The sequence below is a fragment of the Drosophila albomicans genome, chromosome 2L, assembly GCF_009650485.2.
Source record: "Drosophila albomicans strain 15112-1751.03 chromosome 2L, ASM965048v2, whole genome shotgun sequence".
NCBI classification, from domain to species: domain Eukaryota; kingdom Metazoa; phylum Arthropoda; class Insecta; order Diptera; family Drosophilidae; genus Drosophila; species Drosophila albomicans.
In genome coordinates, this window is record NC_047628.2 from 11,980,130 (window position 1) to 12,086,604 (window position 106,475).

General features: G+C 37.3%; 20 protein-coding genes across 35 annotated transcripts; 8 read left to right on the forward strand and 12 right to left on the reverse strand.

The window, feature by feature from the left end:
- Positions 1-7,836: 7,836 nt before the first annotated feature.
- On the reverse strand, positions 7,837-11,719 carry LOC117565387 (uncharacterized). 2 transcript variants are annotated; one of them, XM_052002570.1, is made up of 3 exons: positions 11,132-11,717; positions 10,369-11,072; positions 7,837-8,082 (listed from the first exon to the last, which is right to left on the reverse strand). In XM_052002570.1, the coding sequence occupies exons 1-3, from the start codon at positions 11,634-11,636 to the stop codon at positions 8,020-8,022; spliced, it is 1,272 nt and encodes a 423-aa protein (XP_051858530.1). In that variant the 5' UTR covers positions 11,637-11,717; the 3' UTR covers positions 7,837-8,019. The 2 variants fall into 2 exon arrangements, with proteins under 2 accessions (XP_051858530.1, XP_034100357.2); XM_034244466.2 differs by lacking the exon at positions 7,837-8,082 and adding an exon at positions 10,087-10,297 and having other exon boundaries at positions 11,132-11,719.
- A 1,042-nt stretch (positions 11,720-12,761) lies between these two features.
- On the reverse strand, positions 12,762-16,657 carry LOC117565382 (carcinine transporter). Of its 2 annotated transcripts, XM_034244458.2 has the most exons (7): positions 16,482-16,657; positions 16,204-16,428; positions 15,951-16,148; positions 15,183-15,441; positions 14,531-15,122; positions 13,600-13,998; positions 12,763-13,547 (listed from the first exon to the last, which is right to left on the reverse strand). In XM_034244458.2, exons 1-7 carry the CDS (start codon positions 16,575-16,577, stop codon positions 13,268-13,270), a joined length of 2,049 nt encoding a protein of 682 aa, XP_034100349.2. In that variant the 5' UTR covers positions 16,578-16,657; the 3' UTR covers positions 12,763-13,267. The 2 variants fall into 2 exon arrangements, with proteins under 2 accessions (XP_051859121.1, XP_034100349.2); XM_052003161.1 differs by lacking the exons at positions 15,951-16,148; positions 16,204-16,428; positions 16,482-16,657 and adding an exon at positions 15,748-15,922 and having other exon boundaries at positions 12,762-13,547; positions 15,183-15,456.
- Positions 16,658-17,394: 737 nt separating this feature from the next.
- Positions 17,395-21,545, reverse strand: LOC117565801 (transmembrane 9 superfamily member 2). Its single transcript, XM_034245086.2, has 5 exons — positions 21,087-21,545; positions 19,321-19,515; positions 18,265-19,250; positions 18,034-18,193; positions 17,395-17,976 (listed from the first exon to the last, which is right to left on the reverse strand). Exons 1-5 carry the CDS (start codon positions 21,234-21,236, stop codon positions 17,473-17,475), a joined length of 1,995 nt encoding a protein of 664 aa, XP_034100977.2. The 5' UTR covers positions 21,237-21,545; the 3' UTR covers positions 17,395-17,472.
- Positions 21,546-21,837: 292 nt separating this feature from the next.
- On the forward strand, positions 21,838-28,799 carry LOC117565799 (importin subunit beta). 11 transcript variants are annotated; one of them, XM_052003158.1, is made up of 10 exons: positions 21,843-22,134; positions 22,247-22,433; positions 22,846-23,087; positions 23,161-24,189; positions 24,378-25,304; positions 25,363-25,746; positions 26,896-27,008; positions 27,951-27,998; positions 28,056-28,236; positions 28,393-28,799. In XM_052003158.1, the coding sequence occupies exons 2-7, from the start codon at positions 22,376-22,378 to the stop codon at positions 26,926-26,928; spliced, it is 2,673 nt and encodes an 890-aa protein (XP_051859118.1). In that variant the 5' UTR covers positions 21,843-22,134; positions 22,247-22,375; the 3' UTR covers positions 26,929-27,008; positions 27,951-27,998; positions 28,056-28,236; positions 28,393-28,799. The 11 variants fall into 11 exon arrangements, with proteins under 11 accessions (XP_051859115.1, XP_034100971.1, XP_034100970.1 ...); XM_034245082.2 differs by having other exon boundaries at positions 26,896-26,998; XM_052003155.1 differs by lacking the exon at positions 26,896-27,008 and having other exon boundaries at positions 21,838-21,969; positions 22,050-22,134; positions 27,951-28,236.
- A 1,507-nt stretch (positions 28,800-30,306) lies between these two features.
- LOC117563723 (alpha-methylacyl-CoA racemase) lies at positions 30,307-32,442 on the reverse strand. The gene is made up of 2 exons (XM_034242185.2): positions 31,915-32,442; positions 30,307-31,855 (listed from the first exon to the last, which is right to left on the reverse strand). Exons 1-2 carry the CDS (start codon positions 32,065-32,067, stop codon positions 30,839-30,841), a joined length of 1,170 nt encoding a protein of 389 aa, XP_034098076.1. The 5' UTR covers positions 32,068-32,442; the 3' UTR covers positions 30,307-30,838.
- On the forward strand, positions 32,354-34,513 carry LOC117563722 (guanine nucleotide-binding protein-like 1). Its single transcript, XM_034242184.2, has 5 exons — positions 32,354-32,450; positions 32,538-32,654; positions 32,715-33,055; positions 33,122-34,310; positions 34,372-34,513. The coding sequence occupies exons 2-5, from the start codon at positions 32,576-32,578 to the stop codon at positions 34,497-34,499; spliced, it is 1,737 nt and encodes a 578-aa protein (XP_034098075.2). The 5' UTR covers positions 32,354-32,450; positions 32,538-32,575; the 3' UTR covers positions 34,500-34,513.
- LOC117563721 (ATP-dependent DNA/RNA helicase DHX36) lies at positions 34,493-38,440 on the reverse strand. The gene is made up of 6 exons (XM_034242181.2): positions 36,476-38,440; positions 36,022-36,414; positions 35,849-35,962; positions 35,514-35,786; positions 35,328-35,456; positions 34,493-34,675 (listed from the first exon to the last, which is right to left on the reverse strand). The coding sequence occupies exons 1-6, from the start codon at positions 38,251-38,253 to the stop codon at positions 34,594-34,596; spliced, it is 2,769 nt and encodes a 922-aa protein (XP_034098072.2). The 5' UTR covers positions 38,254-38,440; the 3' UTR covers positions 34,493-34,593.
- Positions 38,441-39,760: 1,320 nt separating this feature from the next.
- On the reverse strand, positions 39,761-50,932 carry LOC117564243 (unextended protein). Its single transcript, XM_034242935.2, has 8 exons — positions 50,340-50,932; positions 43,437-43,758; positions 43,164-43,352; positions 42,879-43,094; positions 42,080-42,253; positions 41,370-42,015; positions 41,045-41,311; positions 39,761-40,985 (listed from the first exon to the last, which is right to left on the reverse strand). Exons 1-8 carry the CDS (start codon positions 50,789-50,791, stop codon positions 40,408-40,410), a joined length of 2,844 nt encoding a protein of 947 aa, XP_034098826.2. The 5' UTR covers positions 50,792-50,932; the 3' UTR covers positions 39,761-40,407.
- Positions 50,933-51,753: 821 nt separating this feature from the next.
- Positions 51,754-54,287, forward strand: LOC117566043 (NHL repeat-containing protein 2). Its single transcript, XM_034245493.2, has 3 exons — positions 51,754-52,061; positions 52,116-53,320; positions 53,375-54,287. Exons 1-3 carry the CDS (start codon positions 51,803-51,805, stop codon positions 54,155-54,157), a joined length of 2,247 nt encoding a protein of 748 aa, XP_034101384.2. The 5' UTR covers positions 51,754-51,802; the 3' UTR covers positions 54,158-54,287.
- LOC117566046 (gamma-interferon-inducible lysosomal thiol reductase) lies at positions 54,254-55,701 on the reverse strand. Its single transcript, XM_034245496.2, has 5 exons — positions 55,631-55,701; positions 55,371-55,560; positions 54,921-55,082; positions 54,662-54,844; positions 54,254-54,602 (listed from the first exon to the last, which is right to left on the reverse strand). The coding sequence occupies exons 2-5, from the start codon at positions 55,473-55,475 to the stop codon at positions 54,351-54,353; spliced, it is 702 nt and encodes a 233-aa protein (XP_034101387.1). The 5' UTR covers positions 55,476-55,560; positions 55,631-55,701; the 3' UTR covers positions 54,254-54,350.
- A 128-nt stretch (positions 55,702-55,829) lies between these two features.
- On the reverse strand, positions 55,830-57,306 carry LOC117566045 (ATP-dependent (S)-NAD(P)H-hydrate dehydratase). Its single transcript, XM_034245495.2, has 2 exons — positions 56,690-57,306; positions 55,830-56,625 (listed from the first exon to the last, which is right to left on the reverse strand). The coding sequence occupies exons 1-2, from the start codon at positions 57,014-57,016 to the stop codon at positions 56,056-56,058; spliced, it is 897 nt and encodes a 298-aa protein (XP_034101386.2). The 5' UTR covers positions 57,017-57,306; the 3' UTR covers positions 55,830-56,055.
- A 320-nt stretch (positions 57,307-57,626) lies between these two features.
- Positions 57,627-59,327, forward strand: LOC117566044 (2-oxoisovalerate dehydrogenase subunit beta, mitochondrial). The gene is given in 7 exon segments (XM_034245494.2): positions 57,627-57,973; positions 58,030-58,107; positions 58,176-58,357; positions 58,360-58,421; positions 58,477-58,695; positions 58,755-58,847; positions 58,908-59,327. Coding segments are annotated over 7 exon segments (1,098 nt in total). The 5' UTR covers positions 57,627-57,737; the 3' UTR covers positions 59,136-59,327.
- A 128-nt stretch (positions 59,328-59,455) lies between these two features.
- On the reverse strand, positions 59,456-60,899 carry LOC117566048 (mitochondrial fission 1 protein). Its single transcript, XM_034245497.2, has 6 exons — positions 60,768-60,899; positions 60,632-60,699; positions 60,511-60,559; positions 60,198-60,365; positions 60,024-60,136; positions 59,456-59,788 (listed from the first exon to the last, which is right to left on the reverse strand). The coding sequence occupies exons 1-6, from the start codon at positions 60,810-60,812 to the stop codon at positions 59,767-59,769; spliced, it is 465 nt and encodes a 154-aa protein (XP_034101388.1). The 5' UTR covers positions 60,813-60,899; the 3' UTR covers positions 59,456-59,766.
- Positions 60,900-61,181: 282 nt separating this feature from the next.
- Positions 61,182-66,286, forward strand: LOC117566042 (integrator complex subunit 3 homolog). The gene is made up of 11 exons (XM_034245492.2): positions 61,182-61,708; positions 61,777-62,387; positions 62,958-63,591; positions 63,651-63,840; positions 63,903-64,114; positions 64,173-64,991; positions 65,057-65,214; positions 65,297-65,441; positions 65,497-65,622; positions 65,690-65,878; positions 65,940-66,286. Exons 1-11 carry the CDS (start codon positions 61,625-61,627, stop codon positions 66,009-66,011), a joined length of 3,240 nt encoding a protein of 1,079 aa, XP_034101383.1. The 5' UTR covers positions 61,182-61,624; the 3' UTR covers positions 66,012-66,286.
- Positions 66,287-67,043: 757 nt separating this feature from the next.
- Positions 67,044-71,130, forward strand: LOC117564111 (uncharacterized protein DDB_G0290301-like). Its single transcript, XM_034242764.2, has 6 exons — positions 67,044-67,087; positions 67,991-69,189; positions 69,250-69,827; positions 69,903-70,319; positions 70,380-70,540; positions 70,604-71,130. Exons 2-6 carry the CDS (start codon positions 68,001-68,003, stop codon positions 70,884-70,886), a joined length of 2,628 nt encoding a protein of 875 aa, XP_034098655.1. The 5' UTR covers positions 67,044-67,087; positions 67,991-68,000; the 3' UTR covers positions 70,887-71,130.
- A 95-nt stretch (positions 71,131-71,225) lies between these two features.
- LOC117564114 (uncharacterized) lies at positions 71,226-72,110 on the forward strand. Its single transcript, XM_034242771.2, has 2 exons — positions 71,226-71,333; positions 71,396-72,110. The coding sequence occupies exons 1-2, from the start codon at positions 71,289-71,291 to the stop codon at positions 71,891-71,893; spliced, it is 543 nt and encodes a 180-aa protein (XP_034098662.1). The 5' UTR covers positions 71,226-71,288; the 3' UTR covers positions 71,894-72,110.
- A 284-nt stretch (positions 72,111-72,394) lies between these two features.
- LOC117564112 (TBC1 domain family member 20) lies at positions 72,395-74,411 on the reverse strand. The gene is made up of 4 exons (XM_034242765.2): positions 74,148-74,411; positions 73,292-74,076; positions 72,866-72,975; positions 72,395-72,806 (listed from the first exon to the last, which is right to left on the reverse strand). The coding sequence occupies exons 1-4, from the start codon at positions 74,200-74,202 to the stop codon at positions 72,608-72,610; spliced, it is 1,149 nt and encodes a 382-aa protein (XP_034098656.1). The 5' UTR covers positions 74,203-74,411; the 3' UTR covers positions 72,395-72,607.
- Positions 74,412-76,454: 2,043 nt separating this feature from the next.
- LOC117564113 (uncharacterized) lies at positions 76,455-79,666 on the reverse strand. 3 transcript variants are annotated; one of them, XM_034242766.2, is made up of 7 exons: positions 79,573-79,666; positions 79,067-79,148; positions 77,527-77,739; positions 77,361-77,472; positions 77,147-77,302; positions 76,909-77,085; positions 76,457-76,839 (listed from the first exon to the last, which is right to left on the reverse strand). In XM_034242766.2, the coding sequence occupies exons 3-7, from the start codon at positions 77,728-77,730 to the stop codon at positions 76,673-76,675; spliced, it is 816 nt and encodes a 271-aa protein (XP_034098657.1). In that variant the 5' UTR covers positions 77,731-77,739; positions 79,067-79,148; positions 79,573-79,666; the 3' UTR covers positions 76,457-76,672. The 3 variants fall into 3 exon arrangements, with proteins under 3 accessions (XP_051858720.1, XP_034098657.1, XP_051858721.1); XM_052002760.1 differs by lacking the exon at positions 79,573-79,666 and having other exon boundaries at positions 76,455-76,839; positions 76,918-77,085; positions 79,067-79,238; XM_052002761.1 differs by lacking the exon at positions 79,573-79,666 and having other exon boundaries at positions 76,723-76,839; positions 76,922-77,085; positions 79,067-79,235.
- Positions 79,667-80,051: 385 nt separating this feature from the next.
- LOC117565434 (serine/threonine-protein kinase haspin homolog) lies at positions 80,052-82,403 on the reverse strand. Its single transcript, XM_034244521.2, has 6 exons — positions 82,195-82,403; positions 81,832-82,133; positions 81,137-81,777; positions 80,880-81,083; positions 80,474-80,769; positions 80,052-80,411 (listed from the first exon to the last, which is right to left on the reverse strand). The coding sequence occupies exons 1-6, from the start codon at positions 82,257-82,259 to the stop codon at positions 80,216-80,218; spliced, it is 1,704 nt and encodes a 567-aa protein (XP_034100412.2). The 5' UTR covers positions 82,260-82,403; the 3' UTR covers positions 80,052-80,215.
- A 1,264-nt stretch (positions 82,404-83,667) lies between these two features.
- On the forward strand, positions 83,668-90,428 carry LOC117564842 (uncharacterized). 2 transcript variants are annotated; one of them, XM_034243775.2, is made up of 8 exons: positions 83,668-83,920; positions 85,644-85,796; positions 85,855-86,053; positions 86,172-86,438; positions 86,506-87,619; positions 87,674-87,772; positions 88,173-88,283; positions 88,345-90,428. In XM_034243775.2, exons 2-8 carry the CDS (start codon positions 85,700-85,702, stop codon positions 90,235-90,237), a joined length of 3,780 nt encoding a protein of 1,259 aa, XP_034099666.2. In that variant the 5' UTR covers positions 83,668-83,920; positions 85,644-85,699; the 3' UTR covers positions 90,238-90,428. The 2 variants fall into 2 exon arrangements, with proteins under 2 accessions (XP_034099666.2, XP_034099665.2); XM_034243774.2 differs by lacking the exon at positions 83,668-83,920 and adding an exon at positions 84,727-85,057.
- Positions 90,429-106,475: the final 16,047 nt, after the last annotated feature.

Sequence of the window (106,475 nt, forward strand, 5' to 3'; positions counted from 1 at the left end):
GGCGTTTTGCTGCTGACCCGCTCGTGGCCCCAAAAGTGCATGCAAACAGTTTCAACTCTTCTGTGGGCAAGCGTTGAAGTCGCTTCCAAGAGACGCCTGTTGCTGTTGTTGTTGTTGTTGTTGGTGTTGGGGTTGCCATCGTCGTCGTCGTCGTCGTTGTTGTTGCTGTTGTTTTATTGGCTGTATTAAGCATGACATGCCAGGTACAAAAGTCGCAGCGAAGCCAAGCCAAAAAACTTGGCACTCCTTGTTTTTGTTGTTGTTGTTGTTGTTGTTGTCGTCGTTGCCTTTGTATTTTTGTCTTTGTCTTTGTTTTCTGTGATGATATTCTAAATGTGCTGCGCCAAATTTGCTTCGTTTTGCTACGTCTATTTAGAGTTGTTGTTGTTGCTGCTTTTGTTGCTGCTGGCTTTAATGCATGTATCGTTTTCGCATCGTTGCTCAAAGTTCGTGAGTTTAATTTAAGGAATTTTAGCTCTTTTTGATTGCTATTTAGGCTTTGATTTTTGCCATATCTCCCCCTCTCTCTCTCTCTCTGTCTCTCCCTCGCTCTCTCTCTGTCACACACATTGCTAGATTTCAATTAGCATGCGGCACTTTGCGTTTTTTCGCCGTTGTTGGCGCTTTTGTTGTTTCTGCTATTGCAGTTGCTTAGTAGTTTCGCCCGCTGCCGCTAGACGGCGCATTTGTGACGGCGCCTTTGCAATCATTTGCATAAATTGCTTTTGCTTTTCGGGTCTCGCCAACCCTTTTGCCGATTTGCTCATTTCCTCTTCCTCTTCCCGCTCCACGGACTTGCCCACTTTATCGATGACCCACCTATCCATTTACCCAGCATAACAATAAACCAAAAGACACTCCCCCCTCCCCATCCACAACTTTGCCTGCAGGTGAATTTTGTGGCGAATTATTATCATTATACACTACTATACTTACTTTATATATACAACGTATATTTCGCTTCTTTTGAGCAATTTTGGGCTATTTCTAAATTGTTTGCTGTTTGGCTAAATTGCATTTTAAGGCGAACATGTCACAATATCGCGTATACGCCCCAAATGCCCAACTCACTTTCGTGTGGCAACCACAAACAAAAAAATATAATATCCAAGTGTCGAGCAGTGAGAGTGTCGACAACAAAGCGAAAGGATTACGAGGCTCGCATTTTATTTGACTTTAAAGTTTTTATTATGTAAGAAAAGCTTGATTATAAATTGGTTATTTTATTTTCAGTTTAAATTTTATTGATTTCTTTAACAGAAACATAATATTTTATTTGAAGGGTAATTAAAATAAATTGTTTTTTCTTGAACGAAATTAAAGACTTTATTATAAACACTTTTTGTGATTTACTTTAATCAGTTATTATTCATAAATGCTTTAAGAATGGAATTAAACTTTCTCTGTGAATTTTAAAAATTATACCAAAATTTGTTCGAGTCAATTAATTTTTAGTAAACTCAGTTATTACAATATTATTATTATTTATTATTATTATTACATTCATTTTCATAGAATTCTTTTTTGCTAGTATTACAAAATATCTGAAATTGCCATTTAAATGCTAGAAATAATAAATGAATATTCCATGGAATATATTCTAATAAGCAACTACCTAAACACTAAACCAATTAATACAACGAATAATTGCTGTATTTATTATTTGAAGAGCAGTCCAATTCACGCATTTCCAGTTCTGAGGACATGGAAATGTTCGCTTTTTATATGCATTATTAAAGCATTCAATTTATAAGGGAGATACAGAGTACGCCAACGTAGTACTACAACTGTGATTACGGTCTGATTGAACGTCACGCAACCGGATAGAAAACACAAACACACACACACACACACACACACACACGCACACGCACACAACGCATACAGACACAAAATTGATTTTATGGTCTGCTTCCGCCGCTCTATCCGTAAGCGAACTTCCATTGCGTCCTCGATGAGTGGATGAGTGGGGCAGCAAGTGCTCCGTGGTGAGCAGGTCACGCTTGTAACCCTCGAAGTAGGCAACAGCTTTATCTACCATAATTGTCACATGTTTTGTTTGTCTTTCCCCCCCCCTCACATGGTCATCAATCAGATCCCATCAGACTGAGTGCACACTTAGAAGAAAGTCGAGTGAGGTCAACTGCGAGATACCAGATCTATATATATTTGTTATTTGTAAATAATAAAGAATTGATACTCCACACTTTAAATAATGTTTCTTTTATAATATAATATCTATGTTAATTGGATGGATAATAACCATAATGGATAATAAAATAAATAATTGATATTCTACACTTTAAATTAAAGAAACATTATTTTGAATTGATACTCCACACTTTAAATTAAAGAAACATTATTTAAAGTGTGGAGTATCAATTCCTTATTTTATTATCCATTATGGTTATTATCCATATTGCACTTAACATAGATATTATATTTTATTATTGTTTACTAGCTAACAATCTTTATTTATAATATGACACACAATTCTTTCATTTTGATGTATAAACTTAACGTATAACAAAAAGGAATATTATCATAACTCTTAAGATCTAGATTTTTACACAAATATTTATATAGATGAAATACATATTTGTCTCCAATAGTTTGTCTTCCAAATAAGTTAATATACCCCTTAGTCCTTTTCGTATGAAAACTGTGACGTCGACAAAACAGGCGTTGAGTCTTTGACCTCTGTGGGACAAGCCCTAATTATAGGGCCCGACTGTATCTAGCATCTAGTATACGACAAAATCGATGTCGAATTAAATGATGATGACATTGACGTGACTTTAACTTGAGTATGAGCAAGAAGAAGAACAAGCAGAAGAAGAGTAAGCAGCAGGTGCATACGAGGAGTGCGTCAATATCAATATAAGTGGCATATCTAATATTCCATAGAGGCTCCATCCAGTTGATGGTTGGTTGGTGATTATCAATTGCCAGCCGATAATTAGCATGTCATTATTTATAGCGGAACAGGGTTCTGTTGTTGCTGTTGCTGTTGTTGTAACGTTAACGCTTTTTTGCGGCTGATTGGTCGCACACGCCGTAAAGTCGTGACGTCATATGGCAGCATACTACAGGTAAAATAAAATCAATAAACAAAGACGTCATCAATTTTGGACACATGCGCAGTGTGGCACGCGTTGCGGCATGAATGAAAAACCTCAACCAGCAACGACGTAACGCACCGCAGTCGACTGCGCTGCTGGCAGCAGCAGCGACAACGACGCGAGACAAGACACCGGCCGGTAACTGCGACGCTCTCATTCGCCCTCGCTCGCTCTCTCTCACAAGCACGTGCGTTGATGACGTCGCCGTTTTGGCATAGCTCTCCCATTTAGTGTATTGCCATCTCTGTTCATGTGACGTCGTCGTGCTCAACTGTTTGAAACGAAGCCGAGCTAGAGCCGTCTCGCTCGCAATGACGTCACGAAACACGAACACGATGCCAGCGGGCAATGCGTGTGGGTCGCAACTCTATTTCTGTTGCTCGCTACTCGCTTACGATGATGTCACAAACAGTGTTTACAGTCGACTGCAACCGCAATATAAATAGCCAAAGGATAATAGCACGTGCAGGCATTATGGTCAAACTTAAATAGTCAGCTTTGCATTGCTAAAACCGGCGTTGCACTTTACAAAAACTTCGTTCGTGGCGCTATTTATAATTTTGCACTATTTAGGAATGCAATTTATATCGATTAATTTTAGGCTTGATCACGCACGAGCCAGTGTAGGAAGCAATGTAACCAAAAGGACAAACAGAGAACCAAAAGATCGATTGCTTTACCAGTGAAAGTGAACTAGTAATAATTGTTATCGGAAAGCCAAAAATTATGACTAGAATTAAAGTTACAAATTGTTATTCTTTCATAACTGTGATGTGTGCTGAACAAAACTAGCTTCCAAATTAATAAGAGCTGCTCTTAGAAACGCAAATGTTGACATACAAATTGTGCAAACGTAGTTGGAAGCATAAGAACTAAAGGATTTAAATGAACGAACCAAAAGTTCAAAAGTTTTATTGGAAGGTGAACTAGTTTTGTAATTGCTGCTTTATTGTGTGCACTTTGGCAATATTTGAATACAGCAATTAGTTACAAGTGAATATGCTTTATAATTCAATTTATTTCTGTATGCTTCATTAGAGTTATGTTATTGTATTATGCAGGAGATGAATAAGACTCGCAAACCAAATATTGAACAACTCATGGATGCGCAAATATTTGCATAGAAAAATTGCAAAATTTAAAAAGGAATTGTAATGCTAAAAACATGGCCAACTGAAGACAGATTACGTTACGTATGTGAACGAGCCAAGAAGTCGCAAGCTGCTTGTGGCTGATGAAGCCTCTTTTTATGGTGGTTTTCGCACCCGCAGCACTCGGACAGCTGCTTTGCTTTGCTTGACTGCAGGTTTCTACGAGAAGTTGTGACCTCGACCTGTCGTCCCGTCTGCTTGTGTTGTGTTGTGTTGTGTTGTGTTCTGCGAGACATCGCGACGTTCCAACTGTAGTATTATTTATTGGCATCCAATGTGAAACACTAGAGAGCTAACCAAAAGACCAAACAGCGTTAGCCAGTGTTGCACGTTCTCTCGGTCGTCGAGTATATATTCTAAATTGTATAGATTTGTATCAATTGATAGCAGCGTGTAATATTCCTCCAGCATCTCACAGCAGACAGCAGCAGCAGCATCTTGGTCAGCAATTGAAAGGCAACAGCAACAACCGAGAGACAACAACAATAAACACGCGATTGTTGGGCCAACGGGCTTGTCTAAATGAAGCCATGTACATGACTCCGATCCGTACGGTATTAACTTTAGCCTGGCACTGGCACCTTGACAAGCCTGCACACGTCTTCGAATGTCAGTTGCTAGTACAACTTGCTAATGACAGCCACGATAATGATGATGATCGTCTCGCTGATGATCGTGATGATGTTGCGACTGCAATTGGAGATGCAGCTGAGCCACTATCGATACTATTGAAATGGATTTTGTTTTCTGGGTTTGTTTATAGAACCTAGTACTTTCATTATTACATCTCACTTAACGGTCACTAAGTCAAAAGACATTAAGTAAAGTAATAATAATAGTAATATTCTTGCTATGGTTATTCTTTCAGTTCCTTCTCTTTGACTATGCCCGTTAAACAATAAAAACCTATTAGTTAACAAAATTTAAGTGTTAAACTGACTGTGGCCGTTACTCGAAATATATTTAGGTGAGCACTTATGCCAAACTTAATTTTATATTTATTATTATATTTTAGTTAATTAGTTGTTAATGATATTGGTATGATACCTAATATTGAAACAATGTAAATAAAAAAATCAATTACATATTAATTTGTGAGGTAATAATAAAAAAAAACATAATTGTTTAACATTGTGGATGGCTACTTTCAAAAAATTGTGTATTTAAACAAAAATATCCGTATACAAAATATTTTTTATATGGCAACTATTGATGATACATTTGATTGACACAAATGTCAAAAAAAATTAATGAAAAGTAAAAAAACCATATATACCATATTAAATAGCGTTTTTTAAAATTGTCTCATTGTGATATTAAGAAAGAACTATGCTATAAATAACAAGAACTAATTTTTTCTAAATTAGAAAAATCTCTGCTATTTTGCATCACTAATAAACGTGATAATGATGTGGGAGATAATAATGCAGCGGCTGCAACTGCAGATGCAAGTAAAGAGTGGATTTATACTTGGTGCTAAACTTGGTTATAATAATTGAAAATATGAAAATTGTCAGATAATTCGAATGAGGTTGAATGCTGAACACATCATATTGTACAGGAATTAACAAAAAAAAAAAACAGTGCTTAAATAAGATGTACGAACAATCAGCACTAATGCAACTACAGTGTCATGTTCTGGCCAATGTCGTGGCAACTTTGTCTGTCGAAAATAATCATAATGCTGTCGTCGTCGTCGTCGTCGTCGTCGTCGTTGTCTTCAGCATGGGAAAGAAGGAGTGTAGTGTAAATTAACTTGCCGTTGCCGTGATTGGCAGCAACATTCGTTATTATCGCTGTAATAACTTTAGACAGCTTATTAAATATTTTAAATTAATTTGAAAATAATATTTGATAGTTTCGCTGCATAGCTTGAAAATCAAACCGTTGGAAGTTAAGTGTTCAGTAAGGTCGAGAATATTAATTTAAGACGTTTCCACTGAAATATTTCCAATTCTTAGCTGTGTTTAAGTAACATCCATAAAGAAATTTAAGAAGTGTTGTTATATTCCAACTACTTTAATAATTATTTACAATCTGGTTGTAATCAAAATAAATATGACTTCTTTAATACCAACTTAAGAAAGTCTTCACCATAACAATAAATAAATGAAGGTGTGTGTAAATCAGTTTCTCAAGCGAAGCCCCAGCAACGAAACTTGCAATGGCTATATAGTATGCAGTGTTTTAGGGTTTGTCACGAAAAGCAACGATTAGACATGCCAGCCTCCCATTCGCCAGTCATAATATGCGCTTCTCAGACAAGACAAGAAACCGCATCTTTTAAATTACAACCTAACGACATGCAAGCGATGCACTTTCGCAGAAATTCGATCGAATTCAAGTTTGGAATTTGGCAGCGCATCTATGCAAAATGTTAACTCCGCGTTGAACCGAACCAGTGGAAGTTTTGCTAATTAGTCAAAGAGTCAACAGCTGAAGACAGCTGAGAGCATGTCAAGGCAATTTTATATTTATTTCTGTACCCGGCAGGCAAAAGCCAATAGATGTGCGATGTGCTGCAATTGTGTACTACAACTAAGTCAGCAGCAGTCAGCTGAAAGAACGAACAAACGATCGCGGTCAACCATTTAAGGAGCCTCCGCTCGAGGTCAGCAATTGTGATTGTGACTCTGACTCGCGTTGCACGCAACAAAACAAAAACATCATCTACTCTACACACACAGACCGCTGGAGACTCGAGTCTCGCGACTGCCCGATGACTAACCCGTTGCTGTTGTTGGCCAAGCAAACCGCAGTCGCAGCCGCAGCCGCAGGTGAGCAATGCCAGAGCTTGTTTGGAGTCGGCTTCCTGCTGCTAACATAGACATCATTATACTAGGTACTAATGAGATGGATGAGGTATTACAATTTAGTGAGCTACAGAAATCACAAGCAACATAAAGCAGAAATAATTTGATCAAAGTGTGAAAATTCGACAAAATTAAGAATATCTTCCCAACTGGTCTAAATGAGAAATGTTCCACCTTAATGTTGATTTGCCTAGTAAACATATTTCTTATGTAATGTAGCAAATATGTAACACAAAACTTACAAGAATAAAACTGAGAAATCACTTTAAATAAGGGGTTAATATCCTCAATCAAATCAGTTTCTAAATTTTCCTATAATGTTACGGCAAAATACTTTTAAGCACATACTGATAAATAGAGAATTATTCCTAAGAACAATCAGCTCAATATTTCTATTTAATTTCATTATAACTCTAAACTTGTCAGTACTTTAAGGTTTAAATGAGTGATATCAAAAGGTTTTCTATCAATGTTACTTCTACAAGTTTCCTATTAGTTTAACTCCATTCGTTTTAAAAACATTTAAAATATTTAATACACTATTTGACAGAGCAAATTTATATCTTAAAAACATTTTTCTATACTAGACTGTTAAAACGCTATTACTTAGTTATTATTCATCCTCATATTGATTATTAAAAAAACTGTTTAAACTGTCTTTTAATCGAAATGTGGTATCGGGTATCCTAAAGTCGAGTTGTCTCATTTAACGTGTTTTACCTGCTGCAATTACAATTGGTGCAGCAAAAGTTCAAGCAAACAATTGAATACGAAATTTATTGCAAACTGATATAGTCAATATAGTCGATCGATCGTTTAATTATTAAATGACCAGAGGTGCATCCAAGGTGCTCGCCATCAATTTATCTGATACAGATCACACAAATGGATCATTGTTGTGTTGTATTGTTGTATGTTGTGTATGGTCGCTTCCTAGTCCGTTTCACTCTTAAAGTTCAGCTTCACTTTGTTCTGCGGCTTTAAGTACTCCGGATGCTGTGGCAAGAAGTTAGAAGATTAATTTCTTTGCCTCATGCTTCTAATGAATATCTATATATCTTACTTACCTTTAGCATATCGCGGTTGATTCTAGTTCCCTCCACATTCAACAACATATCGCGACTCGGCAAGTTTTTGCTGCAACAGTAGACGGCATTGAGCACAAACTGATCGGTGATCTGATGGCAATCCTTGAGATTAATGCATGAAAGCATCGGACACTTGCGTATCAGGCTCATGAGACCAACGTCCGTGACACGACCACAAAAGGACATGCCAAAAAGACGGAGCAACGGCAGATCATTAAAGAACCTGAAGTGGTCATCCTCCACTACATTAATCAAATGAAGCTCCTCCAACGAACTCAGTTGTCCCAAAGCCCCGATAGCTTCAGGTACTTGAGCATGTTGTCTCTCCTATCGGCGAGCGTGGATAGAAAGTTCAGCTCTTTCGATGACATCCGATGGCTGCCGGAAAAGGACAACACCTCGAGTTCCCCACAGCACTTAACAATCTTTTCGCACAACGAGTGATACATGCTACATTCTTCCAACACCAGCACACGCAAATGCTTGAGAGGAATGCCAAATTTCCCAGAATCAAAGAGCTTACAATCGCGCAGCACAAGACGCTGCAGCCTTTCAAAGCCGCACAAATGTTTGCCTATCAAAAAAGATCTTTGAATTGATTGACAAATGATTGCGAAAGGAGATTAAACTCACCCGTGTAGCAGCCATTGATGAGCTCAAAGGATTCCAGCCCGGTATTCCCCTCAAGATCAAAATTCAACACATCTTCGTCATCCATGCAATCGATGCTAATGCGTCGCAGTTGCGTTAGACGCGTCATTAGTTCGCGATAATGGAAATCATCTGTCACATTACTATAGCTGATCTCCTCCAGATTGCGGCAATAGACCGCTATAAACTCCACAATCAGCGACTCCTTTTGAAACGACGAGCAGTCAACAGTAAGTGAGGTTTTGTACGGTCCTGCCACACTGAAGAAATCAATCATTTCACCCAACTGCATCTGCTCCACATCCTCAGCGTTCAACGCATGTCGACGCGATCGCACCCATTTGCTAAAGACGTGCATGAAATTGGGCGCCACACACGCCAAACGCACTTTGTCGCAGAGTTGTGGCAAATAGGAGAAAATCTCATGCACGAGGTCCTCGTGCAGACACAGAATGGGACATGTCTGCAGCTCAGACATTTGTGACATTTTCAATAAGAGCCTCAGTGCCCTTGAATCAATTTTCACTGCTAAACGATACTGACATAAAAACACAAAACCGTAACTGAATATTGAAACTCTTTTAAAACGTTCTTTTTTCTAATGGTCATCACAAGGTTGCCTTGGACGCCAGCGCTGCCAGATCGGCGTAAATAAATGCGTGTGCACACACTGAAAACATAAAGGAACACTGAAAACAACGGTGCTTTAGAGTCGCGATGAAAAGTTTGCATCCAAATCATTTTAAATGAGCAATAATTTAGAAAATTATTTTTATTTTTTGAAGTTTCTGGTAGAGTATAATATTTTGTATTGAATTAAAATAACTATTGAACTATAAATGAATTTAAAGGCTTTTAATACCTGGCTTAATTATAAACAAAATATAAAAAATGGGAAATAAATAAAAAAAAAATGTATACATAAAAAATAATTATTGAAACCACATTTGCAGCCAAACATTGCTAAATAGCCAAAATATAGTACCTAACTTTTTGCACTCACTGTTTATATCATAGCAGTCACCAGAATATTGACAGCTGCAGCTAATTTTCATTCCACGTTCAAAATAAAAGTATGTATGAGAGTCTCGGCAATTATAAATGGTGTTTTTGTTTTACAGCAATTAATTGCATAAATAAATCGGAGTCGGCAAACAATAACAAATGCGAGCACAAAGACAAATCGTCATATTAGAAGTACTATACGGTTGTTTATATTAGTGCATACTTTATATTTAATTGAATGCGAAATTTATTGCAAACTGATATAGTCAATATAGTCGATCGATCGTTTAATTATTAAATGACCAGAGGTGCATCCAAGGTGCTCGCCATCAATTTATCTGATACAGATCACACAAATGGATCATTGTTGTGTTGTATTGTTGTATGTTGTGTATGGTCGCTTCCTAGTCCGTTTCACTCTTAAAGTTCAGCTTCACTTTGTTCTGCGGCTTCAAGTACTCCGGATGCTGTGGCAAGAAGTTAGAAGATTAATTTCTTTGCCTCATGCTTCTAATGAATATCTATATATCTTACTTACCTTTAGCATATCGCGGTTGATTCTAGTTCCCTCCACATTCAACAACATATCGCGACTCGGCAAGTTTTTGCTGCAACAGTAGACGGCATTGAGCACAAACTGATCGGTGATCTGATGGCAATCCTTGAGATTAATGCATGAAAGCATCGGACACTTGCGTATCAGGCTCATGAGACCAACGTCCGTGACACGACCACAAAAGGACATGCCAAAAAGACGGAGCAACGGCAGATCATTAAAGAACCTGAAGTGATCATCCTCCAGCACATCGTTGTCACTCCAATGAAGCTCCCCCAACGAACTCAGTTGTCCCAAATAGCGTGCATGTTCATTGCTTATCTCAAATTGCCCCGACAGCTTCAGGTACTTGAGCATGTTGCCCTTCTTATCGGCGAGCGTCGATAGAAACGCCAAGTTCAGCTCATTGGAGGTCATCCAGGTCTTCAGAGTGCAACGCTGCAAATTAGGCAGCTGGGCAATCACCTCAAAGCTCGAGTCGCAGCCGGAGAAGGACAACTCCTCGAGTTCCCCGCAGCACTCGGCAATCTTTTCGTACAACGAGTGATTCATCACCTCAAAGCAACAATCGTCCAGCACCAGCACACGCAAATGCTTGAGAGGAATGCCAAATTCTCCAGAATTCCAGAGCAAACAATCGCGCAGCACAAGACGCTGCAGCTTATCAAAGCCGCACAAATGTTTGCCTATCAAAATAGATCATTTAAGTGATTACTAAATGATTGCGAAAGAAGAGTAAACTTACCCGTGTAGCAGCCATTGATGAGCTCAAAGGATTCCAGCTCGGTATTCCCCTCAAGATCAAAATTCAACACATCTTCGGCATCCATGCAATCGATGCTAATGCGTCGCAGTTGCGTTAGACGCGTCATTAGTTCGCGATAATGGAAATCATCTGTCACATTACTATAGCTGATCTCCTCCAGATTGCGGCAATAGACAGCTATAAACTCCACAATCAGCGACTCCTTTTGAAACGACGAGCAGTCAACAGTAAGTGAGGTTATGTACGGTCCTGCCACACTGAAGAAATCAATCATTTCACCCAACTGCATCTGCTCCACATCCTCAGCCTTTAATGCATGTCGACGCGATCGCACCCATTTGCTAAAGACGTGCATGAATTTGGGCGCCACACACGCCAAACGTACTTTGTCGCAGAGTTGTGGCAAATAGGAGAAGAGCTCATGCACAATCTCCTCGTGCAGACACAGAATGGGACATGTCTGCAGCTCAGACATTTGCGACATTTTCAATTAGTGCCTCAGTGCCCTTGAACACACATTAAATTTTCATTGCTAAACGATACTGACATAAAAAACACAACACTGTAATTGGATATTCAAAAACTTTTAAAACGTTCTTTTTTCTAATGGTCATCCCAAGGTTGCCACTGTCTTGGCCGCCAGCGTTGCCAGCTCGTCATAAACAAATGCGTGTACACACACTGAATACTTAAAGGAACACTGAAAACAACGGAGCTTCACAGTCGAGATGAAAAGTTTGTAGACAAATCATTTTAAATGAGCAATAATTTAGAAAATTATTTTTATTCGTTGATGTTTCTGGTAGCGAGGAAGCTAGATATTTTTATTAGAATTTAAATAATTTTAAATGAGCAGAAATTTAAAAAATTATTTTTATTTCTCGAAGTGGATACTTTATATATTTTGATTTGAATTGAGACTAATATACTATAAATGAATTTAAAAGCTTTTAGCCCTTATCTAGTGCTGAAAATAATTAAATTATTATTCATAATAAAAATAAAAAACAATAAAAGAATAATGAGAAATAAATAAAATAATAAATATTTTAGAAATGAAAAAATTATGAACCCCGTATAAAGCATTTGCAGCCGAACATTGATAAATAACCAAAATATAATACCTAACCTTTTGCACTCACTGTTTGTAGCAGTCAACAGAATATGTGAATAACTGCAGCTAGTTTTCATTCCACGTTCAAAATAAAAGTATAAAGTATACTGGCAATAATAAATGGTGTTTTTGTTTTACAGCAATTAATTGCATAATTGATTGCATAAATGCATAAATCAGAGTCGGTAACAAACAATAACAGATGCGAGCACAACAACAAATCGTAATATTAGAAGTACTATACATTTTTTATATTGTGTATGTGTGTATTTTTTACCGGATATGTTTAATGTAATGTTTAAAGTGTTTTTTTTTTGTTAAATTTGCGATTTAATGATACTCGCAACAATTAAATCAAATATGCTTCTGATATTTTTCTTTCTATATAATTTATATATGTAACTACTGTTTGTCTATATATCTCAAATGTTCCTGATTTTTTTTAAATATTTAAGTTAAAACTAAAATGTTCATACTTTGCTGAACTTTAATTACGTCTTTTTTATTTAATTTATTTAATGACAAGTATCGATTTTTTATTGTAAAGTTATTGCTTATTTAAAATACTAACTTAACTTTTTGTTTTTTTTTTTCATTTATATTACGTATACGTATTATTTTCAATAGCATGTTCTTTGCGAAAATTAAGTTGATATTTTAATTTCAAATTTATTTTTAAGAACGTTTGCTGATTTGGAGTACCTTTTTGCTGGAAAACTTCCTACCTATTACAAATAACAAATTTAATCTTTGTATTTACTGCTTTTGTCATGCGTATACGTAATATTTTGAAATTAACTTTCTTTACGGAAATTGAATTGAGAACTGCTACAAAAATTCCGCATTTTTTTCAATTCATGACAATAGTTTCCGCAAATTTGAAATGATCTAGCTGTTCACTAAAATACTACAAACAACGGAATAACGAGTATGAATACATTTAGATGTGTATTATATTAATAATACTTGGTCTGTTTAATAAATTAAACAGTAATAAAACTTTAGATCCAATGGGTTAGTTGCATGGTGCCGTCGTGTGTCCTTTGAGTGTCCATCACGCTCATTTGGCGCACCAGACGCTTCATGGAAGGTCGACGCACTGGACGACTGCCAATGCCACTCCCACTGCTTCCCAAATCCAGAGGAGTTCGCTCATCGATGCGAGGCTTTTGACGCAAACGACGATTGTCCTTTAGCTCCAGTTCCACCTCGGACTCGTTGTTGGATGAGCCACCCAAGACATCCAAGTTCTCATACGAAGTTGGTGGCGAAAGGATTTCTCTGGGAATTAATAGCATCATTCGATACTCAATTAATCCCATCAGATACTTACGGCTGTGGCTTGCAACGACAGCAATCTTTAAGCTGCCAGTTCTTGCCAAACTCTTCGCCCTCCTCAATGGTCTGCGGCAAGCGATGATGCAACGTCTCCGGCAAACGTAAGCCCGTCATGCCTCCCAGCACCGACACAAATCCCATAATGACCAACGGCAGCTTTAAATTCTCCTTTCCCAAATAGGTGACAAACGGTATCACAATCAATCCCAGGCCACCAATATAACTGGAGGCCCCGATGCCAATGCCACGCACTTGCGTCGGATATAACTCGCCAGCAAAGGGATAAATGATGAGAAACGAGGCCGAGAGAAGCGCCTTGGAGATGAGATACAGTGTCAACGTCTCGTCGATGGCGTCGTCGGGTAGCATGACAGTTATAATGCAAGCAACACCCCTAAAAAAAGAAATGCATAGTTTTTTATTAATATTTTAAATTAAAAAATAATATAAATATTTATTATTTAAATACAATTTTAAGAAATTGCTTACAACAAAAATTTAATTTAAAAATAAATACTGTCCCAGTGAAACATAAACGTCTAAAACAAAATTTTTATTTCTAATTTTTATTAAATAAATAAACACCAACTAGAAAATGATGTATGACAATTTTTAGTATTATACTAGATACGAATATGTGAGAAAGCTACAGTCGAGTGTGCTCGACAGTGAGATACCCGCGACCCATTTTCCATGCAAGCAAAACAATTTGGTTTTTTTTAATATACCAAATTAGTCTATAGAAAAACATTAAAATATATCGAAAGCTACATTTGGCATATCACATTCTCTTCTCCTCCAAATTTACTCGAAAATGCAAAATATTGTAGATTGACAATTAAAGCAGCTAAGAGCGGGTATAAAAAAAAACTTCTTCGGAAAACTCAATTCGGAAGCGCATTAGAAAATACATTGTGAAATCTTACCCCAGCATCATGGATAAGCTAAGCGGCCAACGACGTCCCCAAGTGTCCATGAAGTACCAACAGCACAGGTAGCTGGGCAACTCCACAACCGCCGACAGAAAGAAGCTGACATACTGATTGGTGCCCAGCGAAGGACCATAGTAGCTGAGACCCAAATAAACCGTTTCGTTGGCAAACCAACTGAGCGTAATCAAAATGGTCTTGAGGCGCATATTGGGCGTGCGACACAGATCCATGAGACCGACATTGGCCACCTTTTTCTTTTGGCTCTTCAACTTGTCGCGACGTATTTGCGCCTCCAGTTTGCTGTGCACAGCCTCCGGAAACTGCCGTCCATTGATCAACGCCATGCGCTCGAGGATTTTCAAAGCTTCTTCAAGGCGACCACGCATCAAAAGCCATCGTGGCGATTCGGGCATCACAAACATATACAGAAAGTAGGCATAGAAGGGCAGCGAGGTGATGTAGGAAAGACGCACCCAATCACGCTCCAGATACGTGACTAGTGACAACAGCATAATGCCCGATGTGTAGAAAGTGCAAGTCATAACGGTCACAAACGAACGGTACTTTTCGCCTACCAGCTCCAGGGCTGCAACAATAAACCGCATAAATTCGGATAATTATGTTATGTTTCATGCATTGCTCTTACATATAATAAATGGTATTTGATAGACAGCCGGTATGGTGAGTCCAACAATTACTCGACTTCCCGCCCAGGTCCAGAAATCCTTGCTTAGCGACGTCATTAGGCTGCCAGCCAACAGTGTGGCCAGACATGTGAAATAAGATAGCCGGCGTCCGGCTCGATCGTTGAGCAGCCCAAACAAATACACACCAACTGGGCCACCAGTGTTGAGCGCTGCCAGACCGATGGTTGGATAAATGTCTTGATCGCATACCAAATCGAACTGTTGACAAGTAAACTTGTCAGGTAAAAATTAATTAAATATACTTGAGCTTAAAATGCGATTGTTTGTGACTTAGGAAATGATTAAAATCGAGTAAGGTTAACGGCTCAGCTAGAGAGGTCCTGGTCTAGTGACGTCACAAAGCTACACACTATTAGTGCTGCCAGACAGATGAAATATACTGTTGCAGGTAATTCCGGCACACAATTTTGTTAAGCTTTGTTTTCAGTTGAATATTAATGTACATTAAATGCTTGAACCTAAATGATTAATGTATTTTAAAAATAAATGGAAACTATGCAATACTTTATAACCTGCTGTCCTCATAGCTAGACGTGATTAAAGTTGTTATCGCTAAATGCTGCCAGACTGATTGGTCGCACATTCTAATTGGATATCATTGACAGTTCCTAATTCAAATTGGGAAACGTCATAGAGGGAACATGACTGAAAGCAAGCTCATCTACATGAATGTCTTAATCTAACACAGTTGGATTTTAATCAATCACATCGATCACAATCGAAGACCAGATACGACTGGTATTATATTCCCAGCCCTGGGAGCACTTGACCAAGGGCCAACTTCCGTTGTTGAGCTGCAGATTTGTCAAATTCCCATTAATATCTCCTGTATCCAAAGTGTCCAATAACTGTGTCCAGTTGACGCCGTACATAAAGCATTTACTATAGACCAAATCATCGTTATCCTGAGATAAGAACTCTTTCAATAGGAGAGACCTGCACAATTCCAACCTGAATTACCTGCTCCTTGGGTATAGCCAACATTTTGCGCTGTTCGAGGTCGAGGTGCTGCAGCTGGGGCACGCGACACCAATAATCATCGGGTGTGTCGGCCATGAAGAGCTGATTGAAGGCACAGAACCCGCATGGGATGCATGCTGGCAAGCAAATGCCGAACACGAGCAACTTCTGATACTTGCCAAACTCGCCAATAATGGGCAAGAGATCATCCAAATCAAAAGCCTCCTGCATTATGGAGAAGCTTTAAATAATGCAATCATCCAAGAAGATTGTCTTACATCAACGGATTCCTGTGCCTCAGGCTTGTTGCGTTGTTGTCGCAGCTCGGATATTTCATCATACTCATCCTCACTATCCACAATTTCGCCAGTCATTTATTTTATTTTTATTTTTCCTAAACTCTTTGCTACCAGCAATTTTTCCGTTTCGACTGTTTTCCCGTTTTACGGAAACCCCAAAAGTGTTGTCAGCTGTAAAGTCCAACAACAATAAAGGGTTACACAAAATCGACAAAAGAGGGCGCCAGCGGCGTTTTTAGGTTTTTATAATTTATTGTTTGAATTGCAAGTTAGTAATTTAATTGATTTAAACTAAAGTAAAGTATATAATTTTTTAAATATTACACATATGAATTCAATGTTTTGCTTTTTAATGTTTATGCTTAGAATGCAAGCTGCAAATTACAGTTGATTGGCTTTGATTTGAAAGTTGTTGTCACAAAAAATGTTTCAAGTACTTTTTGGGAATCGTATCTAAAATCTGATTTGGTTTTTTTTCACTATATATGTATGTATAATTAAGAACAGGATCTTGCGAATAATCTTTATCGTTTCTTTTTTTTTTGTATCGAGCGAAATGGACGTTGATGTTTTTGTTTAAAATGAAACAAATTGCAAAAAAAAATTACATTTGTTTTTTGGAAAATTAATCGAACTTCCAATTGATTTTCATCCTTTTGTCGTACTATCATCTGGTTTATGCTTAAAATTATTGCGCGCTTCAATACTACATACATGTAGTACATTTACATGTATGCATCTGTATAATTAAATACATATTACATTACATTACAGTTCATTAATCGATAAACAGAAAACCGGCTGTTCATGCACAGCGCAGAAATCACACACATTAGGCTTAAGTGTAAATTGTGGCTACACACACACACAATCAAAAAAACTCACACACATACAGACTTTATATGTCGTATATATAAATATAAACATTTGATATATATGTGTAGTCTGTCTGTCTGTCTGTTCGTTGTGTCTAATCCACCTTGACAACGCTATAAATTTTTCGTATAAACCAGAAGCACGCAAAGAATCCAATTGTGCCCGTAAGCAAAAAGAATAGGAATACCATAATTGCTGTATAACCAAAGTAGAGGAACGTCGATGCGCTATCTTTGATCGACAGCTTTGTGACAAAGTAGTGACAGCAATAGATGAACAGATAGACGGCCGTAAAACCCGATGTGAGGAACGATCGCCACCACCAATGATAGTCCTCCGCACATAAATGGAAATAGCATAGCAAAATGGTTGTTTCCGAGCACGTGATGACAAGAATCAGGAATACGAGGAACAGGAATCCAAACATATAATACATTTGATTAGACCACAGAGAGCTCAAGATGAAGAACAGCTGAATGAAGATGCAGCCAAATGGCAACACGCCTCCCATAACAATGCCAGGAATGGGTTGCGTATAGATGGATTGATCTGGTATTTGACGTGGTATTTGATTCGTGCGCACAGGATGCTCCAAGGCCTGCAAAACCAATACATTAATGTCCCTTCAAGTAATTGGTTAATGCACAATACTTACGCGCTTACGGAAACCGAAATAGGCACCCACAAAGGTCAAGGGTACAGAGACGCCAAACCATAAAGCGAGCAGGGCAACCAAAGTGCTAAAAGGCACAGCGCCCGAGCTGCTCTCGCCCCACAGCACCAGATTCATTACAAAGAACAACGAGAAAACCACACTGTTGCCAAGCGATAACGAAACAGTGAGTAATCAACGTAATGAATCACTTAATCACATTAGCACACTTACCCGGGACAAACAATCGAGGTAAGAATGACGTTGCTCTTCCATTTGACACCACCGAAACTCTTATAGATGCGTGCCGAGACGTAGCCAGCTGGCGTGCCCAGCGAGACAAACAGCACCATGGAACAGGTCATCAAGGCGCCACGATTCGCTGGCGACAAGAAACCGAGACAAGCAAAGCCCAAAGTAACCATGGCCATAACCAGCACTTGAACACCAGAGCCCAAGAATACAGATAGCAACATGCCCTTGCGTGGTGGCCTAAAGACATCGCCATGCACCAGTTTCCAGCCGAATTCCTCCTGGGCATCCTCACCACTATCCATTTGATTGTATCGTGCAATATCCTTGTGCAGTGTGCGCAGCATAATCATGGCCACCATGCCGCTGAGGAACAGCACAATTACCAGTGAGTTGAGTATGGAGAACCATTGGATATTTGTGTGCGGCATCGATTCCAATATGTAATCCCAACGCGATGACCATTTGACAGCATTATTCAATTTGAATTTCACGCTATATGTGTAAAGGATGGTCTGCGATTCGCCCGCCTTCAGTGAACTTTCGCGTATGGCGAGAGGATCGGTGCCCAAACAATTGGGATTCTTAGGATCAGCATGATTCAAAGATTTGGGAGTCACCTTCACCGAGATAATGCGACCACTGCTGCTACTGAATCCCATGCCCCATTCCTCGCGAGCACCGCTGTGATAGGTGATCTCCAGATCCACATGATTAAAGGGATAGTAGTGCAGAGGACGATTGTACATCGAATTGATAGCACAACCTTCGCCATCGGGACGGACCAAGCAACCCATGGGGAAGCCAGTGCTGCAATATTGTTTGCCCGTCTCCAGCTGATAGCACCACGTTACAGGCATATTGTCGACGATCCAATGATGCTGATAGTTCAAACTAATGCCCTTCTTTAGCACCATCATGCGACGATCGCTGTCCGCATTGCCGCCAGTGTAATCCTTCTGACAAGCCTGGAAAGTGAAAATAAACATTTAGAGACTTAGCAAACACACTAAATTGTCTAATTTGTGTGATACTAACCACTGCGCACTCCACATCCTCCATGAACTGTATGTGATAGGGACCCGGTCGAATACGCTCGCCAAAAACGACTTGGCCCAGGTTCTCGACGGGGGAGTTCTCCTCCTTGCCCAGACAAAAGTCAAAGTGATGGTACTCATAGGGAATCACAGACTCCTCGGTGTTCAAGCGATTCACATACAAAATGACATCCGACTTGGGCAAAAGAACAATATAAAATATTTAGTTAATTTGAGATCTTATTTTATAAAATTAATATGATTATAAATGGCTTATAAGTAAGGCTTCTTTTCTTATATTATATACATCGAATATTTTAATTAATGAATCGACTATAAAAATCAATGAATCGAATCAGTAATGTAATTTGTAATGTATATCAGATAGATAAAAAACCTGTCCTACGAATGGCTAAATTTAAATAACAAATTTTAGAATGGAAAAATGAAAATTTATATAAAAATTCAAACTTTAAATAAATTAAAATTACTCTATAATAGCGATAATATGCAGTTATGTGCAATTTGCAATTTAATTTCAAAAGTATTTAGTGCTTTTTATATTCTAAGCGGCGGCGGCGTACTAACATTTAATAGTCACTGTGATCGTACATTTTTGCAGAGCTGATAAATCATGAAACTAACTAAACAGTTGTTGTTGCTCGCGTTTAACTAGAAGTTAAGCCGATAAATAGTAACATGGAGCATTAAAGAGTTGTGCATTTAAGTGAAAATATTTCATACAAAATAGAATAACTAAAAATTGTAATATTTCAAATGTAAAATATTGAATTTTATTTAAAATATTTGGGATTTATCTTGGTCATGCGATTTAATACGGGTGTGAGTATCGACATTAATCTTTATGTAATATGCCGACACTCTTATCGCTACATATTCGTCCCAGAGTTGAGGGCTTAGATGCTAGTTTCTTTTTTGTTCTTAATTCTACTATTCTAAGTCTCTTCTAATTAAACCACGATTCGACTCAGCAATCTAATTGGAATTGCATCAAAATTGTTGCGAGGTTGGCAGCACTGTTTCGTATAAGATCTATATTTTATTGAAAAGCTTCATACATTGTGCGATCGACAAACAAAGCAACTCAGATAACCACTTAAAACAATACTTAATTAATTTCTGTGGAGGAGTAATGTTCCGAGATAAAGTACTTCTATATTTTATGCTCTCCCAAGACACGTTTCCACTTCTATTTCTAACATACGTGTTTTCCTCATAGATATTTTTTTGCTTCCATACTACAGTTACACTGTATTGTATTTTTTTAAGTCTTTTATCTGCATTATAAAAGGCATATTATAGCGTAGCTGACGACTATATATTTTTTGAAAATTATCAAACTGCTGTTTCAAATGGGAAATAAAGAAAAAAAAAAAGAGTTCATGATAAACAAACATCATAAGGCAAACACAAGAATGAATAGAGGAGAGAACTTAATTACGTTTGGTATCCAACTGAACACAGACCTAACATAGCTAGACACATATGTACGTATGTATGTATAGAACTATTGTATGTGTTGTTTGTACATGTGGGCTGTGTAGTTTAAACCAAACGATCGACGTCAGCACAGACCACCTAAATATCCAACACATATACACTGTAATAATGATGAAAGAAACTTTGGTTCTTATCATTGCTTCCGTTTTGCGGCAAATCATAAACGTAGCATGGCACTTAACCATTATTTAATGCATTAGTTGATGACAAACACACATACGCATAAACTCACACACACACACTTACCTTGCATGTAGAGGAGATCTCTGACTTCTTGCAAAAGTTTACGGGCGCCAGGCCAGGCAGATAGAAAGCCTGCGATAGCGACAGCACACTGGCCCAAACAAGCAGCATCATCGGAGCCATGGTGCGACGATGGCACCGTGGCGATAGCATTTTCCTTTTTTTGGTTTGAGGAATGTGAATTCGACAACAACTACAGCAGCACACACAGCTCTACTACCAAACCACCCACAAATTGCAGTCACTATCAAGTGAAGAGGGTCTAGCCACAAATTGTTGTGGGATGTCGTCACACTGCAGAATTGCTGGGTTGAGTCCTGTAATTTTGCGTGTGTTTATTACACTAAATTTTGTCTTTCACGCCTATTTAAGACGCAGTTTCAGTTAAATCGTCAATTTTGTTTTTTTCGGCTTATTTCGACTGACTGACTGACTGACAAACGTCAGCACTGTGCCAAGTGCAAAAATGGCGTTGCCACCTGATAATAATGAAGTTGCTGTTGAGCTGCTAACCTGTTCAAAATACATCAGAGTTGCTATTGCATCGATTATTTATATCAAATTATTTTTATTAACATTGCAAGCTTAATTTTCAAATTTAAGTTATTAAATAATCAAATTTAAATTAATTTAATATCAGATTTGAAAGTTTGCATTATTTACTGTTATCGAGCGTTCATTTTAAACGTAACTGACAGCAATAGCCTGACAAAAGCGGCGATGCCACCCCATTATAATAATCGTAGAACGACGCGCAGCAGTTTTTTCCCATGTGGAGTTACAAATTGTGCATTTGAGCCGGCCTGCTTCAGTTTAGTTTAACTCTCCACATTTAGTCTCGGACGTTGCAAATTGTTCGCAATTTAAATTGCTATCTTGACAAATTGTACGTTTAACGTTTTACTCAACGCACATATCGTGGAAATAATTGGTCGCACTTGTCCCGCGTTTTTTTTGCTTTGACAGTTCGAACAGCCAACTAAAATCGAAATAGCAACACAGCTTTGGCAACGCGCAGCAGACAAAGGGGAACGGAAAAAATACACGCACAGTAAGCTATTGAAAAAAAGTAGTAAAAAGCGAATGAAAAAATCAATTTTGTGACAACGTGAAGGTTAAATTTTATTTTATTGTTGAACGTTGAATCTTCTATTTTTACGCAGAAACCTGCACAGCAATCATCAAAAGCTAAAACGATTACGAAAAATTTCCGCACATCCCCGCCCGCAACCCTCCAACATTTCAACTACATCGACATCTAGACGAAATTGAAAGTAAAAAAGAGCGCAAAAATGACTGCGGACATAACGAGGCAATTGATTGTTATTCTGGAAAAGACCGTTTCACCAGGTGAGTTAAAGATCATCTATATTCGCACATGCATGTGTGCATGTTCATGGGTGGCAAAGCGCCTAAAGTTTTAGCTTTGTTGCTCAGGGCCAAAGCAAAAAGCCATTTTGTTACACAGCGCCGCGATGCGTCGCAACAGTGACGCGTATGTTGCGCAGGGTTGCAATGCAGCATAAGCACAGCGTATGTTTGTGTTGGTTGCTAGGGGCACACAAACACGCACACACTTATAGAATATACAAAGGCATGTCTACATACATAGTTATACATAAGAGTTAAGTCGATAGGCAACAAACTCGTAAGTCGATAGATAGTCATTGTGATGTCGATAAACAACCGCTTTCCGAATCGATTGGTAGCCACTTTTGAGTAAGGATTTTTGCAACCTAACCTCAAATATATATATTTGTAGATAAAAATGAACTGCTATCGGCAAAGAATTACCTGGAACAGGCGGCCGGCAGCAATCTTCCCGAGTTCCTCAAGGCGCTGGCAAAAATTCTGGTCGAAACGACAAACAGCGCAGTGGCGCGCATGGCTGCCGGTCTGCAGCTCAAGAATCATTTGATGAGCAAGGATGAGAAGATCAATCAGCAATATCAGGAGCGCTGGCATCAGTTCCCCGAGGAAACCCGCGAGCTCATCAAGAATAATGTATGTTAACAACATAAATTGTCGCATATTGACATATTAAATTTCTATAACTATGTTTCGTATCTGCAAACAGATCCTTGCCGCCTTGGGCACAGAAAATACGCGACCCTCATGCGCCGCACAATGTGTCGCCTATGTGGCGGTTATCGAGTTGCCCATCAATCGCTGGAGCATTCTCATACAAACGCTGGTCAACAAGGTCGTCAACGAGGGTTCTAGCGAAATGCATCGCGAGGCTGCACTGGAAGCCATTGGTTATATTTGCCAGGACATACGCTATGGTGTGTTGGAGAATCAATCCAATCAGGTGCTCACGGCTATTATCCACGGCATGCGAAAACAGGAGCCCAGCAATCATGTACGCTTAGCTGCTACGACAGCATTGCACAATTCTTTGGAGTTTACCAAATCAAATTTCGAGCGTGACATGGAACGCAACTTCATAATGGAGGTGGTGTGCGAAGCGACACAGTGCACGGACACACAGATATGTGTGGCCGCTCTGCAATGTCTGGTGAAGATCATGTCGCTATATTACTCGTACATGGAGCCCTACATGGCCCAAGCCTTGTTTCCCATTACGCTGGAGGCAATGAAGTCGGACAACGATGCTGTCGCTCTACAGGGCATTGAGTTCTGGTCGAATGTCAACGATGAAGAGATTGATCTGGCCATCGAGAGTCAGGAGGCCACCGATCAAGGGCGTGCTCCACAACGTGTATCGAAACATTATTCACGCGGAGCTTTGCAGTATTTAACGCCTGTACTCGTGGAGAAGTTGACCAAGCAAGATGAGTGCGACGACGAGGACACATGGAGTCCGGCGAAGGCTTCCTCGGTTTGCCTAATGCTGTTGGCTACTTGTTGCGAGGATGACATTGTGCCACATGTCTTGCCATTCATCAAAGAGAACATTGAGTCGCCTAATTGGCGTTATCGTGATGCAGCCGTCATGACCTTTGGCTCGGTGCTCAACGGGCTGGAGATCAATACACTGAAACCACTGGTTGAGCAGGCGATGCCAACGCTCATTCGTCTGATGTACGATTCCAGCGTCATTGTGCGCGACACCACGGCCTGGACCTTTGGACGCATTTGCGATGTAAGTAATTAAAGAAAGAAATAAGAATATTACAATATTTATTCTTGCTCAGAAACAACAGCAAACATAGTTAATTAGATGTCTGTTTAAATGTTGGAGCTCATTGACAGTAAATCGAGAACCAATTATTCACATCTTTCTATGGATCTTTGCCACATGCTGTAATTTTTCTTTTAATTATTTTGCAGATCATACCCGAGGCAGCCATCAACAAGACCTATTTGCAAACGTTGCTCGAATGTTTTGTGAAGAGTTTGAAGTCGGAGCCGCGTGTGGCCGCCAATGTTTGTTGGGCCTTCATTGGTCTGTCGGAGGCAGCATACGAAGCCGCAGCTGCCGTTGATGGCGAGACACCAGAGACATATGCGCTGTCGCCATACTTTGAATTCATTGTCACCCAACTGCTGGAGACTACAGATCGCTCGGATGGAGCTCAGGCCAATTTGCGTGGCGCTGCCTATGAGGCGCTTATGGATATGATAAAGAATTCGCCGCTCGATTGTTATTTGATTGTGCAGCGCACCACGATTGTCATTCTGGAGCGTCTTAATCAAGTGATGATGATGGAATCGCACATTACCAATCACAGTGATCGCCATCAATTCAATGACTTGCAATCCCTGCTCTGTGCCACACTCCAGAGTGTGTTGCGCAAGGTACGTGAGGCAGATGCCCCGCAAATTTCGGACGCCATCATGGCTGCACTGTTGACCATGTTCAGCTCGAATGCTGGCAAGTCGGGTGGTGTGCAGGAGGATGCTTTTCTGGCGGTCTCCACGCTCGTTGAGCTGTTGGGCATGCAGTTTGCCAAGTATATGCCTGCGTTCAAGGACTTCCTCATCATGGGACTGAAGAATCACCAGGAGTATCAAGTGTGCTGCGCCTCCGTGGGTCTCACTGGTGACATTTGCCGCGCCCTCAAACAAATGGTGGTGCCCTATTGCGATGAAATTATGTCTGTGCTAATGAACGATTTGGCTGAGCCCAATTTGCATCGCAGCGTCAAGCCGCAGATCTTGTCGGCCTTTGGTGACATGGCATTGAGCATAGGCAGCCCGTTTCTCAAGTATTTGAATGTCGTGCTGGATATGTTGCGCGCTGCATCTAACTTGCAGGTTCGTAACGAAAATAACCAATTTCGACTAGTATTTAACTCTTATATTCTTCACACAGGTTGATGCTTCCACTTACGACATGAGCGAGTATATTCAGGAGTTGCGCGAGAGCGTACTGGAGGCCTATACCGGCATCATTCAGGGTCTCAAGGGCGTCGATCAAACGCCCAATGCGGATGTGTTCCACATGGAACCCCATCTAGTGCCAATTATTGAATTTATTAAGCGCATTGCACAAGAACGAGAAGTCTCCGATTCGATGATGGCCAGCGCCGCTGGATTCATTGGTGATTTGTGCACTTCGTTTGGACCACGTCTCTATCCATTGTTGGACGATGCGGTTATTACACAATTCCTGGCCGAAGGCAAGCGGTCGAAGGGACCGCGCACTAAAATGCTTTGCGCCTGGGCTGCCAAGGAAATCAAGAAGATTAACAGCCAGGTTATTGCTCAGTAAATTACACTAAATTTCTATTTTATATCCTCTCAGTTCTTTCCAAAATCGTGTGAGTGTGTGTATGATGCCAAACTGGTAAGTAGAATTCTTGTGATTTGACTTCACGAAATCATTGCAAACGTCTCATCATTGCTCTCTCTTCTTTTTTTTTACACATTCTCTCTATTGCAGTCCAGTCCGAATTAAAAACAAGTTCTATCTGCATAAGTTTGTCCGATTTATATTGTTGCTGTGCGACGCCCCACCTTCCCCACTTTAAGTTTAAGCCAATTGTGTTGATGAATGATTTCTAGTTTGTAAGCTTTGATCGAAATCGATATCGAAATCCTGCTATGATTATCATATTTATATTGTTATATTTTTGTCGGTTTAACGCGCGCTCTAATTGTAATTTCGATAATTCAATCGATTGATAATATCATTGAAAGAGCGTCGCATCATAATAGTAACCAATTCAACTATCGTAATTTCTAAGCATTATGACATTTAATATTCATCACTATTCTTTAAGCAGCCTTCTAGCCCAATTTGTTTCCATTTATGACACTCTTTATAGAATACCAATATTAATTATGAAAGCAAAAGCAAAAACATTTGAGTTGAGCTCCCTAAAAAAAATTATATCGTTAATTTAAGCCCAAATTCAATAACTAAATTAAATACACAGCAATATTGGATAAAACACTATCTCCTACGGCTGCTACACACTTTAGATTTTAAGTTAAAAAGCAAAAATGTAAACCACAAAAAAAAAAAAAAAATGAGGGGATGCGAAAATGATGTGAAGATATCCCGAGTGTGAGTTTTTGTATGTGCTCCAGAGTGTGCTTGTGATTGTCCTTCTGGTTGTATGTATGTCTGAGTGTGATAATTAGATATATAAATATGTATATGTGAATAGTATGTATGTGATACAAGTATGTGTTTAATGAATCTATGAATCATATGTAATATGTATGAATGATTGAAAACAAAAAAGAAAAGAAAAACAAAAACTGAGAGTAATAGATCTAAGTCTGAAATTGAGCGACTGATGCCTATGTGTGTATGTCGATTAGAAACGAATGAAAATGAATCGAAAGTCTTAATAAATCCCCATTTATAAACTGGAACACCACCCCTGTCTATTTATAGTGTGATGGAATATGTTATATGGATAGTGTCTGAATGATGATTGAAGAATGAAGAGAATATTCCTTAAATGCAATTTGTGGTGTGATGTGTGATACTACTAAACGTAAGCTCTTGTAAGCAAATAGTCTTTTAAGCATTGGAACGAATGAAGTCCTAGTTATAAGTACAACAAAAACAACTGACAAATGCACGATATACCAAATTTAAATTTATATACAATGAAAAACACCAAAACAAACCAACAAAACAAAAAAAAAGATTTTAAACGGACGCCAATACGAAAGAACAACAACATTACCATTAACAGACAAACAAAATATATGAATAGAGTTCAAATTCGGAAAAAGATTTGTTAAAGTCATAAATACAAAACAAAAAATTAGCTCCCATCGAATCCAGTTGAGATAATGACGCTTAATTTGCAATTTATGAATAATGACAACACAATGACAAACAACCAAGCAACTACCTGCAGCGCATTATTGTATTGTACATAAAATAAAATATTATTAAAGAAACTAACACTAACCACAACAACGGACCAGGGAAACCGACGAGTACTTCATTTTACTTTAAATAGGCATAGAAAAAGACAAACGAAAACAAATACAATTTACAAATATATAGGACTGTGTAGGACAGAATCAGACTTTTTCTTAGATTTCAACTATTAACTGCTTTCAATTACCAAATATAAAAAAACAAAACGCAAACCGTTTAAAATCTTTTTCTAATTGCGTGCATTTTAATGAATAAACTTAACTAAAGTAAATTTTAACTACTTCATATTGTTGAACGTTCTGTCAAAGTAAAAAAGAAAAAAAAAATGAAACCATTTCAAAGTTGTTGATACCCAATTGCAAAACAAAACGGGGGATTCCCGGAATTAGCACTGCGTAAATCCCTCTCCGCATAATAAACACTGTCGATTAGTAATATTAGCTTCATAGTAAAGAACTTTTTCTTCAAATCGCACAGCCGTCCAACGCTTAAAAGAAAGAAAAATTCAATGCTAAATTATTAAAAGATATTAATTTTTTTTTTCCTTCCCAAAGATTCAACATATCATAAAATTCGTTTACGTTATCAACAACTTTGACAAGGTTAATTTGTCTAAACAATATTATTATTATTGTACTCAACACATTTAAATTACCCAGAATGGATTAGGATAATGAATGGAACTACGAATGATGATGATGATAATTATTGGGGATGAAGATTTGTATGTCTGTCGCTTTGAATGACCGGAATGATGTCGTCAATGTGTGAAACGCGATTATTGAGAGATTGCAAATCGCCAATTAGGAACCTTGGAGATTATGGCTGTGGTATGCGAACGTAAGTTGCATAAAAATTATATATATATATACATTGAATTATAATTTTATATATATATATATATAATGTTAGTTCAATAAGAAATTAGTTAACCAACTGAACAATTTTTACTTTTCGCTTCCCTAAATCGTTTCTTTTTCTTGCACAATTTTACAGGTGTGTTTTGGATGAGAGTGAAACTTGATGGTGGATGGATGATATATATATAGATGAGACTTGTGCTTGTGTGATGGAATGAGATAAGAGAGGATGATGACAATTTGATGTATTATTGTAAATGTGTTGAGAATGATGGCAAAAGCAAAAAGTGTAATCAAATCGAACTCTTTGTAAAGCTTTTCCTGCACAAATTTCTACATTTTATACATGCATAAATTTTGTAAATGAAATATGTTTGCATATACAATACAACAAAAACTATACATACATAGAGTATAATAGAGAGTGTGTGAGACTGTGACTGAGCGATCAACTGTGTGTATCATTCCAGACCCCTAACAAATTAATATTTAAAAAAAAAAAACAAGAAAACTATATGGTCGGTCTGATTGCGTTTATAAGAACTAGCTTAATGCAGAAAATAACGTGTGTAACCTAGTGTAATTAGTATAAGTAAACCTGATTCCAATACATCTTGACTTGAGTGCGATATTCAACAGTGATGTGTGTTGAGTATGTGGAAGAGTGTGTGTGTGTGTTTCAGTATGAATGTGTGTTGAGTATGCATGCCTGTGCTTGCTTGTATGAAAGATTATGAGCAAAGCACCACGCGCAGCTGAATAAAAAACTAAAACAATAAATTTTAGTGTACAATTTAGATGCAAACAAAATACTATAAGACGTGAAATGAACGATAACGATAACGAAACGAAAACAAATTGAAAAACGTAAAGAAATAAAAAGTATGGTACTGATTTTATACTGAGAACTGAGACTTACTACCTTATACAAATACACAACAAAATACTTACACCAAACTACATAAGGACTATCATTAATTACTTTACGCGGGACGTACAAAACGAAAACTAACAACAACTAACTAGTGAAATTTACACAACACATTATTATATAACTACTACATTACATAAATAAATATAAATACATAACGACATGTATATTACATAACAAAATATAAAAAAACGAACACAAATAGAAATTGGCAATGCTGACGCGCGGTGCTTTAGCCCAAAATATACAACATAATAACTAACTATTAAAAAACAAAAGTCGCTGTGGTGAACTTTTGACGGTGCGGTGAATTCAATGCGTGTGTCGAATGCGAGAGAAAGAGAGAGAGAGCGATCAAGTCAGCGCTTCTCTTTTGAATTTTGAGTTAAGCAAAAAATGAAAACTAAACAAAAGGAACACCTAATTAATTCGTAAAACTGCTTTCATGATGACAAAACTTTATAGAATGCATACTACAATTGTGTCTATATCTTGTAAGCTTTTTCATTCTATATTAAGTATAAAGTGCGGCTTAAATGTTCACAAGCAATGTATGACTGATAGTTTGTACGAGTTGAATAGCAAAAATGTAATTGTATGTTTTGTGTGCAAGCGAAAGAATAAAAGTATTTTGAATGCAAGAAAACAAAACCCAACATGTCTTTTTAATTAATATTAAATGTTAATGCTGTTACTTGGAACACAAAAAACCGCAAAATGTAAATTTAAAATAGTAAAACAAAAAAAAAAACATGTAGAACATTAAAATACATTTATATTCTTCGAAAAAGCTTAGGTAAATATGGTAAGTGCTTAGAAAATTGCGAATCTATAATACTATAATATTTCTAAATTTATATTTATATTTATTCTTTTGTAAAAATCCTTAAAGATATAGCTGACAAATAATTTAAAACCATTCAATTGTTTTTTTACATTATTAAAGCATTTCAAATCGCCAAGGATTCATGCTGGTACATAAATTATAAAGGAATGGTTAAAATTATAAAATATTTGAATATTTTCAGTTTTTTAAATTATTCTCTTGATTTAAAAAAAAAAATAATTTTGCCCTTAGGTGATAGACAACGTTTATTTTGTTAAACGAGTCCAGGTCCCTTAAAAACTGTCACTTCGAGCAACTGAAATACCAGGCGAACATAATAAAATAGCAAGTGAATTTGCTCTAGACACACAAGGAAAAAAGCTCAAAAAAAATTTGTTATTTTCTCAAAGCGTATTGTGGATTCTAAGAGCGCTACGCGCAGAGTATATTGAGTATCCTAAGAGTGGGATACAATATTCTCTGTTTAAGCACATGTGAGTAACTTTTTTTCTGATATGTTAAATGTTTAAGGTCATTTTCAATATACGAACAACAATTACAAAAGAACAACAAATGTATGTGCACATCTGCGAGTCCTTTTTCGAAAAGAACTAGTGTATGTATTGGCATATTAAGAGACTTAGGATTACCAGGACTAATTGATCAGCATAAAAAATATGTGGAATTATCTAAGGATGAAATATACATTTTGACTTATTCATATTTTTAAATCGGTGTAACAAAGTATTTACAGGAATCGGTTGTTTTCTTTTTATAAACAGATTTTAGCAAATATTAACAAGAAAATACATGGACCTACAGAGTCTACAGCTTATGCTGTGTGCTTGGCAAGGTGAGCACACCATCCTCCTGCAGATGGCGCAGCTCCTCGGGCGTCAATTGCAGATCCTCAAGCACACCATTGTCATTTGCATGATGTCGCAATTTTCCAGGCGTTCGACTCAAACGTGGGGCTGGACGCGGTACCAAAGAGTCTTCGGAGCGCTCAAATGATGCCCGCTCCGCATTGTGATGATGCTCTGCTGCTTCTTGCCATTCCACTACGGGATATACGCATGCATCCACATCCTCAAATATCGCCGACCATTCCGCTTGGGTTTTGGTAAGAAACGCTTCAGTTAACAGACGTCTGCCCAGCTCTTCATGCTCTTCGCCATATTGTGACAATTCTGGCGGCAATTCCAAACGTTGCTTCAGCAGTTCAAAGAACTGCGGTTCCAAAGCGCCCACCGACATGTAGCGACCATCCTTGGTTTCATATGTATCATAGAAATAAGCGCCACCATCGAGCAAATTTGCACCACGTTCCTGATGCTCGCTCCAAATGCTCAGTGACCTAGACATGAACAGCCAGCTGGCCACATAGGCAGCACCGTCTACCATGGCGGCATCCACTACCTGACCACGACCAGATCGATGGCGTTCCAATAGTGCCAAGCAAATGCCCAGAGCACACATCACACTGCCACCAGCAAAGTCCGCTAACAGATTAATTGGCGACGTTGGTTTCTCATGCTTCCGTCCCAGCATTGAGAGCACACCCGAGATGGCAGCGTAGTTGAGATCGTGTCCAGCGCGTGCTGCAAGGCGTCCCTGCTGGCCGAAGCCTGTGAGACGTGCATATATCAGTCGTGGATTCGTTGCACACAGCTCTGAGGGTCCCAAATTCAATTTCTCCATTATGCCGGGTCGAAATGGCTCGACTATCACATCATACTTGCTTGCCAACTGGCGCACAAGATCTTGACCTTCAGACTTCTTTAAATTTATGGCTAGCGTTGATTTGCCGTGGTGCAGCACATCGAGGGGATTCTCCAGCATCTGCAGCAAAAGTTTATTAAAATCTAGTGTTTACAAACAAGTTCAAAGCGTTTGTTTACCTTATCTATGCGCGTCACAGTGGCACCAAAATCAGCAAGTATTTTGCCACAAAGCGGACCAGGAGCCAGGCCCACAAACTCCAGCACTTTAATCCCCTTCAGCGGCATTTCACAGGTTGTTTTGGCCAAAGAAAAGGAAAATGGACTTTGCATGTACCATCATCGCTAACAGAGTGTTTTCAAAGACCATGTTAATCAAACTGTTAACTATAACAATAAAATGTTAAGCAGCAACAATGTATCGATACTTTCTTTCTATTTCTTGAAGTTAAAGTATCGATTTCTGCAATTTTATCCATCCATTTAGACGGGCGTTGAAAATAAAATGAACAAAAAATGAGATTAGAAATTTTTGTTGGAGAAGAAAATAATTAACTCCACCTCAAAATCATGTTTGTTTCGATGTAGGGTATTTAAACGTCAATCACACTTCGATGCTATCAAATCAAAAGAGCTCATAATTGCGTCGCTTAGCTCTTTTTTGCGTTAATGTGCACACATATGTTTCCCGCATACCAATGCACATTTGCATATGCGTGAGTATGAGTGTTAGTGTATTGTATTACTGCAGCAACAGCCGGAAAGAGAAGTACTAAAAATTTAATTTAATTACGAAAATATAGCAATTGAAAATTACTGCTAACAACAAATACAAGCAGATATGCCACAACAACGACGTAAACTGCCCTTTAGTGGCAAAAAGAAGAAGGATCAATTGCTGCAAAAGCGCAACACGAAAGGTAAATATTGGGAATGACAACAAAACAAAAGCAAATGCCGCAATAATGACGACATCACAGGTCCGCCCAAGTATTTGCGCAGCACGCAGGAATCCTACGAAGACAGCGATGCACCCGAAACAACCGCACCTCGCAAACTAATGGAGCAGCCATTTAATCGAGGTGGCGCCGGCGGACGCAATAAAAATGTTAATCGTTACAATCTGCAGTTCACACAGGAGAGCAAAAAGGAGTTGGAGCTGATGAAGCTAGAAGGCTTCAAGCCGCTTGATGTACTGACGCCGGCTCAACGAGAAATCGATGCCGCCTATTTCGAGCACTTCGATTTCCCAGTGCGTCCGCCGTGGAGCAGCGATAGCACCAAGGAACAGCTGGATCGTAGTGAGAATCGCTACTTTAAGGTATAAAATATTAGCTAATGCCGAGGGTAGAAAGTATATTTTAAATTTCATTTCCCTTTTTGGCAGGAATATGTGGATGAGCTGTTGCGGCAGAAGCAAAGTGTGGATAGCAGGGAGCTGTCGCTATTTGAGCTGAATCTGGAGACATGGCGTCAGCTATGGCGTGTGCTCGAGTTCTCCGATGTGCTGCTTATCATTGTGGATGTACGTTTCGCAACTCTAATGTTTCCCCCATCGCTCTACGACTACATCATCAAGACGTTGAAGAAGCATGCAATTGTTGTGTTTAACAAAGTGGATTTAGTTGCACCCGAGGCTGTTGTCGCTTGGCGACACTATTTCAACGAACGCTATCCCGAGCTGCCCGTGGTGCTGTTCGCTTCGTATACGGCGCGCAGTCGCAAAGCTGGTGGACGTGGACGTGGTCGATTGACACATCGCCGCAGCATGGAGGGAGTTTATAATATTTATCGAGAGTGTCAGCGCTATGTTCAGCAAGAGGTGAATCTGTCCGAGTGGGAGCAAAAGATACGCGACGATATGCGCCACGATGAGCTGGAATTAATGGACAACATTGAGGAAGGGGAGTTGAAGATCAGCAGCAGCATTGACACGACGCCCGTGCAACAGGAAAAGTATCACAATGGCGTACTCACAATTGGCTGCATTGGTTATCCCAATGTGGGCAAATCGTCGCTGATAAACGCACTAAAAGGACGCAAAGTTGTTAGTGTTAGTCGAACGCCAGGACACACTAAACACTTTCAGACCATCTTCCTCACAGAGAAGGTGCGTCTGTGTGACTGTCCGGGCCTGGTCTTTCCCTCGAGCACACCAAAGTCACTGCAAGTGCTGCTTGGCAGTTTCCCCATTTCGCAGCTGCAGGTTCCATATCGTTCCCTCAAACTGCTTGCCGAGCACATTAATTTGCCGCAGCTGTTCCGCCTGCATCTGCCCGAGGATTACGATGAATGGTCAGCGGTAGCCATTTCAGATGCTTGGGCCTATAAACGTGGCTTCCTCACCGCCAAGGCGGCGCGTCCGGATCGCTACCGTGCTGCCAATCACATTTTACGCATGTGTTTGGCGGGGCAGCAGCAGCTAGTGCTGCAATTCTATCCACCGGGCTTTGATAAGCAGCGTGAGACCTGGCTGCAGCATCCAGAGCTGGCAGAAGTTATCAAGTACCAGCAGGTGGAGCTGGAAGAGCCGGACAGCGAGACCAATGAGGACACCTCTTCAGTCTGTTCAGACAGTGAGTAAAAAGGTCATTAAAACATTTAGACTAAATGCTAATTTGTCATTCTTTCATTCAGCTGCTGGCAGCGATGAAGAGGAGGACGAGGACAGCTCTAACGACGAGACGAATGCCGACGATGATGAGGGCGTGGAAGAGCAGCCATCGCGTTCTCGTAACGTTTTCACACTGCTCGAAGATGATTAAATCATATCAATAATTTATTTACAATACTCTTGCGACACAAATTCTACATCATTTAAATTTTGTAATCACATTTAAAGCATGCTATATAATTTAACTAAATATCATCAATTTCATCTGATGATATCTCGTAATCATCGCCCATTCTCTCGTCTAACGACAGTAGCAGCTCGATGGCTCTAAAATAAAAGAAAGCATTGTGTAAAAATTAACAATTGCACGATGAATAATAATATCTAATATGATTGGATAATAAATACAATTTACTATATGAGTTGAACTGAATTCCTTAAATACTATAAATATTTTAAAATCCTCAAAAAGAACAAAAATTCCTAGAACTAATACCACCAAATGGGCTTTGTAAAAGATCAATTATATTAATATAAATGATAGTAATATGAAATCATTTACTTTATCACAAACATATTTATAACTACCATACTACAATAAATCATACTTTGTGAAGAAAGCTAAACAAATGAATAAGTCTAATTTTCTACTGCATTTTGGAGAACCACTTTTGATACATTTTATAATTTTCTACTGGATTTTATGAAAAAAACTAAAAACATATTTGATATAAACTATTTGATTATCCTATCTGATAATGGTTATGACATTTCTACTACTTCCTTTAAAAATAACTAACGTATGTATTACAATAAAGTGCACTTTGTAAATAAAGAGGGCTAAACAAAAAAAACATTTTGAACATTTTCTACTTAGATACTAAACTATTGAATAAGAGCTTTTAAATAAATCGTTATATGACTACTTGTGAAGATTATAGCGTATATAGCTAGAATCCTAGCCAAACAATTCACTTACTTAATAAGTCTATGATCATCACTATTTTCCTCAATCGGTGCTGGATACATGGCCTTCTTGAGGAGCAGTCGTGCCAGGCAATCGCGTAGCTTCAACACTACTGCAGCAGTCTCAGGATTGCACTTGAAACTGCAAAATAAATCGAATAATTAAATGATTTTGTGATTGTTAAGCTGCGCTACTTACTAGTAAGCTTTCGCCACGGAAATATACGGGGTATTGTCATAGACACCGGACTCGACACCATCGCCAAAGATAAGAAGCGCCATGGGAAATACCATAGTGGCATCTAGCAGATACAAAGCTGTTGATTTCTGTCGCTGAAAGTAGACAAAGTAGCTGGAATCGAAACTGGATTCGCCGCTGTTCACCGACGAAGGATGAAAGTTGACTCGACGACCATCATCCGTGGACATGTGATGAATGGCGCGCACTTGATTACGGATTTGACGCGATTTACTAAGAAAATAAGCAAATTGAATATGAAAGCATTTAAAGAGAAGCATTCTTAATATACTTACCCCAAGTGCGCCATGTTGGGGTAGAGACCGCCGCCAATGATCGCGCGCAGAAGTGGAATCTTGTCCGAATTGAGGTTGGATGACTCATGCCTGCAATCAGCAGAACTCAGAAATCTGCGAAGGACAAGAATACGTTAAAGTAGTCCAATATCTATAATGAAAGCTTAAATTACTTGTAGTTGTTGAGGAGATCGGCAAACTGTTGCTTCATGCGCTCCAGCTGTTGTAGCGTCATCGTGCTGAGGAAATTGTTGAAGCAAAAGTCACGATCGCGATGCTCCAAGCGACTCTCGCGATAACCAGCGATAGCATTGTGCACTAGGAGATGATCACTGCGCATGTTGTTCGACAATCGCCGCTTAGCCTCATCCACACGACGCTCCTGTCCCATGGGCGTGTAGAAGGGCATCTTGTATGAGAGAGCAGCGGCAGCCGAGGTAATGGGATCGAGGCAACGAAACAGTGCCGACATCAAGATCATTTTGCCCATCTGCGGATCAATGGGCATCTTGGCCAGATGCATGCCCAGTGGCGTCAGTTGTCCGTTGGCATCAAGTGCCTCAATTCTGAAAGAAAAGTAAATATCATAAATTTATTTAATATATTTTTTTAATAATCATTACTCACCGCTTGAGCAGAGCCACACCATTGTTGATGGCTTCCTGGGCGGGTGCATTGATCAGAGTCTGCAGGAACACATACGGATTTTCGATATGCAACAGTTTTAGGCTGAGTATGATTGATTCTAGCTTGCTGCGCAAGATCTCTGGCGTAGGAATCTCAGCCATCAGCTGCTCACGCGCTCGACTAAAAAGATTATAGCAGATGCCCGGCTGGACACGTCCTGCACGCCCCTTACGCTGTTGCGTATTCGCCTGGGTGACCCAGCATTCCTCCAGCGTTTGTATGTTCGTCTCCGTGTCATAATTACTCAGCTTGGTGCGTCCTGTGTTGATCACATAAACCACATCATCGATGGTCACCGATGTCTCGGCTATGATGGTGGAAATGATGACTTTCCGCTTGCCCGCCGGGGGACGTCGAAACACCGCCTGCTGGTCCATGGTGGACAACATGGAGTGCAATGGTTGAATGATCAATTCATTGCGCCAACGTTGTGACTTTCCCAGCAACGTGGACAATTTGGCAATCTTGTCGTAGCCGGGCATAAAGACCAGAATCGCACCTTCTGCCTGAGTGCTGCAAATGTAATAGATGAGCTCGGCTATGAATTCAATATCCTCGCACCCCTCCGACTCTGGTTGACGCAGTTGGTTTAGCACACGCTCATCGTAGTCGCCACGAATGCGTCGCAGATACGGTTCGATCATGGCTCGATATTCTGGATTTTCACGGGCACGTTTCTCGCGTCGCTTGGCAAACTGATAGCCCGTTAAAGCGAGCACTTCCTCAAGATAAAGCATCTGCACAGGATGCATGACTCCCTCGATGCGAAACATGGGGCAATTGTCGAAATAATCACAGAAATCTTGCTCACGCACTGTGGCGCTCATCAGTATAACCTTTAGCGTGGGTCTTTGAGGTAGTATGACTTTCAACAAAGCCATCAACAGATCCGTCTCTACGCTGCGCTCGTGTATCTCGTCCAGCAGCAGATGACTGACATGATGCAGCAACGGATCCGACTGCAGCTGCTGCAACAGCACTCCCGTTGTACAGAACTTGATGGAGGCGCGTTCACGTGGCTTACGGCTCTCTAGTCGTATCTGATAGCCCACAGATTGGCCCAGTTGCTCGGCACGCTCATAGCTAACGCGTTCGGCCACTGTGATGGCCGAGATACGACGCGGCTGCGTGCACACAATGTGACATGCAGAGGCGCGGCCCTCGGCAATGTCAGCGTCGAGCAGGATTTGCGGTACTTGCGTCGTTTTGCCGCAACCGGTGCTGCCCACAATGAGCACCACTTGATGTTGCGCCACCGCCTTGAGAATGTCGCTGGCTTGCGACATGGTAGGCAGCTTCAAGCGTGCTGCATAGCGGGCCTGGTAGACTGAGTCTTCATTACGTTCTTCGAGCTGCTTTTGTAGCTGCTCATCAAAACTGGCATTGCGTTGCTCATTGTCCTCGTATTGTTCCTTCGTCTGTTCGATAAACGTCTCGAAATTAACGCTCAGCAAGCTGTGAAATTGCCGCTTAAAGTTGACATCCAAATGCTCTTCATCGATTTGCTGTTTTTGTTGCATGTACTCCTGGACACGCGTTAAAATGCCGCATGGTGCACTCACATTGCAGCCCAAGCGTATTTTAGGTCCCTCGTCTTTTGCGTCTTTTTTGCGTTGCCGCGCGAGATTTCTGTAATACATGCCAATCTCACGGCCACTCAGTCCTGGCGGACGATTGTTGCCCCTGCCACGGGACTGAGATCTGCCACCACGCTGCATGCTCCTTCTTTGTAAATTATTACAAACGGTAAAAAATTAAAAACAAATGTGACGGGCAACCTAAAGGGCAGTGTGCACGTTTCTTGCAAGCATAAAAATTCAAATTTTCGCTTTAACAAACAAACCATTATTTTGCGCTCTGACTATACTTAGGTAATTTTGTAAATAATATAATAAATATTTTATTGAAAACTATATCAATTTAGAAAAAACTCAGCTTAAAAGCTTCACAAAATATTTATGAATACTATGGTAAACTGTGATTTTGTTGTTGCCAATCAGCTGGGCACACTGCTTAAAGCCGTCAGTTACAAAAGTGTTCAGTGCGTAGCCCTGGAATTCCCGCGTTTTCAAATGTCAGCTTATGGTTCATTTTAATTGATAATGAAATAATTAAATTTAGATTTATGAACTGTATTTAGTGGCATTTTGTGCAAGCAGTAAACTTGAGGAAAAATCGATTTCTCGATTGCGGTATAGCAACGTCAATTATATTAATTATTGTCGTCTCATATGTTCACTTAATTCCGCTTTTTATCGTTTAGAACAGCAAATGTTTCATTGGAAATTTCTGAATTTATTATTCAACTGCAACACAAAAAACAAAACTTGATTTGTGACTTTTGTGAGCCACTGATGTAGACGCATCATCCGGCTGAACGTGACTAAGCGCCATTTAGTGTTAAACAATATTTAATAAATTATTACTGTGTACTAACGTTTTGTTATTGATTCTTAAAATTCAAGGTTAAAAACCTTGCATAATTTTGTTTTGCTAGATCAGCTTATTAACATACCCAGAAGTGACCCACAAAATAAACCATATTATATATTTTTAAAAATCTTGTACATTTTATATACGAATATATATAAATGTATATATATATATTGTAAATATAAGGAAGTAACAAAGTAGCTCTAGTGACATTAATCTCCATTTATCTTGTAATAGTAAATATATATTTTTATTTATTATTGTATATATATATATATATATATATATATATATATATATATATATATATATGAATTCTATAAAATTTTTAATTTATTGCAAGCACATGTTTCTTCAAATATATTTATGTATGTAGGTTCTTTGAAAGAATCTTTCAATAGATTTTTTTACCTAATGCCAAACGCTGGTCGCTGGAACAATCACCGAGCGTCACTCACATAATGCGATGGACACGTTGAAAACCAATAAACTTATTGAATTTATTATTGAAAGAGTTTTGTGTTTTTGTTTTTGTTTGTTTTGTGACTGTATTGTGTATATAGGCTTTTAATTTATAATCTACTAATTAACACCTTTAAGATAAATGAACAACAATAGAGAAGTTTTCAACCTCTCCAGTAATACAAGTTACAGTTTAAAGAGTTTTATGCTACATGAAATGTGGTGGTGGGTAGGAAGGGGTTATAGAAGAATAGAGTAGTATATTATAGAATATAGTTAAGAGTTACGAGTTGAATGCAAACATTAAACAACAGTCGAAACGAAACTTGTGCAAAATTGGTAAAGTATATATTATTATTTGTTCACTATAATAATAACATTTTGTTTTAGACTCGACTTTAAGCTAAACTATAAAAACATGTATGTGTATACTGAGCAATAAACAAATTTAACAACAAAAATCTAACTAATGCAGCGCGCTTCTATGCATTTAAATTTACAATTATTCATCTTTATCATTATCATCATTTGGAAGTAGAAATATGGGAGGAGGGGATTGCTAGCAGTGTTGTGTTTTTAATTTCTCTTCTTAAGTACGTATTTTATGAGGTAATATTTATGTTAATGCATGATTAATTTCAGAATACGAAATCATCTTTTTTGCCTACTTTGATCATAATTGTTTAGTTTGTATTATCTTTCTAGTCAAATGTAGCAAGTGATTGGAACATCATAATAATATCAACATAAATAACAATATTTAAGGAAAATGAAGCAAGCAATAGGTGTTTCTCAATTGTTAGTGTAAATCAATCTATATGTATGTTGTATTATTTTGCAGCAACTAGGTCTTAGCGTTAATTTTGGGGGTGGTGTTGGATGCGCTCCGAATCTGAATAAGATTTCGTATTTGTATCCGAATCTAAAGACTTTCGTCGTTGTCGTTGTTTTTCATGTTATTGTTGTTGTTGTGGTGGTTATTGAGGCTTGGTGTGCTTGTTGTTTGCGGATGATTCGTTTGTTCCGTCGTCCGTCTTTGGCAATAGCGGTGTCGAGGCCGCCGTTCCATCCCTGTCATCGTTATCTCCATTCTGCAGATCACCACCCGCCACATCCGATGTGACCAGACTGCTCAACGAGGCATCTTCCGTATGCTCGGGACCATGACCACGTTGACCATGATGATGACCACTGGCACTGTTGCTTCTATCATCGTGAGATATATCGTTGTTAGTCGGCGACGAAGCGTTGCTGCGAGTCGGTTTCGACAGACGTCTTGTACTCTGGCTGGCCGCAAGCAAACGCGGCTTATCATCTTCGGTAATGGAGTGCAAGAGACGCTCCACCTCATCGTCGAATGTTTCGCTGGAGAAAGTGCCCGACTTGCGACTCTTCTCCAACAACGTGGCCTTCTTGGCAGTCAAATATAAACTACGTTTAATTGCAATATATATCACATCGGTCGAGGCGCGCACGGAGTAATCGGGCACGAAAGTTTGACGTATCTTCGAATCCATATTCAGCGACTGCATTGATCCCATTTGGCTGGGAGAATCTGCAATAAAATTTGGGTGTTATTAAGGCCCTTCATTAGCTAGCTATTTGACTGCTTACCAATGACAACGTTCTGCACTAAGGCTTGCGAGCCGAAATAAGTAAATGGACCGCTGTCGAAGAGCAGACCCTCCTTGCCAATAGTCACCTCGACGCGACCCTCGAGGATAAGTACGAAAAAGTCAACAGCTTTGCCTTGCGTGAAAATAAACAGACTGGGATCATCCTTGCTCTTGCCCTTGACTTTGATGTTGTGGAACACGTCTTGGTTAAGTAATCGCCGCAAGATCGGCTCCGAAATGATGTCCTTCTTGAACGCATCAACAGCTGCGAATTTCAAAATATGTTATACAAAATAAATACAATTAAATATAGCAAGTCTTACCAGTGCTCAAGTACTGGAATGTGGCCAGCGTCAATTGAGGAGAAATGCGCACAGTTTGCGCCTCGCGACGCTCAGCAAATGCTGAAAAGTCGGCCTTTTTGTAACGATTGCGACGCGTCTTGGTGCGATTATCGACAAACACATCAGTCTCATCCACAATTTCGGCTTGAATGAGTTCCTCGATGACATCCTCCAGGGTGACAAGACCAACGGTTTCATAGAACGGATCACCGTCACCTTCATTGTTGACACGATGCACAAACGCGATATGTCCAATTGTGCCCTCCTTGAACTGATTGAACATAATGTCCAACGTGTAGTCCTCAAATACAAAATGTACGGGATTCTGATAAAATTCGCACAGAGTTCTCAGTGGCGTATTATCATCGGTGTCAACGAACGCCAAATCCTTAATGTAAAGCAGCGTGACAATGTTCTTGCGATCGCCATCGTAGACGGGAATACGCGAATAGCCAGAGTTCATAATATCGGAGACGGTTTCAAAGTCAAGCACAGCATCGAGGGAGAGCATGTAGGCATCGTTGATGTGGGTCATAATGTCCGCCACAGTCTTCTTGCGCAGCTCCAAGGCACCAGAGATAATATTCACTTCATTCTTATCCAAATCGTTGACATCGTTGGTCACCTAAAGCAATACAAACAATTCTTAGTAAAGCCACACAAATTCAGGGGCATACTTGATCACTTACGCGCACAAGCTCCTTTAGGCGCTCGCGGTTGAACACATTGCCAATCTCTTCACCCAGACACCAGTCCAGGACACGTGAGATGGGATACGATAATGGCGCAGTTATGGCCATCACCGTTTTGGTAATCATGATGGTCTTGGCGCCAATTGCCAAGCCATGACGTGAGCACACAGCCTGTAAACAAAAACCAATTATTAAATGAATCGAAACAAATTAGTTAAAAAAAAAGAAACCTACAGCCAATTGTAAGATACATCTATGATATCTATTTTAAGGTATTACAAATCAAATATGTTTCGAAAATAATTGTAAATTATTGCAATAAAACTCTTAAGAACCAAAAAATTACGCTTTTTATATATTTCTTTACAACTTGAGGAGCATTTAGAGAAATTCTAAAATAGATGTGAAAAGCATGAATAATAGTCAACTTTGGTAGCCTTAGCTCTATTTAATTTGTATTATTTGTAAGAAATTTAAATGGTAAAACTTTTGTCTCTAAGTTTATAGTATTTGAAAATACACATTTCAGAGGATTTAGTTTTTGTTTTGTATAGTTTTGGCTCATAAGTAGAATATTGAGTAAGTCAATCTACTAATTTAGTTTACAATTTTATACTAAAACCCAAACTATTACAACCCAAAACTATTATTGAAAAGAATAATTATTCATTAATTCAACATCCCATATTAGTAACCAACACATTTTTCTTCTGTATGTTATTTTATAGTTTAAATTTGTCCTTCTCTTAAATGGTTGCTAGATATTAAAACTGAAAGAAAAGAACTTAGAACTCACCTGAGGTGTGATTTCACCAAAGAGCACGATGGCCAGCGTAGAGAATATAACGGCAAAGAGTCCAGAGGTCAGACCATCCAGCAGAATGGTAAAGGTGGAGTTAACCAACACATTACCCAAGAGAATACTGCACAACAGATAATTACCTTGATCTCTGACCGGTGCAATTTTGGCGGCATACTTTCTTTCTTTTTCCGTGCCAGTATTGCGCAATATCTGCAATGCAAAAATATCGTTGTTTAATCTAGTCAACATCAAATTTAATAAATGCTAGACTATACACACCTTTAATTCGGTACGATCCATGGCCATGAGACCCAGATTGAGACCAGAGAAGAGGGACGAGAAGGCCAGACAGGTGAAGATGACCACAATGGCCAACCAGACTGGCAACAGTGGCTCATGCGTCTCCAATTTCATCCAGGGCGAATTGCCCTGATGCTCAAATGGGATCGTCTTTGAGGCCAGTCCTTGCTGCTCAACGTTAAATAAAATAGATGATATAATATATTCGATTGATTCGATTTGTCATGACTCATGACAGAGTTGTGCACTTACGCTGACTCCTTCATCAATCTTCGCACACACGTAAAGTCCTTTCTTGGAGGGCGGCACGTTTATCGTGTAGGTCGCCGTGAGGCCATCGGGAGACACCTCCGATGGCTTAAACGTTTCCGTAACTGGCTTCAGGCATGGACCCTGATAGCCACTCTCCTCGTTGGTGAAAGCAATCACGGTGTTCTGCTTCAGACCAACTCCGAACATTCGGATGGTTTGCTCTTTTTCGGCTAATATACTGGGAATGCCATCGTTCATCTCGGAGGTGCCATCCTCCAAACGCATTCCAAGAATCCGAACTGCATCACTCGAAAGTGCAAGTCTGAAATCGAGAATGTGTAAATTAAAATTAATTAAACAACAAGCTTTCTTTGATTTGTTAAATATACACAAATTAAAATATATTTCTTTATGTAAACGATTAAAAAGTAAATGAATTCAGAAATCCAGAAATGTTCAAAAAAGTTCCACAATCACAGAGATTTTTGATTTTCAGTTTTAACTTTTTTTAAAAAACATTTTTATACCCGCTACCCATAGGGTAGAAGGGTATTATAACTTTGTGCCGGCAGGAAATGTATGTAACAGGTAGAAGGAGGCATCTCCGACCCTATAAAGTATATATATTCTTGATCAGCGTCAACAGCCGAGACGATATAGCCATGTCCGTCTGTCCGTCTGTGTGTCTGTGTGTCTGTGTGTCTGTCCGTCCGTCCGTATGAAACACTGGATCTCAGAGACTATAACAGATAGAGCTATAATTTTTTTTCGACAGCATTTGTTATGTTTGCACGCAGATCAAGTTTGTTTCAAATTTTTGCCACGCCCACTTCCGCCTCCGCAAATCAAAAAAATCGAATAACAAGCGTAATTTTAAAGCTAGAGTTGCCAACTTTGGTATATACAATAATAACTATAGTAGTTATGATTCCTGAAAATTTGGTTGCGATCAGATAAAAATTGTCGAAGTTATTAAAGAAATACTTTTGTATGGGCAAACACGCCTACTTACTAGGGGTCTTAGTTGCTTTAGATGACAATCTGGTATATTGTGCCGTCTATGGTATATTTTGAATGCGGTACTATATCAATATACCAAATATACTATTTGGTATATTTTTAGTATTTTTGCAATATATTTGGTATATTTTGAGAAAAATATCGCAAAATATATTTCTTTTATTCAAAATGGGTAGCGGGTATCTCACAGTCGAGTGCACTCGACTGTAGCTTTCTTACTTGTTTTTTTTTGAAAAGGGATATATTGAAATATTTAATACTATCATTTATACATTTTTGTTTGATAGATTAGTAGTCATTAATTGAATTCAAAAATTCAGTTTACTTTATTGATTAAATCGCTAATTTCTCTAAGCGGAATAATACCAATTGGACGTCTGCATAATAATATTTAACAGTCTGGCATATTTGTGGAAATATTAAATAAAAAATATGTATATGTATATTCATCTCAACATTGGGCTACACATAAATAAAAGATCGTTCGATTTATGTGTCTAGTCCAATATACAAAAGTTTGAGGTTGAGTGGGAGAAAAATAAAACACAATTTTCCTCTGGACGCTTTTGTGTCAGCAATGTGGCAGCTATATATAATTACTATCTATACAATTAGCTTTAATATACATAGCAGACGTTAGAGCAAAAAGACAGATCTGTAGAAAATCTCAATTAATTCAACCCAGACACTAGTTGGCATAGAAACAGACCGCTAACATCGACTGTGCTAATTTAGCATTCAATTTGCCCATATTTTATTTTAAGTTGTCTACTCCATATACAAACATGCACAATATACTATACAATCGATCTATTACTGTTGTAGATAAGACAGATAAACGTTGAATTTATAAAGCTGGAAAAAGTGTCAAATACAGAGAATTTGCCAACAATCACTGACCAGTTGTTGTTGATGGCGATTTAAGAAGGCTGTGACGTACTCATTACGCACTTGACGTATAGAATTATGCAATAGCTATATCTTGAGATAGGTGCGAGAGTTCTCCTACGTAAATAAATAAAATGAAATTTGAAATTCGCCAATCAAACCGGATTAAACCAAACAGTGCTGCATCGGAGAAAACCAAAAAAAAAAAAAAGATAATCTTCGTCTCTTTTTTTTATGATTATTTGGAGTCGCAAGTGAGAATTGCGCTTGCGTCATTTGCGACGCGTTCTTATCGTTGTTAAACGTTATCGTTAACAAAATACTATATGTATACCATCGTATATCTCATTCGATCAAGTGCAAAGACAATCATGTTCGTCCCCTTTAATGTGTGCTCAAGTGTGTTAAGTCCAGGAGCGTATCAAGAAGGTTTCAAAGTGGGCCCTTGATCAATACGTGACGCTACAATATTTATTTATTATTAGTTTATATCTATGGTTAGCATCGCGTTCATGTATTATCAAATACAGATTGCATACACTCGTGTTGCCAACACAAACATGCCTCCAAATCGGATTCTCAACTCTTGATTTTGGTTGTGGGAAAGTCACGTGATTAAGCTTAAAATATACAAACCGTATAAACAAGTTTATTTTTTCATTGAATTGGAAGAATTCTCTGCCAAGACACTCTATCTTTTTTTTATTATACCATAATTTTGTAATAAAATTTTATTTTTAGTTGAATTTCTTGATATATAGGTTTTTCCTCCACAACCCATAATTTATTTTGTTTGCTTATTTGACAAAATTTCATTTCAAATATTCTGTAATAATTTACTTTTTCAATATATATAGATGATTTTACTATACATTATTTATAGTTTCAATCTATAAATATAAATAATGCTCTGGGACTGAAAAAATTACATATTTAGAATGTTGCATAACTTTCAATAAAATTTAGAACATCCATTTACACATTGACAAATAAGAAAAAACATTGCAAAGTAAACACACTTGGTGACAGGTTGATAAGACTGCAATTTAGTCAAACAAAAAGTAAGAGTGCTTTAGTCAAGATTATACCGCGTTCTATATAAGCAAAACAAAGGGTAACTTGACTTGTGTATTGAGAAACTTGTCTATATCATTTAAGAAATCGCATGCAAACAAGTTATTGAAAGTTAGAGGCAGATGAAAAGCAAGCATAGATGAATGTCTGGATTATTTCTAGAGAAATAAATGATATATTTTATTATATAGAATATCGTTTTATTTAATAAAAATCATATTATAGGGGAAAAAATATTTAAGCAACTAACTGCAATAATTCACAATCGCCAATGACTCCTTCTACATACATATCAAATATTCTTTATATAAATGAATGTAGCCCCGTAATCACTTTTTATGCATTTTATTTATAGTCGCTAGTTATTTATAGTGGACATTCACCCAGAATGCTCATAAATTCTCCCAAATCTAATGGTGTCACGACTCATCCGACAAACCCTCAAACTTTTTTTTTGTTGAGGGGTCAGGGTCAATTGATCACTTAAGCCATAGAAGTCTCAATGCAAATGCGTTGATTGCCAATCAGTCAAATTAGAGGCTGAAGTGAAGGGGGTGTAGGGATGCTGTCATGTTTATGACAATCTTTTTGTCAATTACTTCAATTAGTTGGCGCCTCGCAATTCCATTAAAAAAGCGTGGTCAAAATCTTTGGGACACGGGTCAACTTAAATTAAATTATTTATTTGTATGGATCAATTTAATTAAGTTGACACCGTGACACCGCATATGCGTAAGTATGTATGTATGTATGTAAATACGTGTGTGCGTGTGTGCACATATGGGTGCAGAAGAAGTAATCATTAATTACAAGAGTAGTGTGAGGAGAGTGGAGAGAGAAGAGCGAATCGCTAACGCAAGCATACATTCGCATTCGTTCACACATACAATCAGAAAACAATAAAAAAAAAACAAAAAATCCTCGTTCGCACCAACCGAATCCAGATATTTGCGGTTTTGAACCGCAAAGCGAAATTTAGAATTAACCGACACCATGGCAATAATGATGTTGTTGCTGCTGTTGGTGTTGCCGCTTTTGCCGCTGCTGCTGCTGATGCCGTCCGTTGTTGTGTTTGGCAGTTTTGAAAACATTATAAGAGTGCACACACATACACTTTCACGTAATATCCATATGCTTATACTTGTACAAATCGAAGTACACATGAATGGCTGTGTGCGTGTGTTCAAGGTGTATATATGAATGTGTATTGATTTTGGTGCGGCTTCATAAGGTACACCTGTGCCCTATGTGTGTGTGTGCACATACACATCAATGCTCATGTGAGTGTGTGTGTGTGTGTGCTAAGTCTGTTAACTTAAACTCAAACGTGCTTGGCTGGCTGGCGGTAAGAGTGGCAACGCTTAAGAACGAGAACACAATGAGTCATTAGTGAAACTGTTTGCAGTTTTTTCTTTGACGTTTCTGCGAACTTTAGGGCTGTGGATTGTGTGTGGATCGTAGGTTGTATTTTTCTGCTTTGCGTCGAGAGTATGCTCTTAGTTGTGGCGCTTATTTTAGTGTGAGCGTTTGTCCATACACATTTTAAAATGATCATAAAATTGTATAACCGCAGCGTGCGCGCTGCTTTAACCAAAAAATGAAAAAAAAAAAAAAAACGAACAAATTTTGTGAAGCAATATTTTGACTGTCTTTTATTATCTACCGTGCCAGACATGCTACATATACAAGCGTCTGGGACGTATACACGTACATACATTTATAATAAATACGCAAGCATTTATATGTATGTAGAAATATGTCCAAATACAAATGTACATACGTACATTCATTTGTTTGTATGTGTGTACGTATTCACAGTATGGGCAGCAAGGAATGGCGATGTTTTTGCATACTTAAAGCATGTTAAAAATAGAATTTTTGGCAGCCGACTCAAATATGAACCATACATACTTATGTATGTACGACTATGAATATGTATGCCAGTACGTGTGTCAATATATATAATATGTCTGCAAACAGATGATATTCCGAATTGACATGCATGTCTGCACACAAACATACAAACAAATATAACTCGCATACGCATATACATATCTGCACATACAATGTATGTATATATTTAATTATGCATTAGAACACGTACATATAATCGCGTCGTTTTGTCGTCAAAAGAGTATTTGGTGACCTCAATAATTTCAATTTTCACTTCAGCGAATTCTGATTTGAGGATTTATGAAAGCAACAAGTCAACGAATTTAGGCGCAAATCAAAAAACAAACAAAATCCACACGCACACTCTCACATGCATTCAAGTTCTACATCTGCATGTGTGTGTTTTTGTGCTGGTATTGTGCGTTGATAAACATTGAATGATAACAACAGCAAGAAATTGAGTCAGAGCAGCCTTCATCGCGAGAGAATAATAATAAAGTAAATAGCATTATCGGTACAACGAAAAGAGAAGCGTCCACACTACAGCAGAGCTGAGATTGCGTGAGAGGCAGACGATGACGACGATTGTCCGTAACCAGTCCCCCATATTGTACACCCATTAAAAGTTCGACACAAAAGAGCGAGTACTTTAACCACTCACATGTACATATACATATACGTACGTATGTATGTGTGTATTCTACAAAGTTGTTACAATAATATTTTAATACAACTAACAGTATAGAGCGTAACTTTTAAAATTATATTTTAAAAATTACGAGGTAATAATTTCACTTTGATTTTTAATGCTTTCATTCAATTATACATATATTAGTTAACAGATAAAATAAAAATAGAAAACCTATTTTGTTTAGATTAAATTTAAAAAAATAGGTTCAGTGTAATTCATTTGGTTGAATTTAATTATTTTATTAAAAATAAATAATAATTTATTACTATTTATTTATAATATTATTATATACCTATCATTATATTACCCATGCTCAATTTGTAACATTTTCTGCCTCATTATCAGACTGTGATTCCAGGGAAGTCTTCTTGTTTACCCCTAGTACACAAACTGGATAAACAGGGTAGATACTATATGCATTTATGTAAGAACTGGCAAAAGCAATTAATCTTTTATTAGTCATGTTCGTCTCATGAATACATATAATTCATCTTTTGCTTTATCTGCACTTTTTTATGACATGCAAAGGCAATGCTTCGTTTTTCTAGGGTATTTCACAAGTCGAGACAATTTTTGTTTGTATATTTTGTGATCAATTACCACGTGTTAGAATAATTAAATAAAAATTAAATATTTAAATATGAGAAATCAACTTATGCATCACGAGCGAGATTTGTCAGCCTTCGTTGAGTAAGTTGCAAAACATTTCAATCGCTAATTTTAAATATGCTGAGTAAGATTAATCACTCTTATGGATTCCAATTGTGGATACAATGACTTCATAACTTCCAATTAGTTGAAACATGCCTCCCCTCTTTAATCCGAATTCTAACTTTCATTTTAGTAGAGAGACTGTCAAATGAATATAAAAACTAGTTGAGGGAATTTCTATATCATTTCCATTTTTTTTATGCTGATAAAAATAATCTAAATGGCCTATTGGAATATCCAGCTTTTGGAAAAACATGAAAGCTTTCTGGAGAATGTGACGAGAAGCTCAATGGTAACCACGTATTTTCTAGTCGGTCACTTATTTGATTTTCGATATTTATACGTACAATTAGACATGCTGTGCTAAGAATATCAAAAAAACTGAACCAAATAGATACACATAAAGCAGCTCCAGAGAAGTCCACCAGCTAAACTACTTATATTATTGGAAGCATATATATAGATGTGTGCGTGTGTGTGTGTGTGTGAAGATGAAAGCCTCCTGCCTATTACGCATACATTCGTACAATTTTTATCACGCACACACACAGAGAACAACATGTCCATGAATATGAATGAGGCAGGTGGAAAGAATTTAATTAATTTTTGTTTCAAATTAAACTTGCCTTGCGTTCGTTTCGGCAACTTTCGATCCCTTCAATATATCGACATCGGAGTTGGCATTATTACTATTTAAAGTATTATTATGATTATTATTATTATTGTCGTCTGACCGCAGATATTGTTGTTGGCTTTGATTTAATGGTGGCGCACCAGCAGCAGCATTAACATCATTTGCATAAGCGCCGAAGCCCAAATGAATACAATGTGCAAACGCAAATAACGCAATTATGAAAGCAAGATTTATGCTATTTCTTTTCGTTGTTGATTTGGTTGTTGGGCGACTCTCCAATAAATCTCCCCATAATAATTTTGACTGTGCAATTGATTTTCCATCTTTCACACGCGGCGGCATCCGCAAAATTGTCGAATTGTTGCAAACGATTTTTGCTGGCTGGCACTTTGACACTTTAGTCCGATTCTGGCATTGTTTTATACACTTTTCACTTTTTTCCATAATACGTTGTTGTTTTTGTTTTGTTACTTTTATGTTCGTAGTATTTATGAATTAGGTTCCTCAACTAATTTGACAAAAATACGTCCGAGCGATTTGTTGGCACAACACACACGTAAAGCTCCAAGAAGCAATATGCCGAGTGACTTTTGTTTTTTGTCTTTTTGTTTCCTACGAAGAAGAGCTTTTTTAAAGCTGCTTTATCTTTTGGTGACTGACCAGAGCTCAACATTTCTTAAATATACGATGGAATATACCAAAATACAGAAACCGCAAGAAACGCCACATGGTTACACTTTCAAAAAGATTGCACAATTTACAAAAAAAGCATGTGTAAAGGCGCGCCATTTTGAACAGGAATCCATTGATTCAAAGGCCAAATAGTCCCTCTAGAAGATTTATTTCTCAGATCGACTGTCCCCTTCCACTTATCAGACTTTTGAGATCAGAATAAAATGATTCTGATAAATATTAGATAAACAACAGCATATTTTCCGGTAAGCATTCCGCTGAAGCAAAGATTGGTAAGACTTGCAGTGTAAAGCTCAAAAAAAAAACGTTTTAACGAAAAATATGGTGCCGTTCACTGCATACTATTCTATAGAAATTCTAATTATGTTCAAAATCGTTGATACTATGAAAATTACAAAAGACTCTTTTACATATCAATGTATTTCTGCTAAATATGGCATTCACATATTTGTAATAATAATACCAAATAGCTTAACTTAAAACTCTAATTTGCCATTTTAATTTATATTATTTGCTATCAATTGTATAAAATTGTAAAAGTGATTGTTATTAATCATACCTATACAAATTTGTTTAAGTAATTATAGCTATTGCTTTATGGTAAGCGTATTTGTTAATTTAATAATTGTCAATTTATTGAAGATGTCAAACGAGAACAGTGTACTAGTTAAAATAAAATACCGACAGTTAACAGTGGAAATGCAACAAGCGGATACCAGGGATGCAGTAAAATGAACGGTCACCTTATAGCTCATAATATTTATGTGTAGTTTCTTAAATGATTTGTTTTGCCATTTTTGGTGTTGGGTGTTGAAAATATTTACAAATCACAACATGGATTGCACAGACGACTTAACTGCCATCGACATTGTGACATTTATCACCGACGAACTGCAGCAAAACTATCGCAATAGCAGTGGCCCCAATAAGGCGAAAGTCTTTCAAGAATTCCTCGAACGCTGGGACTCCAAAGACAATTCAATTGCCAAAGTGAAAGCGCTGCAATTCGATTTCGAGTCGGGTAAGCTTTGCTAGTTACCCTAAGCGCATTGTATTGATTGCCTGTCTGTTTTAGATTTGGATTGGTTTAATGTCAGTCGCCCTTTGTCAATTGCTAATTTGCGGGGCAAAGTGGTCCTTTTGGATTTCTTCACATATTGCTGCATCAATTGCATGCATGTGCTGCCCGAGCTGCGTGCGCTCGAGGAACGCTTTCCCGTCGAAGCTGGCTTCGTTGTGGTGGGCGTGCACAGTCCCAAGTTCGAGAACGAACGCACCGCAGCGAATATTCTATCCGCGGCCCAGCGCTATGGCATCAAACATCCTATTGTGAATGATTCCAAGTCTGCTTTGTGGCGTGCACTGAGCATTAGATGCTGGCCATCATTGTTTGTCCTTAGCCCCGATGGCTATCCCATGCTCTTGCTGATGGGCGAAGGCCACGGCGAATTTCTGCATGACTTTGTTGGCGCTGCACTTTCGTATTTCGACGCTCGCCAAAAGATTGAGCATGTGAGTTTGCCGTTACAGCTGTCGACAGATCTGCAGCCTGCCTCTCATCTACGTTTCCCAGCAAAAATTGCGCGTCTCTCCAATCGCTATGCCATCGCAGATGCGGGCAACAATCGTGTGCTTGTCGTCAGCGAATCGGGTGTCGTAGAGCATAAGATTGGTGGCCTGGAGGCGGGTTTTGTCGATGGCAATTTGTTGGCCGCACGCTTTAACAATCCCCAAGGTGTGACATTTCTGGACGAGCACACACTAATTGTGGCCGACACGGATAATCATGCATTGCGCCAAATATCACTGCAAAAAGGCAGTGTCGAGACTTTGGCGGGCACTGGACAACAGGGCAATGAACGCGTTGGCGGAAAGCTAGGACAATTGCAGCCCATCTCATCGCCCTGGGATGTGGCGGTATTTCGAACACGCGACATGGACATGTCCTTCCACGTGGATGAGCTAAATGTACCGGAGAAAACTATTGTGCTCATTGCCATGGCAGGCACACATCAGATTTGGGGCTATTTCCCCGAAGGCATCATTTGGTGGAAGTTTAAGAAGTTTGAGCCACGCTGTTGCGTTTCGCTAATTGGCAACGGACTAGAGGAGAATCGCAACAATTCGTATCCACAGAATGCAGCATTTGCGCAACCTTCTGGTTTGGCCTTGTCCAAGGACTTTTTGTTTATCGCGGATAGCGAGAGCTCCAGCATACGCAAGGCTTCGTTGGTCGACGGTAAAGTGATGGCGGTGGTTGGAGGAGATCGAAATCCACAAGTGAGTATTGAATTGCAAGCAATTAAACTTTAGGTAAATATATTTTATTTATAGAATCTGTTTGCCTTTGGTGACGAGGATGGGAAGCTGTACAATGCCAAGCTGCAGCATCCTTTGGGCGTTGCCTATAATCACAGCGATCACAAGGTTTATGTGGCCGACACATACAATCACAAGATCAAGGTCATTAATACGGAGACGAACGTCATTACCAGTTTGGTTATAAAGAATCAGGAAGACAACAGCGTGCTGAGTTTTCGTGAACCATCGGGACTTTGCATTGATTCAAGTGGCAAACAATTGCTGGTGGCTGATACAAATAATCACACAATACATATCATTGATTTGGCAACATTGACAGCTCGTCGTTTCGTGCTGGACTTTAATCAATTGACATCATCCACCAGCGAAATCGATGCACCACTTGGTGCAGCTCGTTCAAGTGGATTGCAGCTATTGAAGCAGCTGCCACTATTGAAACATTCGAGTAGCACGCTGCAATTCGTCATTAAACTGTCGCCAGAGCTTAAATATACCCCAGAAGCGCCGCAAAAGTGGACAGTGAAGCGCATAAGTCCAGCGTTGGAATTGAAGCAAACAAATGGAGTTTTAAGCGACGGCAAATGCACGCTGCAAGTGAAGCGTTTGAAACCTGTGGAAGACAGCAAAGATGTGCTGGCCATTGAGTTTTCGCTGAGTTTGTGCGATGCTCACAGTTGCCTTATCAAGCGATTTTCAGTGTCCATCGATAGTGAAGCTGCTGTGGCTGGCGAAGATGGTGGAACACTTAATACAGAGATTGGCATCACTGTGAATCACTCCAACATAAGTTTGTGATTTACTGTACTGCATTTATATCTTTGTATCTAACCGAGGATTAATAATCCTGACATTGTTTTGTATTTATTAACTTGATTGTCAACACACACAACATACCAATATAAAAAAGAACTAATATTTATTTAACAATTGTCCGTGTGTAGATAAAAATTAAAATTTACATTTATATTTTGTCAAATAAAATATAAAGCTAAAGTTGTGTGCAAAACTTCTGCGTCTGCTCTGTGTTCCCGGCTATCTTGCAGACCTCTGAAAGTAGATCCTTTAAAATCGATGCTTGTCTGCCCTGAGAACCATCTAGTGTGATGGTTGGAATGAAGGTAACTGGTGGCCGCAGCGCATGCGTCGCATCTCCATTGAGTTTCATCAACTCAGCTCCATGACTGCTGTCATAGCACTTTTGAATCAGGTCCAAATTTTCCACATTGTGCTGCTTGGCACACTGTTAAAAATAAAGCAGTGTCATTACAAAAATATATATTTGAGGTGTTTGAAGACAACCTTTTGCATAGCCTCTTTAGGGTGTCGGTTATCATGTATCATGCAGGTCACCACTTCTAGTCGCAGCAGAGGATCATCGATAATTTCAGCTGCGCAAGCATGATAGGTGTTTGCCTGACATTCCGTTAAACCATGTTGACATTCAAAAGTGTATTTACCTTCGCTGTCTGTGGCAGTGTGTGCCTATTGAAAAAATGGTAAATATTTGCATAACGAGTTGCAGTTTGATGTAATCGATAAACATGCAAATAATACGCACCTTGCCATAGGGCACCAGCTGCACTTCCATAATAGGCGCTGCCACTTTGAAGGCGGGCAACAGTTGCTTGGTGATGAAGAATTTGGAGTCGGGGCAGAGGGCTTCATAGAATACCATCACGAGCACCGGTGCTCCGGCAGCCCGACGAAAACTGGGTTCATCCTATGAATAGAAATAAAACTTGTTTAAGCCATTTTAAAGTTTGTGCTGGACAAGATGGCTGTGCAATGTTTTCAAAATGGTCACACTGGCTAGCGAGTACAACCGCCCGGCTGTAAAAACCCAGCTGTCCGCCCTTATCAAGATATACGTACACAAACGAACAAACACAATTGTAGATACACACACACACACACACACACGTTGCACACGTAAATACAAAACTATCTTTTTTGCTTCCATGGATGGTTGCACTTGAAAACACAGATACAACAAAATGTGTGGACTTACCGTTAATGTCAGCAGTGGATTGTACAAGAAAATAATACGTAGCAAGAGTCCCAGAACGATAATTAGAAATAAAATGATAAGAATTCGTTTACGTGTGGCTATCATTTATCCGATTCATTAATTAATCTGATTTGTGCAGTATGTGCAATCCGTAACAAAGTCATATACGACTAAATAGCAGCTAGCCTAACTGCAAAGGCGAAATAATTGTTTTAATTAGTAAACAAAACAGCATTTGTGTCAATAATAAAAATGCAAACCTCTTCTATAAAAAAATATAGAGGTGTAGAATTATCGAAGGTACCTATCGAAGTATCGATGCATTGTAAATCTTAACATAGATTAAAACATTCAAAAAATGGCCACCCTACAACTGTTCACTATGTTAACTACATCAAAGCAGAGGGAAGATGTGACCACGCAGTTTTAAGTTTTGCCGCCATCATTAAAATTCACATATTAAAAGGATGCTAAGGAGTATAGTTTTAATTCTTTACGAAAATAACAATCAATAAATTGAAAAATAGGGCACATTTTTGCAATACCCTGTAACTTGAGCAATCGCGTAATTAATGCATTTTTTGTTTATACGGAGATCAAAGGCTATAAAAATCCGAGTTTGGCACGGTTGCAAGGACTTTTAAAATGCAGTCCATTTATAAAGAGAAATAACACATTTTGTGAATTATGAAGTACTTTCAAATTCCACTTTAAACACGGACGATATCTCATTAATCATATCACTTGCCACCATGCTGCGACCGAGCTTTTGAAATGCTGCCAAATTGAGTCTCTTCAGAAAATAACTTGAGGCACAAGCAGCCAAATAAGCGGGGTTGGGTTGATTCGACTGCAGTGACCAATAAAAGAACGTGGCCAATGAGCCGCTTAGCAAATCTCCCTGTCCACCACAACGACGCCCAGAACCGCCAACTGGCATCGTATACATTTCACTCGTGTGTGGTATATGAATCTTGTCGTTGGCACCTTTCTCGAGGATGACAACACCATTGCCAAGCCGTAACATCTTTTCTCGAGCCGCAGTAGCGTCTTGGCCAAATAAACGTTGAAATTCAATGGCATTTGGCGTCAATATGACGTTACGTTGTCCACAAATTAGCTCAATATTATTGTTCAATATGAACAATCCATCGGCATCTACAATGAGCGGTTTGCCCATTGCGAGGCACAATTTAATCACATGTGCGGCGGTTTTCAAGACACCTAAATCGCGTCCTAAACCGGGACCAACGACCTGTAAATCAAAAGATGATCTCAATGATTAAAAGGTCAGATAAATACTGCTGTCAACTACATACAACAACATGCAATCGATCGATCCAAGGTTTAATTTGCTCTACGGCATCTTCGCGATCCAAAATCGGATGAACAATTAGATCGGGGCTATAGGATTTAATAACTGGCGCCGCTTCCGCATGACAAAAAACATGCGACAAATCAGCGCCCACTTTGATCGCAGATATGGCCGCAAAATAGGGGGCTCCAGTGTACTCCAGGGAGCCGCCGATGACGCCAATACGACCATATTGACCTTTATACTTGCCATTAGTCAATTTGGGAATAATGGTTCTGAAGATGGTCAGCAACTTTTGCGTATGCACTGGGATTTCTATTATTTTCGACATTTTTCGTTGACGAGTTTCAATTGGATATTATAATGAGTGAAAAAAGCTTATTGAGTGCTGGCGAAATAATAAAAACTTGAAATAATTAGGACTCAAGCTTCAAGCAGCGTAAATCAATTTTTGGAACGGTGTCAAGAAAGAAGCAGCATGTCATTGGTGCAAATGCATCGATAAACAGCTGACGCTACTGCAATGGCTCCACCACCAAAGTGGCAAATCAGCTGATTTGTATTTACAAATATAGAGGAAAGATTGTAGTAAGTTTATAGTCTAAAATGCAAAGAATGAAAATAAAACATTCTGGAAAATTACAGATTTAACTTGGCTGAGTTTGTATTTTAGCACGATATCAATAAACACAGTGCACTAATTCGATTGGCAATAACAGTCGAGCTTTAATAGTTAGTACTAGTGGCATTCCCGCAAGCTAGCAATCTGCGCATCTGCACTAAACGTGCAAGCAATTATAATTACAACATTAATTAATTATTACATTTTTTTTTGCTTCAGACAATGGATGATATTGCAAATTTTTTTAAACAATTAGGAAAATATCGACAGCATAATAAGAAATATCGTTTATGTAAATTCAAATGTTGCTAAAAGTGATCGATGTGGCAACGCCTCAACATCTGATCGTGCAGTCGCACTGTTGCGTAACAGTGATAACAACTCTTATTTTGGTTTAATATCCTTGCTGTAAACTTAAATAACTGCAATTATGAAAGTCTCGACACTTGCCCGCGGCTTGTTTAGCGCCATTAAGACGAACACCGCATCCCTGACCCGCTCACATTTCACATATTACCCCACAAAACTGTCGTCTGATGGCTCCACTGGCAACGCGCAAAAAATGAACATGTTCCAAGCCATAAATAATGCTATGGACTTGGCCCTCGAAGAAGACAAATCGGCATTGTTGTTTGGAGAAGACGTCGGATTCGGTGGCGTTTTTCGGTAATAAAACATAATACAATAATAAAAATCAATTATTATTTTTTCCATTACTGCAGTTGTTCAATCAATCTGAGGGATAAATATGGCAAGGATCGGGTTTTCAATACCCCATTGTGCGAGCAAGGAATTGCAGGGTTTGTTCAAATTGAATATGTAACTTCTTTATATAGTTTATTTATGTATTGTTTTGTTTTCTATTTAGTTTTGCAATTGGCGTGGCAAACACAGGCGCCACAGCAATAGCTGAGATCCAATTCGCCGATTACATTTTCCCAAGTTTCGATCAAATTGTGAACGAGGCTGCCAAATATCGTTATCGAAGTGGCGGTCTATTTGATTGCGGTTCATTGACGTTCCGTGTGCCTTGTGGAGCTGTTGGCCATGGGCCTTATATCACTCGCAAAGTCCCGAAGCGTACTTTGCTCATACCCCTGGACTGCGTGTTGTGGTAAATATTATTGAAATTTAAGTGGGGACAGTTTTAAAAAATATATGCTTTACAGATTCCTCGCGGTCCTATCAAGGCCAAGGGCCTGTTGTTGGCTTGTATTCGTGATCCGAATCCCTGTATTGTGTTTGAGCCGAAAACTTTGTATCGCGCTGCTGTTGAAGAAGTGCCCACGGCTTCATATGCTTCTGAGTTGGACAAAGCGGACATTTTGCGCGAGGGAAAAGATGTCACGCTTATCGGCTGGGGCACTCAGATCCATGTACTATTGGAGGTAAGTCCAAAACCACTGCATAAACAACATCACTCTTAATCTGTTTAACGGCTTTGTAGGTTGCAGACATCGCCAAGAAGCAATTAAACATTGACTGCGAAGTCATTGATTTAGTGTCCATCTTACCGTGGGATACGAAAACAGTTTGCAATGTAAGCGGCTTGATTTTAAACTAATGAATGATCTGTATGCAGAATTGTTTGTCCTCTTAGTCTGCCAGCAAAACTGGTCGTGTAGTTATTGCCCATGAAGCGCCATTTACCCAAGGATTTGGATCTGAGCTGGCCGCCTACATACAGGAGAAATGTTTCTTGCGTCTGGAGGCGCCCGTCAAGCGTGTCACCGGTTGGGACACACCTTTTCCTCATGTCTTTGAGCCTTTCTACTTGCCGGACAAGCATCGCTGTCTTGCTGCTGTCAAGGAGATTGTCAACTATTGATTGATGTAATGCAATAGCAATACTAAAAATCTATTCGAAACGGATGCATTTATTTACCGAACTTTGCTTTAAATATTCTCTAAGTTTATCTATTTTGTTGTGCCTGCATGTTGTCTATAATAATTTCTTGTTTTTCTATATGTTAAGACGACACTCCAGCATAGCTGAATAATAAATATTAAACATTTAAAAAGCCAATCTCAAAATGCTCTTATAAATTTCCAGACCGATCTGTCGCAATTTGTGAGTAAAGCCCGATAAAAATATCGTGAATCAGATTAAAGATCTTTGCATGAAACCACAACTAAATAAAATTAAGATTATTTTAACGATGAGAATAACAATATGAAGATTTATTGCGCTAGCATCTTTGGTGACGCACAGGACATAATATATCACTTTAAATATACATTAGTTTTCTTTTTTTTTTTTGCACGTAACAATTTTACTTCTTAACTATTTAATTACAAGAAGAAAAAAAGGGTTTATTATTTAATAATTGGAATAATCGGCGCGCAATGTTGTTGTGCTTAATTAACGTCTCCGCATCGTGATAATATATAGTGAAGTTGTGTGTACATTTTTGGGAGGGAATTGCATTCCATTTTCATTTTTCAAAAAAACTATTTCACTATTTTTCGCGCTTTTGTTTACTACAAGAGAAGTGAAAAGAATAGGTTATTTTAACGACAGTTGATACGTTTAATTTTAAATAATTACAACCTAAAAATTTGCTGGTGTTTATAAATTATGAAAGTTTTTGTAATTATCTAATATATGTACTATTTATATACACAGAATCACGTCTTTGGAAACATAAAATAGGATGTTGTTGTGAGAAGATGGAATATACTTGTGACTATAACAAGATTAGAACATATATTTTACTTTCGAGCCATTGCAATTCCCAATCCCAGGATGCCGCCCAAAACGAGTGCAGCTCCTCCAGCCACCGCCATGCCCTTGGCTACTTCCTTGTCGCTTTGTTTTTTAATGTATTCCTTCAGGAAAAGCGTTTATTAATAATGTGCTGCATTGGCAATCGTTAATTATGCTACATACTTCTAATGAGCGCACTTGATCATTCGATTCGATTTCCAGAAATGCTCGACAATATTTCAGACCCTCGGCATAGTTCTTGATGCGTGCATTGCCAAAGGCCAGATAATAAATGTAATCACGTCTGCCTTCCGGATGAAGGCGTGCAAGTTCCTCCAAAATCATGACACCCTGTGAAAGACGCATTAATTTAATTTTAATACGTGTCGCAATTGCAGCTGAACTTGTAAACAACACACATATCCACACTAACAAACGTGTATATGTATGTGTGCAAAAACACTGCAAAATATGTGTGCGAGTATGTGTGACTCACCTTTCTAATGTCGTTGGTATATCGACTGCGAACCAAACAAAACGCATATCTAACAAATAAAAACAAATATTTGCTTATTAATAACCACTTAAAAAAATAATATCATGCACTAGGCACATACTCAAATTTTGTTTCTGTTGTCACCTCGCCATCGAGTTCGTGTTCATGATTGTATTTGCGTTCGAATCTCTGCAACAATAGGAATTTATAATATAATGTACATATGCACAATAGCCAATGACTAAACCAATTCACACCTCCAAATCCTCCTGGGGCACTACTTCATTTAACAGCTCCTCCATTATTTACTCAATTTCACAATACTCTCTTCAGTGTGTGTGTATTATTTATTGTAATTTTTTTCTTTTAATGTATTCAGCAGTGTGACTAGCATTTGTAATTGAAAATATACTATTTTAAGGTGTAAAATATGCCAAAACATATACCAATTACATCATTACTAATTGGTCACACTTGGCAAAATGAATATGGCATCGTTATCTATTTGCCTGATGAAAAAACTAAATTTAAACCTATTCACTTTACTCTGAGGCAAAGAAATTTTGTTTTTCCCATAATAAGATAAATGGCCGCTCTAGTGTCATATACTTTGCCGTAACTGCCAGTCATGATTTATAGTAACGAGTCAAAAATTAGATATTAGCTGCTTGTATTTATTTTGAACTTTTTATGGGTTTTGTTTAAAATGTATATCTGCTGAAGCTCTAATAGGCGTTTATATTATTTATTTGAAATTTCCAATTTGTATTTATCACTGCATGAAACAACACTAGTTCATTTAACATTAGCGAATTCTGGCAACTTTGTTACTATTCTCATATGGCAATGTAAAGTGCTAAGTTGGCAGCACCATTTTGGGCAACCATATTTTTTCTGTCTACCAACCAAAACAGAAATCGCAATCTAGTTATGGTTTATTAAATGCTGTTTGTTGTACAAATTAAGTTTCACATTCTTTCAGTTCTTGTCGCTACTGAATGGATGAATGAAATTGTCTATTAACTAAAACTATCATATCAGGTTTAATCAAAAAAGGAAATACTCAAAAGCATTAAGTAGTAGTTATCTACAAAACACACTGCACACTCTGCAAATGGAGCAACAGCAAAAAAGCGCAGCTCACGTCTCCAAATTGTTTGTCTGCACGGCCGTCGACTATAAAGATGAGATCGAAGAGGTACTTATATGATGTGGCAATCGCGCAATGTTAAGAATTCACAAAACGCTCGCATCTTTTTATTTCAGAAATTTGAACGTTCGTACGTTAACCTGCAGCAACAAATTGCGGGACTCAGTGATAAGGAAATGCACGATATGCTCTCGCAAGTTGTTTGCAAGGATAAACAGCATGAGGAGATCTCCATCGGCTTCCTGTACATCATCCTAACGGATCCAACCATGGCTGCCAAAACATATCGTGACATTACACTCGTTTCCCGCGATGGCATGAGCGTTATTGTTGCAAACCTTACGGTTTTGGTGGCCGAAAAGTATGCCAAACTCACAGATACGGCGCGCAGACAATTAATCTGGGTGCTGCGCGAGTTCGTGAAGCATCAGGTGCTCAATGTGGAGAACGTCATCTGGAATTGTTTGCGGCAAGCGGGCGGCGGCGATGTGTCGCATAAAAATCTGTTTTTGGTTGAAAGCCTTTTGGACATCTTCATCGAGTATCGAGCTTGGCTGGAAACGAATCCATTTTTGGTGCAGTCGACAGTTTACAGTTTCGTGCGCCTCATCGAGGATCATGCCAATCCTGCCTTGCTGCCGCTGCGACAAAAAGAGGTCAAGTTTACAATTTCGTTAATACGCGATCGTTTCCACGAAATTATCCCACTGGGAAGAGATTTTGTAAGGTAAGCAAAGCGCGACAACTTAAAGAATAGTTCGTTTATGTGCAAAAAACAATAATGTAGCAAGATTTCACATTTGTTTATTATTTACAATAATTTAATTCATTCAAGGAAATGACTTCAACAATTTAATTTCTTTTCGTTTGAAAGTCCTAACAATTTTAAACATTTTAATATCATATTCAAATTGTCTTTTAATCAATTGGAAACTTAGTAAAACTAATGGTTGAAAGCAGACTGATAAGTGCACTTTAAAAAGGCAAGCAAAGTGAAATGATCCTTATAAATTATTTAAATCAATCAAAACATTTTAAAGTTAACTTGGTATTAAGTTTGATTTTCTTTAACGATTTACAACTTTGAATATTTTAATAATGCTTTATTAAACTATTCATACCTTAATATATATTTGCCAATACGTTTATATAACTTCACCAATTTAAAACCTTTTGAACGTGAAAATATGAGAATTTAATTATTATTTAAAGTGGTGCAGCACATAACCGATATTCACTCTATATACACATTTAAAACTTCAGAACATTAACTATATATTCTTTTCTCTTTTGCTAGGCTTTTGCAAAACGTTGCACGCATTCCGGAATTCGAGCTTTTGTGGCGCGACATATTGTACAATCCGAAGAGCTTACATCCGACATTTAATGGAATTTGGCATTTACTTCAAATACGGACTAGTCGACGATTCCTGCAGTGTCGACTGCTGCCCGAAATGGAGCGTAAGCTTCACTTTCTCGCCTCGAACGTGAAATTTGGCAATCAGAAGCGGTATCAGGATTGGTTTCAGGACAAATACTTTGCCACGCCCGAATCGCATAGTTTGCGTTCCGACCTCATTCGTTTCATCATCAATGTCATTCATCCCACAAATGATATGCTATGCTCCGACATTATACCACGTTGGGCCATCATTGGTTGGCTAATCTCATCATGCACAAATCCAATTGCTTCGGCGAATGCAAAGTTGTCGTTGTTTTACGATTGGCTTTTCTTCGATCCGGCCAAGGATAATATCATGAATATAGAACCAGGCATTTTGGTGATGTACCATTCGATACGAAATCATCCGTTTGTCAGCAGCACTTTGCTGGACTTTTTATGTCGGATTACCAAGAACTTTTACGTTAAGAATGAGGATAGAATAAGATTGGGTGTGTATAATTCACTCAAATTGATACTCGATAAGCAGGTGAGTTAAAAATACGGTTAAACTATGATAAAAACTTTATTATAAATGTTACTTTGCAGGTCATTCCAAACTTACATCCGCTCTTTGAGTCGCCCAAACTTGACAGAGAGCTGCGTAATTTGATACGCGAAAACTTCCGAGAGTTTGTATCGCCAGTTTCCAATATGCCACAATCCATGTACCCAGTGACGCATTCAATTCAAGCGCCTATCTTTAAAAAAGAAGCCGATCAACGATTGCTGCCAGGTGGTAAGTTGCAGAGTTGAATTACTCCAATGCAAATTTTAACTTTCTCTCATCGCTTTGTACAGAAAACATCGATGTGGGTGGCGTACCATTTGCGGCAAACAGTGGCAATGTTTCGCTGGTGGATGAGGACAACAAAACGGCTATTGCGCCGGTAGAAAGTGTGGAGCGTGGAGAACAAGAAGCTGTATTCAGCGACGAGGACGCTGAGAATGTGGGCAGAAACAATAAAACCGATGAAAACACGGATGACGACGACGATTTACCGCTGTCAAAGGTTTGAGAGCATTCAATTAGTAAATGTGACACTCAATTAATTAACATTTGTCTTGTAGGTGCGTCTTAAAGAGAAACCAGTACCGGAAAAAGTTGAGTTGCCGGATGCAATTGCCGAATCATTCGAGATATTTGTGACGAAACGCAACTCCTTTACATGGGAGGCATTTTTGAAAGACTTTCGCACGCTACCCGCCTCCAATGTGGATGAAGCGCAGCTCAATTATGTGATCTCAAACACGGTGTTGATTCTACGCGAAACATTGCCACAACAGAACGTATTCTCAGAGAGCAAAACGGAGGAAAAGTTTCTCGCCAAGAGCATTAGCTATCCCTTGTATGGTCTATTTCGATTTCTCTACGAGAACGAGGACAAGAGCAAGAAACCATTTCAAACGTTACTCTCTGAGATCTGCGAACGTTTAACCGAAACGGGCTATTTGCTATTGTATTTCATGAAGATCCATTGTAAACTGCAGACACGCAAAAATGTTCAGCAGGCGTATCAGTTTAAGACAACGGTTTATCGACAAATCTGTGAAGCAAACGATGAGAAAGTTGCCGTTTGTCTAGTGCGTGATTTGGATCTGCTTGAGAAGGAGAATACAATGATCTACTTGTGGCTGCTTCCTGACATTTATCGCGAGTTTAAAACCATTGCCATCAATAATACAGATTTGTTGCGCATAACATTGCGCTGTATCGATGCGAAGAATGTGCGGGACATTATGTATTCGATTGCTCAAGGGAAGCTAACGATCTTCAAACAGGATGGTCTGATCGATTGCATACGCGATAGCCTGGAGTACGAGACATATGAACAGTTTTGCCTATGGCAGCTCATTCAAGCACACGATGTGCCCCTTAAATGCATACAGGTGAGCTTGGATATTCTCTCACTCTCTTTTAAACTGGCAGCGTTATAATAAATTGTTTTAAATAGGATTTACTGCCGGAACTGGAAGCTGCCAATCATCCAGAGGCGCTAAGCCATTTGCTGTTGCTGTTGAAAAGCGAGGAGCCCACAAATGAAATAATTCGGTTGCTGCTTAGCAGGGAAGCCAAGTCCAGAGGCGATCCCTTTGTCACGTCCGCATTAAGGTAAGGTTACTTGTCTTAACTCATTGAACTACCAACGCACAAACACTTCGAAATAAACACCTTTTCTCAATCTTTGCAACAGGTTTTGGTGTCAGCGCTGCGAAGAAAAGCTGTCGGAAATAATCGCTTCTCTGCTCACCTCCAAATACCCAAGTTCATCGCCCAACAAGCGAAAGCGGCCTTCGAAAGGTAGCTCCGCTGCAAGCAGCACCCCATCTGCCGATCATGTGAGTTATTGCCTTATTAAAACTAGAAAATTCACTAATGTGTACTTCTTTGTAGGTATTAAATCACCTGGAGCATTATAGAAGAAGCTGTAGGCATGGCACGGGAACAGGACTCTATGTCCATGACATGATGCAGCGAGCACTGCAATCCGCATATTCGCACAGCAATGAAAGCACAAAGGTAAAACCCTTTAAATTGAAAGTATTCCGAATTTAACTATTATTTATTAAATCACTTCGTCGAGCAGAAACAGTTTAGTGATCTGTTCGCATTGGCAGCAGAGGATGAAACGACGGCTGTTGGAAGAAGAGGGGGCAGCGGACGTGGACGCAAACAGCCTGTAGGCAAAAAAGACTCCAATAGTCATAGTGCGGGGAACAAAAAAAATTCGGATGTTGTGAAAACAATTTACTCATCTGATGAGAACTCCAGTGAAGTAAGAGCAGGCTCAAATCTTTATTAAAGAGCCTAAACAACTAATTATACTATTTTCGCAGGAGGATTGGTCCAAACACAAAGTGACACAGGCGGCAAAGAAGAGAAAAAAAGCGATTAATGATTCCGACTGACAGTGTCCAAGTTCAGTTTCAGTTGCAGGATCCGTTTCAGTTTCAGGTTCAGGTCAATTGCAGTCCTCGGTCTTAATCGGTTGCTTTGATGATAAACAACAAAATTACATGAGACATGAATATGAGTTTTTTCATGAAATTGCTTAAGTTCGCAAACAAAACAAAAAAAAAATGAAAATGATGGTTTAAGATTTTATCAATTTATATAAATTAGTAAAAACCAATTGTAGAATTTTTTGAATGTTGAAATTGTAACGTTATATTTTTTTATTTTTAATAAAAATAAAAGAAGCCTATTCTACATATACATATATATATATATATATATATAGTCATAATTATACATAATGCAAATCAAAATTTGTTTTCACTGCATTTGGAGGATATTTGAAACAGTAATACGATAGATGGCGCTATCATCATTAATGAATTCGTGTTTTGTTTCAAGCATTGAGCCTTCCTTTCACAATTACGCAATTGCTGTGATACATGCGGTAGATGGCGCCATCACTTCACCATCACCTACATACGAATAATACTTGTTGCTGCAATAACTTTAATTTGCATAAATAATGTACACCAATGTGTACAGCTCCATATATTTTGTGCGATTGACAGCTGAGGCGTGGAAGGTTAACCTCACGACTCTTTGTTCACGCTGGATCAGTTGAAATGTATACTTTATGCGATCGTAAATGCCGCCCTCTGCCTCTGTTACATACCAATGGGCGCCGCTGGTTACAACAACAAGTACACACACATACACATACACAAATGCATGTATCAAAAGTAGTACGCTTCAAACTCGCTCAGTGTTTTGATCATTATGAATGAAAAAGAACTGGTAAAATTCTCTCACACTTGTACCCACACACACGCACAGAAGCATAACAACGTTAAGTTGGGTTTCTTGGGCTGCAAAAGAGCGAAGCTTTTGGGCCATTGACTCTCTTTGGCTCTCTCTCTCAACTCTCGCTTGACAATGGGAAGGCAAGTTTGAAGCAGCCGAGCCGAGATCAATGTTGTTGTGAAAGCGTTTCTGCGCATTGTGCTCGCAGCCGTCTTCGCGCAGTCCGGTAAAATAAAAGAAAACGGAACGCCAAAAAATTGCCCAAAGAAAGAAAATATCAATAATTCCATAAAGAAAACGAAGAAAAAACCTTACAATTGTTCGAACAAGTGTCCAAACTAATCAAAACATGCATACATGTGCATAAACGGTGTCCATGTGTCAGTCTACCTGTGTGTATGTGAGTACATGCATTGCAAACATTCCAATTTCGAATGGTGCCCTCAACGTAGTAAAGCAAAAGCAAAAATAAAAAGCAATGGTAATTTTGCTGTGAAAAAGAAAGTTATCTATAAATTATGCCAGATATTTGTAAGTTAATACAAAACTCGTCGGTTATGAATATATGTATACAAATTCCTAAATAAATGCAAAGTTTCCATTTTTCGTTCAAGACGTATATTGTGTACCTGAAATACCTGAATATTGCCATTTGCATATGTGTGTATTTATTTATCGTGGAATGTGATGTTGGCACAAGCGTTTCTCTTAATGCACACGCATACAAGTGGATATATGGTCCATTAAAAGCTCCAAATGTATTCGTGTCTGTGTGTTTATTTACAGTAATTAGGTTTCGATGATTGATAAATGGTGAGAACCCCAATTGTGGGTCAGAGCGGACGTACACACACACATGAGCACTCATTTATGCAGGCACACATGCATACATATAGATGTATGTGTAGTATGTGCAAGTATATAGTATTTGTGGTGTTGTTGTGATTACAAGCTAAATAGATAAGTGCAATGCTGCAATACGAATTTCACTGTTAATTAGTCAATCGATAATTGCATAATAATTGATAGTCAAAGTCAGGATTGCAATTGGTGATTGGGAAAAGAGTTTTCATATTTTTTGAAAAGTAACTGAATTCAATTGCAATTCAATCGCAAATTTTTTTTGCAGAAATATCAAGATGGGAAATTCGGGAAGCGCTCACAACATTAGCAGCGGGAGATCAGGCATCGATCGCAGCTCGCAATTTCATCAATCACATTTCAAACACCTCAGCCAACAAAATGCTCATCATCATCAATTTAGCCGCACTTCAAATTTTCGAACTAGCCCCATTAATCAGCCGCAGCAGCGTAATTTGAATCCTCATTGGCGTCGATCATATCAGCCACCTGGCGTCGAAAGGGGTGAAGCAAAGGCACAGACGGAAATACCGTTTAAAGTGTTACCAGAGCTGGAGAAAAAGTTGCACTTGCGTGCAACGACAAATGGCGCGATATTGAATTCGGGCGGCACGATTAGTGGGCGAAAGCCAAATGAAAGCATTTCAAATAATAATGCCCTTAGTCAGAGATCCAAAACGTTTATCATAGAAACGCGAAAAGATGGCAGCGATAGCAATCGAAATGTAAATCATGATTTACATACGGAATTCACACGCTCCCAAACTTTGTTGTATCATAAAGCCAAGCTGCGGGACTCGCAAACGAATCTCTCACGCATGCAGCGTCACACGTTCTCTGAGCCGGAGCTCATAAATAAACTCAATCAACAGCAACAGCAGCAGCAACAACAACAGACCAAGAATGCGCTGGATGCATCAACTAGACCAACAACCAGCAATCGCAACAAGTATTCCAAAAAGCGTAGAGCTCCCGAAGCACCCGCAGTTGCTGTAAATAATACAACAGCTGCTCCCACAGTTAAAAATAATGCGGAGATTTTACGGCTTAAACCGGATCATGTGAATGGGAAACCAACATCTCACTTTGCCAAGAATACGGATCGCCAAATGAAGCTAACCAAGCCACCATTAAAGCCTGTGCAGAGTCACCAAAGTGATGCCTTCAAAAGGGGCAATGAAAAGCGCAATTCTTTAAGTGGCAATCATCCCCAAAGTCCTGCGATTGCGCGACCTCCTTATGTTTATCGGCGAGAGAAAAGCTCCGACGCCATTATGTTGAAAAGTCGTAAATCGGAAAATCTTGAAAATACTACTACTATTAAAATCCCCGTGAAAATGGAGCAACATATGCCAAAGGAGCCGCAGGAGGAAGTAATTGCGACCAAGGCCCCACAACAACAACGAACGTTTTACTTTGGCATGGAAATGGTGGGAGGCTCCTCAGAAGTCACAAAGACACTCAGTGGTATGCATGTCTGTAATTGATCAACATCTTAATCTAATGCTACATTTTGTTATCTTTTAGTTGATGAAAATCTTGGAAACGAGGAAGTTTCGCTGCCCACGCTATGCAACTATGATATGGAATATAAAAATACAAGTAGTCCCGAGGAGAGCATGAACGATAATGGTTTACTTGTTCACATACGTCCAACGCTGCCGCGTCGACAAGCCGAGACACCGTCGTTTAGTCCCATGTTAGCTTGGCGTTCACTCATGGAGGAGCTGGATCGTGTCGAGAGCTCGCAGATGAAAGAGAATCTCAATAATTGGGCAGCGAATGCTAATAATGAGCGACCCATTCAACCAAATCGTAGTAATACACAAAATCGTCAGTTGCCCCGAGCACAGCAAATGAATACAACATGGACACCTGAACAGGATCTGGGCGATGATAACGATGATCGCGTCAAGGGACTCAATTCGGATGATGACACCAGCTCCGATGAATACCGCTCCAAATGGGAGGGCGACAATTTGTTGTTTTACGGCAGCAAAATGAAAAAACCAGGCCAAACACCAATGGCACCAATTCACACGTTCAGTCTATCGTTGCCCAGGGACTCGCACCTGCAGCATAATCGAGGATTGGATGCTGGTGATGTAAGTAAACTGAAATTTCATATTATTTAAAATAATCTACAGATTGAATCTCAACGTTCTTTAATTCTGTAACAGGTGTGCATATACAAGAGTCTGCAGAAGTCAAAGCCAGATGATTATTTCAATAATAATGGCAGTGCGAGAAAATCCACAACTCAATTAAAACACGATCAGGCCGAGGGTTGCAATAATTGGCTGCTACATAAGAATATGGGCGTGGGCGTTGAGCAACATACAAAGAGTCTGGAGTATGGCAATAAAAAGCAAAGAATGGTAAACATTGAGCCCCAATCAATTAAATTTCTAACTGGCGGAAAACATGTCATGTACTTGCCCGGCAACAATGAGTCAACAAATGCTACAAAAACTGTGCCAGCAGCAGCCACTGCAACAGTTGAAGAAGCGAAACCCAAATCAAATCGCCATTTCAAAAGCAGACAGCGACACATTCCCCAAAGCTTACAGGATAAAACACCCATATTTCCAACAATGGTAACATAAAACCAAAAATTCAAATAGTTTTTTTTACGAACTAACAAGTTATTTTTAAAGGAACAGCAGAGCTTTAAATTGGATGATGAGAAGCCACTGCATCAACGTTTCTCATTCAACAATCCCGTGCGACTCTTGGAGAAAAAGTTGCATACGGAGAAATCGGTTAAAGCCGCTAAAACGAAACTTTCATTGGAGGGCGAGCTTGAAGCTTTAAAAAAGTATGATGGGTACTCTACATTGTCAATTCTTGGACTTAATTACTTTTTCTTTTGTTGTTTTAGGGTCGAGGAAGACTTTCAGCGAAACCGTGCTAATGAAAAGGAGAATATACAGCATCAATTGCGACTACATTTTGGCAATGATGATGAACATTTCGAGCAATATCATAGCTTACCTGTAGCACCTGTGCTTGAACGATTTTCAGCCATCAATTTAAATGATTCGAATCATAAGTTAAATGGGCGTCATGATCCCGAGGGTTGTGTTTCCAATGTGCCCTATGCCGCAAATGAAAGTGAGGAGCACAACAACAACATAACCTTTGCTACAAAAATATTTAGTTAAGTTTAGCTTAGTTTGTACCTGTAAATAATGAAATAGCTTCAAGCTTAATTCAATATTCCATGTCTTACCTGGTGCTCTTCAAAAGATTGCCTTCAAAAACTCTGTGCGACCGCAAAGTTTATTGTTAAGGAAATATGTAGAATTGTTTAGTCGTCAATAAAATTAGTTGCATTTGCCGTGGAAAATAATTTTATGAATTTGCCGTATTCATTTTGTTTTATTTTATTTGACAGCGACAGCGCAAGGTTCACTTTCAAAATTCGCAATAATTTTGCAATATACCAAAAAGTATAAATATACTATGCTCAGGGCTACATCAAGGCTATCGAAAGACCTATCGTATTTTCTTAGCAGCCCTTAAATAAACAGCTGAGCACGATACAAACAATCAGAAGCTTAGCAATGGAGCTGTTAAAAAGCATCAATAACAAAGAGATATTTATGGAGGTAATGCAAAATATTTATTATACAGTTGCATTACTAATCTACAATTCTATTATCATCTCCAGGTTTTGCACTTATCCATTGATTTCCTAATCGGCAATATAAACGATCAACAGGCACTTCGCTTATCCCACAAATATGGATTTCAGAATCCTGACGATTTTCTACTTGCCACCCGTACTATTTCCAAGTACTATAGGAATTGTTGTTTGGACAGCGTAGAAGCAGCTAATACCGATAAGCTAGCGTTTCTCAGCCAAGAGCTAAGGCCACTGGTCCCTTTGGTGCTCGCATCTAGACAAGATGCAGTGGAATCTGCGCTGAGTCGCTATGAGTATCTGAAGAACAATGTCAAGTGTGTTATGTCCTTCGATTGGGACACACGATTAATTTTGGGCGACAGCAGCTCAAGGAGTAATGTGCGCCAAGTGGTCACCATCAATTTACACTGTCGTTCCAATGCTAAGGATGAGCTGATCATGTTTGAAATGAATCTGGAGCAACTCAAGACATTCATTGAAGTATTAGAGAATTCACTTAAAAGCGGCAAGGCAATAAAGTAACAATTGTAGAACATATTGATATTTATAATATAAGTTATAAATAGTAGTTATACTAATAAATAAATAATTATGATATGTAATTGTCATTTACTTCTATTTATTCAATTTCGAATCTGGAAACCATCAAACATTTTCATTGAAGTATCAGAGATTTTGGCCAAAAGAACCATACAATTTAAGAAAAAATGCCAATTAAAGATCGCTTATAAAAGATAAATAGTTACAATATGCATTTAATATTAACCAGTTAATAAAACAAATTTTCTAACTGTACATTGTAGTTTATTTATTGATTTGTGTGTAGCGTGTGTGTGGTGAAATAAGATAAACGAGTTACTCGTATATACATTTAATTTTGCTATTAATATATTATCATAAATTCATTTGACGAACTTCATAAATATAGTATACATAGTACTTTATAGCTTACACATATAGTATGTATTATATAACCAGTGAATTTAATCAAAAAGCTACATTCATTTTTACAATCCAAACACCTTTCATTTTTTGTCCCTATAATGTACATAGTTTCTTATCTTTTTTTTGTGGGGGTTTTATGTCAATTTATACAAGCTTTTTAAAATGTGTGTGAAACATGAACGTGAACGAGCGTTAATAAAGGCAGATTTCGACCATACAGCCGATCTTCGGCTGATTAGGCATAGATCGGAATATAGTATAGTAGAGCGTGGGATGGAAATAGCCGGTAACTCAGCTGATGCCAGCGGCCAAATACTGATTCTTGTAGTAATATGCACAAATGCCTACCACAATCGAAACAGCGGTTGTCATCATTACTGATTTCGTGGTCAATTTCTTCAACACCCATCGACTTAATGTGTAATCTGGTTTCGCTGATGTCGAACGCGGATAGCGACGACGTCGTTCCTCCAATTGTCGTTGCTCTTGCCTGTAAAATACAACACGAGATTAATTTGGAATTGAATTTGTAAGGCAGCTATCACATACTCTAATTTGATGAGTTCCTCAACCTTTTTCTCAATTACTGTCAAACTGTATTTGTCGTACAATTTACTCGATGTGCGCAACAAATCCTCGAACGGCAAATCATCTGGCAGCTGCAAAAATCAATTTATATTCATTATTATTTGTTTGATAAGAAGTTGTACTTTGTTTTTATACCAGGCAGTTTCAGTTAAAAAAAAGTAGTATAAATTGGTGTTAAGTGCTTTGAAGGGAGTACTTTTGACTTATTTAAAAATATACATACAACAACTTGCTACTATAATATTTAATAGTATCATATGAATGGGTTTGTGACTATTTAAATTGAATATATTCTAATCTTTAATTTCAGTTGCTATCATCTTATATAATAGATCTTATATATTCGTATTCGGGTATTTGATAGTCGACCCTCTCAATTGGTTTTACCTTTGATAAGAGACAATGCACCGACGCCATATCACAGTCCTCGCTCAAAATGGCCTGCGATCGGTACAGCAGAATTGCGGCTGTCACAAAGATGGGCGTGTACATCGGTGAGGCAAGAAAATAATCATACAAGCGCACCACAGCCTTGTATGAGTTCAAACTGTGTCCAAACCAGGTGAGATACCAGGGTAAGGCAAACAGTGTGCCAACTGTGGAACGTTGCAAGAACTGAAATAGTTCGGGCTGCTCAAAATGCACAACAGGCCAAATGAACATCAAGCGCCGTTGGGTGGCCTCCATTGTTTCTTGCATGCACTCGGAAAAGTGGGTGGTGGACAACTCCTCCATGATGGCGTAGGCAACTTCTTCGCCAGCGACGAGCAGAAATGTCACGGCCACATCGTGATAGCCCTGATAGTAGCGTAAGTTTGGATATTTTTGAATGACACGCAATATGAGCACCGTCAATTGATCCTGCAGCGCAATACGCTGTTCATAGGGAATTCCGGGGGGAAAACGTTTCAATGAACGATTCACATCGAGCACCACTTGATTGTATTCCGGATGTGATTGCAATTCAGCCAGAGTTGGCACACGCTCCAAGCTGTTGACATCGACGCCAGCCAACTGTGGCCACAAAACACGTCTGAGGTCATCGTTAACCAGCCCCAATTCGCTGAGCGCTTGTTTGCGCAATTCCTCAATTGGAATGCGATTTTCGGGATATTTGGCAATTAGTTCTTCAATCGCTTCTCGCTTAATACGCTCATCTTGCGTCTCTGGTGCTGCAAGCATAAGAAATTAACACTTAGTATATAAAAATATATAATTAATTTTTCAATTTAAGGAAACATACATTTCTCGAAACTTAGTGGGGGAAGATCGATTTTTATTTCGTCAACACTGGACATTGTGCTAACAAAAGCTCTTTGTTATTCTTTGTGCCGTAGTAAGTTAATTAACGTTGCATTTAACGCGAGTTTGTTTGTTCACATTTCACAAGTATATTTGACTAAAAACAACATATGTGCTGTCGAACATTATTATTATGATTACTAATTAATTGTAGGTGTAGAAACATCGATGACACACTATCAATGCAACGATGGTTTTTGTTTCTGTGACGGTAAGAAAACTTTGTGAAATATACGAGCAGATATACCAAAACACACCTGCAGCCCTGGTTACACTTTATGCGATATATGCTCTTAATCAGCTGTTAAATATGGTATATTAAAAAATCAACAGTGTAGCATTTGCTTGTTGTCTTTTCTGATTATTACAAATAACTTTTTTAATTAGGAAGGGTAAAATCACAATGAATTTTATTTGCATAGCAATGGTGATAAAATAAAGAACTTGAAAAAGGAATTTTTGTAATTCGCGGTATTTTTACACCAAAAAGTTAATTGTAATCGATTACTCGATAGTCTTTTCGTTTAAATTTTGCATTGATTTCGCGCTTGCTTTTTGGTTGGACCGCGTTAAAGAATTTGAATAAAAATTAATTTAATGTATATTAAATATATTGATTTGTGATAAATGTATTCGTGCAATAGTTTTCATACTAAAGCAGTCAGCCTACTTCTTCAGTTCTAATCAATGGTTGTGTGTGTCTTCTTCACGCAAATCTTTGTGAGCCCTGTTTCAATTGGGTCCTCATTGTAGGTAAAAGATACAATTATAAATTGTATGTATTTTATTAATTGCTAAAATATGACGGCTCAGCTATTAATGCACCCAATGGACTTGTAAGTGAGTTAATTCCTCGTTAATTGAATATGTCGGAGTGTGTATGGGAATGCAGCTGTTAAGGTTGACAATGGTAGACGGAGACCAATTAGAAAAACCGCAGCAGTACTGCCAATTAAAAGAGTCTGTGGGTGTGTACACATTGGACGCTCTATCAATGAATATTTTTGTAAGGACTTTCTTGTTGATCAGGTGAGTAAATGTTGTCAACAAAATACTTATGCAAATTATAGTAAATAAGAAAATCATCAACTGATCTTCTGATTGTATTGATTGAAAAATGTGAACATTTTATTTGTATTAAATTATTTATTTCAATTGTTCGCTTTCGAAGTAATAAAAAATTAGAGTTACGTGTAGATTTGTTGGTATATCTAAACCTAAATAAATACATATGTATATACAGATAATAAGAGTGTTTACTTTAAATAGTCTTCATTCATTTCTTGTGCACTTTGTTGGTTCAGAATTTTAAAAACAAAATATCTGAATATATATATTTTGTTCTTGTTTTTTTCGTTTTGGAAATTATCATATTATTTATAGGTATAAGTAATACATAAATGTAAGTTACAATGGTTTTTGGAACAGCCCTAGTTGAAATAATTAATTACTTAAAAATATGTGTAGGTAGAAGCATTAATTCAAGTACTTAATTAATTTAATCTGTCCAAAATATTTATATTTATACCTAAGATGTAAGGTTCACAACATAAAGTTTGGGTATAAAATTAATCGAAATATAAATGCCAAAAGATGGACAAAATTTCATAAATTTTCTTTGGTTATTTCTATATATTTATAGTATTTAGTGTAAATTCTGCTTAGCTATTTACATTTTGAATTTTGTCTCAATTACCTTTCTGTCAGCTGAGCAGAGAAACAGAATAGAAAGATTTATGATTGGTTTGTTTGTTTGATTATTTGAATAGGCATTAATTATGTTTATGTATAATTTAAGCATTAATTGTGGGTAAGTCTGAATTCAGTTTATAATCACTTACATATGCAATATGCTTTTATTATTATTTTTAAATTTAGTTGCAGTTAAGAAAGTTCTTAGGTAGCCTCTATAGATAAGATTCTTAGACTAGATGTTGTAACTGTTCTTTTATATAATATGGGTATAAAAGCAGTAAGACAAATGTATACACATGTTTATGTACATTAATTAAGTGTAAATTTCTCTATAATCATTCTCATATATATTTTGCTTGCTTGGATAATATAGTATATATATTATTATAATATGTTCATATGTATTTTGAATAAATGTCAGTTGCCATTTGATTTTTTGTTTTTGTTTTTTTTTTTTTTAGTAAATACATTGCAAGTATTATTCATATTTTTGTAATATATAATAATAGTTATAAGTAATTCTCATATTATGTAAAAAAGAGTTAAAAAGATATTTTAAAAAAATGTTATGTTTTTATGTAGCTTACATATGTTCGTTTATGTATATATAAATATCTTACAACTATTGGAAATTTGGTATTTTCTTTTTGTATCGATTGTTTAAACTGTAACATCTATTAATGATTTTGAAAAAATAGCATCTTTAAGTATCTAAATGTTGTTTAAAATAGCATCTTTAAGTGTTTAAGAGTAAATTACCTAAAATAAGTATTATATGCGTGTTATATTGATTGCATCTGTTATTGATTCCCTTCTTAGAAGTTGTTTTGTATCATTCTCAATTTCAATTGGCGATATTCCCGCACTATGTTCATTCAAATACGGTGCGTCCTCCTCCACAATCTTCTCCAATAATATATCACCGGAATTGTTTATGCCTGTCAAATCAAAAAGAGGAGATACAAAAAAATATTATTCTTTTTCAGCGTTCTGCAAACCGCGCTTACCATTACGACCTACTATCTGTCCATTCGATATATTATTTTCCGTCGAACCACAATGCACGACAGCGACATCCGTGGGCGATGGCGGACCATTTCTGCCGTTTTTTTGCAATGCAACCGCTTTGCGGGCATGTCGAGTGGTCAACACGCCAGTTTCCACATCCCGCTCCAAGCGATGACCTGCAAAACATCAAAACAATTAGTACTTTACTGATAATTTAAAGAAGTATAATATATGAACCTGATCGTGATCTGGTCAGCTGACGTTGCACGTAATCCTCGAGATCTTCTTCCTCCTTGCGGCTAATTAAACAATTAAGAACTAGTAGAAATAGACCTAAGCCGAATGAAAAGAGTCCAGTACAAGTGACTTCATTCCACCAAGCCGAGCTGGAACCTAATTAAAATGTGCATTACTATGAAAATTCAATCCTTTAATAGGATTATTGGCTTACTGAACACGTTCCAGGACATGGTCTCATCCGGTATAATGCCAGCGCCGCAGAGGAAAACGCCAAACACAATGAACACGATACCAATATGCAACATACCAATGCTTGTCACCACCTGGAATTGGATTAAATATACATGTTACTCTAAGCAGGGATTTTCGATACAAACCTGACTATCTATGCCTGGTCCCGGCTTGACGGCATGGTGTGGGTGGTGATATTTACGTCTCACCGATCCGCTGGGCGAATGAAAAGTTTCACCGCTCTCGCTGCTCTGAGTGCTGTAGCGTCTCTCTCTGGCCCTTTTCTGTTCATCACGACGCTTTCGCTGGCGCTTAATCGCCATAGCGGAGTGTATGCCAACCGAATGCATTTTTTATATCTTAAATATATAAATATATATTAATATTATATATTATCATACAGCAAGGGATTGTATTTTTGTTTTAATTAATTAATTTAATTGTCATTCCAAATTTTCATCAATATGACAGAATATTTAAAAATACCAAAGTATGTTACTAGGTAAAAAATGAAAAAAAAAATATATCAATTTGATAAATATGAAGAAACATGTTTTTTTTTTTACAAAATATGTTCCTCCACAGCAATATTCCTTTACGTGATAAACAACTCCTACTATATTTGTCATGCCTGTTTCTATTTTACTCTCCAAAATAGCCCCATCCCACCATCTGTTTTACTCTCCACATAGCAATTCTTTTTTTTTTTTTTTGTGTTTTAATTTACCACCCGACCCATGGCTTAGCAATTCTTGTTACTCATTTTCAGAATTCCAAATGCATTTCGATAATTATCGATTTATCGCTTTCACAACGATCAGTCAGTTACAAAATGGCCAACAATTGTGGGTACTGTTATGTGGAGAGGGTAGCCATTTAAAAATGCCGCCTTACGTCATAAGCATGCAACCCATGGGCAAATGATTCACTTTTAGAGTATTGTGAGTTAATTGCCAATCAGTCACTCGACACAAGCAGTTTTATTGCTGCGTTAACCCATCTCACATATGCTTTGTTCCATTTTAGTTGTTGGCCACTGTACACAAACGCACACGCACGCATACAGACAAGCGTACACACACAACATATACATATACATACTAACAAGAATACGAATGCCGAGAGATGGGGAGTCGCCGCCTAATGAAGTAAATTGCATTTTTCGGGCAACACCTCTACATACACATGCACATTTGCATGCGAGTTTGTGTGTATGTATACTTAGTTGCCGTATGCTCATCATGCCAATATTTCAACAGGTAACTAAATTTGAATCAACAGAATCGTGTTATGGCCATATTTAAGCATTTATTTGCGTGTGTTTGTGAGTAACTAAATGAGTTACTTACGTACTACGCTATGCATATGCACGAGCACATGTTTACATACCATAACTGCATATATGCACAAGTGTGTGTGTACGTATATAAGTATGTAAGTAAAGGTATGATACCTTTTCAAGCAGACCCGTGCTGCCGCTATAAGTATGCTACACATGTGTGCAAAGCAATGACTTTTTGATGAAGTGGATGACTTCAGCAACCCCCAAATCTTATGTACACACTGGCTGACCTGCAAATGCTGCTGCTGCTGCTTTGATGTATAACAAACAAATGCAAATTGTACGCACATACATATGAGAGCGTATGTACAAGAATGTACAATAATACTTTCGTTGCTACTCACCTTTTATGGCGTACTAAGTAGCGGTTTAATTTTGCATATTTACAGGATATTGCGTTCACTAATAATTAATGAAGTTCCGCCGCTGTTGTAATTAAAGAACATCGTTAGTAATCGGCATTAATATGCACACAAACACACGCATACGCAAATATATATACGATGTACACTTATACATGTGTACATACGTGCGTACATCAGCATATGCAGGATAATTAACTTATTTAATTTGCTTTGACAATGGTCGCATTATAAATATGATTCAGTATCGATTTTTATAAATATTCCTTTGTTTTTGCTTTTACAGCATTTTCATTTATTTGGGATTTTCCTTTTTTATTTGCACAAACAAATTTGCACTCTCCGTTTAAAGCCGTGCAAAATTTGTAAAATCATATAGAGAGATTTACATTAACTTAAAAGCGGACATTTTTTATTGTTGGAACACATTGCGGTATTTATATGACATTGTTGCAATTAAATTTAAGATTTTTAATTTCATTATTTACACTGGGAGAACAAATCAGCATGTAGGAGAAATGCAGCAATACTTTAATTTTATTTTTTTCGACAAGCACCGCCGTCAGTTGTTGCAAATTTGTGTCATGAACAAAACTAAAATTCCTTTCTTTGCACTCGCGTGAGCAAGGAAGAAAGCTCACCACGAAGCTTTTGAGCGAACGCAAAGAGCTTTCGATAGCAGGTTACCAAGGAATCTTAAGAGCTTTTTACCGTTTCATATCAAAGCAGGAAATTATTGTGAACTATCAATATAATATTTGCACAAAGCGCAGAAAGTTATTTTGACTGTTATTTTAAACAACGATTGCGATTATTTGAGAAAATTCCTTATATACATATCTGTATAGAATTCAATTGAATTAAATTTTTGTATGGCCCAATACAATACTTTGTTTATTTAACTCAATGAAACAAGTAAAAACAAAAAAAGCTTAAATAACTCTTCTTTTTTAATACAAATTATAATTATTACAGTCGCTGGGTTTGAAGCAGTAAATTATCGTCTTGTTGAACTAGAAAATATAATACTTTAATGCTTAGCACAAAATTAGTAAATTCATTATAACAAATATATAAGTATTGTCAATTGAAACTAATAATTCATTATAACAAATATATATGAAGGTAAATCTAATTGAAGCTGTTGGCGCATTCTGAAGCGCTGCTGAAGCGCAGCACAGCTTTGTGAAAGGCCTTAAGTTTGGTCAAATTTGTTCGGTGTATTTGTGATTTTGGATTCTTATACTTGACGCCATCAATTAGCTTGGCGACCACATATGATAGCCACATTACATTTGTCTTGGGCGCATATGCTGACCAATCGTTGCTGCAAGAAAATACAAATATTTTTTATCGTGGTTTAGTTTTAATTAATAGTAGTCGACTTACTTTAATTCATCCCGCATCATGCAGTAAATGTCATATTGATAATCTCCTGAAGCTGTGAATAGCTCCTCGTCGGTGGACAAATCATTGTAGTGACAGCAATCGCCGACAGTTACTCGCGACAAAGTGTAATCGATGATAGTTATGCGTATTCCTTTGGTGGGCAGAGATAAATCCTTGCCATTGAGCTTGTAATCAATGTGCTTCTTGTCCGTTTCCTCGATCAATATGTTGCCCCAGTGCAAATCGCGATGCTCGAATTGAAATGCCTCTTCGCCAACAGCAAGTGTGAAGATGATCTATAATACAAAGTAGACAGAGTTTGAGATGTTTTTAAGGCTGCAACACATAAAATATTGTATCTGTATTCCAACCTAAACAATTATTTTACTTATGACTTAGTATTTACCTGCTGCAGTGCATAATAAGATTGCTCGGCATTTACAAATGTAAATTCAGACATATCACTGCCAGCAAAATTCAGTTCCAAAACTATGAACAGCTGATTGTTGCCAAACATTTCGGGATGATCATTCTCCGACTCTTTCTTGGTGTCATACTCTTCCCAGAGTTTTAGCAAGTGCTGCGGATATTTTCCCATGACCAAAGCCACCTATAAAATTGACTACATTAGTAAGCATTACAAGCCTTAATAGTCATACTTACATTGTAAATATTTACGTATCCAGTGGTTGAATTGTTGGCATTAGTGCGTAGATTGCTCATTTCCTGTGATATGATAATTTCAGGCAATATTTGTTCGTACGTCTTCTGCACTTCACCATTGACCAGTTCCGCTCCTTCAATGGGTATCACCTTAAGGACGACAGTAGTTGAGGGATTGCTTTTTGGCATATACTTAAAGACCTCGCCATAGACGCCCTCGCCAATCTTGCAAGTGTCCAGCATCTTGACAGCCGCATAGGCAGAATCAAAACGTATCGGTCTTCGCTGTTCACAGTATCTGAGCACTTCCTTCTCATGGCTGATTACTAGATTGATGCTCTCATTCAAGTAAGTGGATTTTCTGCCCGATATGCGAGTAATTTCTGCAGTAGTACGTTTCCTGGGCGAGGACACTTTTACAGTTGGAGCAACGACATCTGTTTGGAAAGTGCGACGCCAGGTGTGCAAGGACTTGCGCCATTTTCCGGGCTGCAGGACAAGCGAAGAACGGCTGCGTTTGCCAGTTGCTTCTTCTTGTGGATCTATATTCTTGATAGGATCATCGACAATCTGAATGTCACTGTTCTCCAAGGAGCTTATTTCGAAGCAAACGTGTTTGATAGCTCGCCCTTCTGCTTTGACTGTCAAAGATAATTGTGATTAATCTTTTTTTACTTTCATTATCAGCAACTCACCATTATTGGACAATTTTGGAACTAGCTCTGTTTGTAAACCATCGAGTTTCATGCTCGTTATGGGCGAGAGTGCGCAATGGAAAAGATTGGTGCTCACACGCTTAACGCATGGCGTCGATATTGAATTGCCATTTTTCCTCTTTAAATTCACGAAGCGATCGCCGCCCACATCTAAGAAATTCGGATTGTGCAATGAAGACTCGCTTATGTGTAATAGGTCAGGATTGCTATTCTCCACGCTCGAGTCAATATTGAACGAAGCGCGCACTTGCTTTTTGATTATGTTTAATTCACGCAGCTCCCTGCAAATTGCGAGAATCTTAATTCATTGCGCGCTTTTGATGTTTTTAATTTTTCACTTACGGCCTGCGATCCAGCAGCTTGTCAAAGGAATCCTTCCAGGCGTCATCAGGTAAAGTATCGTCCATTTTAATGTTAGAATTTTATTTTGTAATTCACATAAGAAATATATAGGATTCGGAGTTATTACGAATGTTTTGCGTCACATTGATATTGTTTTGTTTACAAAACAATTTCAGTTTTATTTGAATTATCGCTCCCAGTGCAACACGGCGTCAGCTTGCAATGTTAACATTCCAACAAGCCGCTGTTAACGCAAAAATGCTCTGTTACGCAATATTGTGCTCTTCGTTAACCAACTCCTGTTGTGTATAGAATACTCCATTAGCTTCGCAAAAGAATGTATAGTGCGAACTGTTAATAACAGAACAGGGTTGTCATTTAATGCATTAGCGTTTGAGTCGTTTCTACAATATTCGCAGCGTTGACTGTAACCCCTTTACATGGTCACACTTTTACTTTTTAAATTTAAAGTCAGTGACTTTCATTTATTTATGTTAAGACTTTTGACTAGAGACAACGAAAACCGGTATTTTATTCAAAACTCAGAAAAATATACTATAAATAATGCCCATAAATTTAAAGTTATTACTATCTGTTGTATTTAGTCTACATTATTATACATGTCTTTCAAGGTATCGTGATATAAAAGTTCCGAAACAGCTCAATTTTGGTGAGGGTATACAAAACAGATTTCACGTTATGTTGATCAAAAATTTGAACTCAATTGTGTATGACTCGTTTGACTTTCCGCATACCTTTCCTAATTATTTTTTTCTTTTTGAATTGCAATTCACGAATTCCAAGAATTCTATTTCAATGGTAAAGAGAGGCTCGAAAATAGTTTCTTAGGAGGTTAAATTTTGTATTTATAAATATGGTTTTAGATTATGTATGCTCTTAGTTTATTTTTGTTAAACGTTCAAAGTATTTCTAACAAAGACATATTGTTTTATTATTATAATCATATACATAACTATAAAAGCTTAAAAATGCAATAATTTTTTGCATTTTCTCTCAACTAATGTGCTGAGCATGCAAATAAATTTGAATACATTAATACTCTTTTGAAGTCCATAAAAATCGTAAAGCATAATGAGACGATTATATACAGGTTTGCTGTGGGTTTTTTATGGAATTTGCATATTTTATGACAGTCAATCGTATTCAACAATTTAAAAAAAAACAATATTTTTTGATCAAAGAAATAAAGAAACATTATGCAAAAGCGCGATAGTTATCTGGTAAATAAATAGAGTATTAAAAATGCGACACTGGCAACATTGTTTTGTTTTGTATTTTGAACTTTTTATTTTACTCTTTGGGTGTTTCATTTTTAAGAGCAGTGTTAGTCTCTTTGACGTCGTTGTAGTCAAATATTGTTTTCAAAAATGAAGAGTGTCCGGTCCCTGAAATTTAAATTTTTACCGCATCGACCGAGCGATCATTATATCGAGTTTTAGTCAATCATTAAGCTTCGTTCGGAACGCATCGAGCCACATGTGTTTTATAAAAAACAATACAAAATAAAAATAAGACAAAAAATTAAACTGTTTTGTTTGCAGTGACTAGTATTATTTTGACTACGTTGTTTTTGAATAATAAAAAGTGTAATAAAAACAAAGTTAACTGCCTTACAAAATTAGCATATACATATTGCATATTTGTGAGTTGTGCGAGAAAAAGTTTTCAATCTCTTCGCGGCAAAACAGCTACGCAATTTCTATAAGTAAATATACAACAAAGACAAGTCAACATATTTAGAAATTAATAAATAAATTATAATACAAAACATAGATATAGTTTTACAAAAACATCCCGTGACACCTTTTTTATTAAGTATATATATCTGATGGAATATAAATATACAAGAAGACAAAACGCTTCATTTTCAGCCAAGCATTATTATTTTAAGAACTCAACTGTGGGCGTTTAGTCGCTATCAACCGAAACGGAGGCAAAAACTATGAAATTTATTTGCGTTTCTTAGTGGTGCATTCATTTCAAAGTCATTTGTAGCATATTAATTTAACAATCGATCTTTCAGATTATTAATTAAATATGATTGATCGATAGCGGAATTATAGGTGTTATGTTTTTATTTTTAAGATTCGAAAGTAATTTTGGCTATGTTTCCAATGCATCAATGAATTAAAACAAAAGTAAAAACGGTTAAATTTATTTTAATTATTGCAATTGCATTAGACAAAAATGAAAGCAGGATGTTTTAATAATATAATAAAATTTAATTAGCTATCTTCATTTAAACTAAACATTATTTTGTAAGATGGCAACGCTGCTTGGATCCTTCAATTGATCGTGGCTTTAGTGATTAAGCTGGCAACGTTTTAACGGCTGTTTGGCGCTGTTTACATATGTTTTTTCATATATAGTACACCTTGTGGTTTCTTGGATACAGGGTATGCCAATATTATAATTTCATGCACATGTAGCTCTATAAGTAACTTGAGCAAGAAAGTCATAAAATACTGACTTCGTAATAGAAACAACAACTGTTTTCAGTTCACCATTGGATAGAGCACTATTCGTATAGGTCACACCTAATCAAAAGCTTGAAAAGTGCAACAATAACAACGACAACAATATTTTCCATACGGTTGTCTTAACTTCTAAACAAACTTTAGAAATTAGAAAAACCCATTTTAAATATAAAATACAAATTAAAAAAACTGAGGTGAACTGAACTGGACTGAAACTTGGAATGACTTACGTTTACCAGACACGTGCGACTATTGACGAACCTCCTTGAAAAGTTCATACCACAATCGGAATCGAAGAATAATTTTTATTTGGTGAAGCGTGAAGAATTGCAAACATGCGGCAAAATTCTAGGCATACAAACACGGTATTGTATAATTAAATAAATAAATGCATATATGAACTGGGTAAATATAAAAAGACATATAAGTATACATTTGTTTTTAAAAATAAATAAGATGAATAAACAAATGCATAAAATGTGAACATCCATACATACCTATAGAAATACATATTACTACATACATATGAATATACCAAGTATGAAAACAATAATGAAAGAATTGCTTTCTAAGCGTCTGTCGGTTCCACGTGCTGTAATTTTTGTTTTTTTAGCCGGTGGACGCTGCGCAATGCTATTTTTGCTTGGCTCTGCACAAAAAGTCATAATTCTAGCTAGATATGTAAACACTGTACGTCAGTCGCATCTGCTCTTACAACTTGAGCTTTGCATGTCGCAATTGCAATGCCTTTTAGGTGTAAGGGCAAAGCGAGACGGAAAGATCTACTTGGGTATTTCCACAGAAGTTGCCAGATCGCTGCAAATTCAAACACAACTTTGATCCTCTAGGAAATATTAATGGAAATTTTTAATTTCTTATGATATTTGTTATTTTAAAATATTTTTTAATGTATTTATATTTTTAACAATTTTATTGTATTCTTAATTACAGTTTATGGACATTACTTATGAAATGTAAATTTTAATTTGAATACATCGTATTTCAAAATGTTTAATCCAAAGTCGGTGGTATTGCTGCACTTTTTTCTTATTGGCTTTCATTTGACGGAAAGTGCAGCATCTTTTCAATGTTTAAAAACAAGTGGTAATTTTTTTTTATCAAAACATAGTCTGAAAATCTTATTAATAAAGTCGGTTTTTAGATGCTCCTTATGAAACTCATGAGAGACAATTGGGCATCGGACTGCAGGTTACAAATAGACCGACACATCAGTTGATGACAAGGATCTTTGATATATTTCTGAGGGAGGTGCTTCACTACATGCCAGTACGAATTGTGCCCATACATTTGGAGAACGCAACGAATCCCGATAATATGTGGTATATTCTCAATTATGTGAGGTAATTATTGTAATTTAAGAATGAGATTAATGCAATTTAAGAAATTCAAATTAGTTACAAATAAATACTTTACTTTTTTTTTTAGTACTTTTCATATTAAAGTTTCATTTATTTTTAGGTTCGTCTATGAATTGCGAAATATGACTATGATTAACTTGGAAGCTTGGGTGCCTTATAATTACGAGCGTTTGCCAGAGATGATTCAAAGCGCAGGTCCTTCTATAACGCCTGGTCGATATGGTTGGTTTGTGCCAAGTTCTCAAGTTCCCGATACTGCATCCAATTATTATACCATGCACCACAAGATCTTTGAATACATGAATAATACTTATTACAATCTCTACACAATGGATGATAATGTTACAAATCTCCTCAAGCAAAGAACGTGAGTTTAAACTGAATCTATACTATATTTTTTGTATTGTGTAATTATTTTTATTTTATATTTATAGCGTCGAGGAATTTAGGAATCCGATTTGTAATCATCAGAAATGTGCTTTGCTGATTGCCGAGTTTCGAAATGATTCGTTTTTCATAGAGAGAACTTTAAGCAAAACCTATCTAAATGTCGTTTGGTTGGGAAAGCAATTTAAGCAGACAATTGAAGAACTTGCCGACATTTATGCAAAGCATTATCCGCATGGAGAAAAGAGATTTATGGTTCTCCATTGGACACCATCGATGGTAATTGAAGCTGACATTAAGTTTACCCAAATTATATTACCACGCTGTGAGGAATCCATAGATCTACAAAAGACTCATTGCAAATATGAATTAACGCCAATATTGAAATACTATGGCAAGGACTTGAGCGACGAAAGTCGGCTAATCTATGCACTGCACTCCTTCTATATGACTGATGCACATTTAACATACTTCCAAAAGGAACTTGGAATGCGACGGCATCGAAGCGAAGATCTTGAGGACATTTATAATGAAATCGCTTGCAATTGGATGCGTGCGAATGAGCAGACTTACAATAATTGGATCAAACCAGAAGAGAAGCAAATTCTTGCGATTGGTGGCATATTTCCCATTAATGTTACAGATCGAGGCCATTCGAATATTGAGGATGCCGCCCATCGAGCCATCGAGGCAGTCAACAGAAATGCAACAATTTTGCCAGGCTATAAATTGGTGCTAAAGACCAACGATGGTCACTGCAAATCCGATTTGGTTATGCGGGCACTAATCCACTACTATAAAAACGATAATGTTCTGGGCGTGTTGGGACCAGCATGCAGTGAAACTGTCGAGCCCATTGCTGGCATATCCAAGCACATGAATATGATGGTTATGTCTTATTCGGCTGATGGTGCATCATTTGTGGATCGCAAGGCGTATCCGTATTTCTTTCGAACAATTGGTTCAAACACGGAGTATGTGGATGCACATATGGAAATAATGCAGCGATTGGGCTGGAATCGTGTCTCAACATTGACCGAAGATGGCCTGCAGTATGCGGATTACATGTCACACATGGAAAGCAAACTCAAACAGAACAACTTCACCTTGGCCTTCAATCGCAAGTTTCAACCGAATGTTTCAGCGGAAGATATGAATGAGGTGCTTTATCAAACTTTATACATTGATGTATATTATAATAATATTATATTTTAGCATTTAAGTCGCCTCAAGGAAGCGCATTCTCGGATTATCATAGCGGAGCTGCACAATGGTAATGCTGCCATGGCCATCTGCGAAGCCATTCATTTGGATGTAAGTTATGCTTATCCATCTGTACATTTACCAAGTTGTATAATGATTGATATATTAACGGATAGCAAATATAATAGCAAAATCAAACTATTTAAAATTATAAATTTGTTTAAGAACGCGATTTGGAGTGATTTTTTTCGTTAAGCAAAGCTAAGACACAAACCTTAGCATGTAGTGCAACCTGTGCTTATCGAAGACACAAACCAATTTTGATAACAAACATTTTTTAACATCATTTCAAATTGCTTAATATTTATTAAATTAAATATATAAATATGTATACTCTATACTTATATCCTTGTTACATTTCATCAACATTTGATTCTTCATTAGATTAGTTTATGTTCCTTTGTATATAATTAAATTGACAATATGTATTAATCTCCAACTTTATTCACAGATGACGCAAGCTATGGATTACATTTGGTTTCTGCCTGCCTGGATATCAAAGGACTTTCGAGTGTGGCAATCAAAAGTGCATCATCGCTGCACAGCCGAGCAACTAAGCAATGTGAGTAGCTTTGTGTTATCTTTTAAGTGTTTATCCATTAACTTTTGTTGCCATTTCGCAGGCGATGGAAGGACATTTTAGCATTAGACATACGCCATATGGCGAACCCGATGCATTGATGCAGGAGAATATTACCATCAAGAGTTGGCAAGAAACTTATGCGCGCAATTTCGATAAGAATGCCAATTATGTGGGATTTGCCTATGATGCTGTCTGGGCTTATGCAATTGCTGCCCATAAATTAATAGAGCAAGACACATTTGCGATCAATGATTTAAGATCTCTCAAGACAATTAATCAACTGACTAAATTCATGTGGCAAACGGACTTTAATGGATTGTCCGGCCGGGTGACATTCGGTCACGGCGAATTTGGAGGATCACGTATCAGCGATCTGGAGATTTTACAATGGCGTAATGGCAGCTATACGAAAGTAGGCGGCTTCACGCCCAAGTTGGATGGCATTGGAGACGAACTGCACAGCGATGGAGGGTGTTTATATTTCAATGCAAACAAAGCATTCAATGGCAAAATCCCAGAGGATGGTAGATATGATTGCCGCTTCTCGGGTGTAGCGAGAGCGTTGCGCATCGATTGCGATCTCGCCAATATGATTGTTAGTATTACCATCTGTTTGTTGGTCATTTTTGTGATGTCCATGATCTCATTTTACTTCTGGAAGCAACGTTACGATCGCAAAGTCCGACACTCGGCTCAGATTATGAAAATGTTTGGCATCGATCTGATAACGCCATCGCGCAATAAACTAAATACGCTGGACAAGTGGGAAATCCCCAAGGAGAATGTGGTGATCAATCGACGATTGGGTGAAGGTGCTTTTGGCACAGTTTATGGCGGTGAGGCGCAATTGGGCTCCGGCAATTGGACTGCAGTGGCTGTGAAGACGCTGAAGTGCGGCGCATCGACCGAGGATCGCTTGGACTTTTTGGCCGAGGCGGAGGCAATGAAGAAATTCAATAACAAGAACATTATAAAGCTGCTCGGCGTCTGTCTGCAAAATGAGCCGATTTATACCATCATGCAGTTTATGCTATACGGCGATTTAAAGACCTATTTGCTGGCCAGACGCAGCATGGTCAATGAGAAGATAACGGATGAATCGGACATTTCCCCCAAGCGGCTGACAATGTATGCGATGGATGTGGCTCGAGGACTCGCCTATTTGGCGGAACAAAAATACGTGCATCGAGATATTGCATGCAGGAATTGTTTGGTCAACTCGCAGCGTGTCATAAAGATTGGGGACTTTGGTATGGCGCGACCTACTTTTGAGAGTGATTACTATTGCTACAATCGCAAGGGAGTAAGGAAACTCTTTCCGGTTCGTTGGATGCCACCAGAGACGCTATCGCTGGGTATTTTTACATCTGCCTCCGATATCTGGTCCTTTGGTGTGGTGCTCTATGAAGTGATAACGTTCGGGGCGGTTCCATATGCGGACCTCACTAACAATCAAGTGCTCGACCATGTAAGGAACGGCAATTCGTTGCGAATTCCCAGTGGCGCAAAGCCGCCTTTGGAGGGTCTGTTGAAGGCGTGCTGGAGTCAGGAGGCGAGCAAACGTCCCACGGCTTTGGATATCATTGATTACATAGTCAACTATCCGAGAATGTTGACGCCCTGCCTCGATTGTCCGGGAACGGCATTGCAAATGCTCGAAACGGATAGCGATGAAATGGACCTGCTGCCGCCAGGACGTCAATCGTCGCCTCTCACTCAGGAATCCATGCTGGACAGTCTGCCAGAGATCAACAGTTCGCACAATTTACGCCAATTCAATTTTCCCAGCTGCGAGAATCTCAACGATGTCAAAGTCAAAGGGGAGGCGGTGACGGCGACACACCTTGATAGCGCCGATTCCTTTTCGCCCATCACTCCCGATGGCTATAGCATTATGTCACCGCTGCTAACATATAAGCAACCAAATCCATGAGATAGCCTAGCTATCACTTTGCTTTGATACTTAGTGTTTACTCTATTTTTTTTATCCTATGCCTTGGTATACTTTTTGGAATACAGGCTAAACGTTTATCCATACTTTAAGTTTTACGCCACTTATATGCAATCTACACTAGACTAGACATATGTATGTATATATTTTAGATTATAACTCTTTTTTATTAATATTCTTGTTTTATTAATTAAGAATTGTGGAAGATTACGATCGAATTACTTCTAAAAGGTAAGTGACTATTAACATTTAAGCTTTATTTGTAATTCCTTGATATCAATCTTTAATTATCCTATAACAAGTATTCTGCTACTCATTGAAACGTAAGAAAGACAACTAAATATGCAATATCTGGTTTCAAGGTGCGAAATTGGTGAAAGGTAGCATGAAGTCAGGAAATCGTTTATTTTTCTTTTAAGATCGAATGCTTCAATTTTAGTGAAGAAGGATCAGGGAAACAAAAAATATATCTTATTATATTCGAGAACGGATTATATTACAATATATTTCATATTTTTATTTTTATTGATTTACACCTTCTCTTTCTTTATAATTTTAATTTTATCTATTTATAATTATGTTATTGTTTCGTTATTTATTTATAGGCATTAAGATTCACTGTTTGAACTTTGAAGTTAGGCAGGGGATTTTTCGATGAGTTTATTTTTGTTTATTGTCAGTTTATTGTCCTTTACACAATGTTTTATTTAAAAAAAAAGCAAACTTTTGATAGTTTTAGTTGCCTGCTCTGGGCTATTGACTTAGTGTTTAAAATATCCCCAAAAGTATGCAACAGAATTAAGCTCTTAAAGCGTTTGCTACCCGGGCAACAACAAAGCGACGTGAATGGCAAAAGCAGATTTCGTTTTGTCAGATTTAATTCGCAGATGAACCATTATGCGGAGCGTGCAGTAAACAAAATATTAACAAACATAAAAGCTAAGTATATGTGTGAGTGTGTCGGTTGGTTTGTAAGTATGTGTGCGTGTGTATGTGCTGCGTTATAAATATTTTTATTTCGAGTCAACGCTCAGCTCCCGCATTTATTTACTTATCCATTGTTTTGGTTTCATATAGAATTTTTATTGTGTAACATGAAACAATTTCATCCGTTTGGTTTCGAATTGCAACTGACAGACAATTTTACTGCAGCTGCTGCTGCTGCTGCCGCGATAACACCCCATCTTTTGCCACCCCCGCTTCCCGCTCTTCCCCACCGAGTGCCGGTGCATTAGCACAAACTAATGATGACTGTGGAATTGCAGCCAACGCGGTTGTCGCTTTTCAGCAAGGCCCATTGCTTTATATGTACAGTCCTCCTGTCCCCCTCGCACTCATTCGACTCGCGCGTCCCTCACTCTCTCATAGTCACACTCCACTACACTACCCCTCTCTCGCTCTGTCTCCTTGGCTTTATCTGGTTGCTCTGGACGCTGGCGCGCACGCTGTTAAGGCTGCTGATAGACCATTGCATTAGCGCGGCAGAGCGCAACATAATGTCGTTGTGCACTTTCCACAGCAATTGTTGCGGCAGGCATGGTGCTAACAGCAGCAGTAGCAGCAGCAGCAGCAGGAGCGGTGCAAGGAGAGGCGAAGCTGCTGATGTGGTAGCACATTTGGTGTGGGCGTGTGTGAGAGCGAGAGGGGAAGAGAAGCGCCATGGCAATGCAGCTTACGGCTGAAGCTGTTGCTGTAGTTGTGTGTAGCCGTAGCTGTAGCTGTAGCTGCAGCAGCAAGGCCCCAGCATTCCTCTTCCGTGATGTGGATTTCATAATTACGTGCGCTGAGTGCGATTATTATGATTGTTTCTTAATTCACAGATTTACAATGTGAGTGTGTGTGTGTGTGTATTACAATATATGTACATGCATATACTCGCATTTAAGTATATCCCTGTGTGTGTATGGTTTTATATGTCACATGCACACATTGCAAAGACACACACACCCACACACTTGTGCAAGCCAAAAAGAGTTGGTTTATTGTGCTTTCTACTCTATTCCATTCATATTTTATGACTTTGTCTCGCTCTTTGCATTAGAATGCCGCAAAAGCTGCCAACACTGTGTGACTAATCAATTCATTAAGCTTATTTGCCATAATGTTTAATATGAAATTAAATTATCAACTTATTTGTGCAGTCATGGCGCCATCTAGTGGTTGTGGTTTCTTAGAGTGCTGCTGAGTAATCTGCTTTCGTATGATAATTGTCCGCCTGTCTCTGTCCTTCTTTCTTTTGCCACAGACACAAAACATATTTTTTGGTGAGTACAAATGTGCGAATTTATAAGTACACAAGATGTGCTTGGCCTCGCAACGAGTGTCATATCAATTACTTTGACTACTGTGGTCTATTGGCCTTTCCCCTCCCTTCTTGTCTCTTATATTAATGTAGGGTTTGTGAGTCTAGTCGACAGTCGTCTAGCTGCATCCTTCTCTCTGCTGCAACAAAACTGAACGATTACGATTTGTGACCCAGCTGCTGTTATCATGCTTCGCAAAAACCGAAAAAAAAGACTATGGTTGTTAAAGGGACAATACGCACTTGGCAGTCTCTCACAATGGGTCATTTGCATACATTTTTTTGTTAATAAAAAGCCACTTCGATCAATGTGCTTACATTTGTATGTATGTATGCAACTATGAAGTGTGAATTACACGTGTTGATCTGGCCATTGTCGATCAAGAGTCTGGTTACACCATGAATTTTTGGCATAAAATCCAATGTGGACACACTGGCAGATCAATGGCGGCAAAAAGTTGCGGAAAAAATGGTTGCAGCCATAAAATGATTATTGGTCACCGCGTTTAACTTGATACATATTAGTTTTGGCAAAAAATGCGAACAAGTTCAACCATAGTGCGGACATACAAACATATTTACACACATGCATAAAAGGCGAGTTTTTGCATGTTTTTATGCTGACGCTGCAAATATTCCGGACACAACTGGTCAACGCCAGTAAATAGTGTACTACGTAGCACAGTGGCCGAAACGAAACGATATCGAAGGGTGACGCATGCCAGCCGAATGTCGTGCGAGAAAATTGTGAAAATGGCATTCATAAAAAAGCACATGTGCATGGTGTCGCATATTCGCGTATAAGAATACGTATTGCACGAGTCTGTTATTGTGTGTGTATGTGTATAAATCAAATATATACTTCTACATATGTATGTATGTACATACCACATATGCATGTGAATACGTATTTATGATTTGTCGCTTGTGTAAATGTGTGCTTATTTCGCCAAAAAAAGACAAAATGTATAGTGATTAAATGAGTTGATTTGTAAATATGTGGGTAAACAAATGCACACAACATACATATATTCTGATTTCACTTATCCACTTTTCGCTGTAAAATAAAAATAATGTGATTTATGTGCGTGCAAATGTTGTTATCAAAACAAAAGTCTACAAATATAAATAAAAGTATAATGGCAGCTGAGAGTGTCAAATTTACCAGCTGGTGAATTTCCCCCTTTGATCTACGTATTTTAGAAAAATACTAAAAATTAAGTACCAATAATGGCCACTGCATAAATGAGCCTATTTGCAGTATATTTTCGGGCAATCTTCATTTTGAGCAAGTAGAAGAGGCTTTAAAGAATCTCGAAAATCTCTTATGAAAAAGCCATTTGCAAAATCCATTAGAGTGTAACATTTGGCGACAATTTGAAGTTAAAAGTGTTTTTCATTTTTGTTGTTGTTCTTTTTTTTATCGTATTAACTGCGGGAAATGACTTGCAAAATAGTTAACAAAATGCAATTAAAATGCTGCAATTATAATTATAATTGGGCGCGCAAAAAGGAGCTGCAGAGCCATCAGAAAACAGTCAAAAAGACCGGCCCGGATGGCCAACAACTCTGCCGACGATGATTGGGGTGGTGGTGTCGGGTGGCAGGGGAAGGGGAAGGGGAAGGGAGTCGGAAAGGTTGCATAAAAAAAAAGAACACCGTGGGCTAAGTAAATCTGAAAAGCGTTAATTGCTGCACAAGCCTAAATGAGCAGCAGCAGACAACAATACAATTATTCCAAGCGAGCGCTGCATTTTCAGTCGTCCAGAGGAAGCGCAGTCATTTTGCAGCCTTTTGAAATTATGATACACTGGCAGCTTTAACATTTGCGACTCTTTTTCTATGCGATTTGTTTTAACTTTAAGCCAATTTGCAATTGCAATAATTTAGGAAATATGCGCCAACATAAAAGTTGTAGAGATTTGATTTCTTTTTTTAATAAAGTTGTCATGTGTAAAAAGTAACTTAATTTTGAAATTCTCATTGTTATAAGCGCAATTGTTGGCAATTTTGTCAATTGGAAAACGCACATTTTAATTACATGATTTATAGAAAAAAAAATAATCTAAAGACTGTAAACTTTTAAGCTGTGGAGACCTTTGCATCACTAATGTGTCCATTTTTAAAAATTGATTCCTATTTTATGTTTAAAATTAATTGTGGGGATTTATAAAAAGAGAAAGATATAGCTTTAAGCAAGTATTATATCATCGCAGATGAGACTAAAATAGTAGACTAAAATTAGAGTCTTCAAAATTATGGAGACTTTTTCAGTTTACTTCAATGCAATACCATATATGTAATTAGTTTGTTTATTGTAATTTAAATGAGTCGTATACTTAATAATACCGAAAAGGTTCTAGTTGTAGTTTAAACGAAGACTTAGAGGGAAATCGATAAGAACATAAGATCTGGAGACTTTTAAACTGTGGAGACCTCTTGTCGCTAATGCTTTTAATTTTGAATATTATTATCATTTTATGAATTGCCAATAAAGCATTCCATACGATTAGTTGAATAGGGAAAAATGATCCCATATTGTAGTCTAATAAAGCACTCCTTTGACTTTGGAGACTTTTAAGCTGTGGAGACCTCTTATCGCTAACGTTTTCATTTTAATAATATGATAATTTTATGTATTGCCAATAAAACATTTCATACGATTAGTTGAATAGGGAGAAATGGATTCAATATTGTAGTCTATAATAATAAAGAACTTTTTTGACTTTGGAGACTTTTAAACTGGTCTCCACAATTTAAAAGCTTTTATCGCTAAATTTTTCATTTTAATAATATCATAATTTTATGTATTGCCAATAAAACATGTTATGCATTCAATATTGTAGTCTAATAAAGCACTCTTTTGACTTTGAAGACTTTTAAATAGTGGAGACCTTACAAGAGTTATGTCTTTCTTTTTATTAATATGATTGTTAAGCTTAATGTTATAGGAATTGGCGTATAAATAGTTGAGAAGTACAATGCAGATGTAGATGCGCCTGCAATCTGCCTTCTCTTGAAGATTGCTAACTGAATTTCCATCTACCAGATATATCAGAATAACAGAGACAGACACTCATACACAGAGATACACACACACTCACACATACAAGCAGAAGCAGTGCATACACGTGCAGCATCGCCGAGTGCCACATTTCATAATCCTATTGAGCTCAGATTGTTTTTGCTCGGCCACGAGAGGAGGCCACCGACATTCTAATCGCTTAACAGTGCACACAGCATGTAGCCGTCAGTTCCCTTGGCTTCGTCTCTCTTCTTCTTTTCACTCCACTTCTCTTCTCTTCTCCTCCCCACTCACTTTTGGCTTTGGTAGTTTTTTGTTTTTGTTGTTGTTGGTCGTTTCTTCTTTTTTTTTTGCATGCTGTCCGGATTGATTTTTCCTTTTCCTGTTTGCTTCGCTTTTGTGGATGACTTTAATTCTTTTTCCAATTGGCTTGATGATAACACATGGCGACAATTGGAAAGTGATATGCGAACGAACATTCGCCCCACTGCAAACGAAAATTGTCAATTTGTGCACAAATTTTACAGGGCTATAATTTTGCTATTTATTACCGCCATTTGTGTGTTGCATATGTCTCCATATCCACACCCAGTAAATATGTATTTGCATAAGTAAGTATATAATATATTTCCGCCTTGCATATGTAACACGTGCAGCAATGTTGTGCATATAAATTCTTGTAAAATATTTACTCTTTAAGGTGTTGCAATATTTTTCAACAACAATGCTTGACCATCATGTTTTTCTTCAATGTAGTAGATGAATGCCCCCCAGCACGTATTTCTAATTCGAGCAGAATCGAAATCTCATCATCAGTTTGTTTACCTAAATTCTTAACAAACTCAACTTCCTTTATTTTGTGAGTATGAATTTTACACACTTGCTTTGGCAAGTCGAAATAAGCAAAATTGCAATAAAAAACAAGTAAGAAATTTACAGTGGAGTGTACTCGACTGTGAGATACCCGCTACCCATTTTGAATAAAAAATCGAATAAATTTTGGTAAATACAATAATTACTATTGTTGTTATGATTCCTGAAAATTTGGTTGCGATCAGATAGAAATTGTCGAAGTTATTAAAGAAATACTTTTGTATGGGCAAAACGCCTATTTACTAGGGGTCTTAGTTGCTTTGGCTGACAATCTGGTATATTGTACCGTCTATGGTATATTTTGAATGCGGTACTATACCGATATACCAAATATACCATTTGGTATATTTTTAGTATTTTTGCAGTATATTCGGTATTTTTTTTTTTTTTTTAGAAAAATACCGCAAAATACATTTCTTTTATTCAAAATGGGTAGCGGGTATTTCACAGTCGAGTACACTCGACTGTAGCTTTCTTACTTGTTTTGATTTGCGGGGGAGGAAGTGGGCGTGGCAAAAATTTGAAACAAAGTTGATCTGCGTGCAAACATAACAAATGCTGTCGAAAAACAATTATAGCTCTATCTCTTATAGTCTCTGAGATCCAGCGTTTCATACGGACAGACGGACAGACGTTGACGCTGATCAAGAATATATATACTTTATAGGGTCGTTCTACCTGTTACATACATTTCCTGCCGGCACAAAGTTATAATACCCTTCTACCCTATGGGTAGCGGGTATAAAAAGCAAATGCATTTTCAGCATATTTTGAAATATTATCAGTTGACTTTGGAATATCTGCATTAAAGCACGTTTGTTTGCTTCATAATTCGCGTTCATTAACCCGATCCAAGTTTGCCAATAATATCACAATTTGTACACGACAGGTTTTTGCTTTTACTCATTTTCTTTTATTCATGTTTGTTTTGTTTTTTTTTTTGGTTTTTGGTTTTTGGTTTTTGGTTTTTGGTATTTATTAACTTACGAACAATTTGTTATAAGTATAGTCAATATATGTATTTTTATTGTCCTGTATTTCATTTCTGAGTATTTCACTTGTTAATTATTAGTTACATATGTATGTATGCGTGTATATTCATATATTTATATATACGTATGTATGTGTGCTTTAGTACAATTCAATAAACATAAACTTATCCTAAGTATTCAACGTATAATCGCATTAGTAACTTTATATCATTTCAATCTTTCTTTTTAATTTTTAAAGTTTTCTCAAAATTAATTTCGCTCAATTTTCCTTAAATATCAAATGGGGGAAACACAACTATTCAGTTGTATAGAACTCAAAGAGGAATCTTTAACTTCTTATGAATGGTATTTTATTGTGAACTTTTTGTTTTCATATTTAACATGTTACAAGTATTGTTCTTTAAATGTTTTTAATACTTATGTATTATAATCTTATGGTAACTACGATTATAGTTTAACCAGAATATTGAGAGAACGAGTTTTAAATTGTAATTATGTGAAATTATTGCATATTGCTCAACTTTCATTTGTTTTTATTGTTATACCTATAAAAATGAAGTCAAATTAACTATAAAACTATTGATTAAATCAAAATCTTGATAACGACTTAAGTCTGCTGTTTGATGTTCCCTGATTTCAATATTTCAATTTCTTTTTCAATTACAATTCTTGATCGTTTGGTAATTAAATTATTAAATGAAATAATTAACCTTCACTACATATAAAGATATATACATAGAATTGAGATTAATGTTTAACGGATTTGTGGAATCAGCTGTCGATATGTGGTTGTCTATATTGATATATGTTCTATGATCTTAATATCTCTAAAAGCAAACTTTGCATATAAACTTACAAATAAAATGTGAACATTTGTTTGTTTTATTTTACAATCTGTTTTGTTTTTAATATCGCTATAAATAAAGAGAATTTATTTATTGCATTTTGTCAGCTTATTAATTATTACAATTAATGCTTATTCGTTTGTATATGTTTATTTGAATTATTATTGTCTTATGGTCCATAATAGGTATTCAAACAAATGTTATAATGCGATTACAAGTCTATCTATGTGTGAGTATTTTATTAAATTAGCCACACTTTTTATTGTTATTTGTTGTCTTCGTATTTGAAATTGATTTTTATATTGATCATTCTCATTTTGATTCTGATTGTTAACTTAGCATTGCAAGAAATTGAAATTAGAAATATAGATTAATGAAATATATTATTTAGTTTAAAAAGATCTTATAAATCTTGCATTGGAATTGAAATAAACAAGTGCAAATTATGTCTGCACAAATTTTCACGTGTTTTGCTATCGTTGTCGGTCCTTTCTTATTTTGGGCGGGCAGGTACACTAACTTACATTAACAACTGTAATCGTATGTGAGGCATGTATTGCAGATGTTTCGTTTTTGTGGCATGCAGACAATTGCTAAGAAGAAGTACAACTAAATTGACCAGCCGCAAATTTATTACAGCTGCATTGAAACTACACACATACAAACATATAGACATGGATATTTATGTATAACTCTGTATGTCTATATGTTCGTCTGGTTGTGAATATGCAAATACATTTGGCAACTAGCATTTTGGGCACTCGAATAGTGTGTCCCCTAATTATAATAATAATAAGTGTACTTATAATTCAATGAACATAAATATTTCAAAACAAAAACAAATAAACAATGCAATGCAAACAATAAAAAATACAAAATACAAAATATATATCGGACACATTGTGTGTGTAAATGTGTGTTTGTTTTGTAATTTCTGGATAAATGCGAATGGACGTTTTCAAACAGAGATTAAAACATTTGCTTAAACAATTGCTAGTTATGAATGGTCAGCTACGCGGTGGCTGATGGTGCGTATACATAATATGCATGCAACAGTGTTGCACAACACGGTTCAATTGGAACTAGTTCACTGAGTGAACTTTCGTTAGAAAACTAATCTTTAATGAAGTTTAGATAAGTTAAGAAATATTTGTATATTGCAAACTATTTTAGTTTGAATTTAAATTCAATAATATTGAAAATCAGCATCAATTGTATTTCCATTTAAACTAAAAACAAAATCAATGAAAATCAGCATACATTATAATTCTAATTAAATTATAAATAAAATCAATGAAAATAGAAATGAATAAATTCTTGTTTAACAGCAAAAATAGGAAATAATGGAATCAACTAATACTAATGCTAAATAAACACATACTCGTATATATAAAAATAAAAATTAATGAGTTCCCATATACAGCGAGTGTTTAGATGCAATGTACATATTGATGACTCTTGAATGTTGAATTGCAGCGAATGACATGAAATTCCAATACAAATTGAAATCAACCATAATGTTAATAGTCACATTTGCATTGGTACAATAATTATTGGGGAATTGATGGAATATGACAAATGGACCGCGATGGAAATAAATGTGGCAACATCGCTCTTGAAATTGCGGTGATGCTAGCTCATAGAATTTGAGACGATTGCTGTGAATATTGTAGAATTACGCACGGGATACTTGAGGGAGGGGGGAGTGAGGAGGAAAAGAAGGTGTCAGTATTGCGTAGCAAACTCTACACTCCCTCTCTCTCTCTCTTGCTCTTTCTATCTGTGTCTCGTATCTGCAGTGGTTGACCGCATGCAATGGAAGAGTCCTCTGTGTGTGTGTATGTGTGTGTGTGTGTGCATTCGACGTCACGTGGCAGCAGGAAGCAAGTAAATTATGCATGCAGCTTCAAGTGCAATAAAACAGAATTTAATGGGAATTTAATGTCGAAAACATTATCAGGCTCAGAGGCTCAGCTTCTGCATTGGCTAAAGTGTAGAATCGACAAACAAACACGCTCACATTCCAACAAATAAGTGTGCGTGTGTTCTCTCTCTCTCTCTATGTGTGTGTGCGTACACATACATATGTATCTCGTGTGGACATCTGACAATTGCCGAATCAGCCCATTTCTTTTTTTTCAGAGTTTTTTTTTGTTTTAAAATGGAATCCGCGCAAAGTGGAGTGGAGAGCGGAGTGGAGAGTGGAGAGAGTGAACGCGCCAAGTGCCGTGAATTCAACTGGCTAACTTAAGCTCTGCATTCTGCTCACTCCCCCCTTCCCCTACCCCTTCACCATCGCCTTTGCCATCTCCATTCACTTTCCCATTCCAATGTTGCTAAATTAGTGACAATGAGTGTGGAAGCGCAGCGCAAGCGAGAAATGCATGAAATTCGTTAATGCATGTCCATTGTGCACTGCGAGAAAAAGTCTATATGCTTCGGGATTTCTTCACAAAACTAGACTTGCTTTAAAATATTAACACTGCAATAAAAAATCTTATTTTAAGTACGCTTTTCTCAGCAGCAAAGATTTTGAATTTTTTATATTTTTTGTTTGTTTGTGAATTCTTTTTTTAATGTAAGCTGAATTGGTTTAAATTATTAATATATTTTTTAACTATATTTTATTAACTAATTTTATTTATTTTGTTGTCTATTTGTAATATTTTTTTTAAAATTTATTTCTCTTAATTGGGTGACGAGTTAAATTAATAATTTATTAAGAATATTTATGAACTGAAGCTCTCTTCACAATTGTAGTAAATTAAAAATGACAACTCAAAAACTTTTTATAAATATAAATTTAAAATCTTTTCTTATATTTTTATGTAATTTATAATTCCGTAATTCCTAAAGACTCTTACTCATAGTCAAGGATGCATGATATACCAAAATTTCAGAGTTGAAAGCCTCAGCCAATACTTTTTTTGCTGTGTAATTAATATTAGTGTTTAATACCATATAAAATAAAAATATATAAAACAAAATTCAAATAAAGAAAATAATGATAGTTTGTCCTCGATTCAATAATTATGAAATAAGTTCTTGATATTTGAAGTACAATCCCTTTTTCTCTCAGTGTAAATATATGGCTTGATGCGTTGTGCGTTTTTGCACGTTGCATGTTGTATGCTGCCCCATAATTCGTTGTGCCCCACGCACACTTGGCGGCGTTGCATTGTGGGTGCGTGAAGCGCACTTGAAGGTTTTATTCTTATCGCCCGTTGTCCATGCGGACTCGATAAACAACAACAACAGCAACAGCAACAACAATATCACAGCAGCAGCATGTTATGAGTTGGCTTGCGATCTGCAACGGAATCGGGTTTGGGGACTAGAGACTAGAGAGTGGGAAAGGGAGAGGCTACTCGCCGTCATTTACACAAATGCGCATCATCATCCAGACCGCTTTTATTAGGCTGGGAGTTGGAAATGCAACAATACCATGAACCACAACGCTTCGGACACTAAACTCGCCCTCACTGCCACACTCCAGTGAGGCAACCAGAACAGAACAAACCGAGCCAAACTCTCAACTCTCAACTCGTACCATCATGAACATCAACCGGACATGGCCAAGCATCCCACTTGCCAATTCCCACCCAGCGTCAGTCTCTCTCCCTTCGCTCCCCCCTCCGTTAGTCGCTGCAATTCGCAGCTTTCGCGTTTTGTGCATCTCTGTAGCCAAGCGACTGCATCCAGTTTGGATTGCAATGCAATGCAATGCAATAGCACCAGCAACAGCAACAGCAGCCACTTTGGCATTTTCAATCGCATGCATTTATGCAAATTCAATGCCAACTGCATCCCAGAACATAACCAACAGAGACCGATAGAGGCAGAGAGAGGGAGAGCGTGAGTGGGAGAGAGCGAGAGCGAGTGGGAGCAACGTGTGCACAGCTAGAAAAACGGACATCGAAATTGAAGTCAAAACTCAGTTGTGGAATTTAATAGTTCACATTTCGAGAATCATTTTTTTGTTAGGTTCTTCAATGAAGAATGAAAAAGGTTTGATTCATGTTAGAAACCATTATTAAAGAAAACTTATTAGCTTTGATTATTAAGTATTCTTAATAACTTATTTATGACGTGTCAACAAATTGAGACAAATAAATACAAAGAATTCGCCATAGTTCTGAACAAAATGTCAACTAATAAAACTAAATCATACAGAATTGAGCAAAAATATATATATTTTTCTTTAATGTTATTGAAAATTCCATTTCATAACTAATTGACCTAAAATGAAACTATACAGAGAAGAAAAATATTAATCATAGAAATATTTTTTCATATATGTATAGTTTCATTTTAGAACATCTAAATTGAATGGAATTTTGCATAACATTAAAAATATAAATAAATATTTGTATTTCTTTTCAATTCTCTATGATTTAGTTTTCATTTGTAATTTTTTTAAAGTTACTCCGAATTTAATTTAGATTAAGTATATTAACAAAAAAATAGAGATAGAAAGTTTGTGTAATTTTTTGAAGGTTTTCACAATGTATGTAATTGAACTTAGATTAAATAAGTTAACAAAGCAGTAATGTATTATTTTTTCGTATACTAATATGTAAAAAATAAAAAATTACTTTTTTTTTAACTTATTTAATCTAAGTTCAATTACATCCTGAAAACCTTTAAAAAATTACAACGACGTTTTTTGTTGATTATTTTTTACATGATTTTAGAGATATCTAAATTGAATACAATTTTGGATAACATTAGAAAAAATTGTATTGTTTTTCAATTTTTCCAAATTTAGTTGTCTTTAAAAAGTGAATCTGTAAACAAAAAAAATACTCTACTCTTTATTGTAAATACTCTGAGCTTTTATAAATTCGCTCTATCGAGCGTTCACTGTAATGTAATCTTTGCTGTTATTCAACGTAAAACAATAATTTCGATTGCAGTAATAATATTTTTAACACGTCATTATTTTGGTCATTGATTTTTTCTCTCTGTGTATAGCTATATGCAACTGTTTGTGTGTGTGTGTGTGTGTTACACATACATACGTAGTATATGTATTCCCGCATATGTATAAAACTACAACCTGGCAAGTGAGTGTTGACCATGACAGTGATACTACGCATCGTATTCATAAAGCATAAAGCGAATGCAACTCCAACAACAATTCCAACAACAATTCCAACAGCAACTCCAACAGCAACAGCAACTGCAATCGCATCAGCGGCAGCAGCTTTAACATCCGCCAAACGTATTCCTCAATTATTAATATTCCGCAAGGCTGCACACGCATGTATGTATGTGCATATGTATGTGTGTATATGTATGTATGTTGTATGTACATATGTACTAGTCAATTAAGCATATGTATGTGTATTCATGTGCACGCACAATGCAACATTCTCAGATTAATGCATGCAAATAAATATGGAAATATCCACAATATACATTTTTGACGTCTGCTAGGCTTTCTTTCCTCCGTCTGTCTTATCATCAACACAAAATACAAAAAAAAATAATTTAACAATAAAACAATCACTATTATTTTTGTGGATTTAAATGTATATAAAGTGCATGCATACATGAATGAATCGGGATATGTTAAGCGAATGCACTCAAACGAAATGAATGTTATGTATCTTAGTTCAAATACTCAACTTTTGATTTTTGCTTCGATCGTTCACTCTGAAGTTGTTAATTTCATTCAATTAAAGATTATTTCATTAACGTTTTTGGAAAATGTGTAAGCAGAAATTTAAATATCTAACAAATTAGTTCCTTTGTGAACATTTTCTAAAATACGTGTTGGGAATACTTAAAAAATATTCTTATTCGTTCAAGTAAATATCATTTCATTAATATTATTGTAAACTTTGATAAGGTTAAGGACAAATTTTAATATCTATCAAATTAATTCAGTTTTAACCATTTCTTAAAATATGTGTTGGGAATATTTAAAAACTGTGTAAAGACCAATTAAAAGAATCTAACAAGTTAGGTCAGCTTTAAACATTTTATAAATTATGTGTTGGGAATACTTAAAAAACATTATTATTGTTAATTTCGTTCAAGTAATTAGCATTTCGTTAATATTTTTGTAAATATTAACAAGGTTAAAGACCAATTAAAAGGAGCTAACTAGTTAAGTCAGTTTTAACCCTTTCTTAAAATATGTGTTGGGAATATTTAAAAAACTGTAAGGAATAATAACGAATTGAGTTTTGAACATTTCTTAAAATATGCTTTGGGAATACTTAAAAAACATAATTTTTGTTAATTTTCATTAATATTTTTGTAAGCTTTGAAAAGTTGAAGAAAAATTTAAAGGATTCAGTTTTCAACATTTCTTAAAATAGTTGCTCGAAATTCTTTAGAGAAAATTCAGGTATTCTTCAAAAGTATAGAACTACAATATTATTCAGTTTTAAACATTTCTTAAAATAAATGTAAGGAATACTAAAAAAACATTATTTTAAGAATTTTCAGGTATTCTTCAAAAGTACAGAACATTATTATATGTTAAAGCTAAGAAGCTGTCTTCGACCTTATAAAGTAGATAAATAATTCAAACTGCAACAACAACAACAGCTCAGTCGATCTGAATGCATCAAGCTTACAAAGTTTTCAAGTATAAGCATTATTAGAGATTAGAGAATAGTTACAAAAAAGATATATACACGCAGTATTCAAATTCGGTTTATACACTCGAAGCGAGTAACTACTTAATAGCATGAGAGTTGAAGAAACTATTAAATTTCGATTGACTGAACTGTTGATGAGCAGTATTAAATATATAGTACTTAAAATAGTTTTGGGTTTTATCTTTGAAGCGATTGAAAATCAACTGAAGAAGTAATTTTAATTTATATTTAGGGTTATACTTATGTTTTTTGTTTTTTTTTTGGGGTTTCGTTGACTATATTATTATTGTTGCTGTTCTTGTTGTTTATTTTGATATAAACGTCACGCTTAATTAATATTTGCATTTCATTATTATCGGAAGACATTTTAGTATTGCATAATTCAGTATATAACGTTTTTTTTTTTCGTAATTTTGATTACTTTACATTATCTATGTTAATATGAGCTAATAAGCTCAGTATAATGTCTTAAATACAAGAATTTTCGTTAACATTCATTTTCTCATTTCTCATTTCTCTTTCTCATTTCCATTTCCAGCTTGTGTATAATTATTGTAGTGTGTGTGTGTTTGTTTTCTTTTCTTTTAAGCATAGTTATATATGTAATGTTATGTATGTATGTATGTATTTATATATAATTCATTGTTATTGATTTCATTGGCCTTTTGCACTTTTTGTTATAAAGGGGGAACATTAAGAAATACATGTATTTTGCACACTTACATATATGATGAACTTCGTATGTATTTATACTATTGTTGTTGGAAAATACTATATACGCATTTTTTCATGTGCGGTTGCCAAATTAACCTCGAACCCGCAACTATCTGAATTTTCATTGAACGAAAGAATTAAAACAATAGCTCACAGCTTAATGCGAGCAGTCGATGTTTCGTTTATAACAATTAAAATGTAAGTGAAATTGACTTGAAATTGAATTGTTTGTGTTATCAAATTGTTATGAAAAGCAGACAACTCGTCAGGCAGCTAAGTAAGCTTCTCAACTTGCCAGCTTCTCTGTCTGTTTGTATGTTTAGTTTAAATATATTCATACAACTTGTTTACAATGTTTACACTGAAGCACTTCCATCCGTTAAGCTGTTGTCAGCACAGAATTCATTCCTAGTTTCCTGCTCTTTTGAAGAGTTGTTTCGTTCTAAACATGCACAATGTGATTTGTAATTTATCTTAGTTCTGTTTTGCTTTTTTTTTTTTAAATATGTTTTATAAATGCCAACCAAACTGAAATATGAAAATGCTTAAGCTGGAAATTTATATTAAATCTGAAACTTAATTTTCAAACATTTTTATACCAGCTACCCATAGAGAAGAATTATTTTATTTCTGGGAAATTGGTTGCGATCGGATAAAAATTGCAGAAGTTTTTCAGGAATTATTGTATGGCAAATACTGAACAGCTTTGCTAACAATCTGGTATATTTTGACCTCTATATACCAAATATGATCTTTGGTATATTTTAGTATCTTTGCTGTATATTATTTGGTATATTTTAAGAATAATACAACACTGTTTTACTTTTTTTAAAATAGGTAGCGGGTATCTCACAG

Bases quoted from the DNA above. Each gene is read 5' to 3' on its own strand.
- LOC117565387 (XM_052002570.1), bottom strand. From the start codon at position 11,636: ATGTCGCAAATGTCTGAGCTGCAGACATGTCCCATTCTGTGTCTGCAC. The intron at 11,073-11,131 runs GTAAGTTTACTC...CTATTTTGATAG, and splicing joins CATCAATGGCTGCTACACGG to GCAAACATTTGTGCGGCTTT. The intron at 8,083-10,368 runs GTAAGTAAGATA...TTCTTGCCACAG, and splicing joins TCAACCGCGATATGCTAAAG to CATCCGGAGTACTTAAAGCC.
- LOC117565382 (XM_034244458.2), bottom strand. From the start codon at position 16,577: ATGACTGGCGAAATTGTGGATAGTGAGGATGAGTATGATGAAATATCC. The intron at 16,149-16,203 runs GTAATTCAGGTT...TTCTTATCTCAG, and splicing joins TGGCTATACCCAAGGAGCAG to GATAACGATGATTTGGTCTA. The intron at 13,548-13,599 runs GTAAGTATCTGA...ATTAATTCCCAG, and splicing joins TGTCGTTGCAAGCCACAGCC to AGAAATCCTTTCGCCACCAA.
- LOC117565801 (XM_034245086.2), bottom strand. From the start codon at position 21,236: ATGCTATCGCCACGGTGCCATCGTCGCACCATGGCTCCGATGATGCTG. The intron at 19,251-19,320 runs GTTAGTATCACA...TTCACTTTCCAG, and splicing joins AGGATGTGGAGTGCGCAGTG to GCTTGTCAGAAGGATTACAC. The intron at 17,977-18,033 runs GTAAGTATTGTG...TTGGTTTTGCAG, and splicing joins ATTTCGGTTTCCGTAAGCGC to GCCTTGGAGCATCCTGTGCG.
- LOC117565799 (XM_052003155.1), top strand. From the start codon at position 22,376: ATGACTGCGGACATAACGAGGCAATTGATTGTTATTCTGGAAAAGACC. The intron at 22,434-22,845 runs GTGAGTTAAAGA...ATATATTTGTAG, and splicing joins GGAAAAGACCGTTTCACCAG to ATAAAAATGAACTGCTATCG. The intron at 23,088-23,160 runs GTATGTTAACAA...ATCTGCAAACAG, and splicing joins GCGAGCTCATCAAGAATAAT to ATCCTTGCCGCCTTGGGCAC.
- LOC117563723 (XM_034242185.2), bottom strand. From the start codon at position 32,067: ATGCAAAGTCCATTTTCCTTTTCTTTGGCCAAAACAACCTGTGAAATG. The intron at 31,856-31,914 runs GTAAACAAACGC...CTTTTGCTGCAG, and splicing joins CTGTGACGCGCATAGATAAG to ATGCTGGAGAATCCCCTCGA.
- LOC117563722 (XM_034242184.2), top strand. From the start codon at position 32,576: ATGCCACAACAACGACGTAAACTGCCCTTTAGTGGCAAAAAGAAGAAG. The intron at 32,655-32,714 runs GTAAATATTGGG...ACGACATCACAG, and splicing joins GCAAAAGCGCAACACGAAAG to GTCCGCCCAAGTATTTGCGC. The intron at 33,056-33,121 runs GTATAAAATATT...CCTTTTTGGCAG, and splicing joins GTGAGAATCGCTACTTTAAG to GAATATGTGGATGAGCTGTT.
- LOC117563721 (XM_034242181.2), bottom strand. From the start codon at position 38,253: ATGCAGCGTGGTGGCAGATCTCAGTCCCGTGGCAGGGGCAACAATCGT. The intron at 35,963-36,021 runs GTAATTTAAGCT...TGTCCTTCGCAG, and splicing joins GATCTCCTCAACAACTACAA to ATTTCTGAGTTCTGCTGATT. The intron at 35,457-35,513 runs GTAAGTAGCGCA...TTTATTTTGCAG, and splicing joins TCCGTGGCGAAAGCTTACTA to TTTCAAGTGCAATCCTGAGA.
- LOC117564243 (XM_034242935.2), bottom strand. From the start codon at position 50,791: ATGGAAAAAAGTGAAAAGTGTATAAAACAATGCCAGAATCGGACTAAA. The intron at 41,312-41,369 runs GTAAGACTTGCT...TGAAATTCGCAG, and splicing joins ATTCCAGTACTTGAGCACTG to CTGTTGATGCGTTCAAGAAG. The intron at 40,986-41,044 runs GTAAGCAGTCAA...ATTTTATTGCAG, and splicing joins AGTGCAGAACGTTGTCATTG to ATTCTCCCAGCCAAATGGGA.
- LOC117566043 (XM_034245493.2), top strand. From the start codon at position 51,803: ATGTGTAGTTTCTTAAATGATTTGTTTTGCCATTTTTGGTGTTGGGTG. The intron at 52,062-52,115 runs GTAAGCTTTGCT...TGTCTGTTTTAG, and splicing joins GCAATTCGATTTCGAGTCGG to ATTTGGATTGGTTTAATGTC. The intron at 53,321-53,374 runs GTGAGTATTGAA...TTTTATTTATAG, and splicing joins GAGGAGATCGAAATCCACAA to AATCTGTTTGCCTTTGGTGA.
- LOC117566046 (XM_034245496.2), bottom strand. From the start codon at position 55,475: ATGATAGCCACACGTAAACGAATTCTTATCATTTTATTTCTAATTATC. The intron at 55,083-55,370 runs GTAAGTCCACAC...TTCTATTCATAG, and splicing joins ATCCACTGCTGACATTAACG to GATGAACCCAGTTTTCGTCG. The intron at 54,845-54,920 runs GTGCGTATTATT...TTTTTTCAATAG, and splicing joins AGCTGGTGCCCTATGGCAAG to GCACACACTGCCACAGACAG.
- LOC117566045 (XM_034245495.2), bottom strand. From the start codon at position 57,016: ATGTCGAAAATAATAGAAATCCCAGTGCATACGCAAAAGTTGCTGACC. The intron at 56,626-56,689 runs GTATGTAGTTGA...TTTGATTTACAG, and splicing joins TCGATCGATTGCATGTTGTT to GTCGTTGGTCCCGGTTTAGG.
- LOC117566048 (XM_034245497.2), bottom strand. From the start codon at position 60,812: ATGGAGGAGCTGTTAAATGAAGTAGTGCCCCAGGAGGATTTGGAG. The intron at 60,700-60,767 runs GTGTGAATTGGT...CTATTGTTGCAG, and splicing joins TGCCCCAGGAGGATTTGGAG to AGATTCGAACGCAAATACAA. The intron at 60,560-60,631 runs GTATGTGCCTAG...TTTATTTGTTAG, and splicing joins ACAACAGAAACAAAATTTGA to ATATGCGTTTTGTTTGGTTC.
- LOC117566042 (XM_034245492.2), top strand. From the start codon at position 61,625: ATGGAGCAACAGCAAAAAAGCGCAGCTCACGTCTCCAAATTGTTTGTC. The intron at 62,388-62,957 runs GTAAGCAAAGCG...CTCTTTTGCTAG, and splicing joins CTGGGAAGAGATTTTGTAAG to GCTTTTGCAAAACGTTGCAC. The intron at 63,841-63,902 runs GTAAGTTGCAGA...CGCTTTGTACAG, and splicing joins TCAACGATTGCTGCCAGGTG to AAAACATCGATGTGGGTGGC.
- LOC117564111 (XM_034242764.2), top strand. From the start codon at position 68,001: ATGGGAAATTCGGGAAGCGCTCACAACATTAGCAGCGGGAGATCAGGC. The intron at 69,828-69,902 runs GTAAGTAAACTG...ATTCTGTAACAG, and splicing joins GAGGATTGGATGCTGGTGAT to GTGTGCATATACAAGAGTCT. The intron at 70,541-70,603 runs GTATGATGGGTA...TTGTTGTTTTAG, and splicing joins GAGCTTGAAGCTTTAAAAAA to GGTCGAGGAAGACTTTCAGC.
- LOC117564114 (XM_034242771.2), top strand. From the start codon at position 71,289: ATGGAGCTGTTAAAAAGCATCAATAACAAAGAGATATTTATGGAG. The intron at 71,334-71,395 runs GTAATGCAAAAT...TATCATCTCCAG, and splicing joins ACAAAGAGATATTTATGGAG to GTTTTGCACTTATCCATTGA.
- LOC117564112 (XM_034242765.2), bottom strand. From the start codon at position 74,202: ATGTCCAGTGTTGACGAAATAAAAATCGATCTTCCCCCACTAAGTTTC. The intron at 74,077-74,147 runs GTATGTTTCCTT...TTATGCTTGCAG, and splicing joins CCCACTAAGTTTCGAGAAAT to CACCAGAGACGCAAGATGAG. The intron at 72,807-72,865 runs GTATGTGATAGC...TGTATTTTACAG, and splicing joins GAGGAACTCATCAAATTAGA to GCAAGAGCAACGACAATTGG.
- LOC117564113 (XM_034242766.2), bottom strand. From the start codon at position 77,730: ATGCATTCGGTTGGCATACACTCCGCTATGGCGATTAAGCGCCAGCGA. The intron at 77,303-77,360 runs GTAAGCCAATAA...CATTTTAATTAG, and splicing joins CATGTCCTGGAACGTGTTCA to GTTCCAGCTCGGCTTGGTGG. The intron at 76,840-76,908 runs GTAAGCGCGGTT...TTGATTTGACAG, and splicing joins ACAGATAGTAGGTCGTAATG to GCATAAACAATTCCGGTGAT.
- LOC117565434 (XM_034244521.2), bottom strand. From the start codon at position 82,259: ATGGACGATACTTTACCTGATGACGCCTGGAAGGATTCCTTTGACAAG. The intron at 81,084-81,136 runs GTAAGTATGACT...TCAATTTTATAG, and splicing joins GATACGTAAATATTTACAAT to GTGGCTTTGGTCATGGGAAA. The intron at 80,412-80,473 runs GTAAGTCGACTA...ATTTTCTTGCAG, and splicing joins ATGATGCGGGATGAATTAAA to CAACGATTGGTCAGCATATG.
- LOC117564842 (XM_034243775.2), top strand. From the start codon at position 85,700: ATGTTTAATCCAAAGTCGGTGGTATTGCTGCACTTTTTTCTTATTGGC. The intron at 86,439-86,505 runs GTGAGTTTAAAC...TTATATTTATAG, and splicing joins AATCTCCTCAAGCAAAGAAC to CGTCGAGGAATTTAGGAATC. The intron at 87,620-87,673 runs GTGCTTTATCAA...ATTATATTTTAG, and splicing joins CAGCGGAAGATATGAATGAG to CATTTAAGTCGCCTCAAGGA.